A 144179-nucleotide genomic window follows, 5' to 3' on the forward strand; every position below is an offset into this window, starting at 1 on the left:
TGGAATACTATTTAGCCTTTAAAAAGAGGGAAATCCTGTCCTTTGCAACAAAACAAACGATCCTAGAGGACATTATGTTAAGTGAAATAAGCCAGGCACAGAAAGACAAATGCCATATTATCTCATTTATATGTGGAATGTGAAAAAGTTGAACTTATAGAAACAGAGAGTAGAGTGGTGGTTACCAGTAGCTGGAGGAAGGTGTCAGGAGGATGTTGGTCAAAGGGTACAAAATTTCAGTTGGGTAGCAGGAGAAAGTTCAAGAGATCTATTGTACAACGTGGTGACTACAGTTAATAACAAGGTATCACATTCTCAAAAATCACTCAGAGGATGTTTTAAGCATTCTCACCAGAAAAAAATAAGTATGTTAGGTAATGCACATGTCAATTAGCTTGATCTAGCCATTCCACAATGTATACATATTTCAAAATATCATATTGAACATGATAAATATGTAAAATTTTGTCATTTAAAAAAAAACACAAAAAAGGATAGATGCTTGAGGTGATAAATACCTCATTTACCCTGATGTGACAATTACACATTGTGTGCCTTTATCAAAATATCTCATATACCCCATATATGTATACACTTACGGTGGACCCACTAAAATTAAAAAAAAATCAATTGCATAGAAAACTAGGATATTTAGCAAGTTAGTAGACCCTAAGTTTAGTCTTGTACTACTTTAAGTGCTATCTTTTCTTTATGTGAATATGTATCATAAGTAACTTTTAGTAATATATAAACTTACTTTATAACCATTATATTTACATAGAAAAGACATAGTGTATGTATTTCAGCTTTAGTTATAATGTCCTGAGGAATGAGAAACGAAATCACTGAGTCTTTGTGTCCTTACCAGGTGTGGCTATGCATTTTATTCCAGTGAACAGAATTACAGTAACAAAAAGCAGTTAAAGAATCATTGTGAGTCATGCCTTATAAAGTTAGCCATATATTATTTACAGACCCTTCAATATCATTAATTTTTCCTGTCTTAGAAAAACTAAAGTAAAAATAAATTTATTTTTATTTGGTAATAGGAAAATTATTCAAACCAAATAAGAAAAAATATACAGTACTGTATATGCAAATTGAAACACTGTCAAATAAAACACATTATAATACATCTAGGAAACTCTACAAAAAATTAGGAAGCCCATTTAGAAATTAATAGAATTAAGGACAAGTAATTAAAGCAAACTCAAATCAATAACATTCTTATTTATTTATTTATTTATTTATTTAATTCCCTTGAAAGTCTCATATACACCACTAAGTAGTCACATTCACAAACTTAATTTTTATAAATTCAGCAGCAGTCTTAGGAATACTAGGAGAAGAAGAACTCCATAAAAATGCAACTGTAATAATCAGTGAAAGAGGTGAATTTCTGCTCCATTCAATAGTCCAGGTCTTCATCAAGGCTGAACTAAAACCATAAATAGAAAAATGTCATTTTCCTCTTCATATGCGTATAAGAATTTGTTACGTTATAACACAAAGACAAACTCACTTATGTTAAAAATTATAACTACTTTCCTGAGCAGAAATTTTAAATGCTATTTTTTTTAACTTCAGTGTGCATAAGAATTACTTTTATTCCATGGAAATACAGTAAGATTAAGAAATGCCATTTTTAGGAGCTGGCAAGATGGCTGAATAGGAACAGCTCCAGTCTGCAGCTCCCAGTGAGACCAACGCAGAAGTCGGGTGATTTCTGCATTTCCAACTGAGTGGCGCCTGGAACCCCAGGGAGACAGAACCTTTCACTCCCCTGGAAAGGGGGCTGAAGCAAGGGAGCAAGTGGTCTCACTCAGCGAGTCCCATTCCCACAAAGTGCAGCAAGTCATGAACCACTGACTTGAAATTCTGGATGCTAGCACTGCAGTCTGAAGTTGACCTCGGACAATCTAGATTTGTCGGGGGAGGGACATCTGCCATTACTGAGACTTGAGTAGGCAGTTTTCCCCTGACAGTGCTAAGGAGGCCAAAGAGGCCATGGCCAAATTGCCTCTCTAGATTCCTCCTCTCTGGGCAGGGCATCTCTGAAAGAAAAGCAGCAGCTCCCGTCAGGGGCTTATAGATAAAACTCCCATCTCCCTGGGACAGAGCACCTGGGGGAATGGGGCGGCTGTGGGTGCAGCTTCAGCGGACTTAAACATTCCTGTCTTCTGGCTCTGAAGAGAGCAGCAGATCCTGACAAGGAGAATTCTCCCAGCACAGCGCTCGAGCTCTGCTAAGGGACAGACTGCCTCCTCAAGTGGGTCCCTGACCCCCATGCCTAGTGACTGGGAGAGACCTCTGAGCAGGGGTCCACAGACACCTCATGCAAGAGAGCTCCAGCTGACATCAGGCCAGTACCCCTCTGGGACAAAACTTCCAGAGGAAGGAGAAGGCAGCAATCTTTGCTGTTCTGCAGCCTTCGCTGGTAATACCAGGCAAATAGGGTCTGGAGTGGACCTCCAGCAAACTGCAGCAGAACTACAGAAGAGGGGCCTGACTGTTATAAGAAAAACTAACAAACAGAAATCATTAACATCAACATCAACAAAAAGGACCCCCACACAAAAACCCCAACAAAGGTCATCAGCCTCAAGTATAGGTAGATAAATCGATGAAGATGAGGAAAAACCGGTGCATAAATGCTGAAAATTCCAAAAACCATAATGGCTCTTCTCCTTTAATTGATCACAACTCCTCTCCAGCAAGGGCACAAAACTGGACAGATAATGAGTTTGATGAATTGCCAGAAGTAGGCTTCAGAAGGTGGATACTAACAAACTTGTCTGAGCTAAAGGAGCATCTTCTAACCCAATGCAAGGAAGCTAAGAACCTTGATAAAAGGTTACAGGAACTGCTAACTAGAATAACCAGTTTAGAAAAGAACATAAATGACCTGATGGAGCTGAAAAACACGGCAAGAGAACTTCGTGAAGTATACACAAGTATCAATAGCCAAATCGATCAAGTGGAAGAAAGGATAACAGTAACTGAAGATCAACTTACTGAAAAAAGGAATGAAGACAAGATTGGAGAAAAAAGAATGAAAAGGAACAAACAAAGCCTCCAAGAAATATGGAACTATGTGAAAAGAGCAAACCTATGATTGATCGGTGTACCTGAAAGTGATGGGGAGAATGGAACCAAGTTGGAAAACACTCTTCAGGATATTATCCAGGAGAACTTCCCCAACCTAGCAAGACAAGCCAACATTCAAATTCAAGAAATACAGGGAACACCACTAAGATGCTCCCTGAGAAGAGCAACCCGAAGACACATAATCATTAGTTTCTCCAAGGTTGAAATGATTGAAAAAGTGTTAAGGGCACCAGAGAGAAACGTCAGGTTACCTACAAAGGGCAGCCCATCCGACTAACAGCGGATCTTTCTCCAGATACCATACAACCAGAAGAGAGTGGGGGCCAATATTTAATATTCATAAAGGAAACAATTTTCCACCCAGAATTTCATATTCAGCCAAGCTAAGCTTCATGAGTGAAGGATAAATAAGATCCTTTACAGAAAAGCAAATGCTGAGGGATTTTGTCACCCACCAGGCCTGCCTTACAAGAGCTCCTGAAGGAAGCACTAAATGTGGAAAAGAAAAACCAGTACCAGCCACTGCAAAAACACACCAAAATATAAAGACCAATGACACTATGAAGAAACCGCATCAACTAATGTGCAAAATAACCAGTTAGCATCATGATGACAGGATCAAATTCACACACAACAATATTAACCTTAAATGTAAATGGGTGAAATGCCCCCAATTAAAAGACACAGACTGGCAAATTGGATAAAGAGTCAAGATCCATTGGCGTGCTGTATTCAGGAGACCCACCTCATGTGCGAGACACACACAGGCTCAAAATAAAGGGATGGAGGAAAATATAACAAGCAAATGGAAAACAAAAAAAAGAAAACAGTCATTGCAATTCTAGTATATGATAAAATAGACCTTAAGCCAATAAAGATAAAAAAAGACACAAAAGGGCATTACATAATGGTAAAGGAATCAATGCAACAAGAAGAGCTAACTATACTAAATACATATGCACCCAACACAGGAGCACCCAGATTCATAAAGCAAGTTCTTAGAGACCTACAAATAGACTTAGACTCCCACACAATAGTAGTGGGAGACTTTAAACCCCACTGTCAATATTAGACAGATCAATGAGACAGAAAATTAACAAGGATATTCAGGACCTGAACACAGCTCTGGACCAAATGGACCCAATAGACATCTACAGAACTCTCCACTCCAAATCAACAGGATATACATTCTTCTCAGCACCACATAGCACTTATTCTAAAATGGACCTCATAACTGGAAATAAAACACTCCTCAGCAAATGCAAAAGAACAGAAATCATAACAAACAGTCTCTCAAACCACAGTGCAATCAAATTAGAACTCAAGATTAAGAAACTCCCTTGAAACCTCACAATTACATGGAAACTGAACAACCTGCTCCTGAATGACTACTGAATAAGTAACAAAATTATGGCAGAAATAATGAAGTTCTTTGAAACCAATGAGAATAAAGACACAACATACAAAAATCTCTGGGACACAGCTAAAGCAGTGTTAAGAGGCAAATGTATAGTACTAAATGCCCACATCAGAAAGTGGGAAATATCTAGAATCAACACCCTAACATCACAATTAAAAGAACTAGAGAAGTAAGAGCAAACAAATTCAAAAGCTAGCAGAAGACAAGAAATAACTAAGATCAGAGCAAAGCCGAAGGAGATGGAGACATGAAAAACCCTTCAAAAATCAATCAACCCAGGAGCTGGTTTTTTGAAAAGATAAACAGAATAGACAGACCACTAGCCAGACTAATAAAGAAGAAAAGAGAGAAGAATCAAAAGATATAATAAAAAATGATAGAGGGGATATCACCACTGATCCCACAGAAATGCAAACTACCATCAGAGAATGCTATAAACACCTCTACACAAATAAACTAGAAAATCTAAAAGAAATGGATAAATTCTTGGACACATACATCCTCCCAAGACTAAATGAGGAAGAAGTCGAATTTCTGAATAGACCAATAACAAGTTATGAAATTGAGGCAGTAATTAATAGCCTACCAACCAAAAAAAAACCCATGACCAGATGAATTCACAGCCGAATTCTACCAGAGGTACAAAGAAGAGCTAATACCATTCCTTCTGAAACTATCCCAAACAATAGAAAAAGAGAGACTCCTCCCTAACTCATTTTATGAGGCCAGCATCATCCTGACACCAAACCTGGCAGAGACACAACAAAGAAAAGAAAATTCCAGGCCAATATCCCTGATGAACATTGATGCGAAAATCCTCAATAAAATACTGGCAAACCAAATCCAGCAGTACATTAAAAAGCTTATCCACCATAATCAAGTTGGTGTCATCCCTGGATGTAAGGCTGGTTCAACATATGTAAATCAATAAATGTAATCCATCATGTAAACAGAACAAATCACAAAAACCAAATGATTATCTCAATAGATGCAGAAAAGGCCTTCAATAAAATTTAACAATGCTTCATGCTAAAAACTCTCAATAAACTAGATATTGATGAAACGTATCTCAAAATAATAAGAGCTATTTATGACAAACACACAGCCAATATCATATTGAATGGGCAAAACCTAGAAGCATTCCTTTTGAAAACCAGCAAAAGACAAGGATGTCTTCTCTCACCACTCCTAGTCAACAGAGTATTGGAAGTTCTGGCCAGGGCAATCAGGCATGAGAAAGAAATAAAGCGTATTCAAACAGGAAGAGGAACTCAAATTATCTCTTGTTGCAGATGACATAATTGTATATTTAGAAAACCCCATTGTCTCAGCCAAAAAACTCCTTAGGCAGATAAGCAACTTTAGCAAAGTCTCAGGATACAAAATCAATGTGCAAAAATCACAAGCATTCCTATACACCAATAATAGACAAGCAGAGAGCCAAATCATTAGTGAACTCCCATTCACAATTCCTACAAAGAGAATAAAATACCTAGGAATACAACTTACAAGGGATGGAAGGACCTCTTAAAGGAGAACTACAAACCAGTGCTCAAGGAAAGAAAAGAGGACACAAACAAATGGAAAAATATTCCATGCTCATAGATAGGAAGAATCAATATTGTGAAAATGGCCATACGGCCCAAAGTTATTTATAGATTCAATGCTATTCTCATCAAGCTACCATCAACTTTCTTTACAGAACTGGAAAAATCTACTTTAAATTTGATATGGAACCAAAATAGAGCCTGTATAGCCAAGACAATCCTAAGCAAAAAGAACAAAGCTGGAAGCATCACGCTATCTGACTTCAAACTTACTACAAGGCTGCAGTTATCAAAACAGCATGGTACTGGTACCAAAATAGATATATAGACCAATGGCACAGGACAGAGGCCTCAGAAGTAACACCACACCTCTACAACCATCTGATCTTCGACAAACCTGCCAAAAACAAGCAATGGGGAAAGGATTCCCTATTCAATAAATGGTGCTGGGAAAATTGGCTAATCATATGCAGAAAACAGAAACTGGACCACTTCCTTACACCTTATACAAAAATTAACTCAAGATGGATTAAAGACTTACATGTTAGACCTAAAACCATAAAAACCCTAGAAGAAAACCTAGGCAGTACCATTCAGTACATAGGCATGGGCAAAGACTTCATAACTAAAACACCAAAAGCAATGGCAACAAAAGCCAAAAATTGACAAATGGGATCTAATTAAACTAAATAGCTTCTACACAGCAAAAGAAACTATCATCAGGGTGAACAGGCAACCGACAGAATGGGAGAAAATTTTTGCAATCTATGCATCTGACAAAGAGCTAATATCCAGAATCTACAAGGAACTTTAACAAATCTACAAGAGAAACACAAACAACCCCATCAAAAAGTGGGCAAAGGATATGAACAGACACTTCTCAAAAGAAGACATTTATGCGGCCAATAAACATGTGAAGAAAGGCTCATCATCACTGGTCATCTGAGAAATGCAAATCAAAACCACAATGAGATACCATCTCACGCCAGTTAGAATGGCGATCATTAAAAAGTCAGGAAACAACAGATGCTGGAGATGATGTGGAGAAATAGAAATGCTTTTACAGTGTTGGTGGGAGTGTAAATTAGTTCAACCATTGTGGAAGACAATGTAGCGATTCCTCAAGGATCTAGAACCAGAAATGCCATTTGACCCAGCAATCCCATTACTGGGTATACACCCAAAGGATTATAAATCATTCTACTATAAAGACACAGGCACACATATGTTTACTGCAGCACTACTTGCAATAGCAAAGACATGGAACCAACTTAAATGCCCATCAATGATAGACTGGATAAAGAAAATGTGGCACATATACACCATGGAATACTATAGAGCCATAAAAAAGAATGAGTGCATGTCCTTTGCAGGGATATGGATGAAGCTGGAAACCATCGTTCTCAGCAAACTAACACAGGAACAGAAAACGAAACACCGCATGTTCTCACTCATAAGTTGGAGTTGAACAATGAGAACACATGGACACAGGGAGGGGAACATCACACATGGGGCCTGCCGGGGGGTGGGGGGCAAGGGGAAGGAGAGCATTAAGACAAATTTAAGCCCCTAATGCATGCAGGGCTTAAAACCTAGATGGCGGGTTGATAGGCACAACAAACCACCATGACACGTGTATACCTATGTAACAAACCTGCACATTCAACACATGTATCCCAGAACGTAAAGATTAAAAACAAAAAAAGAATCGTCATTTTTTAAAAGCACCCTCATGTGATTCTGAAGCAGTTATTCGGCAGTGATTACTCTTTCAAGGAAAAGTAGTTCAATTATTATTTATCACATCAGAAAACATTCATATGCTCCAGATTACAAATCAAATATTCATGGTTCTCAGTTTACGACACTAGAATTTTTAGCTTCTTTATGCACATATAAATGCATAATTTTGTAGATGTAAACATTGTATTTAATTATAGCCAATACATAAATGGAATATTATTATATTTTTTAATGATTTTTTCTTTTTTAGTTGCCTAAACCGTCATTTTTCCAGCCACTACTCCATCAATTGGCATTCACTTTGTTTCTAGTTTTTTGCCACTTTCAACAACATTGCAAAAATGAATCTTTGTATATTTGTCATTACATACTAGTGACTTTATTGGTATGGAAGAAATTCTCAGGGATAGAATTGTTAGGTCAAAGGGTCTGTGAATCTTTGAAAATAATTTTTAATAGAAGCTGCCAGATTGCTTTCTCCAAAGGCTACCTACCATATCTCACACTTCCAAGAGCAGTGTTTGAAATGGACTTTTTCTCTATATTCCCTTCAGTAATAAATATTGATGGTATTTCAAATTTTTGTTAGTCTGATTTGTATAAAGTGATAGCTCATTGTTAATTATAATTTCAGTCTTCTAGACATTTAAAAATATCTGTCATTTGAAATTCATTTTGTGTGAATTGTCTTTTCATAGCTTTGCCCAATTATCTGTTGGATGTTACACATACACATACATGCACATAATTTACATTCACATATATTAACCCTTTTGTGCTCTGTACAGTTTATAAGAACTCTATGTATCTATGTGTGTATATATATACTATGTAAAATTAGCTCTGCATTTTATAGATATTCACAATTTACATTTCATGTACTTTAAGAGTTCCAACTCTTATCCTTTGTCTCAATCTATATTTCGTATATACAAATATTCTGTAGTGTCTTGTACAGTCTTTACCATAGCATGTATTATACAATGTAGATGTATAATATATAGATGAATTATACGAATATATAATATTTCTATAAAAAATACTTTTTCTACATTTCATTTCTAGATGTAGTCTTCCCCAAATTATTACTTTAAAAACAGAAAATATATCTAGTAACTCATTTCACAATCTTTTTCCCTTGATGTATAGCTTAACTATACATCTTGTTCATGTTTGAATTTTTTTTTATGTTTTTCTCATGAAAGCAAGTTGTAAAATGCAATTCTAATCATCTTGTTTTATCTGAAACTTTCAAAGCTCATCATCACCTCTTCAACAGACCCCCAAATGAAAGATGAACATAAAGTATAGCAGGTAAGACCATCCATTACAGGGCTCTGTGCAGCCTTTTCAGCTTAGATTCTAATCACCTCTCTTCTCTCCACATGGCCTCTTCATATTACCACCTATAGACTATGATATCTTTTATTAAACAATCCTATTTTTGCCAATAGTATCTTTTATCTCTGTATCTTCAGTGCTCAAGGTACCACTTTTACCGTAAATACGTTCAATATATGTTTTTGAATAAAAAACTTCTTATAGTTCCCTAAAGGCATTGTTCTTTTTTCTGCCTCTAGTTTGCACATACTGTGTCCTTTCTTTGGAACTGTCTATTTTTCAGTCATTTTTAAAGTTTACCTTAAATATCACATCACCTTACAACAACCCCAGAGTTTCTTAGGCAAACTTTCTGTAATGTCTTGTACAGTCTTTACCATAGCATGTATTATACAATGTAGATGTATAATATGTCTTATCTTTTTCCTGAAATGATACCTGTAATGTCTTCGAAAGATTAATTTATATTTGTTTACTCAGTTTCTCCTTAGCTCCATGGATGTGTTATTATTATTGCTTACTATTTATGTGTGTGTATAATTAAGAGATGAATCAGTCGTATTTATAAGCTTTCACATATTATCAGTATAGATATATACATATACAAACATACGCACATAAGCATATAAAATATGCACATATACATTCTTTCTTTCTAATGCCAGAAGAGCTCTCAGTCCTCAAAAGGAATGCAGCTGTTTTGAACAATGACTAATAAATTCTCATCACTCACCTCACTGGGTTATAAATTCCCATTTTCCTTTTCAGTGTGCCTCAGAATGGCCTCCTGTTCCATTCCAGAAACAGGAAAGAAATTTAGACACAGAAATTAGTTTAGCAGCATTGAAATCAGCTGACTCATGGGAATTTTCTGAAAGGAAGAAAATAATTACTGGGAAATAAACCAGACCTCTCCTCACATAACTGTGAGGCTCTTTGAGCAACTAAAAACACTACCCATACCTAGGAAGACAAGCATGTGTGATTTAAGGGGCAGAGAAAGTCTTTCCTATTTCTTAAATATGTTTCCTGACACAGTAACAGTACATGTTCTTTAAATATGTTCCCTGACACAGTAGCAGATGCATAATTCTTTGGATGGAAGAAGTGAGGCAGGCCCCTCTCAGAAGGTCAGGGACCCTTTGTGGAGTAAAGACAATGGGTTTTGGGATATTTCTTCCAACCCAGTAAAGTTATCCTGCGCAGAGGCAAAATTAGTGCACTGGTGCTAAATAGAAGTTCAAGGATAAAACAGCATGATGTGATGACAAATAAGGCTAGTCCTGTGGATTTTGATGGCTTCTCATGCAATAAAGATATGGGAAGTTTAAGGTTTTAGACTTTTAGGGAAAAATATAATAAATATCAAGCTAGAGAAAACAATGACAGGAAATGGGAATGGAAGAAACTGTGAAAGACGTATGTAGGTCAGAGGATACAAAGTAGCAGATACATAGAATGAACCAGTCTAGAGGTCTAATGTACAACATGAGGATTATAAGTAATAAAATTGTGCTGTATATAGGATTCATGCTAAGTGAGTAGGTTTTAGCTGCTCTTGCCACAAAAACAACACAAAAGAGGGTAACTATGTCAGATGACGGATGTGTTAATTTGCTTTGCTTTAGTAAGCTTTTTACTATGTATATACATCCCATAAAATCATGTTGTATACCTTAAATATACACAACAAAATTTAAAGAAAAAAGTTAAACTGTCACTTATGACAATCTTTTGTAAGATTAATTTCTGCTTTAATAAAATGAGGTCCAAGTCATAATATTCCTTTGCATGGTTCTTTACGTACCTCTATCAGGAATAATCACAGGCCTCTTAAGCTAAAGGCCTCCCTATGATTGCAATTTTGATATTCTCCAACAATAATTTTCAGTCATTCTTGTCCATTATATGCATCTAAGCTCCCTATTACATTTTTACATTTTTTTAACTGTTTATCAAAGTAGAATGTCTATGCCTCAATTGCAGCCACTGATCTGAACCCCTGGGCAATAGACCCTCCAAGAACCCACAGACCTGAGGAATTCATTAGGTCCAGATCATCTGCATTCAGGCAAGAATTCATCTCCTGGTATTGAATTTGGTGGACTAAGTTCTCTCCTCTTGAGGAAACTGAAAACAGAGATCCTAGGTTAGGGATCAGCTATCATAATAAAATTTCCCTTCCTGTGTGTGTGCTTTTTCCAAGCGCTGCAAACATACCTCGTCTTTATCCGTGCTATTGTTTCTATCCCATTCTACTACCAAGCTCTTCCCTTATAATGCTGCACACTCAGATGAAATAGGCACAAAGCTAAATCTTCCCCACTGCCATTGTATTAATATAACAACCCACTGTTTTTACCCAAGGAAGCCAGCAGTCTTCCATAACTCACTGGAGCTTTTCTCAAGTATCTTTAAAAGTCTTTCCTCTCCCCTCATTCCTGTCAGTCAAGCAGTCCTCCTTCAATCCTCATAGATCCTGCCAAAAGATCTTCCTAAAAGATATCTTGACCATTTCGCTCCCCTACATAATACTCTTTAATGACTATGAATCTTACGTGAAACATAAGAACTTCATAATTTGTGCCTTTTCTCTTCTTCAGACTTAGGAGCCTCTCTCCTCACACTCAACTTTTTCTCCCCCCGCCCCTCAGAAAAAAAAACAAGAAATGCTTCATCCTTTAGGCTTCTCTACACTTGTACATATTCTTCTCTAGAATGTTCCTCACCCAATTCTCTGAGCCTCTATGTTCGAAATTTGTTCCCAAGCCTCTTTGAAGCCTCCAGTAATCCCCTCCCCTTTCAGTTAATTACTCCCTTCTCTGCCACTTTTGTCCCTTTTTCCTATTAATGTAAAATGGCTACATTGTAGTGTATTTGTTTACATATATATCTCTTCCACTAGACTTGAAGTTCCACCAAGATTTATTGTCCATGTCTGTGTCTTCAGAGCCTAATACATTGCTCAACAGAACAGTAAAATTTGTAATAAGGAAATTGATTATAGTAAGAGAAAATAAATGTTTAGGTAAAAAGTCATCCTAAACAATATCTAACATATTCATTCTGAACTTTCAATTCTATAATATTCCAATGAAGCATGTAGATAGAACACAGGAATCATCAATGCAACCTAAAGCCCCTTTTCTCCTCTGAAATCTTATTCCCTCTATTTAAAAAAAAGAAAATAATCTGTAGAAATGGGAGCTCCTGTGTTGCCCAGGCTGGTCTTGAACTCCTGGACTCAAGCGATTTTCCTGCCTCAGCCTCCCAAAGTGTAGGGATTACGGGTGTGAGCCACCGTGCCTGGCCCTTCCCTCTATTTTGAGAAACTGCTCAAACCTCTTTTAGAGTCCGTCTTTCTGGCCGTTAGACTTGAGTCTAATATTTTTTTTCTTCCCAAGAACCCCGTTATCCTGTAGACATATTAGATAAACCCGAATTTGGCTCAAACCTGCAAGCCGCTGTCTCTGTCTTCGCTTTTTAGTCAAGAAGAATAATGCGACAAAAATGGCCAACAGAACAACCCCAAGGATCCCGACTGCAATAAGGGATGACTGACGGGATGAGCGACCTAAGTAAAAGTAAATACCAAGAGATATGATCATGTTTTATCGAAAAGACCAAGGTCCCTAGTTACTGACTCTCTCTTAGGTCAAATACATGATCCCTGAGTTAAATATCAAATCCTCGGAACATCTGACCTAAAATTTCTAAACAAGAAAAATTCTATATATGCAGACAGTTGGTCTCATCATCATAAACTCCATGACATACCTGTTGTGGCTTTTTGTGGCGTTTTGTGCACTGAAATATCTGCAGGAGAAAAGAAAGAGAGAGGGTTAATTCTTTGCGTGATATACAGAACAAACATTTTGATTTCCTTGTCTGACCCCTTAGTACCTCTCAACCAAGTAAATGACTCTTTCCCACCTAAAACTAGAGTCCTCTAGTCTTTCTTTCTCTGCACAGGGAATATAGGTTGTATGTGTCTCCTTGGTGAAGGCCAATGTATAACAATTATTTTCATCATTCTTTCAGCAGAGACATTATGACTCTCTGAGAATCCCCACCAGATCCCTGTGCTGATAAATCCGGTTTTTACACAACACACATCACTGCCCAACCCCTCTTTGCTGCCAGAGATTTCAAGCTCAATCCAGGCTTCTGGCACTTACCTGTGCAATTCACTGCAGCGTCTTCCTTGTGCCCACAATCACTGTGGCCCCAGCGTCTGGCAGGACAATCCCACAAGGAAGACTCATTCCCTTTGCACTTCACTTCATTGAGCCATATGGGTCCAGTCCCCGGACCAAACTCTGCTTCTTTGAATGCTTTCAAAGCTGGACCACAGCCAAGTTGTTGACACACCACCTGAGCATCGTCCAAGTCCCAAGAGTCATCACACACTGTCCCCCAGGAACCTCCATGCCAGATCTCCACACGTCCAGAACAGGAAGTGGGTCCTTCTTGAAGTTTTATCTTTCCTGAAAAATCAGAGACATGTAGCCTATTTCTAATACTTCTAAAAGTTTCCAAGAGTTCACAGGTGAAAAGAGAGATTTGAAACTTTAAAAAAAAAAACTATTTAAAATTTTACTGAATGTGCATATTAAAATTTATATGTGTATATATATATATATATATATTATTTTTTTTTTTTGAGACGGAGTCTCGCTCTGTCGCCCAGGCTGGAGTGCAGTGGCACAATCTCGGCTCACTGCAAGCTCCGCCTCCCAGGTTCACACCATTCTCCTGCCTCAGCCTCCCGAGTAGCTGGGACTACAGGCGCCCACCACCACACCCGACTAATTTTTTGTATTTTTAGTAGAGACGGGGTTTCACCATGTTAGCCAGGATGGTCTCGATCTCCTGACCTCGTGATCCGCCTGCCTCAGACTCCCAAAGTGCTGGGATTACAGGCGTGAGCCACTGCGCCTGGCCTAAAATGCATATTTTTACAAAATTTATCTTTTATAAGAGGACTTGTCATTACAGCCAACTAGGTATATTCCATCCTGCACATAAGATACATAATGTGACCCAGTAAATGTTAAATGATTAAAGTTAACATTATAAATTTGTGATGTCAAGTTCTTTCAAATAGGCAAGATCTTGGGAAATTGGCAGGTTGTCACAAATCTCACAGTTTAAGAAAATGTAGAGGCCAGGCACAGTGGCTCACACCTGTAATCCCAGCACTTTGGGAGGCCAAGGCGGGTGGATCACCTGAGGTCAGAAGTTTGAGACCAGCCTGACCAACATGGGGAAACCCCGTCTCAACTAAAAATACAAAATTAGCTGGGCGTTGTGGCTCATGCCTGTAATCCCAGCTACTCAGGAGGCTGAAGCAGGAGAATTGCTTGAACCCAGAAGGCAGAGGTTGCAGTGAGCCAAGATCGTGCCATTGCACTCCAGCCTGGGGAACAAGAGGAAAACTCTGTCTCAAAAAAAAAACCGAAAAAACCTGTAGAATGTGGAAATACTTCAGAATTGACCTTTCTGATTTCTGACTGCTTTTCTCTTTATATTAGTGTAACAAGATAATATTTGAAAGAAAAATGGGAAGGTAAGGTAGACCATTCAACAGTCAAATATTAAATCACATATTCTCTCCTCCTCAGAGAAAGCAATTGAATAAATCTTTCAAGCAGACCATGGGGAGTATGATATTCTTTAGAATAATAATAGCTGATCCTGAATATCTACAGGCCAAATTAAATAAAACCAATTACACCATCCAGGTAGAATAGATATTACCCCCAAGTTACCCATTCTTGTTTAATTCTATCTAACAATTTAAGCCAGTGTGAGAATAGGAAAATAAAATCCAGTGTCCGTTATCAGAAGATGATAGCGGGGCTGCAGAATGGAATTTTCATATAGGTCAATGGACTCACTGTCACATGTGATCCAGGTCTCCTCCGAGGGGCTGGCCAGTCTCTTCTCCCATGGAGATGATGGGCACTGCCACAGCATGTCAGGTCCTTTTGGACACTGAACATTGTCCACCCACATGGGAATGGACATGGCCTTGTCTAAAGATGCAGGGTTGATTTTCCCTTTGTCTGCACAGCCCAGCTGCCTGCACACCACACCCACAGTGGTTTCAGACATGCTACTCCTGCCAACACTGCCCCAAGTTCCATTGTAAAAAACTTCCAGACGCCCTGCACAGGCCTCTTTGCTGGCTTCACTGGTCAGTCTCAGAGACATAAACTCTGCAGTGAAACATAGAATTAGTAGTTTTGCGTCTTTTAAGATTCAGAGACTCCTTCCCTTTACCTTGATGTAAGAATGGCTTTAGAAATAGGTACAATAGTACAATATGTCAGTTACTAATAATTCGTTAGTAACTTCTGGATGATTTCATAGATATTATTAAAATATTTTATTTATTCTATAAATACATTATAGTTTTTTGGTCTTAGGTTTTGGAATCAGAGACCGCTTTAGATTACCCTCAATAATTCTAATAGGCTTTTTTCAATTACGTAGTTTGGATTTTTCCCAGAAAATTCTCTTTTTTTTGCAACTGTCTTTGATAGTTAAAATTGTTAGACACTCAGGCACTAAAATCAATGTTTTGTGTACATCTCTTAAAATGACATAGTTCATTTGCTGACACTTCACAGTTTTGCTGTGCATGTCTTCTACCAGATTTATGTCATTAAAATAGGAATAAATCACTTCTGAGATACAGAGTTTTTCACTTCCTTAAGTTACTGAATCATAGTTCTGTTCCCCCCAATATATATGAAATAGTACATTTTTAAATTTCAGAATGTTTTCTAAAACTCACCATGTATACAAAGCAGTATGAGGGCAGTAACCCCATGCTAATTTTTGTTTCTATGACAAGTAAGTCTCATTTATCTGCCATGAAAAATTGCTTGGGCATAGTAATTATCTTTTTTTCTGTAGAATGATGCAACATATGTATTTCTTCTTGTCCCTTTAAATCTACTTCTTTATTAATACTGTAATTATTAAGTGTTGGTATTGGATCACTATCTAATATCCAGCCCCAAATATCTTTATTAAAAACCTTCATTATTAACTTTGTTGCCATTTTCATGATATATAAGACAATTTCTGGTCTTTTCTCTTTACAATGTTGCACTACCTTGCTCATGAAGTACCACTAGCACATCAAACCCAGACTTCTGTTGTCCTGACTCCCACAATAGTTCCTTTTGGATCTACTTTTCAGGAAAATCTTTAAGATTAATACCCCTCACTACCCTTCCTCAGTCCTTTCTCTATGTAATTATGACCACAGGTAATATGCATAATTTACCCGAGCAGATAACTCCTGCATCCTCCTTGTGCCTGCAATTTTGCTGCCCCCAGCCATGTGAATGGCACTGCCAAATGCGGGATTCTTTTCCATTGCATTTCACCTCATCCAGCCAGATAGGCCCTGTTCCTTCCCCAAAATGAGCAGAACCAGTGGCATTAATGGCCTCTCCACAGCCCAACTGTCTGCAAACCACGTGGGCATCACTCAGGTCCCAGCTATCATCACAGATGGTGCCCCAGGAGCCCTCATGATAGACCTCTACTCTCCCAGCACAGCGACCTCCTCCATTTACCAGGCGAAGTTGACCACTCTCTGCAAAGAGAAATGAAAATATTAATAATGAGCATTCCACTTGTTATTAATATTTTCATAGATTTGTCACAGAGGCTTACCTATGCAGGCCACAGCACTTTCTTCTGGAATGGTAGGCCTTGTTGGGCCCAAAGATGATGAATTGCATGAGGACAGTGTTTGGGACTGGTTTCCTGCAAACACCAAAGTACTCAGTCATACAAGATACAAAAGGTTAGGGGAGTCAGATGAAATGTTATATGGATGAGTTGAGGACAAACATAGCTTAGAGAGAGAGGGGAAGGTGGATGGTCAACAAGTTTGAAATAAATCAGGTGCTTTGAGATGGGCTTGGCACATAGTAAGCACTGGATAACTATGAAGTCCATCAAAATTAGGTTTGCTCACCCTCTGAAAAGACAAATGAGGTTAATATTTTGAAGCATGAATTAGAATTCATTCTTCTCATGACCCTTCAAAATGGATCATTGCGTTTCACTTTTGTTCTTCATCCCTATGTACACCTTCTCTTAAGACCCATCACTGGCTGCCCCTCATCCTCTTACCTGAGCAGATTACAGAGGCCACTTGCTCTGAAGGACATAATGAAGCACCTAGAGCAGTTACAGGACAATCTCCCATGTGCTGCTCAGTCCCAGTGCAGTGAAACATATGCCTCCAGACCTGACCATTTCCTTTTCCAAAATGTGCTCCTCCTGGGGTAGAAAGGGCAACTCCACATTTAAGCTGCTGGCAAAGAACATGGGCATCTTCTATGTCCCAGTGAGAGTTGCAGAGGGATCCCCAGGCACCAAGCGTTTTGAGCTCCACTCTGCCCTCACATGGGGTCTTGCCATTCACCAAGCGAATTTCCGTGTATCCTGGAAGGAGACAGGGCTTTAGAAAAAGACAGCTATGACTCCCTAACCCTGTCCCTTTCACAGTATGAGAATCAATTAAAGATGTTTTCTGGGTCTTACTTGAGCAGACTACTCCAACATCCCTGCTGTGGCTACAAGTTCCTTCTGGGCGGGGTGCTACCGGGCAGAGTGAAAGATGGGACTCATGTCCCTCACACTGGAATTCTTCAGCCCAGATCTGTCCATTTCCCTCTCCAAAGTGAGCTCCCCCCAGGATAGAGACAACTGTGCCACACTGTAATTCCCTGCATAGAACGCTGGCAGCTTCCAGAGAGAAGTCCGAATCACAGACGGAGCCCCACGTGTCACCATGCTTCACTTCAACACGTCCAGAACAGGGAATGTCCCCTCCAACCAGTCTGGGTTCCCTGTGGGCTGAAAAATAAATATTATTTCAGTGAGAGATAATATGATTTCCAGATTTCCATTCATGATGAGGGTGAAGAAGGCGGTGTGGAGTGGGAAATGGAGACCAGGGTGCTCAGTGATTTCCTACACTTGTTTGTCTTGGCTTTTCTGCCTCGAGTTGGGTATGGATAAATCTAGACCTCCCTATTTCTAGCTGAACTCATCCATCTGAGAGAATTCTGGGTCTTCACCTTGTGCAGCCAACCATCCCCAAAGGCAAATAACTCTGTTCTTCCAACATTTTGCTTACTTTACTCATAATAACATTAGAGACCACAAACAATGTGTATCTACTATCACTGTCTCTTAGTCTTGCACTCATTCCTCCATGTACTGCAATCCGGGGTCTGCTCAACCTTTTCGAATTGTTCTATGTAAAGCTTTTCAATATACTTCTAATTTTCAAATGAACATCAGACTTCTTCCTTTTGACGTCTATTACATTTGGTATACGTGACCCTTCTTTGTCCCATTTTCTCCTCCATTCTTTCTGACAGTGCTTTATCAAAACATTTCATGTATTCCTTGAGTCAAGTTTCTGTCCGTAACCTTCCCATCTGCTCAATGGACATGTCTCAACTGCTAATAAATGTATTTTCATCCATACTTTTTTCTTTAATTTTAGATCCACAAACGTATCTGCTTAGACATGTAGAACTTAAAGTATTCAAAGTTGAATGAATTATTGTATGACAAGCCCACTATATTCTTTACTTAATTAATGATATACAGGCCAAATTAGAATCACCTAAAATTGAACCACTTTATCTCACCACAAATAATGATAATAATGATAGCAGTGAATATTAAGTGAGCGTCTATTATATATATATGGCATTCCAATAAGCATTTAACAAACATTATTTCATTCAATCCTTAAAATTGCCTTAGGAGATAATTGTTAATATCATTCTGATTTTACAGACAGGGAATCTGAAACATAGAGAGGTGAGGTGTAGTAATTTGCTAAGGTCACACAAGAAGTTACTACAGAATTAGTAAGAGAACAGAATTTGAAGCCAGACAGTATATTCCAGAGCCTAGAATGTTGACTCTCATGATACATTGAACATGTAGAAAACCACCATATCTGTTGGTCCTCCAGCATATTTCTTCTTCTGCATATTTGTTGCTATTGCCATAAAGTGATTTGTCATCATCTGTCATGCAGACCTCTACGATAGCTTCATAAATTGTTTCCTTGCTTCTTTTTTCCAAGAAATTTATGCCACGATTATAAATATATTAATAAATTTCAAATATTTTCATGTGATGTTTTTTCTTTAGATAATTTAACGCTTCCCTAAAATTTATGCAATGATCCCTTACATAATTTCTTATAATATCTGTAATAATCATGTATGCAGTAATTAATCCAAAAGTATCAATGTAACGACCTATAACGTAACAACCTGTAATGTTGTCTGACTCTATTTTAGGCATTTGATGATGGATGGGTTAAAAAGGCTGCCACAGAGTTCAGTCTGTCAGTGAAGATAGATAATACTAAAAATAATAATCATAATCATATTAGCTAACATGTATTTATAGCTCACTGTGTAATTCCTGTGAGGTAGGCCCTATTACCACTCCCATTTTTCTTCTGAGCAAACTGCAGCACAAACAGTTTTCATAGATTCCCTAATTTCGTCCAGCTATTAAAATTAAGGAGAGGTGATAAACACTAATTCTTTAGTACACTTTAAAATAGTATGCTGTTACCTTAAAAGCTTTAATATCTATTACTTTATCAACCTAATTTGATGCTCCAGCCTAAAGATGCTTGGGCATGCCATAATTTTCATGCTTCTGTGCCTCTGTAGAAACTTTTCTCTCTACTTAAAATGTATTTCCCTACCTTATATACCTAGGAAAAGGCTACTTCTTTTCAAGGCTGTTCAATTTCTCACTAACAGCCTTCTCCTCCGTGAACACAGTTCACTACAAGGTATACATATTTTAATAGTGATGAATCCAAAAATAGAAATATGTATTAGACATAAAACTAACAAATAAAGGAGTCATTCACTCTGTTTTAGACTATGTAGGAGAGAATACCATAGATCTAAACTGGATCTTGAAAAAAGATGAGGAGTTTGCCAAATACACAGTGTGTGAAACAATCTTTAAGGAATATGGTCATGAAATAGCATGGTGTCATTGAAGAATTATAAGTAACTTACTGTAGCTGAAATTTAAAATCTAAAGAAAAAACACACCAGAAATAATAAATGGAATTTATATTATGAAGATGCTCTTTGTCAAGTTAAGAAACACAATCATCAAGATAAGTGAGTTTCTTTGAAAATACTCAGAGGCAATATAAAGTACTTAAGAGATACAAACTATTTTCTTAACTTGTTCTTTAAAAGAGATAAATAAAATGCAGTTGAAAATTAGACCTTCTGAAGGTCTTAAGTCCTTTATAAATATCTGCTATCAAATATCAACAATTTTTGTAATCTCTTGATGTTACTATCACGATGATATAGATACACCATCAGCCCTTGCCAATCTGCATACTCTGATTTTCTTTCATCTCTCATAAACCTTTCACTTGATACTAAAATGTCTTAGAAAATGTTTCAAATATGACCATATTCTGTACTACAGCAATACAGAATACATCAACATGTCAAAATTTCACCCATTATCCATTAAATCTGCACAAAGCAAATTCCTATCCAAATTTGAGATGAAAAACATGTTGCTTTCTAAACATAGCTCAAAGTTTAAAGCAAATAACACCTCTACAATACAAATAATTAATGACCCTTGAGTGGGATGGTCTTTCACTTCTTCTTTTTGAATCTCTATTCAAGCATGAAATTTCTCTAAGATATCATTAACTAGTATTCATATGATCCCAACCTCTTTTGGACAGCCCTAAATCTTTAAGTAAAGGCAGTCTCCTAGATCAAGCCAAATTCTGGTTTCTTGTAACTTCTTACTCTTTCATTTGGATCCATCTTGAACAAAATAAACCAAAAGAAAACCAGTGAAAAACAAACAAACAAACAAAAATATTTTCTTTTCCATTGTGAAAACTCATTAAGCAATTGAGAAAAAGTCCCTTCTATAAGTATCCACTTGTTTTCTTTGTCCTAACATATTTGAGTCAGGGCAGAGGACAAATTCTCCCACTCAGAAAGTGACTTGGAGACTCCATCCTCAGCCTTTATTTCGTGAATCTGCTAGTAACATGTTGATCTATCCTATGGATCGCTTTGCTTACATCATTATTCTTTAGACATGGATAGAATATTGGAAATTTATCCCTTTAACGGATTTTTTCTGCTAAGTCTCTGACTGTGTTTTTACATAAAAGCCATTAAGTAAATTTTTGCACCTGGATTTAGCGCCATTGATCAACAACTTCAGTTTTCCCCTGGCATAAGTAACTGAATCTGTTTTTCTTTCTTTCTCTAGAAAAATGAATAGATCTACAAAGAGCTTTAACATAATTAGAGACATAATTAACTAGAATTACTTCCTTTAGTGATAAATAAAATATACAATTATGATTTAAAGAAGCATTAATGTATTTTCAACATTTAAGGCTTTTCAGACTCTGAAGAAGTATAGATCATCATAATCTCAGAATTATTTCTCCATCCTAAGTTAAAATACAGCATAGCAATATTCTCAAGAAAATCACTTCAGAAAAGTTTTCTTTGTGATATTCAAACATGAAATGCATTACTATCTAAAATAATAAAGCTGAGTCATAATCATTAATAAAATGAGTTGTGACATTTTAAAATTTCCTATTTTCCCTTTTCTTATCTCTGTAAATCCCAGAAATAGGCTGTACTTTCTTATATCCAACCACACATGATTTGCTGAGGCGGCCACAGAGGCAGCCACAGAATGGTGATTTTCCTGAGAATATTGTTATACATGTTTTCTGCATCCTCCCATAGATCTATGAACATAAGAGTTTGTCATATTTTACCTATCCTGTTACCACTACCTGTGGACAGTGTTAATTGATTTCTAGGAAATGCCAAGACTTATTTTAGCACTAATTTCACAGAGTCATTTATTTCCAAGGTTTATATAACAGTAAATAAACTAATAAAATATATTGAATTAAAAAAAAATACAGCATAGCTCAAATGAACTGTTTCTTAAGGTCAGATGTCCTCTACAGTACATACACAGACATCACAAACAAAATGTCTGAGAGTCAAAGTAATTTTGTGACCAAAATTTCCTAGACCTTTTTCTGTCAACAATTTATCTTCAATTGTTTCCAATTCTCCTGCTTAGTTGAATTCTTCTGGTTCTTTTCAGCTATATAGCCCTGTGCTATATAAAAGTTAAAGAATTTAAAGATGATCAAATTCGTAGCTTGAATCTGGCAGGCACAGAGACAGCATGCCCATTATTGAAAGAGACAGCATGTCATCATTGACAGAGACAGTATGTCATCATTGAAAGTATCAAGTAATCAAGAAACAAAAGTACAAACTATATTACTAACAAAACATGTAAAAAGCTAAAAACCGAGGCCCCCAACATAAGTAGAAGAACTTCCAAAACCTACAGAAATATAACAAAAGAGTTTGTAAAAGGAAACAAAAAGTGCACATGGCAAATAGCAAACAAAAATACGCTCTGTGAAGTATAGAGCCCATCTTAAGCTGCAAATTTATGTTATTCATGATTTCTATTATACACATCTGAATAGAATCGTGAATAATTTAGAACATGTTACCATAAGTAAGGTATTCTAGTAATGCAATCTAAAATATGGGTGTAGTTGAATGGAGTTGATGGGCAGAATGCATTAATGACTCAGGTATGAGAGGCTAAAAACCCAATGAGTCTTACACATGGTAAAATATTTGGGTAAGCCTCACTTTGAAAAGAAAACCATGTGCTCACTGATGCTTAAAATATGCAGAATTTATTGGGCAAAGTACAAGAAACAAAACTACAAAAAAATCAGAATATTTGCATGACGTGGATTCTCCTTGCCACTTTTAGCATTTACAAGAAAGATGAATTCAGACTACAAGCAGTCAGAATGCAAGCAGAAATGGAAGGAGAAATATCAGTTTTATAAGGAGGTATGGTCTGCCTGCAGGTGTTGTATATTGTTAATCAAGAGTCCTATAATTTGGAATTGAAGAATTGAAGAAAAACTCTAAGTATCCTGTCCCCCCAAACTGAGGTGGTGGCAAAACTGTAGCCTTGTCAGAAGATAAAATTGATACTCCAGATACAAAGGCAATGAGTCTACCAGCAAAGACGGAATTTAGGTCTTGTCCTTCCTCCCAAACCCACAGTTTCAAATGGCCTTAAGGCAGTGGTCAATAATTAAAGAGAAGGGCTGGTCACAGCATAGATCAAAGTATATTTATATGCTCTTGGACTACAGTTGCTTTCAGATGGCATTGGGTTATAAAGCAAGTAGACTAGAAGCTTAGTAACCTTGGAAAGAACTTTTTTGTTGAATTTGAGGGCAGCTGACATCAGCCCTTGATTAGTCAATCTTTAATCCAAAGGTCCCTAAACCAATATTAGCAGAAAGTGGGTTGTGAAAGGTGTGCTGTCCTTAGATAGAGATACTCTCCAAACCAAACTTGGATGTAACTGTGAAGAATAATGTGCCAGGAAGAACTGCCCTGAGAGCAACACTGAGGCCCATGAAGGACAGTGGACAGAAGACACCTTCTCAGAGGCCAGCACTTCGTCTACCAGATTGGCTTTCCAAGGAACTCACTGAGCTGCAGGGTGGCTCATCCTTCCTGTCCGGTAGGATTTGATACTTAATGCAGCAAATCTATTCTGGATGTTTCTTGGTGACAACAGAGACACCAAAACAGCCTTAAACTGCTTACCTATTTGACTAATTTTAAATGAGAAAAAGTAAACACTGTCTTTCTTCAGTCACTATTATTTGTTTCTCTTTTAGATACAGCAGAACTTAATGCTAATCAATGTAAAATACAATTAATAAGAAAATATACAAACCATTATAAATTTAGAAGGAAAATCTATAACCTAAAATATTTATATTAGTAAATCAGAAGAAATAAAACTTAAGATTCAACTCAAGAAGTTAGGGGCCAAAAAGAAATCAAACTTTAGGAAATCTGAAGAGAATTATTAGAAAGAAAAGTAAATTTTAATGAATTAGAAAGGAAATAAAAGTAACATTAATTTTTTAAAATCCAAACAATGATTTTTTTTAAAAAATTAGGTAAAAGAATGGCTAATCTTGTCAGGTAAAAGAAATTAAAAGAATAAATGAATACACATGGTAATAAATTATAAGAAATGTTATAGATATGGAAGTAATTTCAGACAGCTCTTTAAATACTGATGTGAAATTTGATCAAGAAATTTTACTAAGTGAATACTTAAGGTACAAAACAATTTATACAACATGCCACCATTTGGATAATGAAAGCAAATGATAGCTACATATAGATTTGTTTGTATTTTCTTGTATTTACATGAAATATCTCAAATAATATATAACTATTCCAACCACATAAGTTGTCTGTGAGGAAAAGAATTGGATAGTAGTGGGGGAAGAGTTTACACTTTTTTATTTTGAAGTTTAAACCATGTGATTATATTGCCTGGTCCAGAATATTTTTTTAAAAGTAACATAGTAATTCAAATTTATATCTTAAATGATTGCCTTTTTTCAATTGGAGGATAATTTCCACTTAACTAGAGGTAAGCACCGTTTGTAACATCAGGGAAATGCCCCTCACTGCATGCCTAGGTTGGGAGGTATCTGGAGCCACATTGTTGGTTAGAGGACATGCAGCACGTACAAGTTTCCACTCTGTGAGGTCTCTACATGTTTAATGGTTTTCTTGTACACTGTGTTTTCTAAAGCCTTTTTGTTGCATGAGTAAAAGTTACATTTACTTTAGAGTTATTAAAAAAGCATCACTTTTCAACAAAGTTAGCATTTGTATAAATATAATTAGCATAAAATACTAAAGATTATCCACAAACCTAACCAGTTTACAACTCATTTTGAGCTTTTTAAAGAGGTTGCAGTGAAATATTCACAGGTTTTCAAAAAAAAAAGAAAATTCTTTCACAGTACAATAGAGGGAGCTGAAGGTTATGTCAGTTTATCTAACATGGTTATTTTTTAAATCTTTTGGTGACATCCTGTGAAAGAAATACTGAATTCTATTTTTTAAATTTTAATCCTCCTTAATCTCTTATACCTCTATTGATCTAAAAATTACTCAAAAACCAAAGTGAGCAAAACCCAAACACTTCTATCTAAAGTGCAACATGAATTGTAAACTTATCTGACTCTCCCAGTAGAATCTGTGTAGATATTTTCTGGTTTCTTGAGAGTGATCTAGTCATAAGGACGAACGTTTCTTTTCAATTTCAAAGGTAGTACTGGAAATTTACACCCTTCTTCTTAACAAGTTGACTGGAAGTCATACCTGAGCAGGTAATTTTGGCTTCTTCATAGTGATCACAGGTAAGTCCACCCCATTGCCAGTTCTTGCAGTCCCAAAGAGAAGTTTCATTTCCGTTACAGCTACTTAGAAACAGCCATGTGTTTGTTGCCTGGATTTTGGAGTACACTTGATAGGATGTTTTGAGTGCAGATCCACATCCCAGCTGCCTGCAAACCACATCAGCTTCTTTCAGTCCCCAGCCTCTGTCACACACCTTCCCTAACAGTCTCTGAATCTCCACCTCAACTGTCCCAGCACAGCGGCTGCCTCCACCTCTAAGTCTTAGCTCCAGATCTGATCCATCTGCAAAAGAAACATAAACTTAAACCATCGATACATATGGAGGTTAGCTTCCAGAGGATTTTTTTTGTCTTTTTTCTTCTCTGATACTGATACACTGGAAATTATAGCTTACTTATTTCCTGACTTTTTAAGAAACAATAATATAGACCATAAATTTTTGTTAGAAATGGGACTGTAGTTTCAAGGGTTGATAAAAATTGTCAATGGCAGAAAGATATGAGCAATTCAGCTTTAAAAGAGATTCCTCAAAAAGTGGGCGAAGGATATGAAAAGAAGGCTTTTATGCGGACAACAAACATATGAAAAATAGCTTATCATCACTGGTCATTAGAGAAATGCAAATCAAAACCACAATGAGATACCATCTCATTAGAATGGCAATCGTTAAAAAGTCTGGAAACAACAGACGTTGACAAGGATGTGGAGAAATAGGAAAGCTTTTACATTGTTGGTGGGAGTGTAAATTAGTTCAACCATTATGGAAGACAATGTGGTGATTCCTCAAGGATCTAGAACTAGAAATACCATTTGACCCAGCAATCCCATTACTGGGTATATACCCAAAGGATTATAAATCATTCTTCTATAAAGACACATGCACATGTATGTTTACTGCAGCACTATTTACAATAGCAAAGACTTGGAACCAACCCAAATGCCCATCAATAATAGACTGGATAAAGAAAATGTGGTACATATACACCATGGAATACTATGAAGCCTTAGAAAAGAATGAGTTTATGTCCTTTGAAGGGACACAGATGAAGCTAGAAACCATCATCCTCAGCAAATTAACACAAGAACAGAAAACCAAACACCGCATGTTCTGACTCATAACTAGGGGTTGAACAATGAGAACACATGGACACAGGGAGGGGAACATCACACACTGGGGCCTGTCAGCGGGTAAGGGGAAAGGGGAGGGAGAGCATTAAGACAAATACCTAATGCATGGGGGGTTAAAACCTAGATGACAGGTTGATACGTGAAGCAGACCACCATGGAACATGTTTACCCATGTAACAAACCTGCACATTCAACACATCTATCCCAGAACTTAAAGTAAAAAAATAAGTAAATTAAAAAATTTTAAAAACAGATTCCTAGGAAATTTTATCTCTCTGAGCTCCAGGTAGATTCTGAGTTTGAAGTGTGCTCCATAAAAGCAGTCTGAGTAATTATTACAGTGAATGCCATCAGACAACCTTCCAAACTAGTTGAATAAAGAACGTGTCAAAGATTACAAGTATAAAGGAATTCCCAGCAAGGAATTTACTAGGCATTTCTACTTCTTAAGGAGCACATTCCTACTCCTAAGGAGCACAGGACTTTCTGTTTCTGCTTTTTGTTTAGTGTTTCAGTTTTGGTTTGGTTTTAACTTACCAGAACATGTCACGCCAGCATCTTCATTGTGATTGCAATAATGCTTTCCCCATTCATGGTGTTTACATTGCCAGACAGCAGGTTCATGTCCCTGGCAAGAAACACTGTCAAGCCAGATGTGTCCAAATCCCTCACTGGCATTAACTCGACCAATGGCGGTGACGGTAGTTGGACATCCCAGTTGCTTGCATGCCACAGCAGCATCATAACTGTCCCAGCCGTCATCACATATTGTCCCCCATTCTCCTTGGAATCTCACTTCTAATCTTCCTGAACATTCAGTGACTCCATCCACCAGTCTCAGGCTCAGATCTGCTCCCTCTGTAACAGAGACACACAACAGGTCTGCGATAAGGAAGCAAGAACATGAGACTATAAATAGCTATACCTGAGATGAGTTAAGAAAAAAGGGAGAGATATAAGTGGAGACAGAGGAAACTGTGATGTACTGTACTACCACTGGAAATCATTCAAGATGGAAGGAGGAGTGGATCAGGCAAGAAGATGGGACATCTTGGTATAGACAGCATATACTACAGGAAGTGTTTCTAACAGGAGATCCAGGGACTGAATTTTATCTAGAGACCTGCTATTTGACCACCACAGAGTTCTTATTAGAACTGTTTACTTTTTCTGGTTAAAATATATTTGCATGTGTTTAGGTGACACCCTCATCCTTCAGTTTGCCTCCATACTCAGCAATCCCTTTTGCCTCTGACTGCATTCTCCATTGATACTACCTAGCCTGTGTTGTATACCTGAACCTGTTGTGACCACTTCCTTAGTTTAAAAGCAGAGCAAAGAGAAAGGAGGCTTCAGTACTACAATTTTCACCTTCCCCAAATCAATATTCTTCAAAGTACAGACGTTGATTCTGAAGAATATTCTGTAATAAATTAAACTGGTTTTTTCCTCTGGCGGTTTCCATTTTCATTCCCACAATGTTATTTGTTGTGATTCCTCAGCATGTGCTAACTGGGGGCCTAGAGAAATTTTGATGGGTAAAAGAGAATGAAAGGTACAGTCTGTGTTTTTTCTACTCCAAATTCTTCACATTCTTAAGCTAACAAAATCTATCTTTCTTGTAGGAGTTCCATTCATTATGGTTCAGGCTATAGCTGATGACATTGTTCAACAAGAAAAAGCCTGTTCAAGACATGCAGAAAGAGATAGAACCCAGATGACATTGTTCAAGAACCTGAATCCAACCATGTATGAGGCTAACTATACCCTCTGAATTTCCCAGTTTTGTGAGCCAGTATTCTCTTCTTTTTAAACGAGTTTGAATGGAAGTTCCTTTATTTACACACAGAGAGAGAGAGAGAGAGAGAAAGGGACCTGGTGAAGATAGATTTTTTACTCTTATTTTCCTAAGAGTTCCCTGGGGTTCAAGACACACTCAATCTCCTTTTATACTAAGAATTCAATAGAAAAACGAAGAGCGGTATCTCTGCACACACAAACCATTGTCCCTGCCCCCAGTCTGAGTATACAACGTCAAAGTCTCTAGACAGATACAATGCATGTCTAGTATAAATAAAGTTTTAATGGGAAGCCAATATTGATTTTTAAAAAGTGATTTGATTCTGTGAATTTGAAAAATGATTTGGGAAGGAGTGGGTTAATGAGGCTAATGAGGAGGCTTTTGTGGATTAGATGATAACTGGAGTGGTTTGGTCTTAAAACTTCATAGTGCAAAATTTCCTAGTAAAGCCCTTCTTTCCTTCCTTTTTCCCCTCTTTTTCTTTTCGGTCTCTCCTTTTCCATATGGGCTTTTCCTAAACACTTTCTTCTTTTCTTATGACCTGAATCTCAGTTTCACTATGCACCCTTCTTCCCTAACCTATTTCTCCTAATTTCAGTTAAGGTAAAAAATCCACAGGTATCAGAACTGGAACCTGAAGTTAGGCTAAAATGTGGTGACAAAAGAAGCAGACTTCATTATGTTCTTAAGAGTTCAGGCTCTTAAGATTTATTACCCCTTTCTTTTGTCCTCTCCTGGAGAAAAGAATGAGCCAAGATCAGTCCTTACTTGAGCAAATCACTCCAGCATCCTCAGCATGATCACAGTTATGCTTTCCCCATCCTTGATGTTTGCAGTTCCAGAGAGCTGACTCATTTCCGTTGCATATAAGATCATCAAACCAGATTGGTCCAGAGCCTTCTCCAAAATTAGATGAACCAGAGAAACTGACAGCACTTCCACATTCAAGTTGTTTACAAACGACAGATGCATGATCTATGTTGAAGTTATCATCACACACTGTTCCCCACAGTCCTTGGAATTTGATCTCTATTCTTCCGGAACACATATTCCCTCCATTCGTCAGCCTCATTTCCAAATTGGATCCATCTGGAGCAGACAAAAGACCAGAGTTCAGAAGTTACATTCATTTAGAAGTGATTTCAGAAAATAAGTTTCCTCTGGACACTTGGGATTTTATGTTGTCCTTAAAATGGTGCCTGATTTTGGATGTTGCCCAGCTCCACACAGTGGAGAATTTTAATATGTTAAAATCTAGGAAGCAATTAGGATTTTTATCTATATCTACTTATAAAGGAAAATGTTTACAGGTTAAAGTTTTTAAACTTTCTGTTTTGTTTTGTTTCCACCTATTACTAGGACAGATGTAAATACTCTTTTTATATAGAAATAGATAAATTCGACTCAAGTTATTTAAATTAGACTCTGGTTAAAACTTTAAGTGTATAAATTTCAAAAAGCAAATTGATTAACTCCACTGGTAGTTATAAAACAACAGAAAAAAAGAGCTAAAAGTACTACACTGTTTTAGCTAAACAGCCAGTTCTATACACAGCAATAATTATGATAAGAGCCTGCTAAAATTTGTGATAATTTTAAACTTTGCAGTAGATGTTACTTTTGTTATTTCCCATTTCACACCTGCCATAGTGGTTAAAAATAAGAGGAAAGAAGGAGGAGAACGAGGAGAAGGAAGAGGAAGAGGAAGAGGAGAAAGAAGGAAGAGAACTGAGTCACCAAGAGAACTGAGCCATGAGTTCTTCATGCTCAGCACCTGTTACATACCAAACAGTGTACCAGTAGTTTTACATGTATTATATCGAGTCCTCAGAAACTGAAGTTTAGAGAGATTTGACAACTTGCACAAAATCATAGGATATTAGCTATGTGAAAATTTATTTCAGCATTTTTCTAGATGCTACTGTGTGTTTCTCTTATCACATCATGATGCCTGGACAGAGATAAGTCCTTTCTATAGTCAGTCCTATGGGAGAGAGAGAGGCTGGGAGGTGAGAGGATTGTATAAAAATTAATGAAACAGGCCAGTCACGGTGGCTCACACCTGTAATCCCAGGATGTTGGGAGGCCGAGGCAGGTGGATCACCTGAGCTCAGGAGTTCGAGACCAGCCTGGCCAATATGGTGAAACCCCGTCTCTACTAAAAATACAAAAATTAGCCGGGTGTGGTGGCAGGTGCCTATAATCCCAGATACTCAGGAGGCTGAGGCAGGAGAATTGCTTGAACCCGGGAGGTGGAGGTTGCAGTGAGCCGAGATAGCGCCATCGCACTCCAGCCTGGGGGACAAGAGCAACACTTCGTCCCAAAAAAAAAAAAAAAAAGGAATGAAACAAACAAAGAGAAATGGGGATCCCAGGAATCTGAGTTGGATCAGAAATGTGCCCTTGGGATTTGTCAGCAGAAAGGCCTGACACATGACTTTCTCAGTTATTGTGGGGTCAATTGCAATAAAACATATGGAGATGTTCTGCAAATTAAAACCACAATGTAAATGAAATGACTAGCATTGCATACTGGTCAAGCAATTATACTTTCAAAGAATCCTTCCTACAACAAGAAATGATGTATTAATGCTAGAAATAGTTGTTTTTTGATTCACTAAGTTGATTATCAGTTAATGGACGAAATGGTAATAATTTGTGGGTTAACATTTCAAAACAAGTCACTGGGAAAGAACAAGGAAATAACTTAGATGTCATGATATTTTTATGATATAGGAATAGTAGGTTACAGTAAGCTTACTGCATATAAAATTTCAACCACCACTTCTTGGCTTTTTAGCTAAGATCATGTATAAAATTGAAGCCAGTCACTTCCTCATTAATCACACTGTTCAGAATTTTTTTTATTCAAAAAAAATGACCTTGTGTTTTGTGGTTTTCTAGCAATGGATGGAGTACTTTTATACATGAACTAGATTGCTTACAGGAAAGTGGCTTATTCTAGGTTTTAACCCATCTACATATTTTTTTCCCACCAAGGATTTTGTGTTGAGGCTTTGACTAATGCAAATCTTACCTGAGCAGGTCACTCCAGCATCTTGTTGGTGAGTACAGTTACTATGCTTTCCCCATCCATCATGTTTGCAGTCCCAAAGAGCTGACTCATTCCCACGACAAGAAACATGATCCATCCAAATACGTCCAGAACCTGCACTGGAATTAGCCCATCCAGTGGCTTTGATAGCAGTTGGACATCCCAGCTGGTTACAAATCACAGAGACTGCTTCCATGCTCCAGCCATTATTACACACCGTTCCCCACTCCTCCTGGACTTTCACTTCCACTCTCCCACTACACTTGTTTTCACCATCCACTAGCCTCAGCTCCTTGTCTGTTCCTCCTGCAACAATGGATTAAGACAGTAATTGGCCAAGGTCGCAAAGAGCAAGTAGAAAATTATTTTTTACATTACTTATTTATCCTTCAAACTCAGATTTGAGAACATCCTAGTCCTATCCATGGTAAAAAAGAAGAATGTTATTTCACAGTCATTCAAATATAAGTATCAGTATCACTGGTTTCAAATTAAGCAGTGCTATATAACCAGTAAAGGTAAGTAACACAATAGTGTTTAATAGCTTTATTTTATGGCTGGATAGCCTTAATAGTGGCAATTTATATAATTTCCGTGAAGCGTTTTCGAGTTAAATAAGATGCTACAAAAAGTTATGGGGATGAACTTTTTACATTTCTCCAAAATCCTAAGGTCGATAGAAAGAAAGCTGATAGAGAATTTATGAAGATGAAAAGACTAGTTGTAAGAAATTTAATCCTTATTTCATACATATATGTAAAATAGCATAAATCTTAAAAATGCTAGACTGAAACTTATCTACCGAAATAAAAATTAAAATGGAGATTTTTCTGCTATTTTCTACCATAAAATAAACCTCTTTGTACTCTCTTCCCACCCCCAGATGATAGATGATCTCAGTTGCCTCCTTGGCATTATTTTAGCTTTATTTAGGAATCTGGTCCCACCAACTTGGCATCTCTCAATACATTTTTAGATAAATTTTGGCATTTGAATTTACTAATGTGTTTCCCAAATTCACTTTTGTTCTAATGATTCTGAAGTTTCTCCTCCTTTGTATTCTTTCCTATTTTTCAGTTCAGCATTATTTCTAATCTTTAAGTAAAATTCATTTCTCTCCTGTGAGTTTATTTCATTTGGTGAGGAACCATGCTAATATTTTGGTGTTGCATGGTTAGATTTTTATTGTGTGCTTTTAATAATATCTGATCCTTTGAATACATGGAGCATGTCACCTAGTTTTTAGATGCTACTCGGCCTTCAGAAAAATTGTTTGCCTTTTAACTGTTCTTGTCAGAGTGCGCTAAGGCTGTAAGTAAATTTGACAAAGTACTCACCAAGAGAACTGGTGACAAAACAGGCACTGAGAAGTAAGACCACAGCAATGGTGAAGGGACTCAAGTTGACAAAATGTCTTCTGAAGTCTGTGAAAAAGAAAAGAGGGCAAAAGTAGCATCTTCCCAAAAAGAGACTTTGGAGAAGATAGATGGTTTCAGAGGTTAATTAACAAAGAAGCTCAAACCAAGACAGAAAACTCTTCCTTCTAAATTGCAAGGCAGGCAGGAAACATTCATACCCAGGCTCATATAGTTTCAGTGAAATAGCTTTGAAAATGTTCATGTTTATAGGCAACCTAGAGGTGACAGATTAGAAGAAGGTTGGTGGTGGAAACGAGAATTGCAAGGGCAACCCTTAAAACCCGGAAAATGGAAACAACATCAATGAAACTTAGTAGTGGACAATTCCCCCAGCAGGCACTGGGAAGGTATCCTGAGATTTCTCTATTCCCTAACCACCTCGATATTCAATCACAGATGCCCCCATCTTTAAGACTACCTAGCTGCACTGATAGAGGATAAGTTCCATGAGTAAATGAATTATATCTATCATGTTCACCATAATTTCACCAGTACCTGGCTTGATGCTTGCCAAATAGTAGCTAGCAGAACAATACCTAAGTGATGATATTCATATCTGAAAAACTCAAATATTAAATCTTGTCATCTCTACCTGTATCATTATCACATAATACACTCTTTAATGCTGTTATTACTTTCATATCTTCTCGTTACTCTAACCCAACACTAATTTAAAACTAAAAATGCTAAATGATTTTAACATGTCCAAATAAGTCTTGAAATAGATAACTCACTTATCAGAGTAGATAACCTTCTTTATGTAATTAACTCTCTATCAATATTCCTTTCTGCATATTCTATCTTTTCTAACAACTATTTTTTCATACTCAATACATTTCAGTTAACTTTAGTTCCTGACTTAATTTCACCTCAGCAGTTTTACAAAATTAATGCCAACTCTGATTCCTATATCACATCTTCAATTTTGAGTCTATGGCAGATCAAAGGTGCTGCCATATAAGCCTATGTCCTTTTTCCACTCCTTACTCTCCTGATGCCAATCACTTTTAAATCACATCCATTGACTGTCATAATAATTATACACCCCATTAAAGGGGAAATGTAAAATAAATGAGAAGCTTTTACCAGCAAATCCAGAGTCTTCAAGTAGCACCATTCTGAGTTTGCTCATTCCAAAGGTTTATAACTTCAATGATTCCTAAATCTTCTTGTATTATTCTCTAGAAATGTTCTTCTAAAGAAAACAACTAAGAATCCTAAAAATCACTTCACTTTCATGAAAATGAAAAGGCTACATATGGAGGCGGAGTCAACCCAAAAAGGGAAGTCATTGAAAGAGCTGAGGTTCCATTTCATACTCATGTTTTCTTGAATATAGAACATGAAACAACCAAAGGAAATTGGGAAACACTTCCCACAGATTTCAAAAAATTAGAGGAAATACTAACTCATCTGCTGCTGTTGCTGAATTAAATATTTTACATTTTTGAACTTCATTTTGGACAAACATATAAGACACACAAAAAATTACTAATTGTCATGTAGAAAAATTATGTAAAAAACTAAAGCAAAACAGGCAAAACATAATTAAATAACGTTTTATTATATCCACTTTTAATTTTATTTCCATAACCAAATGTGTCTAATGAGTAATTTTGTGTAAGTTGTTGAGACACAGCATTTGTCATTTCTTTTCTAATGGGATGAAGTACACCAAGAGAATTAGCCATGACTATTACTGATATTACAAATGGTGAAACAAAAATCAGCAACACATGGTTTTAGCTCTATATAACTCAGACTCAAGTAAGAGAAACACATATGATAACGACAATGAACATAAAGCTAAAGTGCAGGGTTAAAAATAATGGACAAAGTAGTCCTATCTACTGAGAGAAAGGAATGAACAGTCAGAAAACTATTTTCTGTGAGGAGAGGCTTAAATTGTGTCCTAAAAGATGAGAAAAACATTGCCAAAGGGACAAATGATAAAGGAGTTTAAGGCATAAGAAATAGCACATACAAATGAATATTTGTATATAAAAACATATAAGCTCAAAAGAACTACTAATAGTTCATCATGGCATACATATTGTCAGGTGTTAGCGACGGGCCTGAAATGGGGAATTAAAAAGCATCTCCAGCCTTCCAAAGAGACATTCACTAGAACCCAGTCAACAAAGGCACCCCAGTTTTCTTCCATTTCTTGGGCATGCCAAATCTCTCCCTGCCTCATGGTATGTCAGACCTACTGCTCCTTCTGTGTTTACTGCCTCCCTACCAGTACCTTTCTCTAAGATAACTCTTACTCATGTATACTTTCTCAGTTAAACCTCCCTTCACTAGGAGAAAGAACTCTAACCCTGAAAGACCCCAGAAAATATGCACTCATGATAGCCTGTACTTATGAGGGTTGTCAATTATATATATATTTTTTCTTTTATTATTATTATACTTTAAGTTTTAGGGTACATGTGCACAATGTGCAGGTTTGTTACATATGTATACCTGTGCCATGTTGGTGTGCTGCACCCATTAACTCGTCATTTAGAACTAGGTATATCTCCTAATGCTATCCCTCCCCCGTTCCCCCACCCCAAGACAGTCCCCAGAGTGTGATGTTCCCCTTCCTGTGTCCATGTGTTCTCATTGTTCAATTCTCACCTATAAGCGAGAACATGCAGTGTTTGGTTTTTTGTCCTTGAGATAGTTTGCTGAGAATGATGGTTTCCAGTTTCATCCATGTCCCTACAAAGGACATGAACTCCTCATTTTTTATAGTTGCATAGTATTCCATGGTGTATATGTGCCACATTTTCTTAATCCAGTCTATCATTGTTGGACATTTGGGTTGGTTCCAAGTCTTTGCTATTGTGAATAGTGCCACAATAAACATACGTGTGCATGTGTCTTTATAGCAGCATGATTTATAGTCCTCTGGGTATATACCCAGTAATGGGATGGCTGGGTCAAATGGTATTTCTAGTTCTAGATCCCTGAGGAATCGCCACACTGACTTCCACAATGGTTGAACTAGTTTACAGTCCCACCAACAGTGTAAAAGTGTTCCTATTTCTCCACATCCTCTCCAGCACCTGTTGTTTCCTGACTTTTTAATGATCGTCATTCTAACTGGTGTGAGATGGTATCTCATCGTGGTTTTGATTTGCATTTCTCTGATGGCCAGTGATGATGAGCTTTTTTTCATGTGTTTTTTGGCTGCATAAACGTCTTCTTTTGAGAAGTGTCTGTTCATATCCTTTGCCCACTTTTTGATGGGGTTGTTTGTTTTTTTCTTGTAAATTAGTTGGAGTTCATTGTAGATTCTGGATATTAGCCCTTTGTCAGATGGGTAGATTGTAAAAATTTTCTCCCATTCTGTCGGTTGCCTGTTCACTCTGAAGATAGTTTCTTTTGCTGTGCAGAAGCTCTTTAGTTTAATTAGATCCCATTTGTCAATTTTGGCTTTTGTTGCCATTGCTTTTGGTGTTTTAGACATGAAGTCCTTGCCCAAGCCTATGTCCTGAATGGTAATGCCTAGGTTTTCTTCTAGGGTTTTTATGGTTTTAGGTCTAACATTGAAGTCTTTAATCCATCTTGAATTAATTTTTGTATGAGGTGTAAGGAAGGGATCCAGTTTCAGCTTTCTACATAAGACTAGCCAGTTTTCCCAGCACCATTTATTAAATAGGGAATCCTTTCCCCATTGCTTGTTTTTCTCAGGTTTGTCAAAGATCAGATGGTTGTAGATATGTGGAATTATTTGTGAGGGCTCTGTTCTGTTCTGTTGATTTATATCTCTGTTTTGGTACCAGTACCATGCTATTTTGGTTACTGTTGCCTTGTAGTATAGTTAGAGGTCAGGTAGCATGATGCCTCCGGCTCTGTTCTTTTGGCTTAGGATTGACTTGGCAATGCGGGCTCTTTTTTGGTTCCATATGAACTTTAAAGTAGTTTTTTCCAATTCTGTGAAGAAAGTCATTGGTAGCTTGATGGGAATGGCATTGAATCTATAAATTACCATGGGCAGTATGGCCATTTTCACAATATTGATTCTTCCTACCCATGAGCATGGAATGTTCGTCCATTTGTTTGTATCCTCTTTTATTTCCTTGAGCAGTGGTTTATAGTTCTCCTTGAAGAGGTCCTTCATGTCCCTTGTAAGTTGGATTCCTAGGTATTTTATTCTCTTTGAAGCAATTGTGAATGGGAGTTCACTCATGATTTGGCTCTCTGTTTGTCTGTTACTGGTGTATAAGAATGCTTGTGATTTTTGTACATTGATTTTGTATCCTGAGACTTTGCTGAAGTTGCTTATCAGCTTAAGGAGATTTTGGGCTGAGACACTGGGGTTTTCTAGATATACAATCATGTCATCTGCAAACAATGACAATTTGACTTCCTCTTTTCCTAATTGAATACCCTTTATTTCTTTCTCCTGCCTGATTGCCCTGGCCAGAACTTCCAACACTATGTTGAATATGAGTGGTGAGAGAGGGCATCCCTGTCTTGTGCCAGTTTTCAAAGGGAATGCTTCCAGTTTTTGCCCATTCAGTATGATATTGGCTGTGGGTTTGTCATAGATAGCTCTTATTATTTTGAGATCCCATCAATACCTAATTCATTGAGAGTTTTTAGCATGAAGCGTTGTTGAATTTTGTCAAAGGCCTTTTCTGCATCTATTGAGATAATCATGTGGTTTTTGTCTTTGGTTCTGTTTATATGCTGGATTACATTTATTGATTTGCATATGTTGAACCAGACTTGCATCACAGGGATGAAGCCCACTTGAACATGGTGGATAAGCTTTTTGATGTGCTGCTGGATTCGGTTTGCCAGTATTTTATTGAGGATTTTTGCATCAATGTTCATCAAGGATATTGGTCTAAAATTCTCTTTTTTGGTTGTGTCTCTGCCAGGCTGTGGTATCAGGATGATGCTGGCCTCATAAAATGAGTTAGGGAGGATTCCCTCTTTTTCTATTGATTGGAATAGTTTCAGAAGGAATGGTACCAGCTCCTGCTTGTACCTCTGGTAGAATTCGGCTGTGAATCCATCTGGTCCTGGACTTTTTTTGGTTGGTAAGCTATTGATTATTGCCACAATTTCAGATCCTGTTATTGGTCTTTTCAGAGATTCAACTTCTTCCTGGTTTAGTCTTGGGAGAGTGTATGTGTCGAGGAATTTATCCATTTCTTCTAGATTTTCTAGTTTATTTGCGTAGAGGTGTTTATAGTATTCTCTGACGGTAGTTTGTATTTCAGTGAGATTGGTGGTGATATCCCCTTTATCAGTTTTTATTGCGTCTATTTGATTCTTCTCTCTTTTCTTCTTTAATAGTCTTCCTAGCGGTCTATCGACTTTGTTGATCTTTTCAAAAAACCAGCTCCTGGATTCATTAATTTTTTGAAGGGTTTTTTGTGTCTCTATTTCCTTTAGTTCTGGTCGATTTTAGTTATTTCTTGCCTTCTGCTAGCTTTTGAATGTCTTTGCTCTTGCTTTTCTAGTTCTTTTAATTGTGATGTTAGGGTGTCAATTTTGGATCTTTCCTGCTTTCTCTTGTGGGCATTTAGTGCTATAAATTTCCCTCTACACACTGCTTTGAATGTGTCCCAGAGATTCTGGTATGTCGTGTCTTTGTTCTCGTTGGTTTCAAAGAACATCTTTATTTCTGCCTTCATTTTGTTATGTACCCAGTAGTCATTCAGGAGCAGGTTGTTCAGTTTCCATGTAGTTGAGCAGTTTTGAGTGATTTTCTTTATTCTGAGTTCTAGTTTGATTGCACTGTGGTCTGAGAGACAGTTTGTTATAATTTCTGTTCTTTTACATTTGCTGAGGAGTGCTTTACTTCCAAGTATGTGGTCAATTTTGGAATAGGTGTGGTGTGGTGCTGAAAAAAATGTATATTGTGTTGATTTGGGGTGGAGAGTTCTGTAGATGTCTATTAGGTCCGCTTGGTGCAGAGCTGAGTTCAATTCCTGGGTATCCTTGTTAACTTTCTGTCTCATTGATCTGTCTAATATTGACAGTGGGGTGTTAAAGTCTCCCATTATTATTGTGTGGGAGTCTAAGTCTCTTTGTAGGTCACTCAGGGCTTGCTTTTGAATCTGGGTGCTCCTGTATTGGGTGCATATATATTTAGGATAGTTAGCTCTTCTTGTTGAATTGATCCCTTTACCATTATGTAATGGCCTTCTTTGTCTCTTTTGATCTTTGTTGGTTTAAAGTCTGTTTTATCAGAGTGTAGGATTGCAACCCCTGCCTTTTTTTGTTTTCCATTTGCTTGGTAGATCTTCCTCCACCCTTTTATTTTGAGCCTATGTGTGTCTCTGCATGTGAGATGGGTTTTCTGAATACAGCACACTGATGGGTCTTGACTCTTTACCCCATTTGCCAGTCTGTGTCTTTTAATTGGAGCATTTAGTCCATTTACATTTAAAGTTAATATTGGTATGTGTGTATTTGGTCCTGTCATTTTGATGTTAGCTGGTTATTTTGCTCATTAGTTGATGCGGTTTCTTCCTAGCCTTGATGGTCTTTACATTTTGGCATGTTTTTGCAGTGGCTGGTACCAGTTGTTCCTTTCTATGTTTAGTGCTTCCTTCAGGAGCTCTTTTAGGGCAAGGCTAGTGGTGACAAAATCTCTCAGCATTTGCTTGTCTGTAAAGTATTTTATTTCTCCTTCACTTATGAAGCTTAGTTTGGCTGGATATGAAATTCTGGGTTGAAAATTCTTGTCTTTAAGAATGTTGAATATTGGCCCCCTCTCTCTTCTGGCTTGTGGAGTTTCTGCCGAGAGATCGGCTGTTAGTCTGATGGGCTTCCCTTTGTGGATTACCCGACCTTTCTCTCTGGCTGCCTTTAACATTTTTTCCTTCATTTCAACTTTGGTGAATCTGACAATTATGTGTCTTGGAGTTGCTCTTCTCGAGGAGTATCTTTGTGGTGTTCTCTGTATTTCCTGAATCTGAATGTTGGCCTGCCTTGCTAGATTGGGGAAGTTCTCCTGGATAATATCCTGCAGAGTGTTTTCCAACTTGGTTCCATTCTCCTCGTCACTTTCAGGTACACCAATCAGACGTAGATTTGGTCTTTTCCCATAGTCCCATATTTCTTGGAGGCTTTGTTCGTTTCTTTTTATTCTTTTTTCTCTAAACTTCCCTTCTCGCTTCATTTCATTCATTTCATCTTCCATCACTGATACCCTTTCTTCTAGTTGATCGCATCGGCTCCTGAGGCTTCTGCATTCTTCACGTAGTTCTCGAGCCTTAGCTTTCAGCTCCATAAGCTCCTTTAAGGACTTCTCTCCATTGGTTATTCTAGTTATCCATTAGTCTAATTTTTTTTTCACAGTTTTTAATTTCTTTGCCATTGGTTTGAATTTCCTCCTGTAGCTCAGAGTAGTTCGATCGTCTGAAGAGTTCTTCTCTCAGCTCGTCAAAGTCATTCTCCATCTAGCTTTGTTCCGTTGCTGGTGAGGAGCTGTGTTCCTTTTGAGGAGGAGAGGCCCTCTGATTTTTAGAGTTTCCAGTTTTTCTGCTCTGTTTTTTCCCCATCTTTGTGGTTTTATCTACTTTTGGTCTTTGATGATGGTGACATACAGAAGGGTTTTTGGTGTGGATATCCTTTCTGTTTGTTAGTTTTCCTTCTAACAGACAGGACCCTCAGCTGCAGGTCTGTTGGAGTTTGCTAGAGGTCCACTCCAGATGCTGTTTGCCTGGGTATCAGCAGCGGTGGGTGCAGAACAGCGGTGGCTGTAGAACAGCGGTGGCTGTAGAACAGCAGATCTTGGTGAACTGCAAATGCTGCTGCCTGATCTTTCCTCTGGAAGTTTTGTCTCAGAGGAGTACCTGGCCGTGTGAGGTGTCGGTCTGCCCCTACTGGGAGGTGCCTCCCAGTTAGGCTGCTTGGGGGTCAAGGACCCACTTGAGGAGGCAGTCTGCATGTTCTCAGATCTCCAACTGCGTGCTGGAAGAACCACTACTCTCTTCAAAGCTGTCAGACAGGGACATTTAAGTCTGCAGAGGTTACTGCTGTCTTTTTGTTTCTCTGTGCCCTGCCCCCAGAGGTGGAGCCTACAGAGGCAGGCAGGCCTCCTTGAGCTGTGGTGGGCTCCACCCAGTTCGAGCTTCCCGGCTGCTTTGTTTACCTAATCAAGCCTGGGCAATGGCAGGCGCCCCTCCCCCAGCCTTGCTGCCACCTTGCAGTTCGATCTCAGACTGCTGTGCTAGCAATCAGCAAGACTCCGTGGGCATAGGATCTTCTGAGCCAGGTGCAGGATATAATCTCCTGGTGTGCCGTTTTTTAAGCCCATTGGAAAAGCACAGTATTAGGGTGGGAGTGACCCGATTTTCCAGGTGCCGTCTGTCACCCCTTTCTTTGACTAGGAAAGGGAACTCCCTGACCCCTTGCGCTTCTCTAGTGAGACAATGCCTCACCCTGCTTTGGCTCGCACACGGTGCACTGCACCCACTGTCCTGCACTCACTGTCTGGCACTCCCTAGTGAGATGTACCTGGTACCTCAGATGGAAATGCAGAAATCACCCATCTTCTGCGTCACTCACGCTGGGAGCTGTAGACCAGAGCTGTTCCTATTTGGCCATCTTGGCTCCACCCCTCCCAATTATATTTTTATATTTATTGTTTATCTTACTTGCTAGTCTTAAGATACCAGGATAGGAACTGCTTTTTTTTCAAAAAGACATCTACCAGTCCCTGCCAGATGCTAGGCTCAATATTACCTATTTTGTTGTTGTTGTTGACAGTGTTGTTATTATTGCTGAGGTAAACAAGGACTACATGAAGAGGAGTTTTATATACCATGTTAAAGAATTATAATTTTACGCTGTAGGCAAGTAATGACATTAAATAGTTTGAAACATGAGTATTAAATTTCTTTGTCTTTTACATATCTCATCTTGGTAGCAACTTTGAGGATGATTGGTGGCCAGGGTAAAAATGGAAATAAAAGCAAGATTAAATGCAGTGAAAGTGAATATTATAGCAAAAATCTAATAGAATAAGAGCCCAATTGAAAAGATATAGTAGAAAAATGGAAGAAATAGATTGGTGCAAAATTAAAAAGCTAGGTGAACAAGACATTTTTGCTTTTATTCAAAATGAAGAAACAGGAAGTGTGTTTACTGTCCCACCTGAAACAACTAAAAACAAAACCAAACATGTGTAACAATGATTTTCAAGACACTGAAAATGAGGCAACAAGAAGAGTTGTTGCCTGGATCTCAAAGATAGTGATCCATGAGAGATGAGAAGCTAAGCTGAGTTTACTGCCTTGAGATAGTTTCCAGGCTACCATGGAATAGGAAACCCAGAGAATGATCAGAGGAGTCCCAGAGTTGGGGAGAAGCAGCTGAGAATCTGGGAGACTAAGGTGGCTAGAATTCACAGCAAAGAGTCTCACGGAGGAGAAACTTGCAAGAAGAAAGAGACAGAGAGAGAGAAAGAGAGAGAGAGAGTAGGGAGGAGGCAAGGAGAGAGAGCTGAATATCTGTAGAGTCCCCTTTGAGTATTCAGCTGAGTAGTGTTAAGTGCATGCATGTGAGCAAATTACCTGAGCCTGGGGAAAGAATAATGAAAGGATTAGAGTTACACACAGGGCCAGGAAAAGTGACTGTTCACATGGAAAACTCACAATTCATGGGGTATTGGGTAAAGTTCACAGATGAGTATTACCACAGTGGTGGGAAATGATTAGCCTTAGCTACTTGCTGATTAGATCCCACCTAACAAATTTTAAAGGCAAGACCCAAAGAATCAAATTGTTTCCAAGAATATAACAGCACTGTAGACTAAACGTTAGAATATCTAAAGCAATAAAAATAATTTAAAACTCAGCAAAGTTTAGTTTACAATGTCTGGAATTAAACAAAATATTACTTAGTGCTATTGTCTAAATGTTTGTGTCTTCTCAAAATTCATATGTTGAAATCCTAACCTCCAAGGTATTAGTAGGTAGGGCCTTTGGGAGATAATTAGGTCATGAGGGCTCTGCCTTCATGAATGGGGTTATTGCCCTCATGAAAGAGATCCCTGAGAGATGATTCATCCCTTTTGCCGTGTGAAGTACAGGTAAAAAATGGTAATCTATAATCCTGGAAGTGGACTCTCACCAGACACTGAATCTGACAGCATCTTGATCTTGGACTTCCAGCCTCCAAAACAAAGAAATAAATTGCTGTTTATAAAACTCGGAGTCTATGTTGTATAGTTTCTTTTCTGGGGGGTTGGGGGGAGTGCTGATTATAATCTCAAAACATGCAATTACAAATGCCATAATCCTAAATGTTAAAATCCCAAAGTTCAAAATCCCTAAAGATCAACATCTCTGAAATCTAAAATTTCCTAACATCAAAAATTGCAAAGATTACAATTCAGAATGTTGAAATTCTGAAAGTTGAATTCTGGGGAACAGATCAGTATATTTTTGGTTGCATACAGGATAGTTGCATTCTGCTGATTACAACATGTTAGGTGGAACTATTCCCTTGGTATTGTCTTTATTTGGAAATTAAATATAGTTTAAGGAGATGCAATTAAGTATGGGTGCCAAGTTGACAAGGAGTGGATTTATAGACATAATTTTAGGTGTCAACTTGATTGGATTAAGGACTATCTAGACACTTGATAAAGCATTATTTTTCATGTGTCTGTAAGAGTGCTTCCAGACACATCCAAAATAATGCATAAGATTAGTGTGTGAGTCTGAGTGGACTAGGTGGGGAAGATCTTCCCTCAGCGCTGGCCTACATCAGGGATCCAGAGAGAACAAATACAGAAGGAAAATTGGTGTCTCTCTGAGAGCTGGGACAGACTTTTCTTGTGCTACTTTGGGCAGCAGAACTGCAGGTTCACTGGCCTTTCGACTTCAGCACTTACATCTGGAGTGGCTCCGGAATGCTAAGACTTTTGGCCTCAGACTGAGAGTTACACCACGGGCTTCCCTGGTGCTGAGGCCTTTGGACTTGGGCTGAGTCATGCTACAGTCATCCCATGGTCTTCAGCTTACAGAAAGCCTATCACGGGACTTCTCAGCCACCAAAATTATGCAAGCCAATTCCCCTAATAAATTGTCTCTCAATGTCTATATATATATCTTACTGAATCCGCCTCTCTGAAGGACCCTAACTAATACAGATTTGGTATTGGGGAAGCCAAATTGATTCCTTCTTATGGTATTTTATGACACAGTGAAAGAGACTGTGAAATTTTACTCTTGTAAAATGTTGTGATTAAGTGTGCAAGTCTAGTTAATGGCAAAAGATAAAGTCTAAAAGCTAATTGTTATTGGTGCTGTAAAAGTAGAAAATAGGTTAATTTCAATAGCAGTGTTGGACAGTATATTCTTACAAATCTTATACCGCGTGATTCTATTTATATAGAATTCTGGAAAGTGAAAATTAATCGACTGTGATGAGATGCAGTGGTTGCTTAGAGATGGATGGGAAGGAGTGCAAGGAAAGAATCACAATGAGGGGTAATCATGATGAAGTTTTTTGGAGTAATTGATATGTTCATTGTCTTGATTGTGTTGATAATTTCACAGGTATACACATACGTCAAAACTAAACTAATTGAACACTTTAAATATGTGCAGCTTATTGTATATTAACTATGCTTCAATAAAGATGTTTTTAAAAATCTTTGTGAGCTATTATTGGTGGAGGACAAAAGAAAGAGAGAAGTCCACCAGCAGCTCAATCTTTAAGGTTTACAACAATTGTGGTACAGGTCAAACCCTCCAAAAAGGGCCAGGCTTGGGGGAAGCTGAAGATACAAAAATGTTGAGTGGACCAGGAGGTTAGCAGATGATTTACTCAGAAATCTGTGACATTTTTATGTGGGCATATCCATGGGGAATGAGAAAAAGAAGAGGAATAAATAAAGGGAATGGTATCAGATTTTGAAACTTGTTCTGAATTTTGGAATAGATTTGAAGCTTGTTAGTAATCTCATTGTGTCCCTTTTTGGAATAAAGTCACTAATTTTGTCAAAGTCAGATAGGTTTTTAATAGTGAAATAAGTTTCTGTATTGCTGCGTTGAAAATCTCTACATATAAATTGCAGGTGTATGGTATTATTATGTAAATTCTGGAACAAGCCCATGCCTTTTTCTTACTCAGTTTTCTACCACCCAACAAGACAGAATGTGTGCTCTCTTCTTAATTTGTCCAATATATAGCCTCTTTAGAATGCTGAGAAACCTCAAGTTCAACTTTTTTTTTCTTAGGTTCAACCAAGCACTGAATAACATTATTATTATTTTCTTTTTTTCTTACATATAGTAAACTCTAGAGACTTTACCAAAAAAAAAAAAAGAAAAAGAAAAAAGCTGTTAGAACTAATAAATGAACTCGGTAAATTTGCAAGATACAAAAAACATTTTTTAAGGCTGCATTTCTTTATTTTATTTTTATTATTATTATTTGAGACAGAGTCTCTCTCTGTCGCCCAGGGTGGAGTGCAGTGGCATGATCTTGGCTCACTGCAACCTCTGCCTCCCGGTTCAAGTGATTCTCTTGCCTCAGCCTCTGAGTAGCTGGGATTACAGGCGTGTGCCACCACACCCAGCTAACTTTTGTATTTTTAGTAGAGAGGAGGTTTCACCATGTTGCCAGGCGGGTCTCAAACTCCTGACCTCAAGTGATCTGCTTGCCTCGGCCTCCTAAAGTTCGGGGATTACAGGCGTGAGCCACCGCACCAGCCCTGACTCCTCTCTTTTTTTTTTTTATTTTTATTTATTATTATTATACTTTAGGTATATCTCCCAATGCTATCCCTCCCCCCTCGCCCCACCCCACAACAGTCCCCAGAGTGTGATGTTCCCCTTCCTGTGTCCATGTGTTCTCATTGTTCACTTCCCACCTATTAGTGAGAATATGCGGTGTTTGGTTTTTTGTTCTTGCGATAGTTTACTGAGAATGATGATTTCCAATTTCATCCATGTCCCTACAAACGACATGAACTCATTATTTTTTATGGCTGCATAGTATTCCATGGTGTATATGTGCCACATTTTCTTAATCCAGTCTATCATTGTTGGACATTTGGGTTGGTTCCAAGTCTTTGCTATTTAATTAACTCAATTTTGTTCTTATCTCAGATTATTTCCCCTTTATTATTCTAGTATGTTGAATACAAATTTAAGCTATGCATTTGGAAACTCAGTCATTTACAAGGAACATACAAAACGCACACATTGGCATAATATGGCATATGCATATTGCATATAATTCATTCATTGTGGGCTGCTTATTGACTAATAGCTTTGATTTCATCGTATTCCGATTTTTTTTGCCTGCTTCTAGTAATTGGATTTCTGTTTTGTTTGTGCCTTGTGACAAAGTTTGTATCAAGTTCCATTCCAGGAGTTTGTTTCATATGATCTACTTATGCTTTACTTGCTGCCTTGACTATCTCTACAGATCAATGAGTGATTTATGACTGGGAGTCTTGCTTTCCCAAAAATATTTATGGAAATAGAACATAGAGTAATAAGGAAGACCCTGAAGGGTGGCAAGCAGAGTAGTGATATAATCAAATTTCTGTTTTCAACAATGACTCTGGCTACGGTATAAAAGAGAGCTCACAAAAGGGCAAAAGTAGATGTAATAATGCCTTATAGAAAGGTCATATAGTGTTTAGTGACAATGACGTTTGGTAGAAATGATGGGATGTAGAGGTGGGCTCACCAGTGTTTAATTATTACTGGAATAAATGACTGCCTAACTAGCCAAATAAAGTATATACATGTACAAATAATAATATTCCATTTCCCAAGGATTATCATTGATTCAATTATGTCCACTTGAAATCCAAAAGTAGAAGAAACAAAAAATAAATGGATATGTGTGTCAACCTAAATAACAAACAGAGGCTTTCTAGAAGAAAATGATATTTATTCAGGAATAGGGCATTGCAATGAGAATACACGTGCCATTGTAAACTTGTGCATGTTCAGGGAAGAAAGACAAAGGTTTTTAAAGAAAAAATGAGGAGGATTACCTGATTATTTTGATGTAATTATTCTTGGCTACAAAGATCAATAACAAGGGTGATACCAATTCAAGGTTAGACAGGAAATGGCTGGACAGATGTCCTTGCAGAAGTATTTTTTTGTGTGTACGGATGTGATGGCCTTGTGTTTTTTGCAGTTTTTTGTGATAATTTTTGTTATCAGGCATTTATGCATGAGAACCCTCTCTTCACAGCCTTCCCAGCTCTATTTGTCAGGGTTTGTTCTGTTTTGGTTTGGTTTTTGCTTTTTTTTTTTTTTTGAAGAAACAAACAGAACACTAGTGACTCCATTTGGATTCTGAGAACTTTCTCATTTTCCCCTTTTGATTAAGATCTTTCTCCAAAAGCATAATTGATCAATCATCTCATAGTTAGGTTTTGATGTCCCTCAGTGCTGGGATGAACCTGTTCTAGGTTGCTGGTCTAATCTCACACTGGAGGGAGTAAATGGAGGCTGTCAGTTTCAAAATCCTTTTAGTAACATTAGAGCAAGAAGGGAGTTTTGAAGGAAGCGACTCTTAGGCTGTCTACCTGGATGGTGTCCATTATAAAGTTTAATTTTGTCTATTCCATAGTTTTTTGTTATCATCTCAAAGTGTTAGGCCAGTATTATTTTGCTAGGAATTGTACTTCTGAAAAAAAATTAACAAGTAAGAGATAAGAAGTTTTAAAAGGGAAAATACAAAGTAAAATTCATACTAATATGACAATCCAAGTTTGCATGATGGTTTTGAGCCATGAACCCAGGCTAAGAACAACGAATTGTATAAATCAAGTAACCATTATCTTCGCAAGTAAAAAAGTGGGCATTAAGAGGGGTAAGAGTCTCATTATGACATAGAGTCATATTGTGAAATCTTCAGAAAAGCTATCTACAGCATGGAAACATCAACTTCTCATCCTAGTTTGTAGGTGGAATTATGGAATTGGGTGGTTTGGTAACTTTCTTGTGACCAAAGCATCAAGCATGAGACTTATTCCTTAAAATTCATCTAGTTTCAGCTTATAGGAGTTCAGCAAGAGAGCAGTTCTTGTTTTTAGCAATTCCATGGAAGAAAACTGGATTGGGCCAGAAGTGGCAGCTCTTACCTGTGATCCCAGCATCTTGGCAGGCAGAGGCGGGTGGATCACTTGATGTCAGGAGTTCAAGACCAGTCTGACCAACATGAAACCCTGTCTCTACTAAAAACACAAAATTAGCTGGGTGGTGGCACATGCCTGTAATCCCAGCTACTTTGGAGGCTGAGGCAGGAGAATGGCTTGAACCTGGGAGGCAGAGGTTGCAGTGAGCTGATATGGCACCATTGCACTCCAACCTAGGCAACAAGAGCAAAACTCTGTCTCAAAAAAAAAAAGAGAAAGAATTAAGAAAGAAAGAGAAAGAAATAAAGAAAGAGAGAGAGAAAGAAAGAAAGAAAAAGGAAGAAAGAAAGAAAGAAAGAAAGAAAAAGAAAGAAAGAAAGAAAGAGAAAGAAAGAAAGGAAAAAAGAAGGCTGGATTGGAGGAATCTAAAAGAATTCAGGATCTAGTCTAGTCTATAGTTAAACAACAAGAATTCAGAAACAATGCACAGAGCTGCAATATAATAATAAGTATATTATAGCTTTTCTTTAGAAACATAACTTTCCCTAATACCATATAGGAATCTCAGATTTAAATAACTCTTTAGGCTAGGAATGTAAACCAAGGCTGACTTTACATTTTGCCTACAATTTTAAGGTTCCTGGCCCTTCCAGGAAGTGACCATTTTTATTCACTCACTGTAAGGCTGAGAATCATTGAAGTCAGGCATTCTATGCACATTTTCAAATATGATATTTTAGTCAAATCCTTGGTAATATAATCAATGTTTCCAATTGTATCCTGCTATAAAGAGAAAGCAGATTATTATTGGACTTATTCAACTAACTGAATTGTCATAAAAATAAAAACACTTATGAAGTTTCCAAATTTTAGAGAGATCAGGTAGGGAGAAAAAGCAAATGCTTTCATCTTTGTTCACAAAAGTATACTTTATCAAATTGCTTTGTTTATATTGTAAACTATACATAGCTTAAAAGAGAAAATTTCCTTAAATATGGAAAACAAAATATTTAAGCAAATAATCAATGCTTTATTTTTTAATTTTATGTAAGATCTTTTTAAATTTTTTAAAATTTTTGTGGGTGCAGAGTAGGCATATATGTTTGTGAGGCACATGGCATGTTTTGATACAGGCATGCAATATGTAATAATCACATCATGGAGAATGGAGTATTCATCTCCTCAAACATTTATATTTTGTATTACAAGCAATCCAATTACACACTTTTAGTTATTTTAAAATGTACAATTAAGTTATTATTAACTATCAGCACCCTCTTGTGCTATCAAATAGTATGTCTTATTCATTCTTTCTAACTTTTTTTGTACCTGTTAACCATCCCCACCTCACCCCCAGCTCCCCACTACTCTTCCCAGCCTCTGGTAACCATCCTTCTACTCTCTATGTCCATGATTTCGATTGTTTTGACTCTTAGTTCCCACAAATAAGTGAGAACATGTTTGCTTTTCTGTGCCTGGGTTATTTCACTTAGCATAATGATCTTCAGTTCCATCCATGTTGTTGCAAAGTACAGAATCATGGCAGAATAGTACTCCATTATGTATATGTACCAAATTTTCTCTATCCATTAATCTGTTGAGGGCCACTTAAGTTGCTTTCAAATCTTAGCTATTGTGGACAGTACTACAACAAACATGGGAGTGCAAATACCTCTTCGATATACTGATTTTCTTTCTTTTGGGTGTATGCCCAAAAGCAGTGGGATTGCTGGATAATATGGTAGCGCAATTTTTCGTTTCGTGAGAAACCTCCAAACTGTTCTCCATAGTGGTTGTACTAATGTACATTCCCACCAACAATGTAGGAGTGTTCCCTTTCCTCCACTTTCTCTTCAGCATTTATTGCCTGTTTTTTTTTTATGTAAGCCATTTTAACTGGTGTGAGATGATATCTCATTGTAGTTTTGATTTGCTTTCTCTTATGATTAATGATGTTGAGCACCTTTTCATGTGCCTGTTTGCCTTGTGTATGTTTCCTGAAAAATGTCTACAAATCTTTTGCCCATTTTTTGATCAGATTATTAGATTTTTTCCTACACAGCTGTTTAAATTCCTTATATATTCTGGTAATTAATCCCCTGTCAGATAGGTAGTAAATATATTCTCCCATTTTGTGGGTTTTCTCTTCACTTTGTTGATTGTTTTCTTTACTGTGCAGAAGGTTTTTTAACTTGATGTGATCCCATTTGTCTATTTATCCTTTGGTTGACTGTGCTTGTGGGGTATTGCTCAATAAAGTTTTGCCCAGACCAATGTCCTGAAGATTTTCCCTAATGTTTTCTTATGGCAGTTTTATAGTTTGAGGTCTTAGATTTCAGTCTTTAGTACTTTTTGATTTAATTTTTGTATATGGTGAGAGATGGGAGGCTAGTTTCATTCTTCTGGATACGAATATCCAGCTTACCTAGCACCATTTATTGAAGGGACAGTTTTCCCTAGTGTATGTTCTTAGTACCTTTGTCAAAAATGAGTTCACTATAGGTGTTTGGATTTATTTCTGGGTTCTCTTTTCTGTTCTATTGGTCTTTGTGTTTGTTTTCATGCCAGTATGATGCTGTTTTGGTTACTGTAGCTCTGTAATATAATTTGAAGTCAGGTAATGTGATTCCTCCAGTTTTATTCTTTTTGCTTAGGATAGCTTTGGCTATTCTGGCTCTTTTGTGGTTCCATATAAATTTTAGAATATGTTTCTATTTCTGTAAATAATGCCATTGCTATCTTGATGTGGATTGCACTGAATATACAGATTGCTTTGGGTAGTGTGGAACTTTAGCAATATTGATTCTTCCCATCCATGAACCTGAAATATCTTCCCATTTTTTGGTGTTCTCTTCAATTTCTTTCATCACTGTTTTATAGTTTTCATTATAAAGATCTTTCACTCCTTTGGTTAAGTTGGTTCCTAGGTATTTAATTTTATTTGTGGCTACTGTAAATGAGATTACTTATTTATTTCTTTTTTGGATTGTTTACTGTTGGCATATAGAAATGTTACTGATTTTTATATGTTGATTCCATATCCTGCAACTTTACTGAATTTGTTTATCAGTTCTAATATTTTTGGTGGAGTTTATAGGTATTTCCAAATATAAGACTGTATCACCTGCAAACAAGAATGATTTGACTTCCTCTTTCCAATTTGGATACCCTTTGTATCTTTCTCTTGTTTGATTGCTCTAGCTAGGACTTCCCGTACTATGTCAAATAATAGTGGTGACAGTGGGCATCCTTGTCGCCTTCCAGATTACAGATGAAAGGCTTTCAGTTTTTCACCATTCAGTATGATACTAGCTGTGGGTCTGTCAAATATGGCTTTCATTATGTTGAGATATATTTCTTCTGTAACCAGTTTTTGAGAGTTTTTGTCATAAAGTTGAATTTTATCGAATGCTTTTTCAACATCAATTGAAATGGTCATATGGTTTTTATCCTTTATTCTGTTGATATGGTGTATCACATTGATTTGCATATGCCTAACCATCCTTTCATTCAAGAGATAAAACCCACGTGGTCATGATGAATGATCTTTCTAACATGTTATTAAATTCCATTTGCTAGTATTTTGTTGAGAATTGTTCCATCAATATTCATTAGTGATATTGGCCTGTAGCTTTCTTTTTTTTGATGTGCCTTTGTCTGGTTTTGGTATCAGGGTAATACTGGCCTCATATAATTAGTTTGGAAGTATTCTCTCCTCTATTTTTCAGAATAGTTTGAGTAGAATTGGTATTAGTTCTTCAAATGTTTGGTACAATTCAGCAGTGAAGCCACCAGATTCTGGGCTTCTCTTTAGGGGAAGACTTTTTATTATGGCTTCAATCCCATTACTTGTTATTGGACTGTTCAGATTTTGGATTCCTTCCTGGTATAATATTGCTAGATTGTATGTGTGTAGGAATTTGTCCATTTCTTCTAGATTTTCCATCCCTTTGCATTTGGTTGCTTATAGTAGCCACTAATGATGCTTTGAATTCCTGCAGTATTAGTTGTAATGTCTGCTTTTTCATTTCTTATTTTATTTATTTTGATCTTCTCTCTTTTTTCCTTAGTCTGTTTAAAGGTTTATGAATTTTGTTTAAATTTTCTTTTTGGTTTTTGTTTTTATTTTACTTTAAGTTCTAGGGTACATGTGCACAACGCGCAGGTTTGTTACATATGTATACATGTGCCATGTTGGTGTGCTGCACCCATTAACTTGTCATTTACATTAGGTATATCTCCTAATGCTATCCCTCCCCCCACCCCTCATCCCACAACAGGCCCCAGTGTGTGATGTTCCCCTTCCTGTGTCCAAGTGTTCTCATTGTTCAATTCCCACCTCTGAGTGAGAACAAAACAGCAACTTTTTGTTTCATTAATCTTTTATATTGTTTTCTTTATTTCAATTTCATTTATTCCTGCTCTAATCTTTATTATCACTTTCCTTTTTTACCTCAAATTTTTATTTTTTGTTCTGGGGTATATGTGCAGGATGTGCAGGTTTGTTACATAGGTAGACATATGCCATAGTGGTTTGCGCACCTGTCACCCCATCACCTAGGTATTAAGCCCAGCATGCATTAGCTGTTTTTCCTAATACTCTCCCTGCCCCCACCCCACCGCCTGACAGGCCCCAGTGTATGTTGCTCCCATCTCTGTGTCCATGTGATCTCACTGTTCAGCTCCCACTTATAAATGAGAACATGCGATGTTTGGTTTTCTGTTCTTGCATTAGTTTGCTGAGGATAATGGCTTCCAGCTTCATCCATGTCCCTGCAAAGGACATGATCTCATTCCTTTTTAGGGCTGTATAGTATTCCATGGTGTATATGTGCCACATTTTATTTATCCAATCTATCGTTAATGGGCATTTGGGTTGATTCCATGTTCTTATTATTGTGAATAGTGTTGCAATGAACATACATGTGCATGTATCTTTGTAAAAGAATAATTTATATTCCTTTGGGTATATACTCAGTAATGGGATTGCTGGGTCAAATGGTATTTCTGGTTCTAGATCTTTGAGGAATCACCACACCATCTTCCACAATGGTTGAACTAATTTGCATTCCCACCAACAGCATAAAAGTGTTCCTATTACTCCACAACCTCACCAGCATCTGTTGTTTTTGACTTTCTAATAATGGCCATTCTGACTGGCATGAGACAGTATCTCATTGTGGTTTTGATTTGCATTTGTCTAATGATAGTGATGTTGAGCTTTTTTTTCATATGTTTGTTGGCTGCATGAACGTCTTCTTTTGAGGAGCGTCTGTTCATGTCCTTTGCCCACTTTTTAATGGGTTTTTTTTCTTATAAATTTGTATAAGTTCCTTGTAGATTCTGGATATTAGACTTTTGTCAGATGGCTAAATTGCAGATTTCTCCCACTCTGTAGGTTGCCTGTTCACTCTGATGATAATCTGTTTTGCTCTACAGAAATTCTTTAGTTTAGTTAGATCCCATTTGTCAATTTTTGCTTTTGTTGCAATTGCTTTTGGTGATTTCATCATGAAATCTTTGCTCATGCCTATGTCCTGAATTGTATTGCCTAGATTTTCTTCTAGGGTTTTTATAGTTTTGGGTTTTACATTTAAGTCTTTAATCCATCTTAAGTTAATTTTTGTATAAGGTGTGAAGAAGGGGTCCAGTTTCAATTTTCTGCAGATGGATAGCCAGTTTTCCCAGCACCATTTGTTAAATAGGGAATCCTTTCCCCATTGCTTGTTTTGGTCAGGTTTGTCAAAGATTAGGTGGTTGTAGACGTGCAATCTTATTTCTGAGTTCTCTATCCTGTTTCATTGGTCTATGTGTCTGTTTTTGTACCAGTACCATGCTGCTTTGGTTATTGTAGCCTTATAGTATAGTTTGAAGTCCTGTATGGTGATGCCTCCAGCTTTGTTCTTTTTGCTTAGAATTGTCTTGGCTACACGGGCTGTTTTTCAGTTCCATAGGAAATTTAAAGTAGTTTTTTCTAATTCTGTGAAGAATATCAATGGTACTTTAATGGGAATAGCATTGAATTGATAAATTACTTTGGGCAGTACGGCCATTTTCACAATACTGATTCTTCCTATCCATAAGCATGGAATATTTTTCCATTTGTTTGTGTCCTCTCTGGTTTCCTTGTGCAGAGATTTGTAGTTCTCCTTGAAAAGATCCTTCATTTCCCTTGTTACCTGTATTCCTAGGTATTTTGTTATCTTTGTAGCAACTGTGAATGGGAGTTCACTCATAATTTGGCTTTCTGCTTGCCTTTTGTTGGTGTATAGGAATGCTTGTGACTTCTGCACAATGATTTTGTATCCTGAGACTTTGCTGAAGTTGTTTATCAGCTTAGGAAGCTTTTGGGCTGAGAGAGTGGGGTTTTCTAGGTATATAATCATGTCATCTGCAAACAAAGAAATTTTGACTTCCTCCCTTCCTATCTGAATACTCTTTATTTCTTTCTCTTGCCTGATTGCCCTGGCCAGAACTTCCAAAACTATGTTGAATAGGAGTGGTGAGAGAGGGCATCCTTGTCTGTGCTGGTTTTCAAGGGGAACGAACCCTTCCAGCTTTTGCCCATTCAGTATGATTTTGGCTGTGGATTTGCCATAAATGGCTCTTATTATTTTGAGGTGTGTTCCTTCGATACCTAGTTTGTTGAGAGTTTTTAACATGAAAGTATGTTGAATTTTATCAAAGGCTTATTCTGTGACTACTGAGATAATCATGTGTTTTTTGTCTTTAGGTCTGTTTATGTGACAAATCACGTTTATTGATTTATGTATGTTGAACCAGCCTTTCATTCTGGAAATGAAGCCTACTTGATTGTGGCAGATAAGATTTTTGATGTGCTGCTGGATTCAGTTTGCAGTATTTTATTGAAAATTTTTGCATCAGTGTTCATCAGGGATATTGGCCTGAAGTTTTCCTTTCTGTTGTATCTCTGCCTGATTTTGTTATCAGGATGATTCTGGCCTCATAGAGTGAGTTATGGAAGACTTCCTCATTTCCAATTGTTTGGAATAGTTTCAGAAGGAATGATATCAGCTCCTCTTTGTATTTCTGGTAGAATTCAGCTGTAAATCCATCTGGTCCTGGGCTTTTTGTTGTGTTGTTGGTAGGCTATTTGTTACTGCCTCAATTTTGGAACTTGTTATTGGTCTATCCAGGGATTCAAATTCTTCCTGGTTCAGTCTTGGGAGGGTGTATATGTACAGGAATATATCCATTTGTTCTAGATTTTCTAGTTTATTTGCATAGAGTTGTTTAAAGTATTCTCTGATGGTTGTTGTATTTCTGTGGGGTGAGTGGTGATATCCCTTTTATCATTTTTTATTGTGTCTATTTGATTCTTCTCTCCTTTCTTCTTTCTTAGTCTAGCTAGCAGTCTATTTTATTAATTTTTTCCAAAAAATCGGCTTCTGGATTCATTGATTTTTTTTGAAGGGTTTTTTTTTTGTCAGTCTCCTCAGCTCCTCTCTGATCTTGGTTATTTCTTGTCTTCTGCTAGCTTTGAGGTTTGCTTGCTCTTGGTTCTCTAGTACTTTTAGTTGTGATGCTAGAGTGTCAATTTGAGATCTTTCTAGTTTTTTGATGTGAGCATTTAGTGCTATAAATTTCTCTTTTAACACTGCTTTAGCTACATCCCAGAGATTCTGGTACATTGTCTCTTGGTTTTCATTGGTTTCAAAGAACTTCTTAATTTCTGTCTTAATTTCATGATTTACCCAGGAGTGATTCAGGAAGGTTGTTCAATTTCCATGTAGTTGTATAATTTTGAGTGAGCTTCTTACTCTTGAGTTTTAATTTGATTGCACTGTGGTCTGAGAGACTGTTTGTTATGATTTCAGTTATTTTACATTTGCTGAGGAGTGATTTACTTCCAATTATGTGATTAATTTTAGAGTAAGTGACACAAAGAAGAATATGTATTCTGTTGTCTTGGTGTGGAAAGATCTGTAGATATCTATCAGGGCAACGTGGTCCAGAGCTGAATTCAAGTCCTGAATATCTTTGTTAATTTTCTGTCTCAAAGATCTGTCTAATATTGACAGTGTGGTGTTAAAGTCTTCCACCATTATTGTGTAGGAGTCTAAGTCTCTTTGTAGGTCACTAAGAACTTGCTTTATGAATCTGGATGCTCCTGTATTGGGTGCATATACATTTAGGATAGTTAGCTTTTCTTGTTGAATTGACCCCTTTACCAATATGTAATGCCCTTTTTTGTCTTTTTCAATCTTTGCAGGTTTAAAGTCTATTTTGTCAGAAAGTAGGATTGCAACCCCTGCTTTTTTCTGTTTTCCATTTTCTTGGTAAATTTTCCTCCATCCTTTTATTTTGAGTCTATATGTGTCCTTGCATTTGCAATGGGTCTCTTGAATACAGCACGCCAATGGGTTTTGACTCTATTTAGCTTTATACTCTGTGTCTTTTAATTTGGGCATTTAGCCATTTTGCATTTAAGGCTAATATTGTTATGTGTAAATTTGATTCTGACATCATGGTGCTAGTTGGTTATTTTGCAGACTTGTTTATGTGTTTGCTTCATAGTGTCACTGATCTGTATATTTCAGTGTGTTTTTTGTAGTGGCTGGTAACAGTGTTTCTTTTCCATATTTAATGCTTCCTTCAGGAGCGCTTGCAAAGCAGGCCTGGTGGTGAAAAATTCCCTCAGCGTTTGCTTGTCTGAAAAATATTTTATTTCTCTTTCATTTATGAAGCTTAGTTTGGCAGGGTATTAAATTCTAGGTTGAAAATTATTTCTTTAAGAACGTTAAAATTGGCCCCCAATCTCTTCTGGCTTGTAGGGTTTCTGCTGAGAGGTCTGCTGTTAGTCTGATGAGCTTGCCTTTATAGGTGACCTGGCCCTTCTCTCTGGCTGACCTTAACATTTTTTCCTTCATTTCATTCTTGGAGAATCTGATGATTATGTGTCTCGGGGTTGATCTCATGGAGTATTTTACTGAGTTTCTCTGGATTTCCTGAATCTGATTGATAGCCTGTGTTGCTAGGTTAGGGAATTTCTCCTGGATGATATCCTGAAGTGTGTTTTCCAACTTGGTTCCATTCTCCCCATCTCTTTCATGTACCCCTATCATTCGTAGGTTCAGTCTTTTAACATAGTTCCATAGTTCTCAGAGGTTTTGCTCATTCCTTTTCCTTCTTTTTTCTCTAATCTTGTCTGTCTGCCTTATTTCAGGAAGACAGTATTCAAGCTCTTATATCTTTCTTTCACTTGGTCTATTCAGCTATTGATACTTGCATTTGCATTATGAAGTTCTCATGTTGTGTTTTTCAGCTCCATTGGGTGATTTATGTTCCTCTCCAAACTGGTTATTCTGGTTAACAGCTCCTGTAATGTTTATCATGGTTCTTAGCTTCTTTGCAGTGCATTAAAACATAATCCTTTAGCTCAGCAAAGTTCATTATTACCCATCTTCTGAATCCTAGTTCTGTCAATTCATCCATCTCAGCCTCAGCCCAGTTCTGTACTCTTGCTGGAGACATGTTACTACCCTTTGGAGGAGAAGAGGCACTATGGCTTTTTGAGTTCTCATCATTTTTGCAATGATTCTTTTTCATCATCGTGGGTTTCCCTACCTTTGATCTTTGAGGTTGCTGATTTTTGGAAGGGGTTTTTATGGTGTCTTTTTGTTGATGTTGTTGCATTTTGTTTGTTTTTCTTTTAGCAGTCAGGCCTCTCTTCTGTAGGGCTGCTGCAGTTTTCTCGGGGTCTACTCTAGCCCCTATTCACCTGGGTCCTTCCTGTCCCTGAAGATATTGCCAGTGAAGGCTGCAGACTAGCGAAGATGTCAGCCTGCTCCTTCCTGTGGGAGCTCTGTCCCAGAGGAGCACTGGCCTGATGCAGGCCAGAGCACTCCTGTACAAGGTGTTCTGGAGACTCCTGTTGGGAGGTCTCACGCAGAGAGGAAAAGCAGGGTCAGAGACCCACTTAAATAAGCAGTGTGTCTGACCCTTGACAGGATGGGTGTAATGAGCTTGGGGAAATCACCCTCGTCTGGGCTGCCCTGACTTTCCAAACCCAGCAAGCAGAAAAGACTGAGATCATTGATCCACAATACTGCAGCTGCTCCTCTTCCTAGAGGCTCCCCTCAGAGTTGCCAGTGTTCCGCCCATAAATCACTGGCTGGGGATGCTGAGATTCCCACAGGGAGGCCCCACCCAGTGAGGAGGAGTGGATCTGAGTCCTTCCCCATCTCACTGGTGCCAGTGGCGAGGGAAAGCGGCTGACTGGAGCCACAATGGTGGCAGCTGCCACTCTCCCTGGGGAACTCAGTCTTCTAAGGCAGTTTCTAGCTGGTAGTGCTGGCTGGGGGAGGATTCCTAGCTAGTGAGTTTTGGCTTGTGGAGTTCTATGGAAGCAAGGCCACTTGGCTCCCTGGCTTCAGCCCCCTCCTTATGAAAGTGGACAGATATCTTCCTCATGGGATTTCTGAGAGCTGGAGTATGCTAACACTCCTGTGTCTCAGTGCCTGTTCAAAGTGGCCACCCACCCGAGCAGCTGCCATGATTCTGCAGAGCTTTGTGCTGGGGATCCAAAGCTTTGGTAGCATGTGCTCAGGAGAGGACTTCCTCATCTGCAGGTTGCAAGGATCTGTAGGAAAAACCTCATTTTCAGTGAGGGAAAGCTCAGTCCCTCACTCTCTCCCTTGGCTAGGGGACGGAACTCCTTTTGCATGTACAGCTCCTGGGTGGGATCTTGCTTCACCCTGTTGTTGCTTGCTCTCCACCCAGCTAGTCACAATAAGAGAACTTTAATACCTCCATTCAAGATGCAGAGTTCACTCACAGTTTCCATCTTATATGGTTTGGCTGTGTCCCCACCCAAATCTCAACTTGACTTGTATCTCCCAGAATTCCCATGTGTTATGGGACGGACCCAGTGGGAAGTAATTGAATCATGGGGCCCGGTCATTCCCATGCTATTCTCATGATAGTGAATAAGTTTCACGAGATCTGATGGGTTTATCACGGGGTTGCTTTTGCTTTTTCCCATTTTTCTCTTGCCACTGCCATGTAAGAAGTGCCTTTTGCCTCCCACCATGATTCTGAGGCCTCTCTAGCCATGTGGAATTGTAAGTCCAATTAAACCTCTTTTTCTTCCCAGTCTCAGGTATATCTTTAACAGCAGCAAGAAAACAGACTAATACAGTAAATTTCTGCCAGTGGAGTGAGGCATTGCTGAGAAGATACCCAAAAATATAGAAGTGAGTTTGGAACTGGGTAATAGCAGAGGTTGAAACTCTTTGGACTGCTGAGAAGAAGAGAAAAAACTGTGGGAAAGTTTGGAAACTCCTAGAGACGTTTTGAATGGCTTTTCCCAAAATGCCGATAGCAATATGGACAATAAGGTCCACGCTGAGGTCTCGGATGGAGATGAGGAACTTGTTGGAAACTGGAGTAAAGGTGATTCTTGTTATGTTTTAGCAAAGAAACTGGAGGCATTTTGCCCCTGCCCTAGAGATTTGTGGAACTTTGAACTTGAGAGATGATTTAGGGTATCTGGTGAAAGAAATTTCTAAGCAGCAGGGTTCCAGTTCCAAGATGGCTGAATAGGAACAGCTCCAGTCTACCCAGTGTGAGCGATGCAGAAAATGGGTGATTTTTGCATTTCCAACTGAGGTAGCAGGTTCATCTCACTGGTGCTTGTCAGACCGTGGGTGCAGCCCACAGATTGTGAACCAAAGCAGGGCAGGGCATCACCTCACCAAGGAAGCACAAGGGGTCAGTGAATTCCCTTTCCTAGCCAAGGGAAGCCAAGACAGACAGTACCTGGAAAATCGGGACACTCCCACCCTAATACTGCACTTTTCCAACGGTCTTAGCAAATGGCATATCAGGAGATTATATCCCACACCTGGCTGGGAGGGTCCAACGCCCACGGAGCCTTGCTCACTGCTAGCACAGCAGTCTGAGATTGAACTGCAAGGCAGCAGCGAGGCTGGGGGAGGGGCGTCTGCCATTGCTGAGGCTTGAGTAGGTAAAAAAAGCAGCCGAGAAGCTCAAACTGGGTGGAGCCCAACACAGCTCAAGGAGGCCTGCCTGCCTCTGTAGACTCCACCTCTTGAGCAGGGCATAGCTGAACAAAAGGCAGCAGAAACTTCTGCAGACTTAAGTGTCCCTGTCTGACAGCTTTGAAGAGAGTAGTGGTTCTCCCAGCATGGAGTTTTTGAGATATGAGAATGGACAGACTGCCTCCTCAAGTGGGTCCCTGACCCCTGAGTACCCTAACTGGGAGACACCTCCCAGTAAGGGCCAACTGACACCTCATAGAGCTGGGCACCCTGCTGAGATGAAGCTCCCAGAGGAACGATCAGGCAGCAACATTTGCCGTGCTACAATATTTGCTGTTCTGCAGCCTCTGCTGGTGATACCCAGGCAAACAGGGTCTGGAGTGGACCTCCAGCAAACTCCAACAGACCTGCAGCTGAGGGTCCTGATGATCAGAAGGAAAATTAACAAACAGAAAGGACATCCACACCAAAACCCTATCTGTACGTCACCATCATCAAAGACCAAAGGTATATAAAACCACAAAGATGGGAGAAACCAGAGCAGAAAAGCTGAAAATACTAAAAATCAGAGTGCCTCTTCTCCTCCAAAGGAACTCAGCTCCTTGCCAATAATGGAGCAAAGCTGGATGGAGAAAGACTTTGACAAGTTGAGAGAAGAAGGCTTCAGACGATCAGTAATAACAAATATCTAAAGGAGGATGTTTGAACGCATCACAAAGAAGCTAAAAACTTTGAACAAAGATTAGTTGAATGGCTACCTAAAATAAACAGCATAGAGAAGACCTTAAATGACCTGATGGAGCTGAAAACCGTGGCACGAGAACTACGTGATGCATACACAAGCTTTAGTAGCCAATTGATCAAGTGGAAGAAAGGGTATCAGTGGTTGAAGATCAAATGAATGAAATGAAGTGAGAACAGAAGTTTGGAGAAAAAAGAGTAAAAAGAAATGAACAAAGCCTCCAAGAAATATGGAACTATGTGAAAAGAACAAATCTATATCTGATTGGTGTACCTGAAAGTGACGGGGAGAATGGAACCAAGCTTGAAAACACTCTTCAGGATATTATCCAGGAGAACTTCCCCAACCTAGCAAGGCAGGCCAACATTCAAATTCAGGAAACGAAGAGAACACCACAAAGATACTCCTCAAGAAGAGCAACTCCAAGACACATAATTGTCAGATTCACCAAGGTTGAAAGGAAGGAAAAAATATTAAGGGCAGCCAGAGAGAAAGGTCGGGTTATCCACAAAGGCAAGCCCAGTAGACTAACAGTGGATCTCTCAGCAGAACTCTACAAGCCAGAAGAGAGTGGGGGCCAATATTCAACATTCTTAAAGAAAAGAATTTTCAACCCAAAATTTCATATCCAGCCAAACTAAGCTTCATAAGTGAAGGAGAAATAAAATCCTTTACAGAGAAGCAAATGCTGAGAGATTTTGTCACCACCATGCCTCCCTTATAAGAGCTCCTGAAGGAAACACTAAACATGGAAAGGAACAACTGGTACCAGCCACTGCAAAAACATGACAAAGTGTAAAGACCATAGATGCTAGGAAGAAACTGCATCAACTAATGAGCAAAATAACCAGCTAACATCATAATGACAGGATCAAATTCACACATAACAATATTAACCTTAAATGTAAATGGGCTAAATGCTCCAATTAAAAGACACAGACTGGCAAATTTGATAAGGAGTCAAGACCCAACAGCGTGCTGTATTCAGGAGACCCATCTCACGTGCAGAGACACACATAGGCTCAAAATAAAGGGATGGAGGAAGATCTACCAAGCAAATGGAAAACAACAACAACAAAAAAGCAGGGGGGGCAATCCTAGTCTCTGATAAAATAGACATTAAACCAACAGAGATCAAAAGAGACAAGGAAGGCCATTACATAATGGTAAAGGGATCAATACAACAAGAAGAGCTAACTGTCCTAAATATATATGCACCCAATACAGGAGCACCCAGATTCATAAAGCAAGTCCTTAGAGAACTACAAAGGGACTTAGACTCCCACACAATAATAATGGGAGACTTTAACACCCTACTGTCAACATTAGACAAATCAATGAGACAGAAAGTTAACAAGGATAACCAGGAATTGAACTCAGCTCTGCACCAAGAGGACCTAATAGACATCTACAGAACTTTCCACCCCAAATCTACAGAAGACACATTCTTCTCAGCACCACATTGCACTTATTCCAAAATTGGCCACATAGTTGGAAGTAAAGCACTCCTCAGCAAATGTAAAAGAATAGAAATTATAACAAACTGTCTCTCAGACCACAGAGCCATCAAACTAGAACTCAGAATAAAGAAAATCACTCAAAACTGCTCAACTACATGGAAACTGAACAACCTGCTCCTGAATGACTACTGGGTACATAATGAAATGAAGGCAGAAATAAAGATGTTCTTTGAAACCAATGAGAACAAAGACACAACATACCAGAATCTCTGGGACACATTTAAAGCAGTGCATAGAGGGAAATTTATAGCACTAAATGCCCACAAGAGAAAGCAGGAAAGATCTATAATTGACACCCTAACATCACAATTAAAAGAACTAGAGAAGCAAGAGCAAAGACATTCAAAAGCTAGCAGAAGGCAAGAAATAACTAAGATCAGAGCAGAGCTGAAGGAGATAGAGACACAAAAAACCCTTCAAAAAATCAATGAATCCAGGAGCTGATTTTTTGAAAAGATCAACAAATTGATAGACCGCTAGCAAGACTAATAAAGAAGAAAAGAGAGAAGAATCAAATAGATGCAATAAAAAATGATAAAGGGGCTATCACCACTGATCCCACAGAAATACAAACTACCATCAGAGAATACTGTAAACACCTCTATGCAAATAAACTAGAAAATCTAGAAGAAAGGGATAAATTGCTGGACACATACACCCTCTCAAAACTAAACCAGGAAGAAGTTGAATCCCCGAATAGACCAATAACAGGTTCTGAAACTGAGGCAATAATTAATAGCCTAGCAACCAAAAAAAGTCCAGGAACAGAAGGATTCACAGCTGAATTCTAACAGAGCTACAAAGAGGAGCTGGTACCATTCCTTCTGAAACTATTCCAATCAATAGAAAAAGAGGGAATCCTCCCTAACTCATTTTATGAGGCCAGCAGGATCCTGATACCAAAGCCTGGCAGAGACACAACAACAAAAAAGAGAATTTTAGACCAGTATCCCTGATGAACATCGATGGAAAAATCCTCAATAAAATACTGGCAAACTGAATCCAGCAGCACATCAAAAAGCTTATCCACCACAATCAAGTTGGCTTCATCTGTGGGATGCAAGGCTGGTTCAACATACACAAATCAATAAACGTAATCCATCATATAAACAGAACCAAAGACAAAAACCACATGATTATCTCAATAGATGCAGAAAAGGCCTTTGACAAAATTCAATAGCGCTTCATGCTAAAAACTCTCAATAAACTAGGTATTGATGGAGCTTATCTCAAAATAATAAGAGTTATTTATGACAAACCCACAGCCAATATCATACTGAATGGGCAAAAACTGGAAGTATTCCCTTTGAAAACTGGCACAAGACAAGGATGCTGTCTCTCACCACTCCTATTCAACATAGTGTTGGAAGTTCTGGCCAGGGCAATCAGGCAGGAGAAAGAAATAAAGGGCATTCAATTAGGAAAAGAGGAAGTCAAATTATCCCTCTTTGCAGATGACATGATTGTATATTTAGAAAAACCCCATTGTCTCAGCCCAAAATCTCCTTAAGCTGATAAACAACTTCAGCAAAGTCTCAGGATACAAAATCAATGTACAAAAATCACAAGCATTCCTATACACCAATAACAGACAAACAGAGAGCCAAATCGTGAGTGAACTCCCATTCACAATAGCTTCAAAGAGAATAACATACCTAGGAATGCAACTTACAAGGCATGTGAAGGATCTCTTCAAGGAGAACTACAAACCACTGCTCAACGAAATAAAAGAGGACACAAACAAATGGAAGAACATTCCATGCTCATGGACAGGAAGAATCAATATCGTGAAAATGGTCATACTGCCCAAGGTAATTTATAGATTCAATGCCATCCCCATCAAGCTACCAACGACTTTCTTCACAGAATCAGAAAAAACTACTTTAAAGTTCATACAGAACCAAAAAGGAGCCTGCATTGCCAAGACAATCCTAAGCCAAAAGAACAAAGCTGGAGGCATCATGCTACCTGATTTCAAACTATACTACAAGGCTACAGTAATCAAAACAGCATGGTACTGGTACCAAAACAGAGATACAGACAAATGGAACAGAATAGAGCCCTCAGAAATAATACCACACATCTACAACCATCTGATCTTTGATAAACCTGGCAAAAACAAGAAATGGGGAAAGGATTCCCTATTTAATAAATGTTGCTGGGAAAACTGGCTAGCCATATGTAGAAAGCTGAAACTGGATCACTTCCTTACACTTATACAAAAATTAATTCAAGATGGATTAAAGATTTCAATGTCAGACCTAAAACCATAAAAAACCCTAGAAGAAAACCTAGGCAATACCATTCAGGACATAGGCATGGGCAAGTACTTGGTGACTAAAACACCAAAAGCAATGGCAACAAAGCCAAAATTGACAAATGGGATCTAATTAAACTAAAGAGCTTCTGCACAGCAAAAGAAACTACCATCAGAGTGAACAGGCAACCTACAGAATGGGAGAAAATTTTTACAATCTACCCATCTGACAAAGGGCTAATATCCAGAAGCTACAAAGAACTTATACAAATTTACAAGAAAAAAATCAAACAACTCCATCAAAAAGTGGGCAAAGGATATGAACAGACACTTCTCAAAAGAAGACATTTATGCAGCCAAAAAACACATGAAAAAATGCTCATCATCACTGGCCATCAGAGAAATGCAAATCAAAACCACAATGAGATACCATCTCACACCAGTTAGAATGGCAATCATTAAAAAGTCAGGAAACAACAGGTGCTGGAGAGGATGTGGAGAAATAGGAACACTTTTACACTGTTGGTGGGACTGTAAACTAGTTCAACCATTGTGGAAGACAGTGTGGTGATTCTTCAAGGATCTAGAACTAGAAATACCATTTGACCCAGCCATCCAATTACTGGGTATATACCTAAAGGATTATAAATCATGCTGCTCTAAAGACACATGCACACGTATGTTTATTGTGGCACTATACACAATAGCAAAGACTTGGAACCAACCCTAATGTCCATCGATGATAGACTGGATTAAGAAAATGTGGCACATATACACCATGGAATACTATGCAGCCATAAAAAATGAAGAGTTCATGTCCTTTGTAGGAACATGGATGAAGCTGGAAACCATCATTCTCAGCAAACTATCGCAAGGACAGAAAACCAAACACCGCATGTTCTCACTCATAGGTGGGAATTGAACAATGAGAACACTGGGACATGGGGTGGGGAACATCACACACTGGGGCCTGTCATGGGGTGGAGGGAAGGGGGAGGGATAGCATTAGGAGATATACCTAATGTAAATGAAGAGTTAATGGGTGCAGCACAGCAACATGGCACATGTATACATACGTAACAAACCTGCACATTGTGCACATGTACCCTAGAACTTAAAAGTATAATAACCAAAAAAAAAATTCTAAGCAGCAGAGCATTCTTGAATGCTCTGACCTGGGTACTGACCTGGGTACTGTTAAAGGCGTTCAGTTTTACAAAGAAAGCAGAGCATAAAGGTTTGAAAAATTTGCAGCCTGACCATGTGATAGAAAAGAAAAACCAATTTTTGGAGAAGGTATTCAAGCCAGCTGCAGAAATTTGCATAAGTAGCATGGAGCCTAATATTAATCCTGAAGACCTTGGGGAAAATGTCTCCACGCCATGTTAGAAACCTCCAGGGCAGACCCTCCATCACAGGCCTGGAAGCCCACGAAGAAAAAGTAGTTTTGTGGGCCAGGCACAGGGTCTCCATGCTGTGTGCAGCCTAGGACTTGGTGCCCTGTGTCCCAGCCACTCCAGCCATGGCTGAAAGGGGCCAACGTAGAGCTCAGGCTGTGGCTTCAGAGCATGCAATCCCCAAGCCTTGGCATCTTCCATGTGGTGTTGAGCCAGTGGGTGCAGAGAAGTCAAGAACTGAGGTTTGGGAACCTCTGCCTAGATTTCAGAAGACGTATGGAAATGCCTGGATGCCCAGGTAAAAGTTTGCTGCAGGGGTGGGGCCCTCATGGAGAACCTCTGCTAGGGCAGTGTGGAAGGGAAATGTGGGGTTGGAACCCCCACACAGAGTCCCTACTGGGGTACCACCTGGTAAAGTGGTGAGAAGACAGCCACCATCCTCCAGAGCCCAGAATGGTAGATCAACTGACAGCTTTCACTGTATACCTGAAAAATCCACAGACACTCAATGCCAGCTCATGAAAGCAGCCAGGAGGGAGGCTATACCCTGCAAAGCAAAAGGAGCAGAGCTGCGCAAGACCAAAGGAACCCACCTCTTGCATCAGCATGACCTGGATATGAGACCCAGAGTCAACAGAGATTATTTTGGAGCTTTAAAATTTGACTGCCCCACTGGATTTTGGACTTGCGTGGGCCCTGTAACCCCTTTGTTTTGGTCAATTTCTCTCATTTGGAATTGCTGTATTTACCCAATACCTGTACCCCCATTGTATCTAGGAAGTAACTAGCTTGCTTTTGATTTGGCAGGCTTATAGGCAGAAGGGACTTCCCTTGTCTTAGGTGAGACTTTGGACTGTGGACTTTTGGGTTAATGTTGAAATGAGTTAAGACTTTGGGGGACGGTTGGAAAGGCATGATTGGTTTTGAAATATGAGGACATGAGATTTGGAAGGGTCAGAGGTGGGATAATACGATTTGGCTGTGTCCCCACCCAAATCTCAACTTGAATTGTATCTCCCAGAATTCCAAAGTGTTGTGGGAGGAACCCAGGGAGAGGTAATTGTATCATGGAGGCCAGTCTTTCCTGTGCCATTCTTGTGATAGTCAATAAGTCTCAATAGATCTGAAGAGTTTATCAGGGGTTTCTGCTTTTGCTTTTTCCTCATTTTTCTCTTGACACTGCCATGTAAGAAGTACGCTTTCCCTCCTACCATGATTCTGAGGTCTCCCCAGCCAAGTGGAACTGTAAGTCCAATTAAACCTCTTTTCTTCCCAGTCTCAGGTATGTCTTTATCAGCAGCATGAAAACAGGCTAATACACCATCCTTCTCAGTGGGAGCTTTAGAGCAGATCTGTCTTTATTTGGCTCCATCCTCTTTTATTACTGTTTTTCTACTAATTTTGAGGTTGGTTTGCCCTTGCTTTTCTAGTTCTTAATGATGCACCATTAGCTTGTCTATCTTAAGTTTCCTCTCTTTTTTTAATGTAAGCACTTATAGTTATAAACTTCCCTCATAGTACTTCTTTTGCTGTATCCCATAGGTTTTTGTGTGTTGTGTTTCCATTACCACGTTTCAAGAAAATTTTACATTTTCTTAATTTTTCCATTGACCCACTAGTCATTAAGGAACACATGGCTTAATTTCCATGTATTTATATAGTTTCCAAAATTCTTCATTATTGATTTCTGGTTTTATTCCATTGTGGTCAGAGAAGATGCTTAGTATTATTTCAATTTTTTTTAATTTTTAAATTCTTATGTTGGATGAAATGTTCTGTAAATATATTTTAGATCCATTTGGTCTATAGTGCAGATTCAGTCTGATATTTCTTTGTTGATTTTCTGTCTGGATGATCTGTCCAATGCTGAAAGTGGGATGTTGAAGTCTCCAGCTATGATTGTATTGGAACTTATCTCTCCTTTTAGTGTTAATAATATTTACTTTATATATCTGAGTACTCCCATGTTGGGTGCATATACATTTAAAATTGTTACAACTTCTTGCTGAATTGACCACTTTGTCATCATATAGTGACCTTCTTTTTCTCTTCATACAGTTTTTGCCTTGAAATCTATTTTGTCTGGTATAAGGATAGCTACTCCTGCTCCTTTCTGGTTTCCAATGGCATGAAATATCATTTTCCATTTCTTTATTTTCAGTCCTCTGGTGTCTTTACAGGCGAAGTGCATTTCTTGTAGACAACAGATCAATAGGTCTTGTTTTTTCATCTATTCAGCCAGTCTATGTCTTTCAATTGGAGAGTTTAGTCTATTTACATTCAATGGTATTATTAACAAGTAAGAACTTACTCCTGCCATTTTGTTGTTTTCTGATTATTTGTGGCCTTTTCTTCCTTCTTTCTTTCCTTTAGTGAAGGTAATTTTCTCTGGTGATAGGATTTAGTCTTTAGTCTCTTGCTTTTCTTTTTTTTTTTTTTGGTATTGCTTGTGTGTTTTCTTGTTTGAAGTTACTATGAGGCTTGCAAATACTCTCTTATAACCCATTATTTTAACCTGATAATAACTTACCACTGTTTGCATAAACAAACAAGCAAAAATAAAAAAAATTCTATGCCTTAACTTTATCCCCCAACTTTTTAACCTTTTCTTGTGTGTATTAATATTTTTTTGTATTGACTATGTCTTGAAAAGTTGTTATAGTTATTATTTTTGATTGGTTCATTGTTTAGTCTTTCTAATTAGGATAAGAGTAGTTTACAAAATACACTTGCAGTGTTATAATATTCTGTGTTTTTCTGTGTATTTACTATTACCAGTGAGTTTTGTACCTTCATATGATTACTTATTTCTCATTATGTTTTTTTCTTTCTGATTGAAGTACTGTCTTTAGCATTTCTTATAAGACAGGTCTACCATTGATAAAGTCTCTCAAGTTTTGTTTGTTTGGGAAAGTGTTTATTACTCCTTCATGTTCGAAGGATATTTTCACCAGATATACTATTCTAGAGTAAAAGTTGTTGTTGTTGTTGTTCTTTCCTTCAGCACTTTAAATATATAATGCCACTCTCTCTTGGCCTGCAAGGTTTCCAGTGAAAAGTCTGCTGCCAGATGTATTGGAGCTCCCTTGTTTGTTATTTGCTACTTTTCTCTTGCTGCTTTTAGGATCCTTTCTTTATTCTTGAACTTTGGAAGTTTGATTATTAAATGCCTGAGGTAGTCTTCTTTGAGTTAAATCTACTTGTTGTATAACCTTCTTGAACTCAAATATTGATCTCTTCCTCTAGGTTGTGAAGAGAAGTTCTCTGTTCTTATCCCTTCCAATAAGGAAGTTCTCTGTTATTAGCCCTTAAATAAACTTTCTATTCCTTTATTTTTCTCTCCTTCCTCTTTAAGGCCAATAACTCCTAGAATTACCCTTTTGAGTCTATTTTCTAGATTCTGTAGGCGTGCTTCACTGTTTTTGTCTGTTTGTTTGTTTTTTTAGATGGAGTTTCACTCTTGTTACCCAAGCTGTAGTGCAATGGCATGATCTCGGCTCACTGCAAACTCCGCCTCCCAGGTTCAAGTGATTCTCCAGCCTCAGCCTCCTGAGTAGCTGGAATTACAGGCATGCACCACCATGTCCAGCTAATTTTGTATTTTTAGTAGAGACAGGGTTTCTCCATGTTAGTCAGGCTGGTCTCGAACTCCCGACCTCAGGTAATCCGCTCACCTCAGCCTCCCAAAATGCTGGGATTACAGGCATGAGCCACCACACCCGGTCAACACTAATTCTTTCTTTTGCTTGATCAATTATGCTATTAAAAGATTATGTTGTGTTCTTCAGTATGACAACTGCAATTTTTTTTGCTCCAGAATTTCTGCTTGATTCTTTTTAATTATTTCAATTTCTTTGTTAAATTTATCTGACAGAAATCTGAATTCCTTCTCAGTGTTATCTTGAATTTCTTCGAGTTTTCTCAACACAGCTATTTTGAATTCTCTGTCTCAAAGGTCATATATCTCTGTTTCTCCAGAATTGGTCCCTGGTGTCTTATTTAGTTCACTTGGTGAGGTCATGTTTTACTGGATGGTGTTGATGCTCATAGACATTCTTTGGTTTGTGGGCATGGAAGAGTTAGGTATTTACTGTAGTCTTCACTGTCTTGGCTTGTTTGTTCCCATCCTTCTTGAGAAAGCTTTCCAGATATTCCACAGGGCTTGGGTGTTGTGATCTAAGCTGTACTTGCTTTAGGGGGCACCTCAAGCCCAGTAATACTGTGGTTCTTGCAAACTTGTAGATGTGTCACACTGATGGTCTTGGACAAGATCTGTGAGAATTATCTAAATTACTAGGCAGAGAATCTTGTTCTCTTCCCTTGCCTTCTCCCTCTCATAATGTTTTAATTAAAAGCTATAAAAGTAATATTTTCATCAATTATTAAACCTCATGTAATTAAAATTTTGTTTGCTTGACCTTGATTAGCAGTTTCCTGGCCCATCAGTTTCTTCATCAGAATTCCAGAAATTTTTACTTAGTCTATTAATTTTAAAATTATTAGAACTATGAGTTTAAGAGTACTTGTTAGAGTCTTTTTTATGAAAAGCAATTTTGGACTACAGCCAATTATAAATAATTATAGAGAAAAATAAAAATAATAACTGTGGATAACAAAGACTTAGAATAGCTATGGTTAAAATATGATGAAAGTTCACAGCTGAAAAGAAAATTTAGTTTTCTTGTCATTTCTTTATAACATTTTAAGATAACAACCAGAATCATGATTGTGAGCTCATAACAGGTCCACCAGACTTTCATAAATTTCACTTAATCTTTAGAATACTTAGACCAATAACATATCCATAAAAATATAACTTAAAAGAAGATTTAACCTAACAACCAAAATTATGACTAACATATTAGATTTTTATAAATTTATGTAATTTTTAAAATATTCATCTCAATAATTTATCCATAAGTACAACTAAAAGAAGATCTAGTATCACTTATCATTTGACTATGCTTTTTAATTATTTTTTTTAATTTTTTTTCTTTTTATTATTATTATACTTTAAGTTTTAGGGTACATGTGCACAATGTGCAGGTTAGTTACATAGGTATACACAGGCCATGCTGGTGTGCTGCACTCATTAACTCATCATTTAGCATTAGGTATATCTCCTAAAGCTATCCTTCCCCCCTCCCCACACCCCACAACAGTCCCCAGAGTGTGATGTTCCCCTTCCTGTGTCCATGTGTTCTCATTGTTCAATTCCCACCTATGAGTGAGAATATGCAGTGTTTGGTTTTTTGTCCTTGCGATAGTTTACTGAGAATGATGATTTCCAATTTCATCCATGTCCCTACAAAGGACATGAACTCATCATTTTTTATGGCTGCATAGTATTCCATGGTGTATATGTGCCACATTTTCTTAATCCAGTCTATCATTGTTGGACATTTGGGTTGGTTCCAAGTCTTTGCCATTGTGAATAGTGCCACTATAAACATACATGTGCATGTGTCTTTATAGCAGCATGATTTATAGTCCTCTGGGTATATACCCAGTAATGGGATGGCTGGGTCAAATGGAATTTCTAGTTCTAGATCCCTGAGGAATCGCCACACTGACTTCCACAATGGTTGAACTAGTTTACAGTCCCACCAACAGTGTAAAAGTGTTCCTATTTCTCCACATCCTCTCCAGCACCTGTTGTTTCCTGACTTTTTAATTATTGCCATTCTAACTGGTGTGAGATGGTATCTCATTGTGGTTTTGATTTGCATTTCTCTGATGGCCAGTGATGGTGAGCATTGTTTCATGTGTTTTTTGGCTGCATAAATGTCTTCTTTTGAGAAGTGTCTGTTCATGTCCTTTGCCCACTTTTTGATGAGGTTGTTTATTTTTTTCTTTTAAATTTGTTTGAGTTCATTGTAGCTTCTGGATATTAGCCCTTTGTCAGATGAGTAGGTTGTGAAAATTTTCTCCCACTTTGTAGGTTGCCTGTTCACTCTGATGGTAGTTTCTTTTGCTGTGCAGAAGCTCTTTAGTTTAATTAGATCCCATTTGTCAATTTTGGCTTTTGTTGCCATTGCTTTTGGTGTTTTAGTCATGAAGTCCTTGCCCATGCCTATGTCCTGAATGGTATTGCCTAGGTTTTCTTCTAGAGTTTTTATGGTTTTGGGTCTAACGTTTAAGTCTTTAATCCATCTTGAATTAATTTTTGTATAAGGTGTAAGGAAGGGATCCAGTTTCAGCTTTCTACATATGGATAGCCAGTTTTCCCAACACCATTTATTAAATAGGGAATCCTTTCCCCATTGCTTGTTTTTGACAGGTTTGTCAAAGATCAGATAGTTGTAGATATGTGGCGTTATTTCTGAGGGCTCTGTTCTGTTCCATTGATCTACATCTCTGTTTTGGTACCAGTACCATGATGTTTTGGTTACTGTAGCCTTGTAGTATAGTTTGAAGTCAGGTAGCGTGATGCCTCCAGCTTTGTTCTTTTGGCTTAGGATTGACTTGGCAATGCGGGCTCTTTTTTGGTTCCATATGAACTTTAAAGTAGTTTTTTCCAATTCGGTGAAGAAAGTCATTGGTAGCTTGATGGGGATGGCATTGAATCTATAAATTACCTTGGGCAGTATGGCCATTTTCATGATATTGATTCTTCCTACCCATGAGCATGGAATGTTCTTCCATTTGACTATGCTTTTTATATCATTTACCAAATAAGCCTAATCATTTAAAATCTGCGGGATGAGAGATGTGTTCTTTGAGTCTCTCTAGGGGCTCAGCTTGAAAATTTCAAAGTTAATTTTAGTTCTAAAAGACTTTATTTAGAATTCTGGTCCTTGGAAAGCCTGCCAAAGATATCAAAAGGTTCAAAACACTTGATCAAAACAGAATAATAGGTCACTTTGAAATAGCAGTCATTTATTAAACCATAGTGACAATAAAGACTTCAAAAGCATTGAAGAAACTTACATGGATTTAAAAAACCTTAAACCTCTCAAAATTCTGCTTTCCTAATTTAAAAAACCGATAAAGATGACATTGGAAAATTATCTTGATAAAATGTAAATTCTTTTTTGTTTATTAGGCTGGTTACCCAAAAAGTTAAAAAAAAAAAATTTAAACTAAAACAAAAGCTCCCTCACTGTGATTGCTTCTCCTTATGGGAAGCCCATTTAGATATCCTTGAGGTTGAGTCTGATGAAGAAGGCACTTGATTTTAATCAGATGTGGGAATAATGATGTCCAAAGCTATGAGTGTACCACATATTATAGAGGAATATAAACAAAAAAACTATTATCTTTAGCAGGGGAATACATGGCTTTTCAGGACAGTATGGGAAGTATCCTGGATACATGGAATAATTTAGACACATTAAAAAAAAACACTAGTACGGAATCAAATTGGGGAAAAACTTTGAGATTTTGGCTTTCTTATACAATTCAGCCAGTTCTAGCTAAAACGTAAACATTAAAAATGTAACCCTACAGTTATTTAAAATTTTAAAAAAACATAAAAATAGGCTGCTAAAAATCAAACTGCTATGGAATCTGCTTTACCCCAAATTTTGGCCCATTAACTTAATTAGGACAAGTGATGTTTAGCCATGTGAACAGGCCTTATTTTGTCAAAAATATAATTTGGATCCAACTGCTTTTTTTTTTTTTTGAGAAAGGATCTCACTATGTTGGCCAGGCTGGCCTCAAACTACTGGGCTCAAGGGAGACGCTAATCTCAGCTTCCTCAGAAGCTGAGACTACATGCATGAGCCACTATAACCAGTTTTTTAATCCAACTGCCTTTTGTAAACCAGTAAGTTTGTTTTGCTGTCTCATGGCTAAAATTCTAAAATAAAAGCTATAATATATTTGTGTGAATGTATGTGTGTTTAGGTGTGTTTATCCATGTGTACATGTATTATGTCATATATTGTGTTTACATGGTAAAATCTGATATAGTCAGCCAGAAATCTCTCAAGAAATTTTACTCAGATTGTCTTAGGTAAATGAGTGCTCATATAAAGACAAACATTTTAGCATCAGGCCATAATAGCAGAGTTAGAACTGGAGGAAAATAGTTATGGGAGCTGACAAAAAAGTTGAAGGGGAGACTTTATCACCCCAGCTAATCAAAACAAACAAACAAACACCTTTTCAAGGGGAGAAAGAAAAAGAGCAAAAGGCAGTGATGCATTCCTGCAAACCATATGCAAGAAGGTACTTTTTGTTTGGTTGACCAGTCAATGCAGATGCGGAAGCGCTTTAGAAGTTATGTTTGTTTGTTTGTTTTGCTTTGTCTGTTGGTCCCTGTGTGGCAGACACAGCAATTTTTGTGGCAGACAGATACAGTTTACATTATTTCTCTGAGCTCAAGATTTTGATCTGTTTAATCTGAGAGCTTAACTTTTTGTAAACGTTTGTCTAGTTCTTTTTTTTTTAGAATATTAATTATTCAACTAATTGTTCCATCACCCTGAGCATACATTGGTCAGACAAGCCTAACTAAATATTTACATTTTCAAAAGGTGTTTAGGTTGTTGGTTATAATGAAGCTGTTGTAATTTGTAAAGCCATTAAGTTGAAAGCTTTTTAAGACTTTTTAAAAAGTCTTGGCTGGAGCGCCATAAGCCATCCATTTTATCTCAACACCAATAGAAGAGTTATCAGATTCAAAGTAGGCAGGAAAAAAAGTAGAGACAGACACAAAACTTAGAAAGCTTTACATGTTTGCTCCATAGTTGTAGGGTTTGTTTGTTTGTTTTGTTTTGTTTTGTTTTTGAGAGAGTTCAAACAATGAACACTTGACCTCAGAATTTTTCTTGCTGCTCCCTTCTCTCTGGGATCTGTAAGTAATACAGTGCTTCTGTTATTTCATGTGTTTTGCTATGTTGGCTCCTCTGTTTCTCACCTGACCAATACACCTGAACTGAACACTCCTCCCAGGCAGGGCTCTCTTAGAGACTGGCTATCTTGGTAGGAATAAACTGAACACAGGTCAGAGAAGAGTGCAAGAACATCTGCTAGCTTAATAAAGTTTCCTGTGAGAGGAACACCTGGTGAAGGGGCAGACACTTAACGCATTGAGTTGCCTTCCAGGATAAAAAAGTGTCCCATGAAAGACACACTGTAAACACCCACTGCAACCTCTTCTGGAACAAAAACTCGAGGAAAATCACAACAGCTGGTCTTCAATGGCAGTTGAAAATCAAAGATGTCAAAGGATCACCTACCAGGAATGGCCAGATCTATGTAAGAAAATCCAGGAGGAGGTGAGACCCCATAGCCAAAAAAAAGAAATATTCAAAACAGAAACTGAGGGAAGAGAGAGACCCTCTCATATTGTTTTATATTGTTTTATACTCAGAAAAGGAAAGAGAAGTGAAACTAAACACAGGTAGCCTGGCGCCTAGGAACCAGACCCGAAACCAAGGAAGCATACCTGAAACCAGGCCTAGGCCTGCCTGACCTAAGCCTGGTAGTTAAAATTCGACCCCTGACCTAGCAACTATTGTTATCTATAGATTCCAGACATTGTATGGAAGGACATTGTGAAACCTCCCGTTCTGTTTCACTCTGACCACCGGTGCTCACAGCCCGTCACATACCCCCTGGCTTGCTCAATCACGACCCTCTCACGTGGACCCCCTTAGAGTTGTGAGCCCTTAAAAGGGACAGAAGTTGAGCACCTGATGAGCTCAGATTTTAAGACGCTAGCCTGCCAATGCTCCCAGCTGATTAAAGACACTCCCTTCACTATCTCGGTGTCTGAGGGGTTTTGTCCATGGCTCATCCTGCTACAAGACAATTGTCCATGTGTCAAATCATATTAACACATCAGATAAAATAAAGATTGTAAAGACTCTTCTGGATTTGTAGAGTGCAGGTCAATAATGAACTTGGTGAGAAGAGTTTCAGTGAAGTTATTTTTATTTTTTGTGAAATATGAATAAATGATGTAGAACAGATTGTGACAGAGTGAGCTGAATGACAGAACTGAAGGCCAGGTGAGGATAGGGAGAATGATTTAAAGTGTTTTCTATCTGCTCAGCTATGCTGTTTTATCCAGCAGTGATCACAGCCAAAGGAGGAAAACAGAATGAGAAACAGGATCCCAGTGAAATTTAGCTATCATGTCTCTCTGGGTCACCCACTCACAACTTCCCCATCATTGTGTAACAGTTCATCATTCTTACTAATTCCAGAAAAAAGTATACTACAACCCTGCCAAGAAAGAGCTACTTCCCATTCTTTCTGTTCCACTTTACTGTCTAAAAAGATTTCTGGTCCCTGTGAAATGTTCTAACAGGAATGCTATACATGACAAGTTCTTCTGGTACTCTTAACCATTCACTGCAGTTCCCAAAAGCAGAGACAGTAAAAGTTTGCCTAAAATGAAAGTCAAATGTCAGTGTTTTCAGAAAGAGGAATAGTATGTTTCTTAAAGGAATGTCAGATTGTTTACTTTGTGTCAACTCAGAAATTAAAGAGAAGAAAGATAACATTAACATAATCTACCATCAAAAAAGCAAACAGAGAAAACCAGCAGTGCAGACCAACAAGAGTTCCTACATCGTGTGCTGATTTCAGTCCTCCATAATCACAGCACATCTGTATATAGTTCCAAAGGGGCAGTGAAAAACAAGAAAGAATGTATTGATTTACCCAATGCTCTTTGCTGAAAATTAAATGAAATCTCTACGAACATGAGTTTGAATTCTGGGCCTGCTAAGTTGAACTGATAAAGTGGAAGAAGGAGAAGTGTGGGCCTTGCTGTTCTGTCACAGTATTTGAAAGAGCATTCAAATTATTTGCATCTCAAGAAAACATCTTGGAGAGCACTTCCAAGATGGCTGAATAGGAACAGCTCCGGTCTGCAGCTCCCAGCGAGATCGGTGCAAAAGACGGGTGATTTCTGCATTTCCAACTGAGGTACCTGGTTCATCTCACTGGCACTGTTTGGACAGTGGGTGCGGCTCATGGAAGGCGAGCTGAAGCAGGGCAGGACATCACCTCACCTGGGAACTGCAAGGGGTCGAGAGATTTCCTTTCCTAGCCAAGGGAAGCCATGACAGACTGTACCTGGAGAAACAGTACACTCCTGATGAAATACTGCACTTTTCCCACAGTCTTAGCAACCAGCAGGCCAGGAGATACCCTCCTGTGCCTGGCTCAATGGGTGCCACACCCATGGACCCTTGCTCACTGCTAGCACAGCAGGCTGAGATTCACTTGCGATGCAGCAGCTTGACGTGGGGAGGGGTGCCTGCCATTGCTGAGGTTTGAGTAGCTCACAGTGTAAACAAAAAGGCCAGGAAGCATGAACTGGGTGGAGCCCACTGCAGCTCAACAAGGCCTACTGCCTCTATAGATTCCACCTCTGCAGGCAGGGCATAGTAGAACAAAAGGCAGCAGACAGCTTCTGCAGACTTAACCGTCCGCATCTTAAAGCTCTAAAGAGACCAGTGGTTCTCTCAGCACAGCGTTCTAGCTCCAAGAATGGACAGACTGCCTCCTCAAGTGGGTGTCTGACCCCCGTGTAGCCTGACTAGCAAACACCTCCCAATAGAGGCTGACAGACACCCCAAACAGGTGGGTGCCCCTCTGGGATGAAGCTTCGAGAGGAAGGATCAGGCAGCAATATTTACTGTTCTGCAGCCTCTGCTGGTGATACTCAGGAAACAGGGTCTGGAGTGGACCTCCAGCAAACTCCAACAGACCTGCAGCTGAGGGACCTGACTGTTAGAAGGAATACTAACAAACTGAAAAGAATAGCATCAACATCAACAAAAAGTACATCTACACCAAAGACCCATCTGTAGGTCACCAACATCAAAGACCAAAGGTAGATAAAACCACAAAGATGAGGAGAAACCAGGGCAGAGAAGCAGAAACTTCAAAAAAATAGAGTGCCTCTTCTCCTCCAAAGTATCGCAGCTCCTCGCCAGCAAAGGAACAAAACTGGACAGAGAATGAGTTTGATGAGTTGACAGAAGTAGGCTTCAGAAGGTCAGTAATAACAAACTTCTCTGAGCTAAAGGAGCATATTCTAACCCATTGCAAAAAAGCCAAAAACCTTGAAAAAAGGTTAGATGAATGGCTAACTAGAATAAACAGTGTAGAAAAAACCTTAAATGACCTGATGGAGCTGAAAACCACAACACGAGAACTTCATGATGCACGCACAAGCTTCAGTAGCTGATTTGATGAAGTGGAAGAAAGGATATCAGTGATTGAAGATCAAATTAATAAAATAAAGTGAGAAGACAAGATTAGATAAAAAAGAGTAAAAACAAATGAAAAAAGCCTCCAAGAAATATGAGACTATGTGAAAAGACCAAATGTACGTTTGACTGGTGCACCTGAAAGTGACGGTGAGAATGGAACCAAGTTAGTAAATATCCAACTCTTCAGGATATTATCCAGGAGAACTTCCCCAACCTAGCAAGACAGGCCAACATTCAAATTCAGGAAATAAAGAGAACACCACAGAGATACTCCTTGAGAAGAGCAACCCAAAACACATAATTGTCAGATTCACCAAGGTTGAAACGAAGGAAAAAATGGTAAGGGCAGCCAGGGAGAAAGGTCGGGTTACCCACAAAGGGAAGCCCATCAGACTAACAGTGGATCTCTCTAAAGAAACCCTACAAGCCAGAAGAGAGTGGGGCCCAATATTCAACATTCTTAAAGAAAAGAATTTTTAACCCAGAATATCATATCCAGCCAAACTAAGCTTCATAAGTGAAGGTGAAATAAAATCCTTTACAGACAAACAAATGCTGAGAGATTTTGTCACCACCAGGCCTGCTTTACAAGAGCTCCTGAAGGCAGCACTAAACATGGAAAGGAACAACTGGTACCAGCCACTGCAAAAACATGCCAAATGGTAAAGACCATTGATGCTACGAAGAAACTGCATCAATTAACAGGCAAAATAACCAGCTAACATCATAATGACAGGATCAAATTCAAATAAAACAATATTAACCTTAAATGTAAATGGACTAAGTGCCCCAATTAAAAAACACAGACTGGCAAATTAGATAGAGTCAAGACCCATCTGTGTGCTGTATTCAGGAAACCCATCTCACATGCAGAGATGCACATACACTCAAAATAAAGGGATGGAGGAAGATCCACCAAGCAAATGAAACCCCCCCCCCAAAAAAAGAAAAAACCAAGGGTTGCAATCCTAGTCTCTGATAAAACAGACTTTAAACCAACAAAGATCAAAAAAGACAAAGAAGGCCACTAGATAATGGTAAAGGGATCAATGCAACAAGAAGAGCTAACTATCCTAAATATATATGCACCCAATACAGGAGCACCCAGATTCATACAGGAAGTCCTTAGAGACATACAAAGAGACTTAGACTCCCACACAATAACAATGGGAGACTTTAACACCCCACTATGAATAGTAGACAGATCAATGAGACAGAAGGTTACAAAAGATATCCAGGACTTGAACTCAGCTCTGCACCAAGCAGACCTACTAGACATCTACAGAACTCTCCACCACAAATCAATAGAATATACATTCTTCTCAGCACCACATCACACTTATTCTAAAATTGACCAAATAATTAGTAGTAAAACACTCCTCAGCAAATGTAAAAGAACAGAAATCACAACAAACTGTCTCTCAGACCACAGTGCAATCAGATTAGAACTCAGGATTAAGAAACTCACTCAAAACTGCTCAACTACATGGAAACTGAACAACCTGCTCCTGAATGGATACTGGGTAAATAACAAAATGAAGGAACAAATAAAGATGTTCTTTGAAACCAATGAGAACAACGACAGAACATACCAGAATCTCTGGAAAACATTTAAAGCAGTGTGTAGAGGGAAATTTATAGCACTAAATGCACACAAGAGAAAGCAAGGAAGATCTAAAATCGACACCCTAACATTGCAATTAAACAACTAGAGAGGCCAGGCATGGTGGCTCACGTCTGTAATCCCAGCACTTTGGGAGGCCGAGGTGGGCAGATCACGAGGTCAGGAGTTCAAGACCAGCCTGGCCAACATGGTGAAACTCCGTCTATTCTAAAAATACAAAAATTAGCTGGGCATGGTTGTGGGTACATGTAATCCAGCTACTTGGGAAGCTGAGGCAGGAGAATCACTTGAAATAGAAGGTGGAGGCTGCAGTAAGCCCAGATCATGCCACCACATTTCAGCCTGGGTGAAAGAGCAAAACTCCATCTCAAAAAAAAAAAAAAAAAAAAAAAAAGAACTAGAGCAGCAAGAGGAAACAAATTCCAAAACTAGCAGAAGGCAAGAAATAACTAAGATCAGAGCAGAACTGAAGGAGATAGAGACATGAAAAACCCTTAAAAAAATCAGTGATTCCAGGAGCTGGTTTTTTTGAAAGGATCAACAAAATATACCACTAGCAAGACTAATAAGGAAGAAAAGAGAAAAATCAAATAGATGCAATAAAAAATGATAAAGTGGATATCATCACCAATCCCACAGAAATACAAGCTACCATCAGAAAATACTATGAACACCTCTACTCAAATAAACTAGAAAATCTAGAAGAAATGGATAAATTCCTGGACACATGCCCCTCCCAAGACTAAACAAGGAAGAAGTTGAATATCTAAATAGACCAACAGGCTCTGAAATTGAAGCAATAATTAATAGCCCACCAACCAATAAAAGTCCAGCTCCAGATGAATTCACAGCCGAATTCTACCAGAGGTACAAAGAGAAGCTGGTACCATTCCTTCTGAAAGTATTTCAATCAATAGAAAAAGATGGACTCCTCCCTAACTCATTTTATGAAGCTAGCATCATTCTGATACCAAAGCCTGGTAGAGACACACAAAAAAAGAGAATTGTAGGCCAATATCCCTGATAAACATCAAAGCGAAAATCCTGAATAAAATACTGGCAAACCAAATCCAGCAGCATATTAAAAATCTTATCCACCACAATCAAGTCGGCTTCATCCTTGGGATGCAAGGCTGGTTCAACCTACGCAAATCAATAAACATAATCCATCACATAAACAGAACCAATGACAAAAACCACATGATTATCTCAATAGATGCAGAAAAGGCCTTCAATATAAGTCAACACCCTTTCATGCTGAAAACTCTCAAAACACTAGGTATTGATGGAACATACCTCAAAATAATAAGAGCTATTTATGACAAACCCACAGCCAATATCATCCTGAATGGGCAGAAACAGGACGCATTCCCTTTGAAAACTGGCACAAGACAAGGATGCCCTCTCTCACCACTCCTATTCAGCATAGTGTTGGAAGTTCTGGCCTGAACAATTACGCAAGAGAAAGAAATAAAGGGTATTCAATTAGGAAAACAGGAAATCAAATTGTCTCTGTTTGCAGTTGACAGGATTGTATATTGAGAAAACCCCACTGTCTCAGCCCAAAATCTCCTTAAGCTGATAAGCGACTTCAGCAAAGTCTCAGAACACAAAATCAATATGCAAAAATCACAAGCATTCCTATACACCAACAACAGACAAACAGAGCCAAATCATGAGTGAACTCCCATTCTCTCAATTACTACAAAGAGAATAAAATACCTAGGAATCCAACTTACAAGGGATGTGAAGGACCTCTTCAAGGAGAACTACAAACCACGGCTCAATGAAATAAAAGAGGACAAAAACAAATGGAAGAACATTCCATGCTCATGAATAGGAAAAATCAATATCGTGAAAATGGCCATACTACACAAGGTAATTTATAGATTCAATGCTATCCCCATCAAGCTACCACTGACTTTCTTCACAAAATTAAAAAAAAAAAACTACTTTAAATTTCGTATGGAACCAAAAAAAAGCCCGCATAGCCAAGACAACCCTAAGCAAAAAGAACAAAGCTGGAAGCATCCTGCTACTTGACTTCAAGCTACACTACAAGGCTACAGTAACGAAAAGAGCATTGTACTGGTACCAAAACGGATGCATAGACCAATGGAACAGAACAGAGGCCTCAGAAACACCACCACACATCTACAACCATCAGATCCTTGACAAACCTGACAAAAACAAGCAATGGGGAAAGGATTCCCTATTTAATAAGTGATGCTGGGAAAACTGGCTAGCCATATGTAGAAAGCTGAAACTGGATCCTTTCCTTACAGCATACAAAAAAATTAACTCAAGATGGATTAAAGACTTAAATGTAAGACCTAAAATCATAAAAACCATAGAAGAAAACCTAAGCAATACCATTCAGGACATAGGCATGGACAAAGACTTCATGACTAAAACACCAAAAGCAATGGCAACAAAAGCCAAAATTGACAAATGGAATCTAATTAAACTAAAGAGCTTCTGCACAGCAAAAGAAACTATCATCAGAGTGAACAGGAAACGTACAGAATGAGAGAAAATCTTTCAATCTACCCATCTGACAAAGAGCTAATATGCAGAATCCACAAGAAACTTAAACAAATTTACAAGAAAAAAACAAACAACCCCAACAAAAAGTAGGCAAAGGATATGAACAGACACTTCTCAAAAGAAGACATTTATGCAGCCAGCAGGCATATGAAAAAATGTTCATCATCACTCGTCATCAGAGAAATGCAAATCAAAACCACGATGAGATACCATCTCATGCCAGTTAGAATGACAATCAGTAAAAAGTCAGGAAACAACAGATGCTGGACAGGATGTGGAGAAATAGGAACACTTGTACACTTTTGGTGGGAGTGTAAATTAGTTCAACAATTGTAGAAGACAGTGTGGTGATTCCTCAAGGATCTAGAACTAGAAATACCGTTTGACCCAGTGATCCCATTACTGGGTATATACCTAAAGGATTATAAATCATGATACTACAAAGACACACACACACGTATGTTTATTGCAGCACTATTCACAATAGGAAAGACTTGGAACCAATCCAAATGTTCATCAAAGATACACTGGATTAAGAAAATGTGGCATATATACACCATGGAATACTATGCAGCTGTAAAAAAGGATGGGTTCACGTCCTTTGCAGGGACATGGATGAAGCTGGAAACCATCATTCTCAGCAAACATCAAAAGGACAGAAAACCAAACACTGCATGTTCTCACTCATAGTTGGGGGTTGAACAATGAAATCACTTGGACACAGGGCAGGAAACATCACACACCAGGGCCTGTCAGGGGTTGGGGGGCTGGGGGAGGGACAGCATTAGGAGAAATACCTAATGTAAATGATGAGGTGATGGATGCAGCAAACCAACATGGCACATGTATACCTATGTAACAAACCTGCACATTGTGCACACGTACCCTAGAACTTAAAGTATAAAAAAAGAAAGAAAAAAAGAAAATTTAAGTCTAAGCAAAACCTGCACATGGATGTTTATAGCAGCTCTAGTCATCATTGTCAAAATTTAGAGGCATCCAAAATGTCCTAGATGAATGTATAAATGAACTCGGGTACATTCAATCAATGGAATTTTATTAGTAGGTGAATGAATAAAGGGACTTGGATATATTCAATCATTGGAATTTTATCAACAATTAAAAGAAATGTGCTATCAAGTTATGGAAAACATAGAGAAACTTTAAGTGCATATTACTAAGTAAAAAAGTCCATATAAAAAGTAAAATAAAAAAAAAAGAAACGACAAATGCTTGAGGTGATGGATATTCCATATATCTTGTTATGATTATTATCCATTGTATGGCTGTATCAAAATATCTCATGCACCCCATAAATATATACACCTACTATGTACCCACAAAAAGTAAAAATTTAAAAAACATAAAGAGGCTGGAACCTGCCCGCCTGTTTTCTTTCTCTCTCACCATGTGATCTCTTCACACTGCTCTCCTTAGCCTTCCCCCATGAGCGGAAGTAGATTGAGGCTCTCACGAGATGCAGATGCTCAAGGTTTCTGGCCACCATGAGAACTGTGAGCCAAAAAACTCTTTTTCTTTTAAAAAGAAAGAAAAAAAGAAAACAACTTTTAAATCTCCAATTGTATTTGAGCCTTATATTATCGTTAACTCCCCAAAGCACTAAATCTTAGTCCTCAGAATGTAGGAAACCTTATATTTTAGAAGATGCTCCTCGAGAAGAGCAACTCCAAGACACATAATTGTCAGATTCACCAAAGTTGATATGAAGGAAAAATTGTTAAGGGCAGCCAGAGAGAAAGGTCGGGTTACCCACAAAGGGAAGCCCATCAGACTAACAGTTGATCTCTCAGCAGAAATTCTACAAGCCAGAAGAGAGTGGGGACAAACATTCAACAATCTGAAAGAAAAGAATTTTCACCCAAGAATTTCATATCCAGCCAAACTAAGATTCATAAGTGAAGGAGAAATAAAACACTTCACAGACAAGCAAATGCAGAGAGATTTTGTCACCACCAGGCCTGCCTTAAAAGAGCTCCTGAAGGAAGCACTAAACATGGAAAGGAACAACCAGTACCAGCCACTGCAAAATCATGCCAAAATGTAAAGACCATCGAGACTAGGAAGAAACTGCATCAACTAACGGGCAAAATAATCAGCTAACATCATAATGACAAGATCAACTTCACACATAACAATATTAACTTTAAATGTAAATGGACTAAATGCTCCAATTAAAAGACACAGACTGGCAAATTGAATAAAGAGTCAAGACCCATCAGTGTGCTGTATTCAGGAAACCCATCTCACATGCAGAGACACACATAGGCTGAAAATAAGAGGATGGAGGAAGATCTACCAAGCAAATGGAAAACAAAAAAGGCAGGGGTTGCAATCCTAGTCTCTGATAAAACAGACTTTAAACCAACAAAGATCAAAAGAGACAAAGAAGGCCATTACATAATGGTAAAGGGATCAATTCAACAAGAAGGGTTAACTATCCTAAATATATATGCATCCAATACAGGAGCACCCAGACGCATAAAGCAAGCCCTGAGTGACCAACAAAGAGGCTTAGACTCCCACACATTAAGAATGGGAGACTTTAAAACCTCACTGTCAACATTAGACAGATCAATTAGACAGAAAGTCAACAAGGATACCCAGGAATTGAACTCAGCTCTGCACCAAGCGGACCTAATAGACATTTACAGAACTCTCCACCCCAAATCAACGGAATATGCATTTTTTTCAGCACCACACCACACCTATTCCAAAATTGACCACATACTTGGAAGTAAAGCTCTCTTCAGCAAATGTAAACGAACAGAAATTATAACAAACTATCTCTCAGATCACAGTGCAATCAAGCTAGAACTCAAGATTAAGAAACTCACTCAAAACTGCTCAACTACATGGAAACTGAACAACCTGCTCCTGAATGACTACTGGGTACATAATGAAATGAAGGCAGAAATAAAGATGTTCTTTGAAACCAACGAGAATGAAGACACAACATACCAGAATCTCTGGGACACATTCAAAGCAGTGTGTAGAGGGAAATTTATAGCACTAAATGCCCACAAGAGAAAGCAGGAAAGATCCAAAATTGACACCCTAACATCACAAATAAAAGAGCTAGAAAAGCAAGAGCACACACATTCAAAAGCTAGCAGAAGGCAAGAAATAACTAAAATCAGAGCAGAACTGAAGGAAATAGAGACACAAAAAACCCTTCAAAAAATTAATGATTCCAGGTGCTGGTTTTTTGAAACGATCAACAAAATTGATAGACCGCTAGCAAGACTAGTAAAGAAAAAAAGAGAGAAGAATCAAATAGACACGATAAAAAATGATAAAGGGGATATCACCACCGATCCCACAGAAATACAAACTACCATCAGAGAATACTACAAACACCTCTATGCAAATAAACTAGAAAATCTAGAAGAAATGGATGAATTCCTCGACACATACACTCTCCCAAGACTAAACCAGGAAGAAGTTGAATCTCTGAAGAGACCAATAACAGGAGCTGAAATTGTGGCAATAATCAATAGCTTACCAACCAAAAAGAGTCCAGGACCAGATGGATTCACAGCCGAATTCTACCAGAGGTAGAAGGAGGAACTGGTACCATTCCTTCTGAAACTATTCCAATCAATAGAAAAAGAGGGAATCCTCCCTAACTCATTTTATGAGGCCAGCATCATCCTGATACCAAAGCCGGGCAGACACACAACCAAAAAAGAGAATTTTAGACCACTATCCCTGATGAACATTGATGCAAAAATCCTCAATAAAATACTGTAAAACTGAATCCAGCAGCACATCAAAAAGCTTATCCACCATGATCAAGTGGGCTTCATCCCTGGGATGCAAGGCTGGATCAATATCTGCGAATGAATAAATGTAATCCAGCATATAAACAGAACCAAAGACAAAAACCACATGATTATCTCAATAGATGCAGAAAAGGCCTTTGACACAAAATTCAACAACGCTTCATGCTAAAAATTCTCAATGAATTAGGCATTGATGGGACGTATCTGAAAATAATAAGAGCTAGCTATGACAAACCCACAGCCAATATCATACTGAATGGGCAAAAACTGGAAGCATTCCCTTTGAAAACTGGCACAAGACAGGGATGCCCTCTCTCAACACTCATATTCAACATAGTGTTGGAAGTTCTGGCCAGGGCAATTAGGCAGGAGAAGGAAATCAAGGGTATTCAATTAGGAAAAGAGGAAGTCAAATTGTCCCTGTTTGCAGACGACATGATTGTATATCTAGAAAACCCCATTGTCTCAGCCCAAACTCTCCTTAAGTTGATAAGCAACTTCAGCAAAGTCTCAGGATACAAAATCAATGTACAAAAATCACAAGCATTCTTATACACCAACAACAAACAAACAGAGAGCCAAATCATGAGTGAACTCCCATTTGCAATTGCTTCAAAGAGAATAAAATACCTAGGAATCCAACTTACCAGGGACGTGAAGGACCTCTTCAAGGAGAACTACAAACCACTGCTCAAGGAAATAAAAGAGGACACAAACAAATGGAAGACCATTCCATGCTCATGGGTAGGAAGAATCAGCATTGTCAAAATGGCCATACTGCCCAAGGTAATTTACAGATTCAATGCCATCCCCATGAAGCTACCAATGACTTTCTTCACAGAATTGGAAAAAAATACTTTAAAGTTCATATGAAACCAAAAAAGAGCCCGCATCGCCAAGTCAATCCTAAGCCAAAAGAACAAAGCTGGAGGCATCACGCTACCTGACTTCAAACTATACTACAAGGCTACAGTAAACAAAACAACATGGTACTGGTACCAAAACAGAGATATAGATTAATGGAACAGAACAGAGCCCTCAGAAATAACGCCACATATCTACAACTATCTGATCTTTCACAAACCTGACAAAAACAAGCAATGCGGAAAGGATTCCCTATTTAATAAATGGTGCTGGGAAAACTGGCTAGCCATATGTAGAAAGCTGAAACTGGATCCCTTCCTTACACCTTAGACAAAAATCAGTTCAATATGGATTAAAGACTTAAACATTAGACCTAAAACCATAAAAACCCTAGAAGAAAACCTAGGCATTACCATTCAGGACATAGACATGGGCAAGGACTTCATGTCTAAAACACTAAAAGCAATGGCAACAAAAGCCAAAATTGACAAATGGGATCTAATTAATCTAAAGAGCTTCTGCACAGGAAAAGAAACTACCATCAGAGTGAACAGGCAACCTACAAAATGGGAGAAAATTTTTGCAACCTACTCATCTGACAAAGGGCTAATATCCAGAAGCTACAATGAACTCAAACAAATTTACAAGAAAAAGACAAACAACCCCATCAAAAAGTGGGCAAAGGATATGAACAGACACTTCTCAAAAGAAGACATTTATGCAGCCAAAAACACACAAAACAATGCTCACCATCACTGGCCATCAGAGAAATGCAAATCAAAACCACAATGAGATACCATCTCACACCAGTTAGAATGGCAATCATTAAAAAGTCAGGAAACAACAGGTGCTGGAGAGGATGTGGAGAAATAGGAACACTTTTACACTGTTGGTGGGACTGTAAACTAGTTCAACCATTGTGGAAGTCAGTGTGGCGATTCCTCAGGGATCTAGAACTAGAAATTCCATTTGACCCAGCCATCCCATTACTGGGTATATACCCAAAGGACTATAAATCATGCTGCTCTAAAGACACATGCACACGTATGTTTATTGTGGCATTATTCACAATAGCAAGGACTTGGAACCAACCCAAATGTCCAACAATGATAGACTGGATTAAGAAAATGTGGCACATATACACCATGGAATACTATGCAGCCATAAAAAAGGCTGAATTCATGTCCTTTGTAGGGACATGGATGAAATTGGAAATCACCATTCTCAGTAAACTATCACAAGAACAAAAAACCAAACACCACATATTCTCACTCATAGGTGGGAATTGAACAATGAGAACACATGGACACAGGAAGGGGAACATCACACTCTGGGGACTGTTGTGGGGTGGGGGGAGGGGGGAGGGATAGCACTGGGAGATATATCTAATGCTAGATGACGAGTTAGTGGGTGCAGTGCACCAGCATAGCACATGTATACATATGTAACTAACCTGCACATTGCGCACATGTACCCTAAAACCTAAAGAATAATAATAAATAAATAAATAAATAAATAGTCCATATAAAAAGTAAAAAAAAGAAACGACAAATGCTTGAGGTGATGGATATTCCACGTATCTTGTTATGATTATTATGCATTCTACAGCTGTACCAAAATATCTCATGTACCCCATAAATATATACACCTACTATGTACCCACAAAAAGTAAAAATTTAAAAAACATTAAGAGGCTGGAACCTGCCCGCCTGTTTTCTTCCTCTCTCACCATGTGATCTCTTCACACTGCTCTCCTTAGCCTTCCCCCATGAGCGGAAGTAGCTTGAGGCTCTCACCAGATGCAGATGCTCAAGGTTTCTGGCCACCATGAGAACTGTGAGCCAAATAAACTCTTTTTCTTTTAAAAAGAAAGAAAAAAAGAAAACACCTTTTAAATCTCCAATTGTATTTGAGCCTTATATTATCGTTAACTCCCCAAAGCACTAAATCTTAGTCCTCAGAATGTGGGAAACCTTATAGTTTAGAAGATGCTCCTCGAGAAGAGCAACTCCAAGACACATAATTGTCAGATTCACCAAAGTTGATATGAAGGAAAAATTGTTAAGGGCAGCCAGAGAGAAAGGTCGGGTTACCCACAAAGGGAAGCCCATCAGACTAACAGCTGATTTCTCAGCAGAAATTCTACAAGCCAGAAGAGAGTGGGGACAAACATTCAACATTCTGAAAGAAAAGAATTTTCACCCAAGAATTTCATATTCAGCCAAATTAAGCTTCATAAGTGAAGGAGAAATAAAACACTTTACAGACAAGCAAATGCTGAGAGATTTTGTCACCACCAGGCCTGCCTTAAAAGAGCTCCTGAAGGAAGCACTAAACATGGAAAGGAACAACCGGTACCAGCCACTGCAAAAACATGCCAAACTGTAAAGACCATTAAGGCTAGGAAGAAACTGCCTCAACTAACGGGCAAAATAATCAGCTAACATCATAATGACAGGATCAAATTCACACATAACAATATTAACTTTAAACGTAAATGGGCTAAATGCTCCAATTAAAAGACACAGACTGGCAAATTAGATAAAGAGTCAAGACCCATCTCTGTGCTGTATTCAGGAAACCCATCTCATATGCAGAGACACACATAGGCTCAAAATAAACGGATGGAGGAAGATCTACCAAGCAAATGGAAAACAAAAAAAGCAGGGGTTGCAATCCTACTCTCTGATAAAACAGACTTTAAACCAACAAAGATCAAAACAGACAAATAAGGCCACTACATAATGGTAAAGGGATCAATTCAACAAGAAGAACTAACTATCCTAAATATATATGCATCCAATACAGGAGCACCCAGATTCATAAAGCAAGTCCTTAGTGACCTACAAAGAGACTTAGACTCCCACACAATAATAATGGGAGACTTTAACACCCCATGTCAACATTAGACAGATCAACGAGACAGAAAGTTAACAAGGATACCCAGGAATTGAACTCAGCTCTGCACCAAGCGGACCTAATAGACATTTACAGAACTCTCCACCCCAAATCAACAGAATAGACATTCTTTTCAGCACCACACCACACCTACTCCAAAACTGACCACATAGTTGGAAGTAAAGCACTCTTCAGCAAATGTAAAAGAACAGAAATTATAACAAAATGTCTCTTAGACCACAGTGCAATCAAACTAGAACTCAGGATTAAGAAACTCACTCAAAACCGCCGAACTATATGGAAACTGAACAACCTGCTCCTGAATGACTACTGGGTACATAATGAAATGAAGGCAGAAATAAAGATGTTCTTTGAAACCAACGAGAACCAAGACACAACATACCAGAATCTCTGGGACAAATTCAAAGCAGTGTGTAGAGGGAAATTTATAGCACTAAATGCCCACAAGAGAAAGCAGGAAAGATCCAAAATTGACACCCTAACATCACAATTAAAAGAACTAGAAAAGCAAGAGCAAACACATTCAAAAGCTAGCAGAAGGCAAGAAATAACTAAAATCAGAGCAGAACTGAAGGAAATAGAGACACAAAAAGCCCTTCAAAAAATTAATGAATCCAGGAGCTGGTTTTTTGAAAAGATCAACAAAATTGATAAACTGCTAGCAAGACTAATAAAGAAGAAAAGAGAGAAGAATCAAATAGATGCAATAAAAATCGATAAAGGGGATATCACCACTGATCCCACAGAAACACAAACTACCATCAGAGAATACTATAAATACCTCTATGCAAATAAACTAGAAAATCTAGAAGAAATGGATAAATTCCTCAACACATACATCCTCCCAAGACTAAACCAGGAAGAAGTTGAATCTCTGAATAGACGAATAACAGGCTCTGAAATTGAGGCAATAATCAATAGCTTACCAACCAAGAAAAGTCCAGGACCAGATGGATTCACAGCCAAATTCTACCAGAGGTACAAACAGTAGCTGCTACCATTCCTTCTGAAACTATTCCAATCAATAGAAAAAGAGGGAATCCTCCCTAACTCATTTTATGAGGCCAGCATCATCCTGATACCAAAGCCTGGCAGAGACACAACCAAAAAAGAGAATTTTAGACCAATATCCCTGATGAACATTGATGCAAAAATCCTCAATAAAATACTGGCAAACCGAATCCAACAGCACATCAAAAAGCTTATCCACCATGATCAAGTGGGCTTCATCCCTGGGATGCAAGGCTGGTACAACATAGGCAAAACAATAAATGTAATCCAGCATATAAACAGAACCAAAGACAAAAACCACATGATTATCTCAATAGATGCAGAAAAGGCCTTCGACAAAATTCAACAACGCTTCATGCTAAAAACTCTCAATAAATTATTGATGGGACATATCTCAAAATAATAAGAGCTATCTATGACAAACCCACAGCCAATATCATACTGAATGGGCAAAAACTGGAAGCATTCCCTTTGAAAACTGGCACAAGACAGGGATGCCCTCTCTCACCACTCCCATTCAACACAGTGTTGGAAGTTCTGGCCAGGGCAATTAGGCAGGAGAAGGAAATCAAGGGTATTCAATTAGGAAAAGAGGAAGTCAAATTGTCCCTGTTTGCAGACGACATGATTGTATATCTAGAAAACCCCATTGTCTCAGCCCAAAATCTCCTTAAGTTGATAAGCAACTTCAGCAAAGTCTCAGGATACAAAATCAATGTACAAAAATCACAAGCATTCTTATACACCAATAACAGACAAACAGAGAGCCAAATCATGAGTGAACTCCCATTCGCAATTGCTTCAAAGAGAATTAAATACTTAGGAATCCAACTTACAAGGGATGTGAAGGACCTTTTCAAGGAGAACTACAAATCACTGCTCAATGAAATAAAAGAGGATACAAACAAATGGAAGAACATTCCATGCTCATGGGTAGGAAGAATCAATATCATGAAAATGGCCATACTGCCCAAGGTAATTTATAGATTCAATGCCATCCACAACAAGCTACCAATGACTTTCTTCACAGAATTGGAAAAAAATAATTTAAAGTTCATATGGAACCAAAAAAGAGCCTGCATTGCCAAGTCAATCCTAAGCCAAAAGAACAAAGCTGGAGGCATCACGCTACCTGACTTCAAACTATACTATAAGGTAACAGTAACCAAAACAGCATGGTACTGGTACTAAAACAGAGATATCGACCAATGGAACAGAACAGAGCCCTCAGAAATAATGCCACATATCTACAACTATCTGATCTTTGACAAACCTGACAAAAACAAGCAATGCGGAAAGGATTCCCTATTTAATAAATGGTGCTGGGAAAACTGGCTAGCCATATGTAGAAAGCTGAAACTGGATCCCTTCCTTACACCTTATACAAAAATTAATTCAAGATGGATTAAAGACTTCAATGTTAGACCTAAAACCATAAAAACCCTAGAAGAAAACCTAGGCAATACCATTCAGGACATAGGCATGGGCAACGCCTTCATGACTAAAACACCAAAAGCAATGGCAACAAAAGCCAAAATTGACAAATGGGATCTAATTAAACTAAAGAGCTTCTGCACAGCAAAAGAAACTATCTTCAGAGTGTACAGGCATCCTACAGAATGGGAGAAAATTTTTGCAATCTACTCATCTGACAAAGGGCTAATATCCAGAATCTACAATGAACTCCAACAAATTTACAAGAAAAAAACAAACAACCCATCAAAAAGTGGGCAAAAGATATGAACAGACCCTTCTCAAAAGAAGACATTTATGCAGCCAAAAAACACATGAAAAAATGCTCATCATCACTGGCCATCAGAGAAATGCAAATCAAAACCACAATGAGATACCATCTCACACCAGTTAGAATGGCAATCATTAAAAAGTCAGGAAACAACAGGTGCTGGAGAGGATGTGGAGAAATAGGAACACTTTTACACTGTTGGTGGGACTGTAAACTAGTTCAACCATTGTGGAAGTCAGTGTGGCGATTCCTCAGGGATCTAGAACTAGAAATACCATTTGACCCAACCATCCCGTTACTGGGTATATACCCAAAGGATTATAAATCATGCTGCTATAAAGACACATGCACATGTATGTTTATTGTGGCACTATTCACAATAGCAAAGACTTGGAACCAACCTAAATGTCCAACAATGATAGACTGGATTAAGAAAATGTGGCACATATACACCATGGAATGCTATGCAGCCATAAAAAATGATGAGTTCATGTCCTTTGTAGCGACATGGATGAAACTGGAAACCATCATTCTCAGCAAACTATCGCAAGGATAAAAAACCAAACACATGTTCTCACTCATAGGTGGGAATTGAACAACGGGAACACATGGACACAGGAAGGGGAACATCACACATCGGGGACTGTTGTGGAGTGTGGGGAGGGGGGAGGGATAGCATTAGGAGATATACCTAATGCTAAATGGTGAGTTAATGGGTGCAGCACACCAACATGGCACATGTGTACGTATGTAACAAACCTGCACGTTGTGCACATGTACCCTAAAACTTAAAGTATAATAATAATAAAATTAAAAAAAGAAAAAGAAAAAAGAAAAATAAAAAATAAAAAAAGAATTTACTATCTTATTTGGAGACTAGACAATTACAAACGATGTTATGAGATTTATGCAAAGAATGAGATTATGAATATATATAAAAAAGAACCTATTAACTCTGCTCTTGGTACTCTAATTGAAGGTTCAAAACAAATTCCAATTCAATAATGTCAGATAATCCTATTTTAAATACTTATATAAGTAAATAAGTGATACAGAAATAAAAAAACCTGTAGGTATTCAAGCAGGGGATAGTATTACATTATACATTGCCCTCAGAGACCCTCTCAAATGGTGGTTTCACTGCATTTCCAAAAGTGTCTTCTAAACCATGGTGGGTTTTTTTTGTTGTTGTTTTCGTTTTTTTTTTGCTTTAGTAACTGAATTATTTCATGGTCCAAGTGGCACACAATAAGAAGTTCAATTTTCAATGCACTTTAAATCCAAGAATTTAAAGTTAAAAGAACAAAAAAGCAGGATATAAAAGACTATTTAAAAAGTAGGTCCAGTAAATAGTGACGAAATTAGAATGACTGAAATCGGGGGAAAGCACAGACTGATCAGATTACAGAGACTGCTTAAGACATGAGAATGTTTCCTTTAGTGTTAAAAATAGAAACAGGATATGAGGCAGGAGTGGAGCCCAGTTGCAGTGATCAGGCAAAAATGTAGGACAAAATGGCACACCTCTTGGTTTATCAAAATGCTGGTGCTATGCTTGTATAAGAAAGCAGGAATTGCCACCGTAAGTTTGTAATTTCAATAATGGGCAAAGTGAAAGAATATTCAGGAGAGAAAACAGGAATTTCAGAAGTCTTTTTACTTCTTCAACATCATAAAGTCTAGAAAGTATGTATCAAAGCTGTAAAAAATTAGACCTTTAAAAATTAACAAGTCACTTTAAAAATCAGATATTAGGGCTGGGCGCTAACACCTATAATTCCAGCACTTTGGGAGGCCAAGGCGGGCGGATCACCTGAGTTCGGGAGTTTGAGACCAGCCTGGCCAACATGGTGAAACCCCGTCTCTACTAAAAATACAAAAATTAGCCGAGTGTGATGGCGCTTGCCTGTAAATCCCAGCTACTCTGGAGGCTGAGGCAGGAGAACTGCTTGAACCCTGGAAGTGGAGGTTGCAGTGAGCTGAGATCACGCCACTGCACTCCAGCCTGGGCGACAGAGTGAGACTCTGTCAAAATAGTAATGAGAGGAAGTATTAAACATGAAAAAGGAAAATATAGCTTCAGGAGCAAAGAAGCACAAATACCAAATTCTAACATATAAAAGAACAAAATAAAGAAAACTAAGGCCTTCGCAGAAGTCAAGCCAATCCTGTCTAATAACTATCGCAGAGGACCCATTCTTTACCCAGGGGATGTGCTGTGCATTTTCAGGCACATGGCCTCCTTTCATCTTTCCAGGCACTTTGTAAAATCATTAATAATTTCTGCATCTTGCAGATAAGAAAACTGAGGCTTAAATACGTTAAATGTTTTACTCAACATTGTATTATGTAGAAGAACAAGGATTGAAACAGTGACACTTTGACTCCATGCCCATTTTCCTTTCCATTTACACATATTCTGTTAGGATTAGAAAACTCTTTATAAAAAGATCCCAGAAAACTTTAAGGCAAAGAAAAGCAAATTGCACAATGAATTTTCATCATGAAGAACACAATCCCTGAGACCAGAAACTTTCATTTAGGCTGAAGAAAAAAAATGTAAACTCTAAGGAAAACTTAAATCCATAGTAAAAGTGCCAGTACAAATGGGCAAAGATAATGTAGTGGGCTTCAGAAATATTTGTATCATTTCTTTATTGTCAATGCTCCAGATGGAAGAATGTTACCACTTATTTATAGTATAGAATCTTTTCTCCTATTCTCTGTAGAAAAAAAAAAGGAGTAATAAGTCAGATAACAACCAAATTTATTCTTTCTATTAAATTCCAAAAGTGGTATGTGAGATTTATGGTCATCCTTGTTAAGTTTCTTTAAAGCTTACGAGCGTAGAGATGAGTGTTTTCATAAACGGATTTTTAAAGGAAGAGCGTAATGTGCTTCCCTTTTTTAAAAGTAGCTGCTTGCAAAACCCAGAAACAGTACATCTAGTTACTTGCTGAAAACCTCAGCCTTTTACATCCATAATAAAAATTGAGTACAAAATGTGCAAAGCATAGATTTTCCCCATGTGATTATTATTAAATCCTTAAGTCAAAAATATTTAAGAATTTATTAATAGGCATCGATCCTAAGGAAGCAAGTGAACAAGATACATATGCAGAGTTATTTATAGTAGTGAAAATTTTGAAATAAATGTGTATCCAATAAGAGGATAAAATTTTCAATAAAATTTAGGACATCAATTCAACAGACTATTATGCAGCTATTAAAGATGATAATGTCACTCTAGGTGCTGATATAGAAAATCAGTATTATTTTATAAGTTAGAAAGGAAGGTTGCAGAACATTAAAGTATATAACTACATTTTACAAATACCTACTCATATTTATATTTTTACACATATCTATGTATATATTAAAAGGTCTGAAATGATAAAAATTGAATTATACTTTACTTATTTCTGACTGACCTGTACTATATATTTTATTTTATATTAAAAGTAAAGAAATAACTTTTTAAAATAGCATATGGCTCCCTATGTGTAATTTATCAGGGGAACATGGTTACGTTTGAAACATAGAAAGATAACCAGAAGGAGAAAAAAAAAATAAAATGAAAAACAAAGTGTGCATTCCAAGTGGTTATGAAATCCCCAATATCTAAAGTTAATCTTTAGTTTAGCTGGGCACAGTGGCTCACTGTAATCCCAGCATTTTGGGAGGCCGAGGCAGGAGGATTGCTAAGGCCAGAAGTTTGAGATCAGCCTGGCCGATACAGTGAGACCCCATCTCTACAAAATATAGAAAAATTAGCCAGGTGTGGTGCTGTGTGCCTGTAGTCCTAGCCATTTAGGCAGCTGAGGTGGGAAGATTGCTTGAACCCAGGAGTTCAAGGCTGCAGTGTATCATAATTGTGCCACTGCACTCCAATCTGAGTGACAGAGCAAGATCCTGTCTCAAAAAAAAAACCAAAAAATCCCACCACCAACAATAATACAACAACAAACCAAAACAACAACAAAAGTCTTCAGTTTAATAGTAAATTATCTGTAATTTGATTCCTTATCCTGTGGTCTGCAGAGAACTCAGTCCTTGTGCCTAGAATCTCCAAAACTCTCCCATGGATGTTTACATGATTTGGTCACTTCTCAAAGTATCCCTTCTCCCTTCTCTAGGATCACCTCTGTTCTCTTATACATTTTTCTTCCTAATATTGCTGCTAATAACCTTTCATGAAAATTTAAAGAATTAATTAGGAAAGCAAGACAAAACAGAAAACTTAAAAGTGAATATCAGATAATCCTTGCCCTGTGACCATTAACACTGCCCTGTTATAGAGGTTCTTTAGTGGAGAACCAACAACTCCCTTTTTAGCCCCAACCGTCTCATGTTTCTGGGACTTGCTTCTACTCAAAGCAGAGGTCTCTCTTTGCCATTTACCATGGCCCCTACAAGTAAAAATATAATAATCTGTCATTATTTAATATATAGTAACCTCGACACCAATAAAAATAATCATTTTGCTTTATTTTGCAGAGTTTTCCTCCTAGTTTTGGCTAAGTGTTTTAACACCTGGCATAATCGAGGGCAACTGAGGCGTTCTCCCAAACAAAAGAGCCCCTAAACATGACTTCTGCAATTCCTAAATGTTGAAGTAACTAGGAACAGCTTATAAATCAGTAATTTTTTGCAGTATGTGATACAGGAGTAATTCAAGAAAGAAATGATAAGGGCCTGAATTAACACAAGGGCACGTTAAGAGAAGACAGTTAATAGATATTAGAATAAAGAAGTAAATAAACTTGGTTAATGGATGCAGGCATTAATGGAGTGGTGTAGATGACTTCCAGATTTTCTGCCAAGCAACTAGGTTGGAGAGGATCAGAGGGATATTCAATGTGGTTACAAATATTGGTACACAAGTTTTTGGGTACATGAGTGTTTTAGAGTTCAATATGAATTTGAGATTATTCTGAAAAAGCTAATCCTCAGGTGTCTGGCGTTATGGGGAGGCACTGAAAAAAGAAAGTAAAAATCTTCAGAGAATGGATAAGAAAAGAGAAGAATAATTCATACATTTCATGTCTTACCAATAAATTCGACATACAACTAGGCAGAAAAACGAGTGCCCAACAATAATGACAAAAGTCAGTTGATAAAAAGGAAAAATGTGGCAGGTAGGTTAAAAAGACATTTGTTATTGAAGAAAAGTGGCTTATTATTCTGCGACAGTTTTTATGAACAGGATAAATGACATCTATCATTTTGACCACCAAATCAAGAATGTGACTTAGATGCTAGGAGAAAAATTATTAGAGAGCCAGTATGAGCAACGTTTCAAGAAATATGCCAAGATGGATGGCTATGTAAGTCTGAATGAGGTACTTCTGGGGACTGATTCTAATTCAGATTGGAGCTCAGCTTTAATCCTTTCTCCACTCCATAAAGAAAATTAAAAAGGCAACCTGAAACAGGCAGTAAAATCTCTGGGAAGAACGTTGTTAATCTAAGTATAATTAGACATTACAACATATAAATGGGTAAAATCCATGTATTACCAATATAGATCCTAGGTTTTCACTGTCATATACATGAAAAGGATGTTGATGGCAACACCACCAATTTTCAGTGTTCAGAGCAAAATTCTTGTGGTCATCCTTGATCCCTCTCTTACTTCCACGTTCCATGTCCAATTCTTCAGGAAATCCCATTTGCACCACTTCCAAAATACATCTACATCCATTAACATCATCCTGATCAGGGTCACCATCATCCCCTGTCTGGAATCCCACTCCAGTCTCCTAACTACCTTTGCTCTTCCTAAGTATCTATTCTCATCAAGATAACTAGGGTAAATTTTTAAATTTTATGTCAGATCATGTTACTGGTTAATTCAAAACCCTTCAAAGGGTCCCTATCTCATTCAGAATAAAAGCTGTTACTTAAAATGGCCAGTCTATAGGGAAGTAATCAGCTCACCCCACGACTACCACCACTCTCCTTACCTCTCTGAATCTTCTTTGACTACTTCCCTATCCATTAATATCCACCCACACTGGCCATCTTGCTGTTCTCAAGCACCCCAATTTTAGTCCTGATTTAGGGCTTTTGCACTGGCTGTTCCCTTTTCCTTGAATATTGTTCCCCGAAATAGCCACCTGGTTAACGCGAAAAATGTTAAGGGCAGCCAGAGACAAACGTCAGGTTACCTGCAAAAGGAAGCCCATCAGACTAAGAGCAGATCTTTCTGCAGAAACCCTATAAGCCAGAAGAGAGTGGGGGGCCAATATTCAACATTCTTAAAGAAAAGAATTTTCAACCCAGAATTTCATATCCAGCCAAACTAAGCTTCAGAAGCGAAGGAGAAATAAAATCCTTTACAGACAAGCAAATGCTGAGAGATTTTGTCACCATGAGGCCTACCTTACAAGAGCTCCTGGAGAAAACACTAAAAATGGATAGGAACAACCAGTACCAGCCACTGCAAAAACATGACAAATTGTAAAGAACATCCATTCTAGGAAGACACTGCATCAACTAATGAGCAAAATAACCACCTAACATCATAATGACAGGATCAAATTCACACATAACAATATTAACCTTAAAGGTAAATAGGCTAAATGCCCCAATTAAAAGACACAGACTGGCAAATTAGATAAAGAGTCAAGACCCAACAGTGTGCTGCCTTCAGGAGACCTATCTCAAGAGCAGAGACACACATAGGTTCAAAATGAAGTGATGGAGGAAGATCTACCAAGCAAATGGAAAACAAAAAAAAGCAGGGGTTGCAATCCTAGTCTCTGATAAAACAGACTTCAAACCAACAAAGATCAAAAGAGACAAAGAAGGCCATTACATAATGGTAAAGGGATCAATGCAACAAGAAGAGCTAACTATCCTAAATATATATGCACCCAATACAGGAGCACCCAGATTCATAAAGCAAGTCCTTAGTGACCTACAAAGAGACTTAGACTCCCACACAATAATAATGGGAGACTTTAACACCCCACTGTCAACATTAGACAGACCAGTGAGACAAAAAGTTAACAAGGATATCCAGGTCTTGAACTCAACTCGGCAGCAAGCAGACCTAATAGACATCTACAGAACTCTCCACCCCAGATCAACAGAATATACATTCTTCTCAGCACCACATTGCACTTATTCCAAAATTGACCACATAGTTGGAAGTAAAGCACTCCTCAGCAAATGTAAAAGAACCGAAATCATAGCAAACTTTCTCTCAGACCACAGTGCAATCAAACTAGAACTCAGGATTAAGAAACTCACTCAAAACTGCTCAACTACATGGAAACTAAACAACCTGCTCCTGAATGACTACTGGGTATATAACGAAATTTAAGCAGAAATAACGATGTTCTTTGAAACCAATGAGAACAAAGACACAACATATCAGAATCTCTGGGACACATCTAAAGCAGTGTGTAGAGGGAAATTTATAGCACTAAATGCCCACAAGAGAAAGCAGGAGAGATCTAAAATCAATACCCTAACATCACAATTAAAAGAACTAGAGAGGCAAGAGAAAACATTCAAAAGCTAGCAGAAGGCAAGAAATAACTAAGATCAGAGCAGAACTAAAGGAGATAGAGACCCAAAAAATGCTTCAAAAAATTAATGAATCCAGGAGCTGGTTTTTTTTGAAAAGATCAACAAAATAGACCACTAGCAAGACTAATAAAAAAGAAAAGAGAGAAGAATCAAATAGATGCAATAAAAAATGATAAAGGGGATATCACCACTGATCCCACAGAAATACAAACTACCGGGGGGAGGAGCCAAGATGGCCGAATAGCAACAGCTCCAGTCTACAGCTCCCAGCGCGAGCGACGCAGAAGACGAGTGATTTCTGCATTTCCATCTGAGGTACCGTGTTCATCTCACTAGGGAGTGCCAGACAGTGGGCGCAGGTCAGTGGGTGAGCGCACCGTGTGCCAGCCGAAGCAGGGGCGAGGCATTGCCTCACTCGGGAAGCGCAAGGGGTCAGGGAGTTCCCCTTCCAGGGGTGACAGACGGCAACTGGAAAATCGGGCCACTCCCACCTGAATACTGTGCTTTTCCGACGGGCTTAGGAAACGGTGCCCCAGGAGAGTATAGCCCGCACCTGGCTCAGAGGGTCCTACACCCACGGAGTCTCGCTGATCGCTAGCACAGCAGTCTGAGATCAAACAGCAAGTCGGCAGCGAGGCTGGGGGAGGGGCGCCCGCCATTGCCCAGGCTCGCTTAGGTAAACAAAGCAGCCTGGAAGCTTGAACTGGGTGGAGCCCACCACAGCTCAAGGAGGCCTGCCTGCCTCTGTAGGCTCCACCTCTGGGGGCAGGGCACAGACAAACAAAAAGACAGCAGTAACCTCTGCAGACTTAAATGTCCCTGTCTGACAGCTGTGAGGAGAGCAGTGGTTCTCCCAGCACGCAGCTGGAGATCTGAGAATGGGCTGACTGCCTCCTCGAGTGGGTCCCTGACCCCTGACCCCCGAGCAGCTTAACTGGGAGGCACCCCCCAGCAGGGGCAGACTGACACCTCACACGGCCGGCCAGGTACTCCAACAGACCTGCAGCTGAGGGTTCTGTCTGTTAGAAGGAAAACTAACAGAAAGGACATCCACAACAAAAACCCATCTGTACATCACCATCATCAAAGACCAAAAGTAGATAAAACCACAAAGATGGGGAAAAAACAGAGCAGAAAAACTGGAAACTCTAAAAACCAAAGTACCTCTCCTCCTCCAAAAGAATGCAGTTCCTCACCAGCAACGGAACAAAGCTGGACAGAGAATGACTTTGACAAGCTGAGAGAAGAAGGCTTCAGACGATCAAATTACTCCGAGCTACGGGAGGATATTCAAACCAAAGGCAAAGAAGTTGAAAACTTTGAAAAAAATTTAGAAGAATGTATAACTAGAATAACCAATACAGAGAAGTGCTTAAAGGAGCTGATGGAGCTGAAAACCAAGGCTCGAGAACTACGTGAAGAATGCAGAAGCCTCAGGAGCCGATGCGATCAAATGGAAGAAAGGGTATCAGCCCTAGAAGACGAAATGAATGAAATGAAGCGAGAAGGGAAGTTTAGAGAAAAAAGAATAAAAAGAAACGAGCAAAGCCTCCAAGAAATGTGGGACTATGTAAAAAGACCAAATCTACGTCTGATTGGTGTACTGGAAAGTGACGGGGAGAATGGAAACAAGTTGGAAAACACTCTGCAGGATATTATCCACGAGAACTTCCCCAATCTAGCAAGGCAGGCCAACATTCAGATTCAGGAAATACAGAGAACGCCACAAAGATACTCCTCGAGAAGAGCAACTCCAAGACACATAATTGTCAGATTCACCAAAGTTGAAATGAAGGAAAAAATGTTAAGGGCAGCCAGAGAGAAAGGTCGGGTTACCATCAAAGGGAAGCCCATCAGACTAACAGCGGATCTCTCGGCAGAAACCCTACAAGCCAGAAGAGAGTGGGGGCCAATATTCAACATTCTTAAAGAAAAGAATTTTCAACCCAGAATTTCATATCCTGCCAAACTAAGCTTCATAAGTGAAGGAGAAATAAAATCCTTTACAGACAAGCAAATGCTGAGAGATTTTGTCACCACCAGGCCTGCCCTAAAAGAGCTCCTGAAGGAAGCCCTAAACATGGAAAGGCACAACCGGTACCAGCCACTGCAAAATCATACCGAAATGTAAAGACCATCGAGACTAGGAAGAGACTGCATCAACTAACGAGCAAAATATCCAGCTAACATCATAATGACAGGATCAAATGCACACATAACAATATTAACTTTAAATGTAAATGGACGAAATGCTCCAATTAAAAGACACAGACTGGCAAACTGGATAAAGACTCAAGACCCATCAGTGTGCTGTATTCAGGAAACCCATCTCACGTGCAGAGACACACATAGGCTCAAAATAAAAGGATGGAGGAAGATCTACCAAGCAAATGGAAAACAAAAAAAGGCAGGGGTTGCACTCCTAGTCTCTGATAAAACAGACTTTAAACCAACAAAGATCAAAAGAGACAAAGAAGGCCATTACATAATGGTAAAGGGATTAATTCAACAAGAAGAGCTAACTATCCTAAATATATATGCACCCAATACAGGAGCACCCAGATTCATAAAGCAAGTCCTGAGTGACCTACAAAGAGACTTAGACTCCCACACATTAATAATGGGAGATTTTAACACCCCACTGTCAACATTAGACAGATCAATTAGACAGAAAGTCAACAAGGATACCCAGGAATTGAACTCAGCTCTGCACCAAGCGGACCTAATAGACATCTACAGAACTCTCCACCCCAAATCAACAGAATATACATTTTTTTCAGCACCACACCACACCTATTCCAAAATTGACCATATACTTGGAAGTAAAGCTCTCCTCAATAAATGTAAAAGAACAGAAATTGTAACAAACTGTCTCTCAGACCACAGTGCAATCAAGCTAGAAGTCAGGATTAAGAATCTCACTCAAAACTGCTCAACTATGTGGAAACTGAACAACCTGCTCCTGAATGACTACTGGGTACATAATGAAATGAAGGCAGAAATAAAGATGTTCTTTGAAACCAACGAGAACCAAGACACAACATACCAGAATCTCTGGGATGCATTCAAAGCAGTGTGTAGAGGGAAATTTATAGCACTAAATGCCCACAAGAGAAAGCAGGAAAGATCCAAAATTGACACCCTAACATCATAATTAAAAGAACTAGAAAAGCAAGAGCAAACACATTCAAAAGCTAGCAGAAGGCAAGAAATAACTAAAATCAGAGCAGAACTGAAGGAAATAGAGACACAAAAAACCCTTCAAAAAATCAATGAATCCAGGAGCTGGTTTTTTGAAAGGATCAACAAAATTGATAGACCGCTAGCAAGATTAATAAAGAAAAAAAGAGAGAAGAATCAAATAGATGCAATAAAAAATGATAAAGGGGATATCACCACCGATCCCACAGAAATACAAACTACCATCAGAGAATATTACAAACACCTCTATGCAAATAAACTAGAAAATCTAGAAGAAATGGATAAATTCCTCAACACATACACCCTCCCAAGACTAAACCAGGAAGAAGTTGAATCTCTGAATAGACCAATAACAGGCTCTGAAATTGAGGCAATAATCAATAGCTTACCAACCAAAAAAAGTCCAGGACAAGATGGGTTCACAGCCGAATTCTACCAGAGGTACAAGGAGGAGCTGGTACCATTCCTTCTGAAACTATTCCAATCAATAGAAAAAGAGGGAATCCTCCCTAACTCATTTTATGAGGCCAGCATCATCCTGATACCAAAGCCTGGCAGAGACACAACAAAAAAAGAGAATTTTAGACCAATATCCTTGATGAACATTGATGCAAAAATCCTCAATAAAATACTGGCAAACCGAATCCAGCAGCACATCAAAAAGCTTATCCACCATGATCAAGTGGGCTTCATCCATGGGATGCAAGGCTGGTTCAATATACGCAAATCAATAAATGTAATCCAGCATATAAACAGAACCAAAGACAAAAACCACATGATTATCTCAATAGATGCAGAAAAGGCCTTTGATAATAATTCAACAACCCTTCATGCTAAAAACTCTCAATAAATTAGGAATTGATGGGACGTATCTCAAAATAATAAGAGCTATTTATGACAAACCCACAGCCAATATCATACTGAATGGGCAAAAACTGGAAGCATTCCCTTTGAAAACTGGCACAAGACAGGGATGCCCTCTCTCACCACTTCTATTCAACATAGTGTTGGAAGTTCTGGCCAGGGCAATTAGGCAGGAGAAGGAAATCAAGGGTATTCAATTAGGAAAAGAGGAAGTCAAATTGTCCCTGTTTGCAGATGACATGATAGTATATCTAGAAAACCCCATTGTCTCAGCCCAAAATCTCCTTAAGCTGATAAGCAAATTCAGCAAAGTCTCAGGATACAAAATCAATGTGCAAAAATCACAAGCATTCTTATACATCAATAACAGACAAACAGAGAGCCAAATCATGAGTGAACTCCCATTCACAATTGCTTCAAAGAGAATAAAATACCTAGGAATCCAACTTACAAGGGATGTGAAAGAATATTACAAACACCTCTTCAAGGAGAACTACAAACCACTGCTCAAGGAAATAAAAGAGGATACAAACAAATGGAAGAACATTCCATGCTCATGGGTAGGAAGAATCAATATCATGAAAATGGCCATCCTTCCCAAGGTAATTTACAGATTCAATGCCATCCCCATCAAGCTACCAATGACTTTCTTTACAGAATTGGAAAAAACTACTTTAAAGTTCATATGGAACCAAAAAAGAGCCCGCATCGCCAAGTCAATCCTAAGCCAAAAGAACAAAGGTGGAGGCATCACACCACCTGACTTCAAACTATACTACAAGGCTACAGTAACCAAAACAGCATGGTACTGGTACCAAAACAGAGATATAGATCAATGGAACAGAACAGAGCCCTCAGAAATAATGCCACATATCTACAAGTATCTGATCTTTGACAAACCTGACAAAAACAAGAAATGGGGAAAGGATTCCCTATTTAATAAATGTTGCTGGGAAAACTGGCTAGTCTTATGTAGAAAGCTGAAAGTGGATCCCTTCCTTACACCGTATACAAAAATTAATTCAAGATGGATTAAAGACTTAAATGTTAGACCTAAAACCATAAAAACCCTAGAAGAAAACCTAGGCATTACCATTCAGGACATAGGCATGGGCAAGGACTTCATGTCTAAAACACCAAAAGCAATGGCAACAAAAGCCAAAATTGACAAATGGGATCTAATTAAACTCAAGAGTTTCTGCACAGCAAAAGAAACTACCATGAGAGTGAACAGGCAACCTACAAAATGGGAGAAAATTTTCGCAACCTACTCATCTGACAAAGGGCTAATATCCAGAATCTACAATGAACTCCAACAAATTTACAAGAAAAAAACAAACAACCCCATCAAAAAGTGGGCAAAGGACATGAACAGACCCTTCTCAAAAGAAGACATTTATGCAGCCAAAAAACACATGAAAAAATGCTCACCATCACTGGCCATCAGAGAAATGCAAATCAAAACCACAATGAGATACCATCTCACACCAGTTAGAATGGCAATCATTAAAAAGTCAGGAAACAACAGGTGCTGGAGAGGATGTGGAGAAATAGGAACACTTTTACACTGTTGGTGGGACTGTAAACTAGTTCAACCCTTGTGGAAGTCAGTGTGGCGATTCCTCAGGGATCTAGAACTAGAAATTCCATTTGACCCAGCCATCCCATTACTGGATATATACCCAAAGGACTATAAATCATGCTGCTATAAAGACACATGCACATGTATGTTTATTGCCACATTATTCACAATAGCAAAGACTTGGAACCAACCCAAATGTCCAACAATGATAGACTGGATTAAGAAAATGTGGCACATATACACCATGGAATACTATGCAGCCATAAAAAATGATGAGTTCACGTCCTTTGTAGGGACATGGATGAAATTGGAAATCATCATTCTCAGTAAACTATCGCAAGAACAAAAAACCAAACACCGCATATTCTCACTCATAGGTGGGAATTGAACAATGAGAACACATGGAGACAGGAAGGGGAACATCACACTTCGGGGACTGTTGTGGCGTGGGGGGAGGGGGGAGGGATAGCATTGGGAGATATACCTAATGCTAGATGACGAGTTGGTGGGTGCAGCGCACCAGCATGGCACATGTATACATATGTAACTTACCTGCACATTGTGCACATGTACCATAAAACCTAAAGTATAATAATAATAATAATAATAATAATAATAATAATAATAAAAGAAAAAAAAAAGAAAGACTTTCAGGAGGAAGCAATGACAAATCCTTGTGTTCATTCCTCCTAGTTTAACTGGAAAAAAAAAAAAAAAAAGAAGAAATAAAAGCAGTTGCTTTTGCTGGTAGAGACTCTGAATTTAAGTTTGGGACATATGGACAGATCATATACCAAACGCCAAAGCACTGAAAATGTGTTTCATCTTTCCCTCTGTCCCCCTTTGCCAAGAGGCAAAGATGGTAGCATTCTTTTTGCACATGTCACCTCATGCCTAGACAGTGGCTCTTTTTTTGTTTCCTTTTTATCAGATGCTCTTTTCATCAAGTGTGCAAGATAGGTCATTGTGATTCCCTCAACTTTACAGCTGAGAAAAAACATAAACATTGAAAGTTCAGTGACTTGTCTAAGATCGCTGAAGAAGCTATTGATGGGGAAGAAATTAGAATTTAATTCTGAAAGGAGTTATCTTTCCATGGTTTTACATTTTTCCTGACTTAATGAATCTGGAATTATGTGGGGTTGGCAAGAAGATCACTAATTGATTGAAATTAGAATATAGAAATACTATTCTTACTGGGCTGTAACCTGAAATGTTTCATTAAAATTATACATGCTGCCTCAAAAAAAAAAAAAAATACAAACTACCATCAGAGAATACTATAAACACCTCTATGCAGATAAACTAGAAAATCTAGAAGAAATGGATAAATTCCTGAACACACACACCCTCCCAAGACTTAAACCAGGAAGAAGTTGAATCCCAGAACAGACCAATAACAGGATCTGAAATTGAGGCCATAACTAATAGGCTACCAACCAAAAAAAGTCCAGGATAAGACATATTCACAGCTTTATTCTACCAGAGATACAAAGAGGAGCTGGTACCATTCCTTCTGAAACTATTCCAATCAATAGAAAAAGAGGGAATCCTCCCTAACTCATTTTATGAGGCCAGCATTATCCTGATACCAAAGACTGGCAGAGACACAACAAAAAAAGAGAATTTTAGACTACTATCCCTGATGAACATCAATGCAAAAATCCTCAATAAAATAATAAAATACTGGCAAACTGAATCCAGCAGCACATCAAAAAGCTTATCCACCATGATCAGGTAGGCTTCATCCCTCGGATGCAAGGCTGGTTCAACATACACAAATCAATAAACGTCATCCATCATATAAACAGAACCAAAGACAAAAACCACATGATTATCTCGATAGATGCAGAAAAGGCCTTTGACAAAATTCAACAACCCTTCATGCTAAAACCTCTCAATAAACTAGTTATTGATGGGACACATCTCAAAACAATAAGAGCTATTTACGGCAAACCCACAGCCAATATCATACTGAATGGGCAAAAACTGGAAGAATTCCCTTTGAAAACTGGCACAAGACAGGGATGCCCTCTCTCACCACTCCTATTCAACATAGTGTTGGAAGTTCTGGCCAGCGCAATCAGGTAGAAGAAAGAAATAAAGGGTATTCAATTAGGAAAACAAGAAGTCAAATTGTCCCTGTTTGCAGATGACAGGATTGTATTTTAGAAAACCCTATTGTTTTAGCCTAAAATCTCCTTAAGCTGATAAGCACCTTCAGCAAAGTCTCAGGATACAAAATCAGTGTGCAAAAATCACAAGCATTCTTATACACCAATAACAGACAAACAGAGAGCCAAATCGTGAGTGAACTCCCATTCACAACTGCTTCAAAGAGAAGAAAATACCTAGGAATCCAACTTACAAGAGTTGGGAAGGACCTCTTCAAGGACAACTACAAATCACTGCTCAATGAAATAAAAGAGGATACAAACAAATGGAAGAACATTCTATAATCACGGATAGGAAAAATCAATATCGTGAAAATGGCCATACTGCCCAAGGTAATTTATAGATTCAATGCCATCCCCATCAAGCTATCAATGACTTTCTTCACAGAATTGGAAAAAACTACTTTAAAGTTCATATGGAACCAAAAAAGAGCCTGCATTGCCAAGACAATCCTAAGCCAAAAGAACAAAGCTTGAGGCATCACGCTACCTGACCTCAAACTATACTACAAGGCTACAGTAATCAAAACAGCATGCTACTGGTACCAAAACAGAGATATCGACCAATGGAACAGAACAGTACCCTCAGAAATAATACCACAAATCTACAACCATCTGATCTTTCACAAACCTGACAAAAACAAGCAATGGGGAAAGGATTCCCTATTTAATAAGTGATGATGGGAAAACTGGCTAGCCATATGTGGAAAGCTGAAACTGGATCCCTTCCTTATACCTTATACAAAAATTAATTCAAGATGAATTAAAGACTTCAATGTTAGACCTAAAACCATAAAAACCCTAGAAGAAAACCTAGGCAATACCATTCAGCACATAGGCATGGGCAAGGACTTCATGACTAAAACACCAAAAGCAATAGCACCAAAAGCCAAAATTGACAAATGGGATCTAATTAAACTAAAGAGCTTCTGCACAGCAAAAGAAACTACCATCAGAGTGTACAGGCAACCTACAGAATGGGAGAAAATTTTTACAATCTACCCATCTGAAAAAGGGCTAATATCCGGAATCTACAAAGAAATTAAACAAATTTACAAGAAAAAATCAAACAACACCATCAAAAAGTGGGCAAAGGATATGAACAGATACTTCTCAAAAGAAGACATTTATGCAGCCAACAGACACATGAAAAAATGCTCATCATCACTGGCCATCAGAGAAATGCAAATCAAAACCACAATGAGATATCATCTCACACCAGTTAGAATGGCAATCATTAAAACGTCAAGAAACAACAGGTGGGGAGGAGCCAAGATGGCCGAATAGGAACAGTTCCGGTCTACAGCTCCCAGCGTGAGCAACGCAGAAGATGGGTGATTTCTGTATTTCCATCTGAGGTACCGGGTTCATCTCACTAGGGAGTGCCAGACAGTGGGTGCAGGACAGTGGGTGCAGTGCACCATGCGCCAGCGGAAGCAGAGCGAGGCATTGCCCCACTCGGGAAGTGCAAGGGGTCAGGGAGTTCCCTTTCCTGGTCAAGGAAAGGGGTGGCAGACGGCATCTAGAAAGTCGGGCCACTCCCACCCGAATACTGCGCTTTTCCGACCGGCTTAGGAAACGGCGCACCAGGAGATTATAGCCCGCACCTGGCTTGGAGGGTCCTACGCCCACGGAGTCTCACTGATTGTTAGCACAGCAGTCTGAGATCAAACTGCAAGGCGGCAGCGAGGCTGGGGGAGGAGTGCCCGCCATTGCCCAGGCACGCTTAGGTAAACAAAGCAGCCTGGAAGCTCGAACTGGGTGGAGCCCACCACAGCTCAAGGAGGCCTGCCTGCCTCTGTAGGCTCCACCTCTGGGGGCAGGGCACAGACAAACAAAAAGACAGCAGTAATCTCTGCAGACTTAAATGTCCCTGTCTGACAGCTTTGAGGAGACCAGTGGTTCTCCCAGCACGCAGCTAGAGATCTGAGAATGGGCAGACTGCCTCCTCAAGTGGGTCCCTGACCCCTGACCCCCGAGCAGCCTAACTGGGAGGCACCCCCCAGTAGGGGCAGACCGACACCTCACACGGCCGGGTACTCCTCTGAGACAAAACTTCCAGAGGAACGATCAGACAGCAGCATTTGCAGATCACGAAAATCTGTGGTTCTGCAGACACCGCTGCTGATACCCAGGCAAACAGGGTTTGGAGTGGACCTCTAGCAAACTCCAACAGACCTGCAGCTGAGGGTCCTGTCTGTTAGAAGGAAAACTAATAAACAGAAAGGACATCCACACCAAAAACCCATCGTACAACACCATCATCAAAGACCAAAACTAGTTAAAACAACAAAGGTGGGGAAAAACAGAGCAGAAAAACTGGAAATTCTAAAAAGCAGAGTGTCTCTCCTCCTCCAAAGGAATGCAGTTCCTCACCAGCAATGGAACAAAGCTAGATGGAGAATGACTTTGACGAGTTGAGAGAAGGCTTCAAACGATCAAACTACTCCGAGCTACAGGAGGAAATTCAAACCAAAGGCAAAGAAGTTGAAAACTTTGAAAAAACTTTAGACGAACGTATAACTAGAATAACCAATACAGAGAAGTGCTTAAAGGAGCTTATGGAGCTGAAATCCAAGGCTCAAGAACTACATGAAGAATGCAGAAGCCTCAGGAGCTGATGCGACCAAATGGAAGAAAGGGTATCAGTGATGGAAGATGAAATGAATGAAATGAAGCGAGAAGGGAAGTTTAGAGAAAAAAGAATAAAAAGAAATGAACAAAGCCTCCAAGAAACATGGGATTATATGAAAAGACCAAATCTGCATCTGATTGGTGTACCTGAAAGTGACGGGGAGAATGGATCCAAGTTGGAAAACACTCTGCAGGATATTACCCAGGAGAACTTCCCCAATCTAGCAAGGCAGGCCAACATTCAGATTCAGGAAATACAGAGAACACCACAAAGATATTCCTCGAGAAGAGCAACTCCAAGACACATAATTGTCAGATTCACCAAAGTTGAAATGAAGGAAAAAATGTTAAGGGCAGCCAGAGAGAAAGGTCGGGTTACCCACAAAGAGAAGCCCATCAGACTAATAGCCGATCTCTCGGCAGAAACTCTACAAGCCAGAAGAGAGTGGGGGCCAATATTCAACATTCTTAAAGAAAAGAATTTTCAACCCAGAATTTCATATCCAGCCAAACTAAGCTTCATAAGTGAAGGAGAAATAAAATACTTTACAGACAAGCAAATGCTGAGAGATTTTCTCACCACCAGGCCTGCCTTAAAAGAGCTCCTGAAGGAAGCACTAAACATGGAAAGGCACAACCGGTACCAGCCACTGCAAAATCACGCCAAAATGTAAAGACCATAGAGACTAGGAAGAGACTGCAAATAACCAGCAAACATCATAATGACAGGATCAAATTCACACATAACAATATTAACTTTAAATGTAAATGGGCTAAATGCTCCAATTAAAAGACACAGACTGGCAAATTAGGTAAAGAGTCAAGACCCATCTCTGTTCTGTATTCAGGAAACCCATCTCATACGCAGAGACACACATAGGCTCAAAATAAAGGGATGGAGGAAGATCTACCAAGCAAATGGAAAACAAAAAAAGGCAGGGGTTGCAATCCTAGTCTCTGATAAAACAGACTTTAAACCAACAAAGATCAAAACAGACAAATAAGGCCACTACATAATGGTAAAGGGATCAATTCAACAAGAAGAGCTAACTATCCTAAATATATATGCACCCAATACAGGAGCACCCAGATTCATAAAGCAAGTCCTTAGTGACCTACAAAGAGACTTAGACTCCCACACAATAATAATGGGAGACTTTAACACCCCACTGTCAACATTAGACAGATCAACAAGACAGAAAGTTAACAAGGATACCCAGGAATTGAACTCAGCTCTGCACCAAGCAGGCCTCATAGACATCTACAGAACTCTCCACCCCAAATCAACAGAATATACATTTTTTTCTGCACCACACCACACCTATTCCAAAATTGACCACATAGTTGGAAGTAAAGCACTCCTCAGCAAATGTAAAAGAACAGAAATTATAACAAACTGTCTCTCAGACCACACTGCAATCAAACTAGAACTCAGGATTAAGAAACTCACTCAAAACCACTCAACTACATGGAAACTGAACAACCTGCTCCTGAATGACTACTGGGTACAAAACAAAATGAAGGCAGAAATAAAGATGTTCTTTGAAACCAACGAGAACAAAGACACAACATACCAGAATCTCTGGGACACATTCAAAGCAGTGTGTAGAGGGAAATTTACTAAATGCCCACAAGAGAAAGCAGGAAAGATCCAAAATTGACACCCTAACATCACAATTAAAAGAACTAGAAAAGCAAGAGCAAACACATTCAAAAGCTAGCAGAAGGCAAGAAATAACTAAAATCAGAGCAGAACTGAAGGAAATAGAGACACAAAAAACCCTTCAAAAAATTAATGAATCCAGGAGCTGGTTTTCTGAAAGGATCAACCAAATTGATAGACTGCTAGCAAGACTAATAAAGAAAAAAACAGAGAAGAATCAAATAGACACGATAAAAAATGATAAAGGGGATATTACCACTGATCCCACAGAAGTACAAACTACCATCAGAGAATACTATAAACACCTCTATGCAAAAAAACTAGAAAATCTGGAAGAAATGGATAAATTCCTTGACACATACACTCTCCCAAGACTAAACCAGGAAGAAGTTGAATCTCTGAAAAGACCAATAACAGGATCTGAAATTCTGGCAATAATCAATAGCTTACCAACCAAAAAGAGTCCAGGACCAGATGGATTCACAGCCGAATTCTGCCAGAGGTACAAGGAGGAACTGGTACCATTCCTTCTGAAACTATTCCAATCAATAGAAAAAGAGGGAATCCTCCCTAACTCATTTTATGAGGCCAGCATCATCCTGATACCAAAGTCGGGCAGAGACACAACCAAAAAAGAGAATTTCAGACCAATATCCTTGATGAACATTGATGCAAAAATTCTCAATAAAATACCGGCAAACCGAATCCAGCAGCACATCAAAAAGCTTATCCACCATGATCAGGTGGGCTTCATCCCTGGGATGCAAGGCTGGTTCAACATAGGCAAAACAATAAATGTAATCCAGCATATAAACAGAACCAAAGACAAAAACCACATGATTATCTCAATAGATGTAGAAAAGGCCTTTGACAAAATTCAACAACTCTTCATGCTAAAAACTCTCAATAAATTAGGTATTGACGGGACGTATCTCAAAATAATATGAGCTATCTATGACAAACCCACAGCCAATATCATACTGAATGGGCAAAAACTGGAAGCATTCCCTTTGAAAACTGGCACAAGACAGGGATGCCCTCTCTCACCACTCCTATTCAACATAGTGTTGGAAGTTCTGGCCAGGGCAATTAGGCAGGAGAAGGAAATCAAGGGTATTCAATTAGGAAAAGAGGAAATCAAATTGTCCCTGTTTGCAGACGACATGATTGTATATCTAGAAAACCCCATTGTCTCAGCCCAAAATCTCCTTAAGCTGATAAGCAACTTCAGCAAAGTCTCAGGATACAAAATCAATGTACAAAAATCACAAGCATTCTTATACACCAATAACAGACAAACAGAGAGCCAAATCATGAGTGAACTCCCATTCACAATTGCTTCAAAGAGAATAAAATACTTAGGAATCCAACTTACAAGGGATGTGAAGGACCTCTTCAAGGAGAACTATAAACCACTGCTCAAGGAAATAAAAGAGGATACAAACAAATGGAAGAACATTCCATGCTCATGGGTAGGAAGAATCAATATTGTGAAAATGGCCATACTGCCCAAGGTAATTTATAGATTCAATGCCATCCCCATGAAGCTACCAATGACTTTCTTCACAGAATTGGAAAAAAATACTTTAAAGTTCATATGGTACCAAAAAAGAGCCCGCATCGCCAAGTCAATCCTAAGCCAAAAGAACAAAGCTGGAGGCATCACGCTAACTGACTTCAAACCATACTAGAAGGCTACAGTAACCAAAACAACATGGTACTGGTACCAAAACAGAGATATAGATCAATGGAACAGAACAGAGCCCTCAGAAATAACGCCACATATCTACAACTATCTGATCTTTGACAAACCTGACAAAAACAAGCAATGCGGAAAGGATTCCCTATTTAATAAATGGTGCTGGGAAAACTGGCTAGCCATATGTAGAAAGCTGAAACTGGATCCCTTCCTTACACCTTATACAAAAATTAATTCAAGATGGATTAAAGACTTAAATGTTAGACCTAAAACCATAAAAACCCTAGAAGAAAACCTAGGCATTACCATTCAGGACATAGGCATGGGCAAGGACTTCCTGTCTAAAACACCAAAAGCAATGGCAACAAAAGCCAAAATTGACAAATGGGATCTAATTAATCTAAAGAGCTTCTGCACAGCAAAAGAAACTTCCATCAGAGTGAACAGGCAACTTACAATTTGGGAGAAAATTTTCACAACCTACTCATCTGACAAAGGGCTAATATCCAGAATCTATAATGAACTCAAACAAATTTACAAGAAAAAAACAAACAACTCCATCAAAAAGTAGGCGAAGGATATGAACAGACACTTCTCAAAAGAAGACATTTATGCAGCCAAAAAACACGTGAAACAATGATCATCATCACTGGCCATCAGAGAAATGCAAATCAAAACCACAATGAGATACCATCTCACACCAGTTAGAATGGCAATCATTAAAAAGTCAGGAAACAATAGGTGCTGGAGAGGATGTGGAGAAATAGGAACACTTTTACACTGTTGGTGGGACTGTAAACTAGTTCAACCATTGTGGAAGTCAGTGTGGCAATTCCTCAGGGATCTAGAACTAGAAATACCATTTGACCCAGCCATCCCATTACTGGGTATATACCCAAAGGACTATAAATCATGCTGCTACAAAGACACATGCACATGTATGTTTATTGCGGCACTATTCACAATAGCAAAGACTTGGAACCAACCCAAATGTCCAACAACGATAGACTGGATTACGAAAATGTGGCACATATACACCATGGAATACTATGCAGCCATAAAAAATGATGAGTTCATGTCCTTTGTAGGGACATGGATGAAATTGGAAATCATCATTCTCAGTAAATTATCGCAAGGACAAAAAACCAAACACTGCATATTCTCACTCATAGGTGGGAATTGAACAATGAGAACACATGGACACAGGAAGGGGAACATCACACTCTGAGGACTGTTGTGAGGTGGGGGGAGGGGGGAGGGATAGCATTAGGATATATACCTAATGCTAAATGGCGAGTTAATGGGTGCAGCACACCAGCATGGCACATGTATACACATGTAACTAACCCGCACATTGTGCACATGTACCCTAAAACTTAAAAGTATAATAATAATAATAATAATAAATAAAAAAAAGAAACAACAGGTGCTGGACAGGATGTGGAGAAATAGGAACACTTTTACACTGTTGGTAGGACTGTAAACTAGTTCAACCATTGTGGAAGACAGTGTGGCAATTCCTAAAGGATCCAGAACTAGAAATACCATTTGACCCAGCCATCCCATTACTGGGTATATACCCAAAGGACTATAAATCATGCTGCTATAAAGACACATGCACACGTATGTTTATTGCAGCACTATTCACAATAGCAAAGACTTGGAACCAACCCAAATGTCCATCAATGATAGACTGGATTAAGAAAATGTGGCACATATACACCATGGAACACTCTGCAGCCATAAAATAGGATGAATTCATGTCCTTTGCAGGGACATGGATGAAGCTGGAAGCTATCATTCTGAGCAAACTATCGCAAGAACAGAAAACCAAACACTACATGTTCTCACTCATAGGTGGGAATTGAACAATGAGAGCACTTGGACACAGGATGGGGAGCATCACACACTGGGGCCTGTTGTGGGGTTCGGGGAGGGAGGAAGGATAGCATTAGGAGAAATACCTACTGTAAATGACGAGTTAATGGGTGCAGCACACCAGCATGGCACATGTATACATATGTAACAAACCTGCACCTTGTGCACATGCACCCTAGAACTTAAATTATAATTTAAAAAAAAGAAAAAAAAGAAATATGTCTCTTTATTAAGAAAACATAAGTTTTATCCAAGCTTATTCTTCTTGGTTAAAAAAAAGGAAACACAACTTTTGTTGGAATCAATTTAAAGAGAATATATGCATCAATGGTAGGCTGGAAAAGAAAATGTGGTACATCTACACTGTGGAATACTATGCAGCCATAAAAAGGAATGAGATCATGTCCTTTGCAGGAACATGGATGAAGCTGGAAGCCATCATCCTCAGCAAACTAACACAGGAACAGAAAACCAAATACCGCATGTTCTCACTCACAAATGAAAGTTGAACAATGAGAACACATGGACATAGGGAGGGAAACAACACACACCAGGGCTTATTGGGGGTTTGTGGGTGAGGGGAGGGAACCTAGAGGATGGGTCAATAATGCAGAAAACCACCATGGCACACATATACCTAAGTAACAAACCTGCACATTCTGCACATGTGTCTGGCAACTTAAAAGTAAAATAATTTTTAAAAAAGATTGGGGGATGGGATATATGAGCTAATAATAGTAGTATATAAAGTTGGGCTCCTATCTCATGTGATAGCATTATAGCCCCAGCAAGTAATTTGTTTCCAGGTTAAATACTTTGAGTGTGTATCAACAGTAGGTATGTTGTATCTCTGAAAAGAATTATCACCGGCTTTTTAACAATTGTAATTGTAACATTAGCATTTTATACTTTCCTTATTTCATATATAAGGCTTATGCATGTTTTTTAGTTGTCTTAGCTGAGGGTATCTAGAAGGAACTGGAAAGAACAGGTATAAATACCTGACATCTTTGGTCTCAAGATATTAGGACTGTTTATACCACCGAAAATGATAAGCATTTTCAGTGCAACCCCATCAAAATTCCAGTGACCTCTCTGCTTCTCCCATTTGACAAATATCCAATTTTCTTATGCAGCATCAGCCCTCTTCCTGAGACACCAGAGTGAAAGTGAAGGCAGGAGTAAATGGATTTGGCCATATCAGGTGCCTATTCATGAGAGCTGCTTTTAATCCTGGCAAAGTGGATATTGTTACCACCAATGGCCCTTTCACTGACCTCAACTACATGGTCTACATGTTCCATTATGATCCCACCCATGGCAAATTCCATGGTACCATCAAGGTTGAGAATGGGAAGCTTGTCATCAATGGAAATCCCGTCACTATCTTCCAGGAGTGAGAGCTCACCAAAACCAAATGAGATAATGCTGGTGCTAATTATGTCACGGAGTCCAGTGGCATCTTCACTACCTTGGCAAAGGCTAGGGCTCACCTGGAGAGGGGAGCCAAAAGGTTCATCATCTCCATCCCCTCTGCAGATGTCCCCATGTTTGTGATGGGCATGAACCATAAGCATGAAAACAACCTCATGCGGCGCACGGCGGCAGCACAGAGAAGTGTGGCGGTGCGGCGCCTGCATTAGCAGGTATGCAAAGAAGCCTTTTCACCCAGATGTCCTTAGAGATAATATGGATCAGTCCAGAGTTCTCCTCTGGGTGAAAGCAGAACCCTTTATAGTGGGTGCCTTGCAGGTCCCCCCTCCATCCAAGTTTAGTCTTCACTATCTCAGGAAGATATCCACCTATGTGCAAATCCGGGCCACAGAAGGAGCTTACCTGCACCTCTACTGGTCTACATGGAGGCACATCACTTGTGGGAAGCTGCAGTTGGCCAAGGACCTGGCGTGGCTTTACTTCGAAATATTTGATAGTCTTTCAGTGGAGACACCTGAGGAGCACCTGGAATGGTCTGAGGTTCTGTCCAACTGCATGTCTGAGGAGGAAGTTGAAAAGCAGAGAAATCAGCTTTCAGTGGACACGCTACAGTTTCTGCTCTTCTTATACATTCAAGAGTTGAACAAGGTCTCCCTAAGGACATCTTTGATTGGCGAAGAGTGGCCCAGTCCCAGAAACAGATCTCGGTCTCCTGACCTGACTGTAAAATCTAATTGTCATAATAAGAACTGGAATGATTACAGTCACCAAGCTTTTGTCTATGATCATCTGTCTGATCTCCTCGAGCTGCTTTTAGATCCAGAACAACTCACTGCATCATTTCATTCAACCCATAGTAGTCTAGTGTCCCGAGAAGCTGTTGTGGTGCTCAGCTTCCTTACTGAAGGTACAATAAGTAGAGCCAGGAAGATCTATCCACTTCATGAACTTGCACTGTGGCAGCCACTGCATGCAGATAGTGGCTTCTCGAAGATCTCTAAGACTTTCTCTTTCTACAAACTGGAAACCTGGTTGAGGTCCTGTTTGACTGGGAATCCATTTGGTACATCAGCTTGCCTCAAGTCTGGAAAGAAATTGGCTTGGGCTCATCAAGTTGAAGGGACCACCAAAAGAGCTAAGATTGCTTGTAATACTCATGTGGCCCCTAGGATGCACCAACTGGTAGTGATGAGCCAGGTTTACAAGCAGACACTGGCTAAGAGCTCAGATACTCTGGTGGGAGCACATGTAAAGATTCATCATTGCAACGAATCTTTTATATATCTGCTCTCTCCCTTATGATCTGTAACAATTGAGAAGTGAAGGAATAGCATCTTTGTCTTGGGCCCTGTAGGGACTACACTTCACCTCCACAGTTGTGACAATGTTAAAGTCATTGCTGTTTGCCATCGTTTGTCCATCTTTTCTACAGCAGGTTGCATCTGTCACATTCTGATGCCTACGCGCCCACTTATTCTCTCTGGGAACCAAACAGTAACTTTTGCCCCTTTTCATACCCATTACCCAATGCTAGAGGACCATACGGCCAGGACTGGCCTTGCTACAGTGCCTAACTATTGGGATAATCCAATGGTTGTGTGCAGAGAGAACAGTGACACCAGTGTCTTCCGGCTTTTACCACCTTGTGAATTCTATGTATTTATTATTCCCTTTGAAATGGAAGGGGACACAACAGAGATACCCGGAGGTCTTCCATCTGTATATCAGAAAGCACTGGGTCAAAGAGAACAGAAGATACAGATCTGGCAGAAAACTGTAAAGGAGGCTCATTTGACAAAGGATCAAAGGAAGCAGTTCCAGGTACTGGTAGAGAACAAGTTTTATGAATGGTTGATTAATACAGGACATCACCAACAGCTGGACAGCCTTGTACCCCCTGCAGCAGGCTCCAAACAAGCAGCTGGATAAGGATCTTACATGCAAATACTGGGCCCTGGAAATACAAGGATAAATGGAGGATGGTGCTCATCTTGAAACTAAATTGGGAAGGTACTATTGCTGCTTGAGAGACATTGGGACTTTTCTGTCTTTTTTTTTTTTTTTTTTTTTTGGGGCAGAGTCTTGTTCTGTCACCCAGGCTGGAGTGCAGTGGTGCGATCTAGGCTCACTGCAAGCTCTGCCTCCCGGGTTCACGCCATTCTCCTGCCTCAGCCTCCTGAGTAGCTGGGACTACGGGTCCCTGCCACCATGCCCGGCCAATTTTTTTTGTATTTTTAGTAGAGACAGGGTTTCACCGTGTTAGTCAGGATGGTCTTGATTTCCTGACCTCGTGATCCACCCATCTCGGCCTCCCAAAGTGCTGAGATTACAGGTGTGAGCCACCGCGCCCAGCCTTCTGTTCTATTTAAGAAGTTTGATTTCCATTCCATTTTCATTTATTACTGTTTAGGCCGAATTTTCGCTAAACTTCTGACTTTCGTATAAACATATTGCTTATAGAACATCAGAAGACTCATCTTTGTGATGCCCAGATGAAAAAGATGGTGAAGATAGTACCATTGTATGTATGTTAATATTAAAGCAACTGAGTGTAGATTTGCAACTATAGTATGTATCTTCATTTGTGTGATGAAAGAGTTTTATTCTTTCTAGAGTTAAATAAGAGTTTTATAGTTCTTTGTAACTATTTAAAAGGAAATTGCTACTCCTTTTAAAAAATAATTGGAAAGAAAGTATGATTTGTTGGTATACAGACATAGAAATAGTTTTATACTATATTTTAGTCCTTAAAGTATGGAACTTAATGAAATTGCGTAAAAAAAATCTTTATTTTTCACTTCCTGCTTCAAATTTTCAATAAACAAACTCTAAAGAAAAAAAAAAGAAAACAACCTCACAATCATCAGCAATGCCTCCTGTACCACCAACTGCTCCGATCCCCTGGCCAAGGTCATTCATGACAACTTTGGCATCAGGGAGGGACTCATGACCACAGTCCACAACATCATTGCCACCCAGAAGACTGTGGATGGCCCCTCCAGGAAACTCTGGCATGACAGCCATGGGGCTTTCCAGAACACCATTCCTGCATCTACTGGTGCTGCCAAGTAAATGGGCAATGAGAGGGCAAGGTCATTCCTAAGCTTAATGGGAAGCTCACTGGCATGGTCTTCTGTGTTCCCAGCACAACTGTGTCGGTTGTGGAACTGACCTCCTGGCTGGAGAAACCTGCCAGACAGGTTTCTTCAGACATCAAAAAGGTGGTGAGGCAGGCACCCAAGGACCCCCTCAAGGGCATCCTGGGCTATACTGAGCACCAGGTTGTCCCTTTGGGATTTAAAAGCAATACCCGCCCTTCCACCTTTGATGCTGGGGCTGGCATTGCCATCAATGACCACTTTGTCAAGCTCATTTCCTGGTATGGCAATGAATTTGCCTACAGTAACAAGGTGATGGACCTCATGGTACACATGGCCTCTGAGGAGTAAAATCTCCCAATCACTAACCCCAGGGAGAGCACGGGAAGAAGCAAGGGACCCTCAGCTGCTGGGGATTCCCTGCTGCACTCAGTCCCCGACCACACAGAATCTTCTCTCCTGACAGTTTCCAGATCCTCTGAAGAAGGAGAGACCTAGGGAGCCCCACCACATCATTTACCATCAATAAAGTCCCCTGTACTCAGCCAAAAAAAAAAAAGATATTTTTTATAGAAATAGAAAAAACCATTCTAAAATTTGTGTGAAACCACAACATACTTCAAGTAATCAAAACAATGTTGAGGAAAACAAAGTTGAAGGCATCACACTTCTTAATCTCAAATTATATCACAAAAGAGGCATAATGAAGCAGTATGAAAACAGACATAAAAACAGACATATAGGCCGGGCATGATGGCTCATGCCAGTAATCCCAGCACTTTGGGAGGCCAAGGTAGGTGGATCACCTGAAGTCAGGAGTTCAAGAACTGAAGTCAGGAGTTCAAGACCAGCCTGGTGAGCATTGTGAAACCCCATCTCTATCTACTAAAAATACAAAAATTAGCCGGGCATGGTGGCAGGCGCCTGTAATCCCAGCTACTCAGGAGGCTGAGGCAGGAGAATCTCTTGAACCTGGGAGGCGGAGGTTGCAGTGAGCCGAGATTGCGCCACTGCACTCCAGCCTGGGTGACAGAGTGAGACACCGTCTCAAGAAACAAACAAACAAACAAACAAAAAACAGAGATATGGACCAATGGAACAGAATGGAGAGCCCATAAGTAAATCTAAGCATGTCCAGTCAATTAATTTTTGACAAAGCCACCAAGAAGACACAATGAGGAATGGATAGTCTCTTCAATACACGGTGTTTGGAAAACCTGATATCCACGTGCAAAAAGGATGAAACTGGACCCTTATCTTACACTGCACACAAAAATAAACTAGAAGGATATTAAAGACCTGAAACCATTAAATTCCTAGAGGAAAACAGGAAAATCTCAATATAGGCCTTGACAAGGGTTTTTTTGATATCTTGCCAAAAAGAACAGGTAACAAGAATGAAAGAAACAGGTGGAACCATGTCAAACTAAAACGCTCTACACAGCAAAGAAAATGATCAAAACTGACAGCCAATGGATTGGGAGAAAATATCTATGAAGCATATATCAGAAAAAGGGTTAAGATCCAAAATATATAAGGAACTCAAACAATTCTATAGCAAAAGAAACAAATAATCCTATTAAAATGTAGGCAAATAACCTGACCAGATATTTCTCCAAAGAAGAAGTAAAAATGGCCAACAGGGGTAGCAAAAGGTGCTCAACATCATGAAACATGAGGGAAATGGAAATAAAAACCACAATGAGCTACCACCTCACATCTATTAGGATGGCTACTATCAAAGAGACAAGAAATAAAACAATGTTGGTGAGGATGCGGAGAAAAGGGAACCCTTGTACACTGTTGGTGGAAATGTAGATTGGTGCAGCCATTATGGAAAAAAATTTGGAGGTTTCTAATAGAATTTTTTTAAAAAGCCACCATGTAACCTAGCAATCCCTCTTCCGGGCGTATACTCAAGGGAAATGCAATCACCACCTTGTAAAGACGCTGTGCTGTTGTGTTCATCACAGCATTAGTCACAATAGCCAAGAGGTAGAAACAACCTGTCTGTCGATGGAAGAATGGATAAAAAAATTGTAGGGCACACACACACACACACACACACACACACACGCACACAGAGGAATATTCTTCAGCTTTAAAAAAGAAAAAGATCCTGCCACTTGCAAGAATATAGGTGAACCTAGAGGACATCATGCTACGTGAAAAAAGCCAAACACAGGAAAAATATACCATGTGAACTCACTTACATGTGGAAGATTATTTTTTAATTACAAAACTCAAATACATAGAAACAGAGGGTAGAAAGATGGTTACCAGGGGCACAGGTAATTGTGGGGAAAATGAGGAGATGGAAGTCAAAGAATACAATGTTTTGGTTATGTAGGATAAGTAAACCCAGAGCTCTAGTGTGTGGCATGTAGACTGTAGTTAATAATATGGTATTGAATACTGGAAATTTGCTAAGAGATTTTAGGTACTTTAGCCACAAAAAAATGAAATATGAGATGATGGATATGTTAATTTGCTTGACTGTACTAATCATTTCACTTGTATATGTATATCAATACTTCATGTTGTAATACTTTAAATATATACAATTTAAAAATTAGGACTGTCTAGATCTATCCAGTGTTTGAAATTACATTTTCTGTCCCACAAGTTATCAGAAAACTACTAGAATAAAATAATGTATCTAAGAACAAATGTCTTAGTTGTGTAAGGGTGACATAATTATTTTCCTCCCTTTCCTCTGAATAGTATTTCTGTGATTTTTCCTAGTAATTGGAGGTAACATTAACTGAGAATTTGCAGGAGATTTGAAAATTTTGGATAGTACACCAAAGGGTCAAGATCCCCTGCTCAGACCTGTACTTCAGCTCAAATAATGTTAGTTGCCGTTACCCAAAGTTTTGTTATGTGGACTCTAGCTAATTATGCGTTGTAGTATTGGGTGGGTGAAATCATGTTTGACACAACAACAATCTTCTATTTTATGATTATGTTTATAATTGTCTCACTAATCTCTCATCCTTTTCCCACTCTCTATTTCTGCCTCAAGAATACAAAGTCTGTACTTATATTTACCTGAGAAAACTGGGAAGCCACCATTCTGTTTTCTCTGGTTTTGAAGGAAACCAATATGATTGGTTTCCTTTTGAAAACTATGATACCAAAATTATGATAGGTGGTAGAAAATGAATTGAAATGTGTCCACATCTTGTATGAATGATGGGAATGAGTTATAATTTTCAAAATATTCCATAAATTGTGAATGTGTGAAGACCAGACAGTAAGTATTGAATGGCAATGTACTTAAGTCCAGCTGGGGTAAAGTAAAGTAATATCCTCCAGAAATTGGAACTGCATGGGAAGCAGTGCCCATCAAACTGTCCTCCTGCTGTAGATTTGAGGAAGTAAACACTAGCAAAACTTATATGTACATATATAGTAAGACAAGGACTGTCAACATGAAGGGCAAGCAACACCTGGAAAGGAAGGAGGCAGAAAAATCGTTAGATGTTTTGTCATTCTCAGTAGGTATACAAATGTTGTGACCTTTATGAGACATAAACAAACACACACGGGAAGAGAGCAAGATAATATAAACATAGTAAGAATTGGAATGGGAGCTTGGTGAAGTTGAAAAGCCTTGTGGAACATTAAAAATTTAATACTATAATTAAAATCTGTATTAGAACAAGCAAAGATAATTGACAGTCCATAAAAATAAATTTATAAAAGGAAGATAAAACTGAGAAACTCCATTATACTATTGAGGAGTAAGACAAAAATAATCTATAGGGGGCAGATATGAATAATACAACCAGAGGAATAGAGCTCTTCCCTAAGTATGAATCACAGTAAATGGGATAAAACAAATAATCAAGAATTTGATTGGAAAAACAAAAGTTTTCTAAATGGAAAAAGATAAATTAAACACGTAGATTTAAAAGGATCATTGTATTTTGGGAAATAAATAATGAAAAGAGACTCATTCATATTATTTGGCAACATTTTAAGTACACAAGAAAAAATATGAGGAAAAAATCATAAATTTTAAAAATAGGTAAACTATAATGTAAAGAAACAAAATTATTCTGGCCTGAGACTTATTTTCTGCAACAGGTGACAATGAATATAGAGTAATGGATTATTGTAAGAAAATGTTTATGACCCAATAGTTATCAACCAACCCGTCTGTCATGTGTGAGGATGGTAGGACATTTTAGATTTGTAATGTTTTAGAAAATGTGCACCTGCACACAGTGTCCAAAATTACTTCAGAAAGACAAAAACATAAGTGACTAAGAAAGATATGGGAAAGCAGAACAGGGAGGAAAGCAACAGGAGTGAAAGAAAATGTGTGTCAGCAGGACGTACCAGGCAAGTCCCTTTGGAATCTGCAAAACTGTGAGAGGAAATGCTGAGTTTATTATTTAGGAGAATCTGAGGTTGCATTTTTTCCCTCTTGCCATGTTCTTCTTCCTTCCCCAGTCCTCCTTCCCTGGGTACTGTCTCTAGGGCTAGCAAGGGAAGGAGAAAGTAAGCATGAAGAGGAAGTAAGTTTAGAAGGAATGAAGAAATGTAGTCACTGTGAGGCCTATGACCTTCTCCTAAACAGGGCAAGGAAGTAAATTCTGAAGTACAACAATGAAAATGAGGATTTCAGTGTGTTCAGGAAAGTTCATATGATTCAGAAGGCTATGACTTTGGGTTAAAGGACCATTAATTTTCTGTGTCAGTTTTTGCCTTTGTGACCATGATGTTTAATATTTGTTTGACCTTACTTGAATGCTAGTGATCCTTACACAGACATGGGGGATAAAAAAGAAATGGTAGCTAGAGTTGTATGAGAGACAGATTAAAACTTTCAGGGTCTTTCAAGCCCTGAAAACCTTATGGTGCTCTTCCATATAAGTAATTAAAAATAATTAAGCATTCCAATATGAATAAGGAAGTCCAACAAGATTCTAGATTTAAAATGTGGTACCTACACACAATGGAGTACTATATAGCCATAAAAAGGGAATGAGATCCTGTCATTTGCAATAACATGGATGAAACTGGAGATCATTATGTTAAGTGAAATAAGTCAGGCACAGAAAGACAAACATCATACATTCTCATTTATTTGTGGGATCTAAAAATGAAAACGATCAAACTGATGAACATACACTGTTGAAGGATGGTTATCAGAAGCTGGGAAGGGTAGTGAGGAACTAGGGTGGAGGTGGGGATGGTCAATGGGTAAAAAAAATACTTTGAATAAGACATACTGTTTGATAGCAAAACAGGGTGACTATAGTCAATAATAACAATTGTACATTTTAAAATAACTAAAAGCATGGAATTGATTTGTTTGTAACACAAAGGATAAATGTTTGAGGGAGTGGATACCATATTTTCCATGGTGTACTTATTTCACATTGCATGCCTGTATCAAAACACTTCATGTAACCCATAAATATATACACCTACTATGTACCCATACAAATTAAAAATAAAAACATTTTAAAAGATTCTAGATTATGTCCCAACAACTACTCCTTCAATGGTTTATTGTTATTTAAAATATGAAAAGTTTCCCCAATTGCCTTTGAATGCCATAATTAGACATTCTTTGTCTTTCTATTAGATAAGCTTTCACTGATGTTGTAGCTTCTGGGTCTCATCTTGTCAAACACGTGTGTGTGTGTGTGTGTGTGTGCGTGTGTGTGTGTGTATCCATGTGTCCATCTCTTCCTTGATTCTTACTGGTGTAGCTTCCTATTGGTGTAGCTCCCAACAACTATGGCTGCTTCATAATTTTCCTCTCTCTCCAGAATTTCCTTATTCTTTACCCATACTCTCTTATGCTTCCCAGTTGATGTATTCTGCCCTCTTTTGCACCTTTCACCTTCTTCACTTCTCAAACAGGTCATACTCCTGTTATTTTCTTGTGTATCTTGGATTTATTCTATACAGGCTTGTTTACCCCTTACTTCACTCTCTTAGACCTACAAAAATTTGACTTACCAGAGAAGGTAACTTGTTTTCTGCCTCCTTTTCCATATCTATGTCTAAATGAGAGAGATATTAATAAATTGACCTTGTCCTATACTGGTGCTTCTCTGTATCATTCCTGCTTTATTGAAAGTCTCTTAAGATTAAATGAGGCAATATTTATAAAATGCTTACTACGTTCTCTAAGACATATTAGACAAGCATTAAAATGTAATCTTAATTATGTTTTAAGAGTGATATTGGAGATATTGAGGAAAATATAAGTGTCATATACCATTGATACTCTCCTAGTTTTGTTTTATATACCCTTTATACACTGTATATAAAACAGGGTTTATGGTCAAACTATAAAAAAGAATAACGCTGAATTCACAGAGAAATGATTCAAAACTAACTTTTGCAACATCAATAATTAAAAAGTATACATCCTGAAAATTTAAGAAATTTACCTATTTTACTTCCTTTCTTACCTGATCACCCTACTGCATTTTTTGGTTTCTAAAATAAAGATCTCTGAATCACACAGTTATTATTATTGCTGTTATAATCAGTAATTCTCTCTAGGTTTTCAATTTCTTTTTTAAGGATTAGTTATTACATTCATACTGTTTTGTAAGTCTGTTAGGTTAATTAATTTAGATTTAACGCCCATGCTTAACTGGTTTTATTGTGCACCTTCAAACCTTGGATAATTTTTTTCTAGATTTGTATGCTTCTTTTTTACTTTAGTATTTGGTTGACCCAAGTGTACCTTTCAGTTCAGTTTTTAATTATTCAGCTTTTACACAACAATACTTATACTTTATATAAAGTCATCATGTTCTCTTGCTCATATATCAAATATATTTTTATATGTAAATCAATAATTGAAAGTATTTCATGATTATACATCCTAGTAAGTACCACAGTCAATGCCACTAGCTTCAGATACATACCTTTGTTGGTACATTTATTTAAATATTCTTTTATTGCATTTACATGAGTCCAAACAGAAAAAAATTTATGATACTGTCAATGTGTATAGGTCTCATAAAATTACAGTTAAGACAACACACACATTAATTGTGCTGAAAATGATAAATCTGTAGCTTCAACTGGATATTCATTGTTATTAAACCACTTGGATCTGTGTTTAAGTGTGAAGGAAAATAATTAATATAAAGGTATTGCTTCACCCACTTCCCTTTTCCTTCTTTGGGATCTCTCCTTGACTAGGAGCACTAGCAACCTTCTTGCAACCATGAGGACTTGGCAGAGACACAAGTAAAGTGCCATGACATCACTGAGTCACTACATAATTCTTGACTTTCTCACTTCTAAAGTTCCTCCTGTTATATGTAAAAGTTAAACCTCATTACTTTAAAAACAAAAAAAGATTGAGAGAGAGAGAGAGAGGGCCAGGTGCGGTGGCTCACACCTGTAATCTCAACACTTTGGGAGGCCGAGGCGGGCAGATCACGAGGTCGGGAGATTGAGACCATCCTGGCTAACACGGTGAAACCCCATCTCTACTAAAAATACAAAAATTAGCCGTGCATGGTGGCACACACCTGTAGTCCCAGCTACTCAGGAAGCTGAGGCAGGACAATCGCTTGAACCCGGGAGGCAGAGGTTGCAGTGAGCCGAGATCACACCATTGCACTCCAGCCTGGGCAACAGAGTGAAGGGCGAGACTCCGTCTAAAAAAAAAAAAGAGAGAGAGAGAGAAGAGAGAAAGAGACCATAACTATAGAGGATCCACAAAAATATAGACCACATTGCTTCCATTTCCTCATTATTATATCCTCAGTATCTAGCAATAGTAGGTAGCAAAAAATTATAGAATGAATCATACAAAATGTTTAATGTAAGTTATAAAAACTATGTCAAACAGGTAAGATATAATTATGAATTCTTTCATGACCTATAACATGTAAATTGCACATCAGAATTTCATATTTATTTTTCAAAAATACACTGTGTGAGACTTCCACTTTCTGGTCTAATATGTAAAAGGTTGAGAAATCATGACTCCGGTTCTCAGAACAAGAAAAAAATCTGACGAACATCTCTTCTTAGAGCCGTCAGAGAATTGAGTCACAGGAAAAATTGCTGCCCTAAAACTAGAGGCTGGAGGGCAAATACTGAGAATCACAACTTATCAGGAGCAGAAAAGTCCAGAGCAAAACTAGCAGCTGGAGCCAATATTGGCAGACATACTTTAAACTGTAATTGATGAAATTTTGGAAGCTCAGTGTAGATTCACTTGACAGTTAAGACGTCTGAGGAAGTCAGTCTTGATGGTGGGGGTTGGGAGGATGAGTGGGGATTGGCAGGGGGTGGGGGAATGCTTTCTTGAGTTTTAGGTTCTCATGCTAAGGACCAGAGAAAAACCCTGCTATGCATCCAGTAGCGGGAGGAGAACAGTAAGCATTTTGAAACAGGCACTGAGCTCTCTGTTCTCCTTAAGGTCTGCTCTTCAAGGGAAACAATTTTACCACACAACTCCAGCCCCATCTAGCCCTTGATGTGTGGAAAGAGAAATACCAACTCAAGCTCATTAAAAGACTAAGACAATCTATAAAATTATTTCCCTCCCCTGACACCTTACCATCACATCAATAGGGCTCCTCTATAAACATTGTGAATTACAGCTAAAAAAATGCTACAAGGCTCACATCCTATTTACAGAGTCTCTAAGAAAATCTAAAGAAAATAAGGAGTCAATAATATGGCCATAAAGGGAAAAATCTTAGCTTCTGACACTACATTAGAACACATAGTAAACAGGCTAATTCCTAGCCAGAAAAATGTAAGCCTTCACATTTAAGGCCTATTTACTTCAGTTCCTTTTACTTCCTGCATTATGTCCAGCTTTCAACAGCAACAAGAAAAGTATAAGGCATGATGAAAGGCAAAAGCACTCTAAGAGACAAAGCAGGCATCAAACCAGACTTAGCTATGGCACAAATTTTGGAATTATTCGACTGAGAATTTAAAATAATGATAAATAATATGCTGAGGGCTATAATGAAAAAGTAAATAATACGCAAGAAAAGATGGGTAATGTAAGAATAGAGATGGAGACTTTAAGAAAAAATTTAAAAGAACAATTAAAATTCAAAAACACTGTAACAGAAATGAAGAATGCCTTTGATGAACTCATTGGTAGACTAGACATGGCCAAGGAAAGAATCATGGAGCTTGAAGATATGTCAGTAGAAACTTTGAAAACAGAAATGCAAAGAGATAAAATAATAAAAAGGATAAAACAAAAATCAATTATAAATTTAATCCAATCCCAAATGTCATCCTAGTAAGTTGTTTTGTAGATATTGACTAACTGACTGTAAAGTTTATATGAAAAGGCAGAAAAACCAGAGTAGCCAACACAATATCAAAGAAGAAGGACAAAGTTGGAGGACAGACATTACTCAACTTCCAGACCTATTACAAAGCTACAGTAAATAATAGTATGTGATATTAATTATTTAGAGTGAATTTTTGAGTATGTAATATATAGAGATGTAATATGCACAAAAATAATAAACCCCAAAATGGTGGAAAGATTGAATCTTTATAGGAGTAAATTGTCTGTATTTCACTGAAATTAAGTTAGGATAAATCAGAAGTGGATTTTGATAAATTAATAAACACATTGTAAGTCATAGAACAATTATTTTAAAAATAACTCAAATTATTTTCAAAATATTATGGGACTTATACTAGAAAATATCCAGTAATACAAAAAAGCAGTAAAGAAGAAGCAAAGAAACAAAAAGATTGGATATATATGTAAAATAAAATACAAAAAAGCAGATGGAAATCTAACCACATTAATAATAACATTAAATGGGAATGAATTAAGCAATTTAATCAAAATGTAGAGATTGTCAGTTAAAATTTTAAAAAGCAAGACCCAAGTGTATGGTGTCTACAGGAGACCTACTTTAAATTCAAAGATGCAAAGAGATTGAAAATAAAAAGATAGAAAAGGAGATTCCAGGAAGACATCAACCATAAAAGAGCTCACATGTCCACAATGAGACAAAATAGATTTTCAAACAAAAAACAATTTTTACATAGAAAAATATATATCTCATAGTGACACGAGTCAACTGATTAAGAAAATATAACAATTCAAGCATGTATACACCTAACAACATTTCAAAATATAGCAAAAATTGACAAATACAAAGACAGAAATAAACATTCAATAATTTCATTATCCTGTATGCAATAATAAATAGAACAACTAAGTAGAAAAGTAAAGAAAAATGGAAGACTTAGCCAAGTGAATCAATTAGTCTTAACAGGTATCTATATAACACACCATTCAACAAAAGCAAAATGCACATTCTGCTCAACAAAAACTTGTATGCATGTTCACAGTAGCATTATTCAGAAAATCAAACAAGTGAAAACAACCTATATTTCAATAACTAGTAAATGAATGAATAAAATGATGTATATATAAGATTCAGATAAATAAATGAAATATGGACAATTGCTACATGCTATGACTGCATTTATATGAATGCACAGAGTTGACAAGTCTATGAGGAATAAAAGTAAACTGGAGTTTTCATAGGGCTAGGGTACAGGAGGTAATTCAAAATGATTGCAAAAGGAAATGGAATTTTTTAGAGGATGAAGAAAATTTCTAAAATTATTTTGAGGTTATCATTGAATGACTGTGAATATACTAAAAATATTGAATTGTACACTTTAAATGAGAAAATAAATTTAATACACCATTTGCCAAGTGACCTTCTGCCTCTTGCTTTTAAAGTTTTGTTACCCACCACCCCCAAAAGGCTTCTCTAATTCTCATTTTGAATAATTGTTTATTTGTTGTCTAGTACACCACATTGAATTTCATATATCAAATTTGTAAGTTACTATACCTGGTTGCTATGAGCCATAATGAAAGAGGAAATTTTCACATTTATTTTATATACTTTTTCAATGTAAATACTTTATGATACATTTTAATCATATTTGTAGAAATCTGACTGCTCAAAAAGACAAAAGAGGATCAGACATAAAATAAATAATTGAGGTCATCCACCAATAAAGAATAAGTAACACTGGGTCATGATGCATGTTTTTCTTAACGTGCTGTTGGATTCAATTTTTCAGAATTTTTCAGTATAGTTTTTGCATTCATGTTCATCAGGAGTATTCAGTTGTAGTTCCCTTTTCTTGCAGTGTCTTTGGCTTTGGTATCAGGGTTAAATGGATAAAGTTTGTGTTATATGAATTACATCTCAGTAAAACTGTTTAAAAACAAAATGAATAAAAAATGAAAATACAAAAGGGACCACCGTCCTTTTATTTTTAAAACCTTTAATGGTCATACTAATATCTGCAGTTCTTCCCAGAAAGGTGAAATTACATCTGATTAGCTATCTCTGAGAGTGGGGTGCTGAGTGACAGATGTAGATTAATAGTTCTCACTTAACTTTTTCTTCCATAACTGCTCTTATTCCACAGGTCATTAAACCTATGTGAGAGTTCTGCCAGCAGCTAAGTTCATTCAAAGAAATATTGGAAGAATATTTGCTACATATACTTATATTTTATTTTTTTAAAACTATCAGAAATTTAGGACTACACGTGGTCTTTTATTACATGAATGAATTGTATAGTGGTGAACTCTAGGATTTTAGTGAAGTCTAGGATTTTAGCACACCAATCACCTGAGTAGTGTACATTGTTCCCAATAGGTAGTTTTTCATCCCTCACTCCCTTCCCAACCTACCCTGTTCTGTTCTCCAATGTTTATTATGCCATTCTGTATGCCTTTGCATATCCATGGCTTAGCTCCCACATGTAAGCAAGAAAATGTGGTATGTGGTTTTGATTCCCAAGTTACTTCAATTAGAGTAATGGTCTCCAGCTGCATCCAAATTGCTGCAAAATACATTATTTCATTCTTTTTTATGGCTGAGCAGTATCCCACCATATTAGTTTGTTTTCACACTGCTGATAAAGACAAACCTAAGACTGGGTAATTTATAAAGAAAAAGAGGTTTAATGGACTCACAGTTTCACATGGCTGGGGAGGCCTCACAATCATGGCAGAAAGCAAAAGGCACATCTTACAAGGTGGCAAGCAAGAGAGAATAAGAGCCATGCAAAAGGGGAAACCCCTTATAAAATCATCAGGTCTTGTGAGACTTATTCACTACCATGAGAACAGTATGGGGAAACCACCCCCATGATTCAATTATCTCCCACCAGGTCCCCCCATAACACATAGGAAATATGGGAGCTACAATTCAAGATGAGAGTTGGGTGGGGACATAGCAAAACCATATCATCTATAGCAGATGTATACCAGACTGTTTAATTTCTACATATTTGTATAGTTTTGAGGGTTTCTTCTGGAATTGATTCCTAGGTTTATTTTCCACCATGATCTGAGAAGACACTTAATATGACTTTGATTTTTAAAAATGTATTCAGACTTGTTTTGTTGCCTATTATATGCTCTATCTTGGAGAATGTTCCATGTGCTGATGAGAATAATGTATATTCTGCAGTTGTTGAGTAGAATGTTCTGTAAATATCTGTTAGGCCCATTTGTTTAGGCCCATTTGTTCTAGAGTGCAGCTTAAATCCAGTGTTTCTTTGTAGACTTTCTGCCTTAATTATCTGTCTACTGCTGTCAATGGAGTGTTGAATTCCCTCATTATTATTTTGTTGTTTTCTATCTCTTTTCTTAGTTCTAGTAGTAATTGCTTTATGAATCTTAAAGCTCTAGAGTTAGGTTCATATATATTTATAATTGTTATATATTTTTGTTGAATTAATCATTTTATCATTATATAATGTTGCGGGAAGTCAGGGACCCTGAATGGTGGGACCGGCTGGAGCCGAGGCAGAAAAACATAAATGGTGAAGATTTCATGGACATTTATCAGTTCCCAAAATTAATACTTTTATAATTTCTTATGCCTGTCTTTACTTCAATCTCTGAACATAAATTGTGAAGATTTCATGGACATTTATCACTTCCCTAATAACACTCTTACAATTTCTTATGCCTGTCTTTAATCTCTTAATCCTGTTATCTTCGTAAGCTGAGAATGTACATCACCTCAGGACCACTATTGTACAAATTAATTGTAAAACGTGTGTTTGAACAATATGAAATCAGTGCACCCTGAAAAAGAACAGAATAACAGCGATTTTCAGGGAACAAGGGAAGATAACCATAAGGTCTGACTGCCTGTGGGGTCGGGCAGGATAGAGCCATATTTTTCTTCTCACAGAAAGCCTATAGATGGATGTGCAAGTAGGAGAAGTATTGCTCATCTCTGGGATTGGGGCAAGAGTGGACTGTCAGGCGTGGTGGCTCACACTTGTAATCCCAGCACTTTGGGAGGCCAAGGCGGGTAGATCATGAGGTCAGGAGATCGAGACCATCCTGGCTAACACAGTGAAAGCCCATCTCTACTAAAAATACAAAAAATTAGCCAGGTGTGGTGGCGGGCGCCTGTAGTCCCAGCTACTCGGTAGGTGGAGGCAGGAGAATGGCATGAACCCAGGAGGCGGAGCTTGCAGTGAGCCAAGATCGTGCCACTGCACTCCGGCCTGGGTGGCAGAGCGAGACTCTGTCTCAAAAAAAAAAGAGTGAACTATGCGTCAAACATTCTGGCTTATCTAGGGGTTTTCCAAGGATTAGTTCCTATTTCACCTAAGAGCACAGACAGGAACAACAGCAGAGTTTGGAAGCTGCTGAACACAGGACAGCAACATTTTAGAACTGCAGTTCTATAAGCAGACACCAGGGTGAACAGAGATCAGAAAAGATTAGAGAGGTCCTAGAACCTCCAGTGGGGTGAATAGTGAAAATTGTCCTTTGCAAAAATCTAGTACACAATGACTGAAAGAGATAGTTGTTTTTACAAATACCCAAATCCTAGGAAAAAAATGTATAACACAAACAAGAGAGAAATATGGCCCTGTGATATCATAAAATATGTTTGGTCTTTGATCTTATTTCCTGACATACAATTTTTTAAATCCTTACAATTTCCAAAGCGATGCATTTTTGTGTCCTAATGATTGACTGATGGCTGGCAGCCCCTAGGTAGCTGCAGGATGGGACTGGTTACCAGAAAGATCAAGGCAGAATTACAGGGTTGTGTCTTTTAGTCCCACCCCCAACCTCTGGGGATAGAAGAAAGGCTGAAGGTTAGGTTCATCACTACTGGCCAAGGTTTAATCAGTCATGTTTACCTAATGCCTCCATGGAAACCTCAAAAGGCAGAGTTTGGAGAGCTTTCAAAAAGCTGAACATGTGGAGGCTTATAGGAAGGTGAACAAAAACTCATCCATGTGTCAGGAGGTAGAGCACTCCAGTTCCACAGGGGCAGAAACTCTTGCACTAAGGATCCTTCTAGACTTCACCCAATGTATCTTTTAATCTGGATGTTTATTCATCTCTTTAAAAATATCCTTTGTAAAAAAACTGGTAAATGTAAGTAAGTGTTTCCCCTGAGTTCTGTGAGCAGCTCTAGCAAATTAACTGAACTCAAGGGTTGGGGGGCGGTCTTGAGAATGTTGATTTATCACTGGTTGATCAGATGTTCTGGCTGCCCAAACTTGCAACTCATGTCTGAAATTGGAAGGAGCAGTCTTGGACACTTAGCCTTCAACATGTGGAATCTGACACTAGTTTTAGGTAGATAACATCAGAATTAAATTGGAGGACACCGAGTGCGTGTCTGCTACACAATCAATTGCTTGCTAGTTGGTGGGGAAAACACCTCCCACATTTGGTCACAGAAGTCTTCTGTGTTGATCACTGTGGTGTGAAAGCAGAAGAAAAACACAGTTTGAGGTTTTATTTTTATTTTTTGGTTTTTTTACACACAATTGGTGTCAGAAGTGGGAATTGCTAGAATGGCCCTGGCTCATGGAAAGAATGGGAGGGTAGAAGATGACTAAAGGTAAAAGTTACCAGTGGAATTTAGAAATGAATCCGACTCACAGGGAGTTGGTTCACTAGACACACAAAGAAATGCAAACTAATGAGAAAAAACAAAATATCCAATCATTTGGTTACTATTACCTATAACAGCTAACATGAAATGAAATGAGTGTGCTGGGTTTGAACTTGATGCTACCGCAAGCTTAGATTTCAGTGAGTTTGAGCTTCATCACTGGCCTCAAAGCTGCTCCACATGGGCAAAATATTTCAGGGACAACACAATTTGAGACCTGTGGTTACTATAAAGGTTATCAATGTGGGAGAAGAAAACAACCAAGAAACTATTAAAACTATTGGTCTTATCAGGTCCCTGAGGAACCTTTACTAAAATGCATTGTAAGAGTAACTTGTATAGGTGAAGTGTCTTTCATTTTAAATGCAGAGTGGGAGAACATGTTTGGGTTGATGCAGGACCCACAGCTCACTATTGAACAATCACAGATGGCTATATGTGATCTTGACATACAAAAGGTTATTCTCAAGGGAACAGCCAGCCTGGTGGACTAGATAAAAGCCACTGTAAGGTTTGCTTACCCTGAGAAGGGAGACTGTTCAACTCTATCTATAAATGTCAAGTGGAACAGCCCAGATGAAGCAGCTTTGTAGGCAATCCATGTGGGACTGGCTTTATGAGAACTGGAACTGGACATTCACATTGCACATGCCCATTACCCAGGTCATGTTTTTAAAAAGGGTAGGGGGGAGTCTCCTTTCTGCATGGGCATTAATGTAAATGTACCACTGCAAAATCAAGTTACAGTCAGAGAAACCTTATCAAATTTGCTATCTCAGCTTCTTCTCATGAGTCTGACAAATGCTAATAAAAATAATAGATTAACAAAAGATTGGTAAAGAGTAGAGTTTAAAGACTCATCGCAGGAAAGTGGAAATGTTTAGTTATTAAGAAATAGGGTGAATTTTAAAAACCTTGGTGAGATGAAACTGAGAGGAAAACGAAAAGCAAAAATGATGGGACTCATCTCAGCAGAGTGGGAATCCTTAGATGGCTATTAAGAAATAAAATGAGGGACTTTATCAAAGATGGCTGACTAGATGCAGCTGGGAAGTGCTGCTCTCACAGAGAGAAACCAAAATTTCGACTACACCAACATAATTTGAACAGATCTTTGGTGAGAAAACACCAAATGTGGATGGAGAAAAGACACAGTTTCTGAGTCTGAAGAGGGGGAAAGTTGGGAATCCCATGTGGAGTGCCCAAATGCTGTGACTGGTTCCAGGCCCTAAATAGGACCTGTCAAAGGGGTGAGTGAGTAAAGGGGCTGGAGGACTGCTCACTCTTGCTGTGGACCTCTGGGATCCTACCTTCAGGGGACTTGACTCTACCATGGACATGGGAGCTGGCAGGAGAATCTCCCCAGAGATTACACAGAGAGAGATGAAGCAGGCACAGATCCTGGGAACTTTGACCATGCATCAGCTCCAAGGGAGCCTAGCCATAAGCACCCACCCTGCAGGGCTGCCTGTCTCCTTCCCTTTGAGAGGCCCTGGCCCCAGCTAACTGCTGGAGGAAAAGCAAGGACTGCTTCTCTGTGGAACTGGGGCACATCTATCCTGCAGGCCTACTTGCCCACTTGCCTGGCTGTCCTGTAGGAGTGTGTACACAGTGCGGCCTCTGCTGCCCAGCCTGAGTGCTTTGCTCCACCTAAGTGCATTCTTTCAGCCTAGAAGCCCTTCAGCTCCCACACCGCAGCCAGAACCCAATCCCTAGCATCTGGAGGAGGGAGCACCATCAGGTCCTGGTATCCCAGAACAGCGGCCTGCAGCTTAGTAATGCCAAGCTGGGATCTGTGCTCAGCCCTTAAACAGGGTAGAAGCCCACACTCTCAGAAAACTGCGAAGGCTGAGTTTAACAGGTTCGTGGGCTGGCATGGGACCTAGCTGTGCCTCCCTCCACAGGGCTGGTCTAGTAAAGGTGTGGCTTATTTCCTGATCAGACCTCTCCCCAAGGGAGCCCCATGGCCAGAACGACCTATCAACTGTGGGATATAATAAATTCCTCTTCAAATGTTTTAGCCTGTCAATTGTTAACTACAATTAGTTCTGAGATCCTCTCCAAAGAACCAATGTATCAGTATGTTCAGCTCCCCTGTTCTTTGATCTGCATTTTAAAGTTTAAGTTCCTCGTTCTCTTCATCTCCTTGCCCCTAGTTTCAGTAAACAACACCCTCCTAGCCTGTATCACCTGCTCCATCCTGAGTCACCTCTGGTCACCTGCTCCATCCTAAGTCACCCCTGGTCACCTGTTCCATCCTGAGTCACCCCTGGTCACCTGCTCTGACCTGAGTCATCCTGAGTCACCTGTTCTGTAAGCATCCTTCCTGCCAAACTACTCACCCTGCCACTCTGACTCATACCCCTGCTCTCTTTAAAATAGCCATTCAGAATTAGCTTAGACTGTGCAGTGCAACCCTAGCCAATAGGGAACAACACAGCAGTAGGAGCTACCTGTGTCAGGGATGAGAACCCCTTCCTCTCCCTTGTTCAATATGATCATCACCATGGGACCTAGTAAACAGATTCTCCAAGGTCAATGCAAAAAAAATATCTTAAAGGCAGCTGGAGAGAAGGGCCAGGTTACCTACGAGGAAACTTCATCAGGCAGCAGCAGACTTCTCAGGAGAAACCTTACACATCAGAAGAGATTGGGGACATACTTTCAACATCATTGAAGAAAAGAAATTTGCACAAAAACTTTTGTATCCTGCCTAACTGAGATTCATAATTAAAGGAGAAATAAAACCCTTCTGAGACAAGTAAGTGCTGAGGGAATACATTTCAACCGGAACAGCCTTAGAGGAGGTTCTTAAGAAAGTGCTAAACATAGATTTGAAAGAATAACACCTACTACCATAATAGCAAACTTAAGCACATAACCTACAGGCACTATAAAGCAATTACACAATGAAGTCTACATAATGACCAGCTAACAATATGATGACAGGATCAAAATCACACATTTCAATAGTAACTTTAAATATAAGTGGGATAAATGACCCATTTAAAAGACCCAGAGTGGCAGACTGGATAAAAAGATATGACCCAACCATCTGTTGTCTTCAAGAGACCCATCTCACATGTAACAATACCCAAGTTTAAAAGTAAAAGGGTGGATTTAGATCTACCATGCAAACAGAAGACAAAAAAAAGGGCAGGAGTTTCTATTTTTATATCAGATAAAACAGACCTTAAATCAACAAAAATCAAGAAGAACAATAAAGAGCATTACATAATGATAAACGGTACAATCCAACAAGAAGCCCTAACTGTCCTAAATATATACGTGCCCAACACTGGAGTATACATATTCATAAAGCAACTTTTTGGCCTATGCAAACACATAAGACAAGCACACAATAATGGTGGGAGACTTCAACACCCTGCTTACAGTGTTAGATCATCAAGGCAAAAAAATAACAAGGAAAATCTGGACTTAAACTCAATACTTGTTAAATTGGACCTAATAGACATCTACAGAATACGCCACCCAACAACCACAGAATGTACATTCCCCTTATCTGCAAACAGAACAAATTCTAAGATCAACCACACTTGATTGGTCATAAAGCAAGCCTCAATACATTAAAAAAAAAATTGAAATCATACCAAGCAAAATATCAGAAAACAGTGCAATAAAAATAGAAATTAATACCAAGAAGATCTCTCAAAAATACACAAATGCATGGAAGTTAAACAATTTACACCTGAATAACTACTAGATGAACATCAAAATAAAGGCAGAAATTTTTTAAATTCTTTGAAATTATTGAAAATAGGGACAAAACTTACCAAAATCTCTGGGATGCAGCCAAAACAGTGTTAAGAGGAAAGTTTATGGACCTAAATGCCTTAATAAAGTAGCTAGGAAGGTTTCAAAGTAACAATCTAACTTTGCACATAAAGTCCTAGGAAAAGAAGAACAAACCAACTCCAAACTAGAAGAAAAGAAATAACTAAAATTAAAGAAGAATTTAATGAAATTGAGACACAAAAATTTATACAAAAAGAATCAATGAAACCAAGAGCTGTTTCTTCAAAAAAATTAAATGAAATGAAATTTCATTTAAATTTCATTTCATAAATTTCACCCCCTAGCTGGATTAACAACAACAGCAACAAGAAAGAAGATCCAGATAAGCACAATCAGAAACAAAAAAGGTGATACTACCACTGATCCCACAAAAGATCCTCAAAGATTATTATGAACAACTCTGTGAAACAAATTACAAAATCTAGAGGAAATAAATTCCTGGAAGTGTACAGTCTCCCAAATTGAATTAAGAAGAGGCTAAAACCCTAAATAGACCAATATCAACTTCTAAAATTGAATTAGTAATAAAGAACCTATTAACAACAGCAAAAAAGTCTTGAGCAGATGGATTCACAAATTCTACTAGACATACAAACAAGAACTGATACCTAACCTACTGAAACTATTCCAAAAAATTGAGCAGGAGGTGCTTCTCACTAACTCATTCTATGAAGCCAGCATTAGCCTGAAACCAAAGTCTAGCAGAGACAAAACAAAGAAAGAAACTTCAGACCAATATCCCTCATGAATATAGATGCAAAACTCTTCAACAAAAGACTAGCAAGTTGAATCCAGAAGCACACCAAAAAGTTAATACACCACAATCAAGTAGGCTTTATACTTGGGATGCAAAGCTCATTTAACATATGCAAATCAATAAACACGTTTGATTCTCACATAAATAGAATCAAAAGCAAAAACCATATCATCATATTAATAAATGCAGAAAAATTCTCAATAAAATCCAACATCCCTTTATGACAAACCCTCAACAGACTAGGCATAGAAGAAACATACCCCAAAGTAATAAGAGCTATCTATGACAAGCCCAAAGCCAACATTATACTAATTGGGCAAAAGGTTGAACCATTGCCCTTGAGAACCAGAACAAGAAAAGGATGCCCATTCTCACCACTCGCATTAAACATGGTATTGGAAGTCTTAGCCAGAGCAATCAGACAAAAGAAAGAAATAAAAAGGCTTCCAAATAGGAAAAAAAAAAGTCAAAGTATCTCTCTTCACTGGCAACATAATTCTATACTTGGAAAATCATAAAGATTCTGCCAAAAGGCTCCTAGAATTGATAGAAAACTTCAGTAAAGTTTCAGGATTAAAAAAATCAATGTAGAAAAATCAGGAGCATGTCTACACACCAACAACATCCAGGCTGAGAATCCAATCAAGAATACAATCCTACTTACAATAATCACAAAGAAAATGACATACCTAGGAATACAGCTAACCAAGGATGTGAAAGATCTCTCCAAGGACAACTACAAGACACTGCAGAAAAAATCAGAGATGACACAAATAAATGGAAAAACGTTCCATGCTCATGGATTGGAAGAATAAATACTGTGGACATGGCCATATTTGCCCAAAACAATGTACAGATTCAAGATATTCCTATCAAGCTAACAACATCATTCTTCACAGAATTACAAAATACTAATCTAAAACTCATATTGAATCAAAAAAGATCCCAAATAGCCAAAGCAATCCTAAGCAAAAGGAACAATGCCAGAGGCATTAAACTATCCAACTTCAAAATATACTATAAAGCCACAGTAACCAAAACAGCTTGGCACAAAACAGGTACCAAAAAAAAGTATGAAAACAGACAAATATACCAATGGAACAGAATAGAAAATTCAGAAATTAAGCTACACACCTACAACCATCTGACCTTTGAACAGGCTGACAAAAACAAGCATTAGAGAAAGTACTCCCTATTCAATAAATGGTACTGGAATAACTGGCTAGCCACATGCAGAGGATTGAAGCTGGGCCCCTACCTTTTACTAGAAGCAAAATTAACTCAAAATGAACTAAAGATTTAAATGTAAGACCTCAACCTATAAAAATTTTGGAAGACTACCTAGGAAATACTCTTGTCAACATCAGCCATGGAAAAGAATTTTTGGCTAAGTTGCTAAAACCAATTGCAACAAAAACGAAAATAGACAAGTGGGACATGATTAAACTAAAGAGCTTCTGCACAGCAAAAGAAATGATCAACATAGTGTGAAAAAAACATTTTAATGGTCCATCATTATGGTATGATAGACCTAAGTACTGGTAACCAGCCTGCAGACATGACAAACCACATGGCTCATGCACCTAAAAAGTCACAATAAGTGAACAGAATGTAGACAAGGGGTCAGCTCATAAAAGAGAATAAAGTTTTGTTATTGGGAAATTGAAACTTAAGCAGGAAAAGGGACTGGGGTGTGACCCTTTAAGGGGATAATGGAACTTGGGCGACATCCAGGAAGATTGTAACCCCATAGTACTGAACCAATGAGGAACTGGGGGAGGGACTTGTGTGCTAGGAAATGAATTGCATGCTGTAACTGCCCCAGGTGTGTCTGCCTACCAGACACCCAATCTTGCAAGACTGCCACTAAAAGTCTCACTTCTGCTGTTCTTTGGGTCTCTGAGTCCTTTCTTTGGGGTTGGACAGGTGAATGTGTTTCTCACAAGCTTGGGGGCTCATCTGTGCCTGCATGAGGTGGGACTCTGGCTGAGAGGGGAAATGTGTCCCACCCAATTTTAGGTGGCCCACTCTGAGCATTTTGGCTCCCCACAGAGGCCATAGACAAATCTAAGACTATTATTCAGGAGGCAGCAAAGGTGACACAGGGAGAAAAAGCAGGCACCATGGCAACCAGTCAACTTGTGCATGAGCCAGGGTAGGAAAATTGGACTATAAGTACTGCCTTGGTGGTTGGGCATTTTTGGAGGTCATGTGTGCATGACTGAGACACATCCCGGATATGAAGCAAGTGCAGAGTCCCAATCCACCATTCCGTTCTCCCATGTGGAAAACAGCCAGAGACAAATGAAGCAATTCTCTAGGCGTGCAAGAAACCTCCAGCAGGGGGAGTTGAGTACATAGGAAAAAAACTCAGACACAGAGACTCACCAAAAATGGGAAACAGAAATTCTAGGCCTAGGGAATAAAGGAAAGAGGGAGCCAAAGAGACTTCCTCTAATATTCCCCCTAGATAGTTCCTTGGGGAGAATTCTGCAGTTTTGGAGAGACAACCCTCCAACCAGGGACAAAAAAAAGCAAAAGATGATAAAGTATTGCTGTTTTGTCTGGCTCAAAGACTTTTTATACAAGCCATCAGTGTTTTGGCCTAAGTTTGGCTCACATGAGGATTGGGTGTGCCAAGCTTTAATTCTCTATGTGAATGATAAAACCGCATCCTCACAAGAAAAGATACATTATGTTCTCTGTTGGATCAAGGAATTAGCCCCCATGTTGCCCCTCAAGAATAAGAAGAAAAAGAGCTTAGTAAAAAGCCCTTGCCTGGTGAAAAGCCCAGGGACCCCCTGTCATGCTTTCCCCCTCCATATGTCTCACAGAATAGGGGACAGGAAGATTAGGGGGCATCAGGAGGGTTAGAGGAAGAAAGACCTAGAGACTGTGGGGGAGCCAAACCAGATGCTCCTTTAGAGCCTTACCCAAATTTACGAAAAGAATTAGATCAATGTAAAAGGGATATTAAGGACTACTCTATCCTTTCCAAACAGCAGACATCTTGCATGTTCCCCATTAGGGAACTTCCCACGGGACAGGAAGAGATTGGCTTTGTAAATGCTCTGCTTACAAGTACTGAAGTTAGCAATTTCAAAAAGGGGATGAACCCACTCCTAGAAGATCCCCTTTGTTTAGCAGATAAGCTGGACCAATTCCTATGGCCCAGCTGTTACTTCTGGGCTGAATAATACCTATTATAAATATTCTGTTCATAGGGGAAGAAAGGGGAATTGTTGGGAGAGTGGCCATGACTATCTGGGAGAGGCAACACCCTCCCAGAAAAGGAGTCTCATCAGCTGAACAAAAATTTCCAAATGTCCATCCTGAATGGGATAATAATTATCCCATGGATCAGGCCCAAATGCAGTACCTCGGGGAAATAATAATTAAAGGGATTAAAGAGTCCACTCCTAGGACACAAAATATCTCTAAAGCATTCGAGATTCAACAAGAAAAAGAAGAAATTCCCTCTTCATTCTTGCAGAGGTTCAGAGACCAAATGAGGAAGTACCCAGGATTAGATCCATGGGACCCAGTAGGGTAAGGCCTTTTGAAGGTTAACTTTGTAACTAAAAGCTGACCTGACATTACTAAGAAACTACAAAATATTGGTAGATGGAATGAGAAACTGATTTAAAAATGACTGAGGGAAGCTCAGAAAGTCTTTGTAAGGAGAGAGGAAGAGAAGCAGAAACAAAAAGTGAAAATCATGTTTTTCACTGTAGAAGAGGTAGTTTGAAAAAGGTTCGATTAAGATCTCCCTCAAAAGAGACAAGGGAATGATAAATTTTGACACAGAGAGAGAAGAGAAATGCAGGGAAAAGCTCCTAAGACTATAAATGGATGTTACAAGTGTGGAAAGCCAGAGCATTTTAAAAGAGAATTTCCCGAATAGAAAAAAGAAGAAAAGGTGATCCCACTTATGGCCTTTGATGAAGGCTGGGGGGTGGTCAGGGGTTCCTTCTGAGTAGGTACCACCAGGAACCCTTGACAGATTTGAGGGTGGGACCCAAGGGGGAAAAAGTGACATTCTTAGTTGACACTGGGGAGGCTCGCTCCTCCCTCACTCATCAACCAAAGGGTACAGAACTCTCTAAGGAAAAATTGACAGTATCAGGGGTAAAAGGGGAGGGATTTTAGGTGCTGATATTCAAGAAAATTTTAATTATATTGAGACCAGATCAAATTGAGGGGT

The 144179-nt window shown here is 38.5% G+C and overlaps 2 protein-coding genes and 1 pseudogene across 6 annotated transcripts; 2 read left to right on the top strand and 1 right to left on the bottom strand.

The window, feature by feature from the left end:
- Nucleotides 1-1018: 1018 nt before the first annotated feature.
- On the bottom strand, nt 1019-117870 carry CD163 (CD163 molecule). Of its 5 annotated transcripts, none has more exons than XM_054444550.2 (17): nt 117741-117870; nt 32878-32964; nt 31523-31846; nt 29254-29574; nt 27222-27542; nt 25518-25838; nt 17734-18048; nt 17320-17634; nt 16855-16947; nt 16460-16774; nt 15060-15380; nt 13338-13646; nt 12937-12975; nt 12614-12733; nt 11194-11289; nt 9893-10030; nt 1019-1438 (listed from the first exon to the last, which is right to left on the bottom strand). In XM_054444550.2, the coding sequence occupies exons 3-16, from the start codon at nt 31734-31736 to the stop codon at nt 9924-9926; spliced, it is 3207 nt and encodes a 1068-aa protein (XP_054300525.1). In that variant the 5' UTR covers nt 31737-31846; nt 32878-32964; nt 117741-117870; the 3' UTR covers nt 1019-1438; nt 9893-9923. The 5 variants fall into 5 exon arrangements, with proteins under 5 accessions (XP_054300525.1, XP_054300524.1, XP_054300523.1 ...); XM_054444549.2 differs by lacking the exon at nt 117741-117870 and adding an exon at nt 34045-34307 and having other exon boundaries at nt 9893-9946; XM_054444548.2 differs by lacking the exon at nt 117741-117870 and adding an exon at nt 34045-34275.
- On the top strand, nt 117077-120787 carry LOC129010380 (glyceraldehyde-3-phosphate dehydrogenase-like; annotated as a pseudogene).
- LOC129010379 (TBCC domain-containing protein 1-like) lies at nt 117528-119357 on the top strand. The gene is given in 1 exon segment (XM_054444551.2): nt 117528-119357. A coding segment is annotated over 1 exon segment (1674 nt). The 5' UTR covers nt 117528-117593; the 3' UTR covers nt 119268-119357.
- Nucleotides 120788-144179: the final 23392 nt, after the last annotated feature.

This window comes from Pongo pygmaeus, chromosome 10 (assembly GCF_028885625.2).
Source record: "Pongo pygmaeus isolate AG05252 chromosome 10, NHGRI_mPonPyg2-v2.0_pri, whole genome shotgun sequence".
NCBI lineage: Eukaryota > Metazoa > Chordata > Mammalia > Primates > Hominidae > Pongo > Pongo pygmaeus.

Bases quoted from the DNA above. Each gene is read 5' to 3' on its own strand.
- CD163 (XM_054444546.2), bottom strand. From the start codon at position 34,090: ATGAGCAAACTCAGAATGGTGCTACTTGAAGACTCTGGATTTGCTG. The intron at 13,647-15,059 runs GTGAGTCCATTG...CTGATTTTTCAG, and splicing joins GACCTGGATCACATGTGACA to GAAAGATAAAACTTCAAGAA. The intron at 12,976-13,337 runs GTAAGTGCCAGA...TTTCTCCTGCAG, and splicing joins CGCTGCAGTGAATTGCACAG to ATATTTCAGTGCACAAAACG.